The sequence below is a fragment of the Lactuca serriola genome, chromosome 4 (genome assembly GCF_051521515.1).
Source record: "Lactuca serriola cultivar US96UC23 chromosome 4, Lser_US96UC23_V15, whole genome shotgun sequence".
Classification (NCBI taxonomy): Eukaryota; Viridiplantae; Streptophyta; class Magnoliopsida; order Asterales; family Asteraceae; genus Lactuca; species Lactuca serriola.
This window is the reverse complement of record NC_136411.1, coordinates 325,778,407-325,922,585: the sequence shown is the minus strand read 5'-3', so window position 1 is coordinate 325,922,585 and position 144,179 is coordinate 325,778,407.

Genomic DNA, 144,179 nt, shown 5'->3' with positions numbered 1-144,179 from the left:
TATAAACTATATTATCACATGTTTGAGTTGGCGATGAACTTGTTTCCCATTCAGTTAAATATGCATTAATCTTCAATATATCACCACTTTCCAATGACATGTACGCATTACCTTAGCTAATAAGTGGTTGGTTATTCATCAACAATGTCATTACTTACAATAATATTGGAACAAGTAAACGCCATGCCGAATATTTTTAGTCAAAAACTTCAAAATTAAATACTTGATAATAAACATCAGGCTTCTTAAGCATCCTACACATAAAAAAATAAAAATAAAAAATAAAAATTACAAAAAATTCAAGTAGCTCTTTTAATAAATAAAAATGATGTTCACATTGTCACTTACTCTTTCTTTCAGTAAGATAATCAAAATATCCTGTAATGGAACGGATTTCCACCAACAACCACAATAACAACTTTAAAGGTATGAAATTTAGTTCTCGAATTTGGTATAGCCCTAAATTGTCTAGTAACGGGTTTACATACAACATAGATAATCATGACAGTAGATTTTGGTAAGTCGACTCACACAAAAGGATTCCATTTTCTAAGGAGGCTAAAACTCTATATGAAAAAATGGTCTTTCTTGAACGATAAAACCCAAAATAATATCATTATTTCGCCTATAAATATCGAGAACATGGTGGGTTCCACTTCTTTACTTGTAGCCCGAATAACATCAACTGTTCTTAAACAAGTTCCAGAAATAATCTCAATCAATATTTTAACATCAAAACAATATTATTTTCTTGATATCTTTGTCATATCCACTTTACACTACAAAATAAGATATTGTATTTTATAAGCTAAATAGAAACAATAAATGCAACATTTATAGATAAGATGGACCTAACCATGTAATACATATCTTTCGTGACCAGATAACACTTCAGAAGATATAAAATAAAATGAGGCAAGTACGTGAAATAAAGCTTGGAGTTACTTTAAATTGAATATTTCTTGTTTACCAAAATGGAGTTGAGAAAGTGTTAGATCTTTTGAAGAGGAATGTGTTGATATAAAGATCGTCGAAAATGGAGTTCTTATGAGAAAGTAATGGCGGTTTGAAGTTGAGATGAAAGTACGTTGCTAATTTGAGAAAGTCAACGGGAGTCAAAGTCAACAGTTAGCTTTTGTCCACCATAATGTAGTGGTAAATTTGCTATGATGTGCAAATGAGTGAGTCACCGAGACACGAGTCAACCAGACATCTAGACGTGGAAATTTGATTCCCATTAAATGGAAGAAGATTCAACTTATGTGGCACAAGTCGAGTCACTAAGACACGTGGTGGGAGAGTGGACACATGGCAAACAACATATTCTATTGATCACCATAACGTGGCGAATATACGGTAATGATGTGACGATGCCCATAGTATAAATATAAGAATCTCATATCATTTGAGGGATTTTTGGCATGCGGGATCGAAGAGGCTGCTCAGAGGTTGTTTACGGGAGATTACTACGGTGAAGTTATACCGTTGTATGGATGATACATAGTCGAGTTATAGGATACAGTGAGGTATCTTTTACTCATTAAATCATGTTTATGATTTTGATTGTTATTAAGACTTGGTAAACCCGAGTGTATTACGAGTATTCGTGATATGGTGTTCTTACGAACCCATTGGTAAGATCAGTGAGTAATCTCACGATTAAAGATTTACTTGAGACTGTAATGGTTATAAACCCTAATATTTGGGAAATAACCGTTATAATAAATTTATTTAATGGCTTACAAGTTAACCTATTATGATTATATTATAAAATTTAATAAGTTCGGTGACAAGAGGTTACGAAGGGTAGCTAGTAAGAAATTGTGACAAGTTTTGAGAAACTTGTTATTTAATGATTAGCTGCTACCACATGATGGGCTGATAGGCAACGAAGGATTGAAATTGGAACTAGAATAAGTCTGCTGACTAACCAGGTGAGCAACACTACTCTAACATTCATTGATGTGTTGTCTGTAATATACATTGCATGATTTATATGATTAATTATTAAAGAGTAATTAATTAATACTGGAGAAATCGATTAGTCAGAGAGATAAATATTTGACTGAAAGATTGATTTTGATTGGTGAGATAGATTATAATTGAGAGATAATCAAATTAAAAGATAAATCATTCATGAGTAATTCTTGTATTATATTTGTGATATATGTGATAAATGATATTTGTGATATACGATATGTAAATCGTATAAAGGGCTAAATAATTTATTATTATTGAAAGATTGATGAATATCGAGAAATAAATCATTATTGGGAGATTGATTGTAATTGAAAGATTGATGTTTGATTGATAGGCAAATTATTGTAAACAAATCATGACGGAGAGATAGAAATAGAGAGAGAGAGAGAGAGAGAGAGAGAGAGAGATAAAGAGAGAGAGAAAGAGAGAGAAAAAAAATTGTATAATTAAGAGATTAACTAGATTGAGAATTTAATTATTAATAAGATAATTTCTTAATGAAATAGATCATTCATGAGATTTATTCTTGGTAGATTATTGACTAAGACATATAGTTTAACCGATAGATCAATTGTGAAGGATAGATAGATCATGAAAGAGATAGAGAGAGAGAGAGAGAGTCGTGGAGTATGATTGCGAGATCCATAGTGAAATATGTAGCACGTCGACTGGAGATACGCGTTGTAGGTATCAAAGATATACAATGCAACTAGATAAATAAATAGCAATGTACTTTGCTAATCACAACGTGAAGGGAGAGTGACCATGACATCACCATAAATTAGGATGTTATAATTGAGTTGTATAAATAACGATGTGGAGATAATAAGATCACGACCTGACGACTAGATCATGATGATGTGGTTACGATCAAGCTACGACGTGGTTATAAGGGTGAGTAGATAAATACAGCATACTTAAGGTATCCACGATACGACAAGACACTTCTACGATGGGGATTAAATGTAAATTGCTATTTGATTATTTACGATGATGAACCATAATGTGATAGAGATAATATTGTAACATCCGGGATTTCAGGTATATTAATTAATCTTCTTATTTTGAGTTTTGTGAAGGGACTCGGCGAGTTGGTGCGTAGACTCGCCGAGTTGAGACGCGGGTTTTCACCCGGATTGATGCCCGGACTCGGCGAGTCGCCTGGGTAGACTTGGCGAGTCTGTGCTGTTTAATGAAACCTTAATTTCTCGGGCTTGAGGCCTATTTAAAGGGCCTTATGGCCGTCATTTGCGCTCATTAGTCCCCATAGTGAAACCCTAGAGCATTTGAGTGATTCAAGTGAGGGAAGGAGCCATTGTTGATTCTTGGAGTTGTTGTCTAGCAAGGGAAGAAAATATCTAGCCAAGAGGAAGCAAGAGAGGGGTGGATTCTTGAAGAACTAAGGTCCAGGACATCACATCTGAGGTACCATTCGAATCTTTCTTTGTTATTGTGATGTTCATATAGATTTAGGGTTTTTGAACCCATTTGTGGCTAGATCTAGCATCCTCATGGTCCCTTGGCGAGTTATGGCTCTGAATCTAGACCCATAGAGGTCCAGAGCACCTCCTTGCCCAAGCTTTATGTGCATCCATGGAGGTTTTAGATTGGGATCTATGTATTTAAGGCTAAACCTCCATTAATGAGTTATTTGATGCTTAATGAGCACCAAGACTCGGACTTTACGTGGTCAATAAGCTTAAGGGGACTGGATCTATGAGTTACTAGAGTGGATCTGACCTTAGAAGGTCGTTTGAGGTTGTGCATGGAATGCACTCGCCGAGTCCTATCCCAGACTCGGCGAGTTGGTGCGGGTTGTTCAGAGACTTCGGATCAGCGACTGAGTAACCGAGTCGGGTGAGTGACTCGGTGAGTTGGGAGAGATTCAAAGGGAATCGGGTTCCTGCAGGGACTCGGCGAGCCCACGCCAGACTCGGCGAGTCGGGTCAACCGTTGACCGTTGACTAGGGTTGACTAGTTTGACTTTATAGTGTTAGTCAGCCAGAGTCAAGGTGGTATTAAGTAGAGTTATGCTTGTGTTGTAGGAGGACGATAGCTCGGGAGATCGAGCACTAGTAGTTACGAGATTTACGAGTTATCGAGATACGCTAGGTGAGTCTTCTCACTATACATTACCTTGAGTAGGTATTTCGAGTTGACCAAAGGGTCTCATGTGCTATGTATGAGTTTATGTGTTGTCTTAGAGATTTCGTGCTATGTGTTATTTGTATGCTGCATGATTATATATACCGGGCCGGAGGGCCCAACGATACTGACCGGGCCGGAGGGCCCAACGAGTTATGACTGGACCGGAGGGCCCGACAAGCTGCGGGACTGGAGGGTCCCGCTGAGACATCTTGACCGGAGGGTCGGGTTTAGCCTTGAGTGGCGTACTTGTGATATGTGGTATTTTGGGGAACTCGCTAAGCATTATGCTTACAGTTGTTGTGTTTGATGTCTCAGGTACCAGCGAGGACCGTGGGAAGGCGACGGCTTGACTTGTACACACCCACACCGATGGAGTTATGTTAGAGAGATCTTGGGATTTGTTTGAAAACACTGTTGTTATGATTTTGAGATTTTGATATGATATACATTTTGTGGTTTAAAAATGAAAAATTAAATTGAAAATTTTACGTTGTTACAAGTTGGTATCAGAGCCTTGGTTTGAGGGATTCGGATGCACCTTCGGGCATATTTGAACTCAAACCGAGGACTTGAGAAATTTTACAACCAAAACTGCAAATTTTCTAAAAAGAAAAAGAAGTTTTGGAAACGAGCAGAGTGGATGGTGTGTACGGTCAACCAGCGCCCGAACGGTGAATCCCCAAAATACCCTTACATTATATGTTATGAGTTATGAGATATTATTTTATGCATGATAGAGAGGCTAGGTATTCCTATAAGGACTAGAGTGGCCTAATTTGTGATGCCTTAGCCTAGGAGATTGCTGCTGCTATGAGATACTTTGAGAGTGAGTAGGTAGCAGTGAGGAGGCCGTGAGAGGTCTATTGAGGGTAACCAATGCATGTCGAGAGTAGAGTATTTATGACTTAGGATCCTAGGAGGAGGACTTGGGTTGTATATTGATTCGGTGTGGACGATAGTATTGGGCCCGTACTATTGAAAACACCGGATTGGTGTGCAGTCCAAGTAAGAATCCTTGGGGTACCAGAAGTTGAGAGTGATTTGTCGAGTATGAGTATGCTCGAAAATGTCCCTAATAGTTCTTATGTTGTATTTCAGAGATTGATCATGGTCAGGACACGCCATACCACCGAGGGCAGTGGGGTGAGTGATGAGGAGATCCGTCAGATCATCCATGAGGAGGTGGCTGCCGCCATCAGATCCGAGATTCCGGAGATGTTTGGGTCTATTAAGACCACACTGATCGAGACGTTTGACGAGCGTTACGCTGCTTTGACTGATGCTGCTGTTGCTGCAGCCACAGCAGCTGTTGCTACTGCGAGACCCCAGGGTGGTGATTCGTTGCTGTACCGAGAGTTCAGCAACACGAAACCACCAGAGTTCGATGGTACACAGGATCCGATCGCCGCCATCAGGTGGATCTCAGACATAGAGGGGTGTTTCTATACGTGCTCGTGTCCGGAGCACTTAAGGGTGCGGTTTGCCCTCAACCAGCTTCGCTTGGGGGCGAAGGACTGGTGGAAGTTTGTGACCGCGAGCTATTCGACAGCTGAGCTAACTGTAGTGAACTGGGAGAGGTTTACTACCATGTTTCATGACGAGTATGTTCCCCAGGAGGAGAGGGAACGTTTAGCTCAGGAGTTCCTGACCCTCAAGCAGGGGATAGAGTCGGTGACAGTGATTACGAGGATGTTTCATGAGCGGGCACTGTTTTGCCTGGAACTAGTGTCCACTGAGCAGGCTCACATGAGCCGATATCTGAGTATTTTGAGGAGGGACATCCATGAGTTCGTGGCGAACTTGACTTACTAGACATTTGCCGAGCTCCAGGCAAATGACAGGAAGAGGGAGATTGAGCTTGAGACACAAGCGAGGGAGGAGACTAAGTTGCAGAGGGGTGATCGACGACCAACACAGTCGCAGCCGGCCGCCAAGCGGGCAAAGCCCACTGATTCGAGGACGGGTAGTTCGAGGGGCCGCACTTGTGGGAAGTGCAGCAAGAGCCATGATGGGCCGTGCAAGACTGGGGTATGCTACAAATGCGGGAAGGAATGATATTTTGCGAGGGATTGTCCTAAGGGGTTCTCGGTTTGCTTCCATTGTAACCAGACCGGCCATCGGAAGGCCGAGTGCCCCCAGCTTCAGAGGTTAGTGCAGGGATCTGCACCTGCGGTTCGAGCTACTGAGACCCGGCCAGTAAAGGCCGAAGCACCGAAGGCTAGGGGGAGAGCCTTTCAGTTGACAGCGGAGGAGATCCGCCCAACACCTGACTTCGTGGCAGGTACATATTCTTTATTTATTTATGTTGAGTTTATATTGTGATGATTATATGTTATGCGTAGGTACTTTTCTTGTGAGTTTTGTACCTGCATTAGTGTTGTTTGACTCGAATGCGAGTCGGTCGTTCGTATCTGTGACTTTTAGTCGGCACATTAGTATTCCGAGGGAGGCGTTGAGTCGACCTCTACGGGTTTCCATAGTTGATGAGCGTGAGGTATGTGCTACCGAGGTGATACGTGGATGCGTACTAGAGATCTTCGGAGTGGAGTTTCCAATTGATTTGATACTGATTGCCATGAGGGATGTTTGTGTTATAGTGGGCATGGATTGGCTGAGCCGTTTCGGGGCTGTCATAGATTGCGAGCGTCAGTTGGTGACGATCTGAGATCCTAGTGGGGGAGTGCTAACAGTTTATGGCGAGGGGACTCGTGGTGGTTCGGTATTCTGTTCGGCTGCCAGAGCGAGGCAGAGTTTGCAGCAGGGCTGCAAGGGATTCGTGGCCTATGTGACGGATGTACGAGAGGCCGTTGGGAGGCCAAGTTCAGTAGATGATGTGTCGATAGTGCGTGAGTTCCGGGACGTGTTCCCCGAGGAGTTGCCGGGCGTACCTCCCGAGAGGCAAGTGGAGTTTCATATCGATTTGATTCCCGGGGCTGCGCCTATCGCTAAGGCGCCATATCGCCTAGCACCGCCAGAGATGCAGGAGTTATCCTCACAGCTGCAGGAGCTGTTGGGGAAAGGGTTCATCCGTCCCAATAGCTCTCCCTGGGGAGCGCCAATCCTTTTTGTCAATAAAAAGGATGGTTCGCACCGAATGTGCATCGATTATCGGGAGCTGAATAAGTTGACGGTCAAGAACCGTTATCCACTACCGAGGATCGATGATCTATTCGATCAGTTGCAGGGGGCGTCTTGGTTCTCCAAGATAGACCTGAGGTCGGGATATCACCAGATGAGAGTTCGGGATGAGGATATCCAGAAGACGGCATTTAGGACTCGTTACGGACATTACGAGTTCGTGGTGATGCCATTCGGGCTCACCAATGCACCCGCGGCTTTCATGGACCTCATGAACAGGGTATGGAGGCCGATGTTGGATCGATCGGTAATTGTATTCATTGATGACATCCTGGTGTATTCGAGGACCAGAGAGCAGCATGAGGAGCATTTGAGGGAGCTCCTCGGAGTTCTGAGATCGAAGAGGCTATTCGCTAAATTCTCCAAGTGCGATTTTTGGTTACGGGAGGTCCAATTCTTAGGGCATCTCGTTAACCAGAATGGGATATTGGTTGACCCGGCCAAGATCGAGGCTATGATGAGTTGGGAAGTGTCGAGGTCACCTGTGGAGATCCGGAGCTTCTTGGGGCTGGCAGGCTACTATCGGAGATTTATCAGGGACTTCTCCAAAATTGTTGTGCCACTTACCAAGTTAACCCGGAAGGGTGTTACTTTCTCATGGGGTCCGGAGTAGTAGTCCTCATTTGAGACCCTTCGCTAGAGATTGTGCGAAGCTCCCGTGCTTGCATTGCCGGAAGGGATGGAGGATTTTGTGGTGTACTGTGATGCATCGATATCGGGGTTGGGAGCGGTGTTGATGAAGAGAGGGCATGTGATCGCGTATGCCTCGAGGCAGTTAAAGCCTCATGAGATGAGATATCCCACCCATGATCTAGAGTTGGGGGCTGTGGTTTTCGCCCTCAAGATCTGGCGTCACTATCTGTATGGTGTTCGGTGTACGATATACACAGACCACAAGAGCTTGAAGTACTTGATGGATCAACCAAATCTGAATATGCGGCAGAGGAGATGGTTGGATGTGGCAAAGGATTATGATTGCGAGATCCTGTACCACCCGGGCAAGGCTAATGTGGTAGTCGACGCCCTGATTCGTAGGGCAGAGAGTGCCCCATTGCGAGACATCTGTTTGAGGTTGACGATGATGACCCCGATTTTGGAAACCATCGGAGGGGCTCAGGATGAGGCTGCGAGATCAGAAAATTTGAAGGGAGCGGGTTGTAAGGTCAAACCTTGAAATATGATAATGTTTAAAACAGACTCAGCGTCAGCATATGTCTCAGCGTCAGCACCAGCGTATCAGCAGTTCAGTTTGTAATAGTTTAGTTTATTCAGTACGTTGTAACAAATTTTGTATTTATCATGTTTCCTTAGTTATCCTAATTAATTAGGTAGCGTATCCCTGAATTGTAGGGATTATCTAGAATAGAAGTATATATTATCTTGTACAGGTTTGTGAACGGTTACGCCTTTTACAAACCCTAATCGTCGCTTTGTGCACACGATAATCTCTTTGTGAGATTATCTTTCTTGGTGAAAGTTTTTCTTCGTGAATTTCTCTTGTTCTTATTTGTAGTCATTGTTTGATATTTTGATTGATCTAAAGGCCTCTTCAATTGGTATCAAAGCGGGTTTCTTTTATCAAACAAATGGCTTCATCTTCTTCTTCATCAAACTCGTCAAATCATTCTGCTAAAATCCCTCCTTTCGATGAAACTAACTTTGCTATGTGGAAAATAAAGGCTCTATATGCCTTGGAGTCTATTGATGAAGACATGTTGGACATCGTTGAAAAAGGTCCTTATGTTCCGATGTATCAGCCTTTTAAAAATAATGTTCCTGATGGCACTATGAAGAAAACTCCAAAAGAAAACTGGACGGCAGACAACAAGAGAAAACATGGTTTGGATGTTCGTGCTCGTGCCGCTATCAGCTACTCATTGCCATACAACATCTTTGGGCTGGTTCAAAATTGCATCTCAGCAAAAGAGATGATGGATACGCTGACTGTATCTTTTGAAGGAACTGAAGAAGTCAAGGCTACTCAAATAAATGATCTTAACCGAAGGTATGAACATTTTTTTGCTAAGAAAGGTGAAACCTTGACTCAAACTTTTAACAGATTCAATACTTTTGTTAATGATCTTCGGAGACTAGATCAGTTGAAGCATAGAACTGTTCTAGTGCAAAAGTTTTTGGATTCTCTAGGTGCAGGTTGGGAGAATCATGTTGATGTGCTGAAAAATAATAAGAAGATCCACTCTATGGACTTGCAAAGTCTCTATGGAAATCTTCGATACTATGAAGAATCCAAGCTTCAAAGAAAGGAACTGATGAAAGATTCTCAGCGTGAATCTTCTGTAGCCTTGTTCTCCAACAAAAAGTTGGTGTTAGATTCAAACATTGAAAGTGATTCAGACACTGATTCATCTAAAACTGACACTGATGATCTTGAGAAGGTTGTGGCTAGTGCAGCTTTGATTGTGAAGACCTTTGAAAAATCAGGTCGAAATTTCTCAAAGTTTCAAAAGAAGATGGGTGGAAAGTTCTCAAAAGGGTTAGGAGCTGATAAAAGGCATGGTGCTGATAAGAAAGAGAAGGCTCAGTGCTTTAACTGTGGGAGCACTGATCATTTTGCAAAGGATTGTAAACAAAAGAAACAAGGCTCAGATGAATACTGGAAGCAGAAGTACAACAAGCTGATTGAGAAGCTGAAAGCTGAAAACCTGGAACATAAAGTGCTTGTAGCTGAAGAAGAAAAATGGAAAACTGATGAAGAGTCATCAGATGATGAAGTCAAGTGTCTCATGGTCAAAATAGAGGACCCGGATATTCCCGATAAAGACAAAAGTACTTTTGACACTGATATGTCTGATGCTGAAAATTCCAGGAAGCACAACATTGACTCTTCTTCAATGTACCAGGTTAAAAACTTTGTTTCCTATTCAATGAATGAAAAAATCAAAATGTTTGAGTATTTGGGTGTCATTAATTCTAAGAAGAATCAAACCATAAGAAATTTGCAAAATCAAATTGATCTTCTTGAAACTGATATATCCATGAAAAATAGCATTATTGAGTCCACTCAGGAAAATCTTAGAATTACTAGTTTGTCAAATTCATCATTGTCTGCTGAAATTGACGATGTTAAAAATCTTTTGATCAAAGAACAAACTGTGCTTCACACTTGGGCAAAATCTCATAAGAATGTCAATTATATTATTTCAGCTCAAATTCCACATTCTTGTGAGAAAATTCTTGGGGGTAATTTTGCAGAAGCTGAAAAAGTTTTTAAATCACAAGAAAAGGAATCTGAGGTCTATTCCATGAATGAGATGAAAAATAATTTCAAAAATAAGTTTGTCAGTAACTTTTTTATTAATCAAAGTTTAATTGATGAATATTGTACTATTAATTCTGATGGTATTACTGAGTGTAATGTTGAAATTACCGGAATTGATCCTACCTCTTATCCTGCACATCTTGTTAGACCAACCCCTCTAACTGAGAATATTATTGCTTTTCCTATCTCTAATGGAGTGTTTCATGTTGTTCATGAACAACTCAAGCACTTCCCTGATTGTAATCCATCTGTGAATGAGTCAAAATCAGATACTGATAGTTCATCTCCTAACACTGATCAAATTCCTTCTGACACTGAACTCAGTCGTGACTCAGTGATAAACAAAAGGACTCAAAGCTCTATTGGTGAATCTTACATATCAAAATATGTTAAATCAAAAAATTTGCTCACCAAGAAGAACTTTGGAACTAGAGTTTGTTACAGATGTGGTGACTCCTCTCACAAGATCAGTGAATGTTCTTTTGATAAATCATCCTCAAGAGCTGAAAATATTAAAGTTAGGAATAAAAAATGAACTCTTAAGTCAAACTCTTTAAACTGTCTTCCTAAGGAGTGTTATAATTTATTATCAAATAACTTTGTGAATGACCCATCTTTGAATGGGTCAGTGTGTTCTAACTAGTTTCTCAGCACTGCAGGGTCAGGAGCATCTTTGGTACTTAGATAGTGGTTGCTCAACGCATATGACAGGATCAAAGTCTCTCCTGGAAGATTATGTTAAGAAAACTGGTCCTGCAGTTACTTATGGAGACAATGGAAAGGGGTTCACTAAGGGAAATGGAAACATCAAATGCAATAACGTGGTTTTTCAAAACGTTTCATATGTTAAGGGTCTCAAACACAACCTTATTTCTATCAGTCAATTGTGTGATGCTGACTATGAAGTTCACTTTACAAAGAAAGAAGGAAGAGTTGTAAACACTGACAAGAACATCGTACTCTCAGCAAGTAGAAAAGATTATATATATATATATATATATATATATATATATATATATATATATATATATGTTCTTGACATGTTCTCAAGTGACAAGGCACTGATGCAGTGTTTCTTTACAAAGTCTCAGACGAATCTCAGCTGGATTTGGCACAAAAGGTTTTCTCATCTGAACTTCAAGAATCTATCCAAGATATCCAATCAAGACCTAGTTAGAGGGCTCCCAAAATTCAGCGTTATGAAAGACAAGATGTGTTCAGCTTGTGAACAAGGAAAACAAACCAAGTCATCTTTCAAACCCAAGTCATGTTCCAGTATATCAGTCCCTCTTCATCTACTCCACATGGACTTGTTTGGACCTATTCCTGTTCGTTCACTAGGTGGAAATAAGTATACTCTAGTGGTCGTTGATGAGTTCACTCGATTTACATGGGTAGTTTTCCTGAAGAAGAAAAGTCATGTTGCACAGGAAATTATCTCACTGATTCGTAAAAATGAGACACTGACAGGTCTTAAAGTCAAGCAACTAAGAAGTGATCATGGTACTGAGTTCCGAAACTCAACTCTTGAAGAATTTTGTGATCATAAAGGAATTGGACAAAACTTCTCAGCTCCTCGTACTCCTCAGCAAAATGGTGTTGCTGAACGAAGGAATAGAACACTGATTGAGGCAGGAAGAACCTTGATGATTCATGCTGGTCTTCCTATGTCCTTTTGGGCTGAAGCTGTCAATACAGCATGTTTTACTCAGAATCGATCTCTAATTCACAGGATTCACAAGAAGACTCCATATGAAATGCTGAAAGATCGAAAACCAGATGTATCCTTTTTTCATGTGTTCGGATGCATTTGTTATATTTTAAATCAGCGTGACCCAAGATCCAAGTTTGAACGTAACGCTGATAAAAGTATTTTTGTTGGGTACTCATCTATTTCAAAGGCTTTTCGTGTTTTTCATGTGAACAGGCAATGTGTTGAAGAATCCATTCATGTGAAGTTTGATGAGGAATCATACAATGATGAAAAAGTCACTCATTCTCCTTCTATCTTTCAAGTGCTTCTCTCTTGTCCATTCGATGAAGCTCCTTCTGCTGAAGATAAGACTGATTCCTCTGATCCTATCATTCCAGTTCCATGTTCCTTGAATCAAGATACTGCAGCCACATCAGCAGATAATTCATTAAGTGCTGATGAAACCCTTGAAGCTGACGATTCTCCTGAAACTGACAATGTGTCAGTGTCTATCTCTCCGGAATCAGCATCAGTCATTGAACATCGAGATCATCCTGTTGATCAGATTATAGGGAATATTCATGATGGTGTTCGAACCAGATCTAGTGTTCTTAATAACTTTTGCATGTATCTTAACTTTGTTTCAATGATCTTACCTGATAAAGTACACACAGCTCTTCAAGATGCTGATTGGATCAAAGCCATGCAAGAAGAACTGAATGAGTTTGAAAGGCACAAAGTTTGGACTCTTGTCCCAAGACCATCCGGGAAGACTATCACTGGAACTCGCTGGGTCTATCGTAACAAGGTTGATAAAGATGGAATCATCACTCGCAACAAGGCAAGGCTTGTAGCTCAAGGGTTTACTCAGATTGAATCTATCGACTACGGGGAAACTTTTGCCCCAGTTGCTCGCATTGAAGCTATCAGGCTGTTTCTCGCATACGCATCCTACATGAACTTCATTGTCTATCAGATGGATGTGAAAACAGCATTCCTTCATGGTGTGTTAGAAGAAGAAGTGTTCCTAAGTCAGCCCCCAGGCTTTGTGGACAAAGATCATCCTGATTACGTGTACCGGTTAGACAAAGCTGTTTATGGACTGAAGCAAGCTCCCAGGGCTTGGTATGAGACGCTGACATCGTATTTGCTTGAAAATGGATACAGACGAGGAGCAATCGACAATACTCTCTTCATCAAAAACAAAGGCTCAGACATGGTTCTTGTTCAAATTTATGTTGATGACATTATTTTTGGCTCTCCAAATGAGACACTGAGCAAGGAATTTGCAGAGATCATGTCTCAAAGGTTCGAAATGAGCATGATGGGGAAGATGACCTTTTTCTTAGGTCTTGAAGTTCAGCAACAAAAGACAGGTATTTCCATTTGCCAAAGTAAATATATTTCTGACCTGCCTGCTAAGTATTCTCTCAATGACTGCAAACCAGCATCTACCCCAGTATCTAAGACTGATAAGATACACACTGATCCAACTGGAACTGGTGTTAATCACTCTCTGTATCGAGGAATGATTGGATCCCTCTTATATCTCACAGCAAATCGTCCTGATATCATGTTTGGAACCATTCTCTGTGCTCGATTCCAAGCTAATCCCAAAGAATCTCACCTCATGGTTGTCAAACGTATTTTTCGATATTTAAAGGGAACTCAAAACCTTGCACTATGGTATCCTCGCGACTCAGCATTTGAACTTTATGGATACACTGACTCAGATTATGCAGGATGCAATTTAGACAAAAAGAGTACATCTGGTGGATGTCACTTCCTTGGCAACCGTCTCATCAGCTGGTCTAGCAAGAAGCAAACATCAGTTGCCATCTCAACTGCAGAAGCTGAGTATGTTGCCGCTGGGAGATGTTGTGCTCAGCTCTTATGGATTCAAAATCAGCTTCTCGACTATAAGTTCAAGTTCTCAAAGACTCCCATCTATTGTGACAACACCAGTGCCATTCAGATCACACAAAATCCTGTTCAACACTCAAAAACAAAGCATATCGAGATCAGACATCACTTCATCAGAGATAATGTTGAAAAAGGAAAAGTTGTTCTTGAACATGTCAAGACTTCGGAGCAACTTGCTAACATCTTCACAAAGGCACTGGATTCTCAATCAACTGCTTACATTATTGGAGAGCTGGGAATGATTTCCTTGTAATTAATTTTAATGTATAATTGTGCTAATGTTTGATTTTGTCTTATAAGTTGATGTACATTATGCTGATGATGACATACTGATGATATTTGCCTCTGAGCACTTTGGTTTGATTTCTTATCTTTATCTCTTCTTCAAGTCTTCTAAATAAAAGTTGAATGATTCACTGTATTAAACCATACACTGATAACGACTTGAAACTCTTTGTCGATGGTTAGATCAAAACACCAAGATCTATCACACGCAACTACCCCTTCTCACCAATCTTACACTGACTTTGTGATTCAGTGTGCCAAAACACACACTGATGAGAATCTAAAATCTTTGCCGATGGTTAGATCTAAACACCAAGATCTATCACACGCAACTACCCCTTCTTACCAATCTTACACTGATTCTGTGATTCAGTATGCCAAAACACACGCTGATGAGAGTCTAAAAATCTTTGCCGATGGTTAGACCAAAACACCAAGGTTTATCACATGCAACAATCCATTCTTTACCCTCCTATTATTCAGTGTCTAATGATTCAGTAAGATAAACCACTCACTGATGAAGTCACAACACTCTGTGCCGATGGTTAGATAATGTAACTAGTATCTATCACACGTACCAATCTCCTTGCTAGCCCTGAATAAGCAAGCTGTACTTTGAATTGACGGAGAAATATTTTCAGCATGTAACATTTGTGACGCTGAGCTCAGCGCTTCCGCAAACACTGATTGACGTTTCACCTTCAGTCAACGACTCTTTTATCCAACGGCTACTTTATACTCTGACAGGTTGTTACGATGCGCCGTTCTTATTAATGAAGATAATCCTCATCTTTTCAATAAAGATAATCATTACTTTTTAAAAAAACCCTTTTCATTCCATATTTAAACCTCTCTCTCCTTTGGTTTAACTTTTCCTCCCAAAATCCTTGAACCTCTCTCAAAACCCTAGAATTCTAAAATACTCTCCAATGGCGGCATCTCTGTTCACATACTCCTCAACCTCTCGAAGGGTCATTCCTGCCCCAAACTCTCCTCCACTTCCCATTCACATCAAGGCCACCAATGTAGTCTTCAATCCTGACATTCCAGAGGTTCATCGAGGTCTTGGACTCGATGATTTCGTAAATTTCTTGGATTCTTGCCGCCTTCGATATGCTATCAGTGATGTCCCGTCCGAGTTCTTCCCTGAGCAAGTATGTGAGTTCTACTACACTGCAACCGTTAATGAAGAAAACAATGCCATCACCGGAACCATTGGCCATGGAAGACACTCCGCCTTCATCACTGCAGAACTACTCAATGTTGCGTTAAGGTTACCGATTTTCGAACCCTTTTCTGAACCCCCTACTATTGAAAGATGTAAACGCATGTTTGATCAACTGGGCTATGATCATTCAAAGGCTGGAACTCGCTCAGCTCTTATTTTGCGTCAGTGCATGATCCCAGGCTGGAAGTTTTTCACTGGTGCCTTATGCAAGTGTGTGGGTCACAAGTCTCGCAGTGGTGACCAACTGAGCAATTATGAGCAACAAGTTGTCTGCTCCCTTCTTCTTAACAAAAGGCTGGATTATGGGGCACTATTCTTTGATCAGCTTGTTCAGCTTCTACGTGCAAATGTGCGTGCTAATCATGTTCCCTTTCCACGCTGGATTGCCCTGGTGTTCGACAAGTTCTTCGCTGCTGACTACTTTTCTCACTCTGGGAATCCAATCCAACGCCCTCGAATGTCTGTTTGTATGTATCAGGATGATCCTTTGGATACTGACATTGGAATCTCCGATCAGATGAGAGAATGGATTGCCAATCCATACATTGTGCCTTCTCTCACCGCTGACTCTGATGAAGGAGGTGCTGATGGTAATCATATGGATCATGCTGATCAAGAGGTGGAACATCATGATGGCGGTCATTTCTCCCCTCAACTGTCTCATCACATTATCTCGGACTCTGGCAAAGCCTCCTCAGCACCACAGGACTCCATGCCTCAGGGGGAGCATCCATCTCAGGGGGAGCATTCGTCACCAGTAGCTCACCACTTCTCTCCAAGGATGCCTCCTAGCTCTCCAGTTGCCCCAAGTACCTCAATGATTCAAATTCCGGCTTCAGCATTTTCAGAACTGATGTCACTGACTCGGGACATGAGTCAGCGTCTGCTTCGAATTGAGGCTGATGTTCAACAAATCAAGGAGGTTCTCTTACTTACTCCTCCCTCTAGTCCCAAATCTGATGATGCTCAAAAAGGGGGAGATACTGATGATGATGCTGACGCTGATGATCATGCTGATGGTGAACCAAATTACGCTGATGATCATGCTGATGGTGAACCAAATGCTCACGCTGATGGTGAACCAAATGAGAAAGACACAGAACCTGCTGACAACACTATCATTCAGCATGAATCACCCAACCCCATTCGTGAATCTGATTCTGCGGGGCCTAATAGTCCAGCAGCTACTGAAAAATTATTTGAAGACAGTGAGCATGATGAAGAGCATGATGAACCTAATGATGAATGTCAAATTCTTGACATGAACTTCATTGATCCTCTCATTCCAGTTCAGCAAGAAAGCTCAGATGACCTTGAAGAATCTCATCCGATATTAGCCGATCCTGTTGCTGATCCAATCATTCCTGTCCAAGGAGAGGATTCGGACGTTGCAAGTGAAGAATCTCATCCGCTGTCTCGAAAGCGGAAGGCAGCAGATACTGACATGGATCATTCTCAAACTGATAATTCTTTGTCTGTGAAGAAACCCAAGTCTATTGTCAGTATTTCAAACCTTTCCACTGAATGGAACATGTCCCCTGACCAAGTCAAGCAAATTCTTGATGAAGCCAATCGAGCTCAGCTTCTAAAGAACATTGCTCAAGCTGATGAATCTCTTATTCAGCACAAACTTCAGGCCAAGGGATCGTTTGAAGCTCAGATGCAGAAGTTCCTGGAATTTCAGTCCAAGGCTTAGTCTTCTCAACCTCCTCCTTGTTCCAGCAAGCCTAAGACTGACAGTGTTCTTGATCGGATTGATCGAAAGAGATTTGAAGATGTTTTCAATCGGCGAATGTGTGGTGACAAGATCATCAAGGTCAAAGCTTCCAAACCTCGAAACGAGAAAATCCTTACGTTGCTGATTACTCGTCAAGGTCCTCAGCATTCTTATACTGAAGTTGTCAAGAGGGATGAGCTGATCAGATATGGGTATTCAGAATGGATGGAACTGCTCGATCTAGCATCCAAGCAAACCTCAGCTCACTCTTCCGAACTGACTTGTGCACTTCATCTGCTGATCAAGAAGGTTCAGCGTTTGGATCTTGTTCCCAAAGAACGACCTCAGCATCAAGGTCAAAGGTCATCAGTTCCTAGATCTCGAAGAACCAAGTTTCATGTTGATGATGAAGATGTATTGGTTCTAGACTTCGGTGCTGGTGTGATTAATAATTCTCTTCTTTTCGGTGTTGATCCGGTTCAGCATCAATTCATCTCAGCTCCTGAACACGGAATGTTCTACCTTGATAAAAATAGGAGGATGTGCTTTCAGCGCACTATTGAGATCCCAAAAGCTCCAACCACTCACCTTGTTGGCTTAAGGCAAATGTGAATGAGTCATCAAGATCTATCCGGAGAATTTCACATTCTTATCGCAATGGAGCTGCTGAACAGAAGACAGGAGTTGCTGGACAGTCCTTACTGGCCAGTTAAAATTGAAGCTGAAGCTGAGTATAAGAATTCCTTTCCAGGGGTGTCTTAATTTAGTTTGTTTTGAACATCATCATATTGGGGGAGATTGTAAGGTCAAACCTTGAAATATGATAATGTTTAAAACAGACTCAGCGTCAGCATATGTCTCAGCGTCAGCACCAGCGTATCAGCAGTTCAGTTTGTAATAGTTTAGTTTATTCAGTACGTTGTAACAAATTTTGTATTTATCCTGTTTCCTTAGTTATCCTAATTAATTAGGTAGCGTATCCCTGAATTGTAGGGATTATCTAGAATAGCAGTATATATTATCTTGTATAGGTTTGTGAATGGTTACGCCTTTCACAAACCCTAATCGTCGCTTTGTGCACACGATAATCTCTTTGTGAGATTATCTTTCTTAGTGAAAGTTTTTCTTCGTGAATTTCTCTTGTTCTTATTTGTAGTCATTGTTTGATATTTCGATTGATCTAAAGGCCTCTTCACGGGTGGTTGGTCAGGTATCGGAATTCGTTACGGATGGTCGGGGACTTATGACTTTTCAGGATCGGATTTGGGTACCGTTTGTGGGCGGTGCGCGTACTATCTTGATGGAGGAAGCGCATTGATCGAAATTCTCGATTCATCCCGGGGCTACTAAGATGTATTTGGACCTAAGGAGAGAGTATTGGTGGCCATGTATGAAAAGGGATGTTGCATGGTTCATCGAGAGGTGCCTGACTTGTCGTTAGGTTAAGACCGAGCACCAGCGTCCGCATAGTAAATTGCAGCCGCTGGAGATTACTGAATGGAAGTGGGAACAGATTACCATGGATTTTATCACCAAATTGCCGCGGACGGCGAGGGGAGTTGATGCGATTTGGGTGATCGTGGATACATTGACGAAGAGCGCTCGTTTTCTAGCCATCAGCGAGAGCTCTTCTGCGGGGAAATTGGCGGAATTATATGTGAGGGAGGTGGTATCGCGGCATGGGGTTCCGATGTCGATTGTTTCAGATCGGGATGTGCGTTTTACATCCAGGTTTTGGAAGAAGTTTCATGAGGAGTTGGGTACGAGACTGCATTTCAGTACCGCATACCACCCGCAGACGGACGGACAGAGCGAGCGAACGATTCAGACGCTTGAGGATATGCTCCGAGCATGTGTTTTGAATTTTAGAGGGAGCTGGGTCACCTACCTACCTTTAGCAGAGTTTTCGTATAACAACAGCCATCATTCGAGCATTGGTATGCCACCCTTTGAGCTGTTGTATGGGAGGAGGTGTCGCACCCCCATCTACTGGGGAGAGGTGGGGCAGCGGGTGATGGGTAGCACGGAGATTGTACTCCAGACGACCAAGCAGATTCAGCAGGTCAGGCAGAGGTTGTTGACCGCGCAGAGTCGCCAGAAGAGTTATGCGGACAGGCATCGGTCCGAGCTCGAGTTTTAGGTCGATGACCTTGTGCTCCTAAAGGTCTCTCCTTGGAAAGGAGTGATACGATTCAGGAAGAGGGGCAAGTTGGGACCCCGGTATATTGGACCCTTCAGGGTAATTGCTAGGGTAGGCAGGGTAGCCTACCGGTTGGATCTACCTGCTGAGTTGGGGCAGATCCATGATACCTTTCATGTCTCGTAGTTGAGGAAATGTATTGCCGACGAGTCGGCAGTCGTGCCGTTAGAGGATATTCAGGTGGATGCGAGCCTAAACTACGTAGAGAGACCAGTTACGATTGTGGATCGGAAGATCAAGGTTCTGAGGAACAAGGAGGTGCCTTTGGTACAGGTTCAGTGCCAGCATCGGAAAGGATCCGAGCTGACCTGAGAACCGGAGCGGGAGATGCGGGAGCAGCATCCAGAGTTATTTCAGGAATGAGACTTCGAGGGCGAAGTCGGATTCTAGTGGGGGAGAATTGTAACATCCAAGATTTTAGGTATATCAATTAATCTTCTTATTTTTAGTTTTGTGAAGGGACTCGGCGAGTTGGTGCGTAGACTCGCCGAGTTGAGACGTGGGTTTTCACCCGGATTGATGCCCGGACTCTGCGAGTCGCCTGGGTGGACTCGGCGAGTCTGCGCTGTTTAATGAAACCCTAATTTCTCGGGTTTGAGGCCTATTTAAAGGTCCTTATGGCCGTCATTTGCGCTCATTAGTCCCGAGAGTGAAACCCTAGAGCATTTGAGTGATTCAAGTGAGGGAAGGACCCATTGTTGATTCTTGGAGTTGTTGTCTAGCAAGGGAAGAGAAGATCTAGCCAAGAGGAAGCAAGAGAGGGGTGGATTCTTGAAGAACTAAGGTCCAGGACATCACATCTGAGGTACCATTCGAATCCTTCTTTGTTATTGTGATGTTCATATAGATTTAGGGTTTTTGAACCCATTTGTGGCTAGATCTAGCATCCTCATGGTCCCTTGGCGAGTTATGGCTCTGAATCTAGACCCATAGAGGTCTAGAGCACCTCCTTGCCCAAGCTTTATGTGCATCCATGGAGGTTTTAGATTGGGATCTATGTATTTGAGGCTAAACCTCCATTAATGAGTTATTTGATGCTTAATGAGCACCAAGACTCAGACTTTACGTTGTCAATAAGCTTAAGGGGACTGGATCTATGAGTTACTAGAGTGGATCTGACCTTAGAAGGTCGTTTGAGGTTGTGCATGGAATGCACTCGCCGACTCCTATCCCAAACTCGGCGAGTTGGTGCGGGTTGTTCAGAGAATTCGGATCAGCGACTGAGTAACCGAGTCGGGTGAGTGACTCGATGAGTTGGAAGAGATTCAGAGGGAATCGGGTTCCTGTAGGGACTCAGCGAGCCCACGCCAGACTTGGCGAGTCGGGTCAACCGTTGACCGTTGACCAGGGTTGACTAGTTTGACTTTATAGTGTTAGTCAGCCAGAGTCAAGGTGGTATTAAGTAGAGTTATGCTTGTGTTGTAGGAGGACGATAGCTCGGGAGATCGAGCACTAGTAGTTACGAGATTTACGAGTTACCGAGATACGCGAGGTGAGTCTTCTCACTATACATTACCTTGAGTAGGTATTTCGAGTTGACCAGAGGGTCTCATGTGCTATGTATGAGTTTATGTGTTGTCTTAGAGATTTCGTGCTATGTGTTATTTGTATGCTGCATGATTATATATACCGGGCCGGAGGGCCCAACGATACTGACCGGGCCGGAGGGCCCAACAAGTTATGACTGGACCGGAGGGTCCGACGAGCTGCGGGACTGGAGGGTCCCGCTGAGACATCTTGACCGGAGGGTCGGGTTTAGCCTTGAGTGGCGTACTTGTGATATGTGGTATTTTGGGGAACTCACTAAGCATTATGCTTACAGTTGTTGTGTTTGATGTCTCAGGTACCAGCGAGGACCATGGGAAGGCGACGACTTGACTTGTACACACCCACACCGATGGAGTTATGTTAGAGAGATCTTGGGATTTGTTTGAAAACACTGTTGTTATGATTTTGAGATTTTGATATGATATACATTTTGTGGTTTAAAAATGAAAAATTAAATTGAAAATTTTATGTTGTTACAAATACCATGGCGTGGAAATGAAGATTGAGAAAAGAAGACTACGAAACAACAAGAAGGTTGCTACGACGCGGTGCTTATTGGAAAATGAGTTAGAGTCCATCTGGATATAAATTGAGTAACATTAAGAGAATAAGTTCCAAGAGTATATGCAATACGAGTGTATGAATTAAAATAATGATATGACTCCTAAGTAAAGATAACATGAGAAATTATAATAGGGACTTTAGATTTAGATAAGGGATGATTAAATTAGAGAGATAAAATTGAAAAAGAAAGGGCTAATGTCATAAAAACCCTCAAGTTTTCAGGATTTTATCGGTTTTGCCCAAAGTTGAATTTTATGTCCGTTTTTACCCTAATATTTTCCAAAAAAATGTTTAGTTTTACCCTTTTACGGGTTATAACAGGTTAACACTATATTAACTTCGCAATAAAACTCTTAAGTTTACAGTTTTTTTTACGTTTTTACCCTTAAATTTATAATTTTTTAACACTTTTACCCTATGTATTTTTTTTTAATATTATACATATTCAAGCAGAAAAATCATATTTATAAAAGAAAAAAATTTAATTAAATATTGTATTTACATTTTTTAATGTTAATTCTTTATATATATATATATATATATATATATATATATGTGTGTGTGTGTGTGTGTGTGTGTGTGTATGTGTGTATGAGTTTTTTTCTTGGATAAACCATTTAAGATGTAAAAAAACAAATTAATATGTTTTTAGAACTACAAATACGTATATTTAAAAATATACATATCAATAAAAAAAACTTGTTCATTCATAAACATGTTTATATAAGTAAAAACAAATATTTTTAGAAGTGTAAATATGTATTTTGATATATGTTTTTTTTAAAGTATAAATATATTTTTAAAAGTATAGATACATATTAATATATAAAAATGTAAAAATATGTATTTATACTTCTAAACACTATATCTATAAAACACATATTCATAATTCTAAAAATATTATTTATCTTTTTAAATGGTATAACCATGCAAAAACACAAATACACACAAACAAATATATATATATATATATATATATATATATATATATATATATATATATAACATTAGAAAAATATAAATACAATATTTAATTAAATATTTTTTCGTATATAAATACGATTTTTACTACATGAATATGTATATTATTAAAAAAATATATTTAGGGTAAAAGTGTAAATAAAAAATATAAACTTAAGGATAAAAATGCAAAAAAAATGGTAAACTTAAGGGTTTTTTTGTGAATTACATATAATGATAACCTGGAAAACTTGTTATCACCGGTAAAAGGGTAAAACTGAACATTTTTTCGAAAATGTTTGGGTAAAAGTGGACATAAATTTCAAGTTTAGGCAAAACCATCAAAACCCTGAAAACTTGAGGGTTTTTATGACATTAACCCAAAAAAAATGAGAGAGGGCAATAGATGAGATAGAGTATAAGAGTGTGAGTAAGAGTGATAATGCCACTCCTGAGTCGAGACAACATAATCAAAATTGATCTAAAGAAAGAGATTGGATAAGTTATGATAGAGATAGAAAGAAAGATGTAAATACAATGATACTGAGGATGAGAACCATTGATTGAGATCATGAGATTTACATAAGATCCATGAGAGGTGATTGGATCTTACTGTGTAAAAGATCGAGATAAGTAATAATTCTGATCGAGATTAGAGACTTACATGATTATTTCATGTAGAAGATTGATAGACTTACATGATTGATATATGAGATGTAGATCATTTCATGTAAATGATTTGACTTACATGCTTAGAACCATAGGAGGTGGTTGGGTTTACACGTGTAGACGATAATTTTGATTGATTCTCTGAGAGATGATGAAGCCCAATCCCAAGATAGATCTATTATAATTGATTTGAGTAAATGATGTGAGTAAGTGATATTCCTTCGAGTAATCAATATGATTAAATGATATTGATCTAAGTTATTTGAATAGTTAATCCGAATGATTGGATTTGATCAACAATGATTAATACGAGAAGTTGATTTGAGTAATTGATAGATCCGATTCATTAATCTGAGTGAATAATATTAACTTGAGCAATTGACCAAATTAAATTGATAACTTGATCAGAGTGATTAATTTGAATGATTTATTTTGATAAGAGTAATTGATCCGAGTAATTGGTTCGAGCGGTTTGAGTGATTAATTTAAGTAATCAAGAGCATCTAATTAGATTTAACTGTACTATAATTTTATAGCCTGAGAATGCTCGATTCAGCCTTATTTCATGTTCCCTGTTTGGTTGTGGGCTTATGGTAGAATCAAATATTCGATTGTGTATAGAATACGACACTATGTATAATCATGATGCATACACTTAGAAATTAGAACAATATAATGTCTATCAAAGTGATTGAAATTGATCTGAGAAATTACAAACTTACAAGGAAAATAACTTCCTAATTAAGTGCGGAAAAAGGTCTGGAGAATGATCAGTTAAAATGATCGATTAAAATTTTGAATAAATAATTTCAATAATTGATAAGATTGAATTGATTAAATGATCCGAGTGATTAAGTAAGATTGAACAGAGTGATTAATGATGATCAGAGCGATTATTTTCGCTACTTGATTGATATGATTAAATTGAGCGATTCAATCGAGTGATTTATATTGATCGAAGAAATAGATATGGACGATTGATATTGCGATTAATCTGAATAATTGATATTGATCATAGTAATTTATAAGAGTGAATGACCTAAGAGAATAACTTAGTCATATGAGAAACTGAATTGACTAATATATCATTAAATATCGTAATCTAAATGATTAACCCGAGTGATTTGAGTGATTTATAGATACTCAAGTTGATTAACTACATTGAAAGTACTGTAGAGATTCAAAAGATAAATTTGAAAAATATGTAGGCTAGTTAAGCTATTGAGAAATGAGTGATAGAATCTTAGATGTGATTTACCATAGATTGACCAGCAAGGTGCTTGATCAATATCCATTATATAAATGACTTTAAGAGCTTTTAGGTCATATAACTGATAATTCGTGATATACTCATAACTAAGAAATTGAGCTGTAACTCGAGTACCAGACGACTTTGAATTAGATGCTTAATATTTCGAATAAAATTTGGAATATTAATTGATTTTGATAATTGATAAGAATGTCATTGATTATGTAACATCCATAAATTTTACGCCAAATTTAAACTTTTTCAATCATAAATAAAAACCAAATAGCATTGTTTACAAAATGTTTTCAAATCATTTTCCATCAGAGTGTCCCAAAAATCATAACACAAGGATGAGGAGCGGTACGATCATGCCTTCGCCTTTCCATGATCTCCTGAAGTACCTGAAACAATAAACTAAAAACTGTAAGCCCGAGGGCTTAGAGAGCTACCCCCAAAATACCAATACCACACTGAAAATACCATTTCAATAATAATCAATCAATCATCATGTATACTGGGCCATCGGCCTGACTGGACCGCCCTACCGGGCTGCAGTCTGTCTGAATCTATCCCGAGCCTTTGGCATGACTGGTCCACCATGTAGGCCTATAGTCTCCCCGGACCGCTCATAGGGTATATTGGCCTTCAACACAAAGCAGGACCGCCTCAACCCAACCACCAACAAAAAACCATGTACGCATACTATCATATACAAGCATATACAAACATCAAACATATCTGTCACACTGATCATCAATTATAGAATTCTCCTATAACTAGAGTATCGACCTAGCAGGTCACTAACATACCAATCCCTACGGATCATAAGAGCATAACATACTGTCTACCCCGATTCCAATCTAACAGATCATAACCACATGTAGCATACCATAACAATAACAACTAAAGTGTCGGCCTTGGTACCGTAGACCCTATCGACATAGTGGGGATAACTCACCTCGTAGATGTCGACACAAAAGGTAATCTCCAACTCTCGGATCACTTGACACAGGTTCCACCACCTATCATCATAGTATATCATACTCATAAGTCGTTAACCTTATAAGGTACCCCATAACCCACTAGTCAACCCCTGGTCAAAGTGAAAGTCCTCAGTCAAGGTCAACAGTCCATGTTGACCTTAACTCGCCGAGTACCTTTGGCTACTCGCCGAGTTCCCTAAAGTACATTCCAACTCGCCGAGTCATCGAAGTGACTCGTCGAGTTCCTTTGATTCTTGATCAAACTCAAGGTCACCCGTCGAGTTCCCTCCTTGTAACTCGATGGATACACACTCATACATATCCCAGAGGAAACTCATCGGACTCGCCGAGTTGTTCTTCAACTCGTCGAGTCTTATGGCGATCTTCATCGGACTCGCCGAGTTGTTCATCCAACTCGTCGAGTTCACGGCCATCTTCATGTGACTCGCCGAGTCACTGTGCGAATCGTGGAGTCCATTTAGTCCTTTTCGTCCATACAGATATATTTTGAGCCATGCAACGATTCCAACTCATAGATCCAAGCTTCTAGGGCTTGATTATCATGTAAAGTTGCAAACTTTACGTGCATGCATGACTATAATGGCTCTACATGTCTATTCTAAGTTCTTAATGAAACTTCATGCTAAAGAGGGACCTTAATCACAACCAAGACTATGACTTTATGCATCTAGAATCCAAGGAGGGTCCAGATCTGAAGTTACAACTTCAGATCTAGCCCATGGCTCGTCATACCAACTTAAAAATCCATAAAAATCCCTAGAAACTCAACAAAAGGGGAAAAGGGAAGTAAGAATGGCCCTTTGATACCTCCAAAGGATGCTAGCTAAGGTAAATCCTACTTCCCACTCCTTCCTTGCTTTAATTTCCTTTGCACTCTTAGCTTTCTTCCTCCAAGATCCTCTTTTCCAAACTTCAAATACCACACCAAGGCACACACACATGAATTAGGGTTTTAAGGGGCTCTCAAAGACTGTAAAGAGGCCAAAGGAGGCTAAGGCTCCTTTAAATAGAGGTGCAAACCCCGGGATTTAGGGTTTCCACTGCCAGCTCCTACTCGCCGAGTCTACATTGGACTCGTCGAGTAAGTCACTTAACACACGATCCCACCCCGCTGCTACTCGACGAGTAGGTCAACCAACTCGTCGAGTAGAGCTTAACCCAATTAATCTTAGTTAAGCAATACCTAAGAATCGGGGCGTTACAACTCTCCCCCACTTGAACTAGACTTCGTCCTCGAAGTCCGCTAGAGTAAACAATGCCTGGTAATGTTTGCGCATCTCCGCCTCCGGATCCCATGTCCACTCGGATCCCTTCCGATGTTCCCACTGTACCATTACTAAAGGTATTTCCTTGTTCCGCAGAATCTTCTTCTTCCTTTCCAAAATAGCCATCGGCCTCTCCACATAGTTCAGGCACTCATCGACCTGAATGTCATCCAACGATACCACTGCCTCCTGGTCCATAATGCATTTTCGCAATTGTGAAACATGAAATGTGCTATGGATCCGGCTAAGCTCCTCCGGAAGCTCTAGCCTATAAGCCACCCTGCCAACCCTGGCAATAATCCTGAACGGCCCAATATAACGGGGACCAAATTTTCCCCTCTTCCTGAAGCAGATCACACCCTTCCATGGTGAGACCTTCAGGAGGACCATGTCACCCACTTGAAGTTCTAGCTCAGATCAGCGTCGGTCGGCATAACTTTTCTGCCAACTCTGAGCGGTTTGCAGTCGCTGTCTAATTTGTTGTATCATCTTGGTAGTTTTCAGGACTACCTCTGTCCGACCCATCTCTCTGTGCCCAACCTCGCCCCAGCAGATAGGGGTCTTACACTTCCGCCCATACAACAGCTCGAAAGGCGGGGCGCCAATACTGGAATGATAGTTGTTGTTGTAGGCGAACTCTACAAGCGGTCGGTGGGAATCCCAACTCCCACCGAAATCAATAACGCATGCCCTCAACATATCCTCGAGGGTCTGAATGGTCCGCTCACTCTGCCCATCAGTCCGCGGATGGAATGTCGTACTAAAATGCAGTCGTGTACCCAGTTCCTTATGGAACTTCTGCCAAAAACGGGAAGTAAACCTGACATCTCGATCGAAAACGATAGAAACCGGAACCCCATGACGAGAGACAACCTTTCTGACGTACAGGTCAGCCAACTTCTCTGCCGATGAACTCTCCCGTATGGCTAGGAAATAGGCACCCTTGGTCAATCAATCCACGATGACCCTTATAACATCGAACCCCCTTGTCGTCTTTGGCAACTTCGTGATGAAATCCATCGCGATCCGTTCCCATTTCCACATGGGAATCTCTAGAGGCTGCAACTTACCATGCGGCCTCTGATGCTCGGCCTTGACCATCCTACAGGTCAAGCACCTCTCAACAAACCAAGCAATATCTCGCTTCATGCCAGGCCACTAATAACTCGAACTCAAATCACGGTACATCTTGGTGGCTCCCGATTGAATCGAAAAACAAGACTTATGAGCCTCCTCCATCACTGTCTGCCGGACCCCTCCGGACATCAAAACCCAAACCCGACCGTAACGGGTCAACAATCCACGGCTATCCTGAACAAACCGGGCGCTTTCGCCCTTAATCTTCTCCAACTTCCAGTTCTCTGGCCTCATTCCCTCCATCTGAGCATCCTTGATCAAGCCCACTAATGGGGAATCCACTGCTATCCTCATACACCTGGTTGGGGTCGAGGACCCAGCTAACTTGCGGCTCAGAGCATCCGCAGCCACATTCGCTTTACCAGGATGGTAAAGGATCTCGTAATCATAGTCCTTGACCACATCCAGCCACCTGCGCTGCCTTATGTTCAGGTTCGCCTGATCCATGATGTGTCTCAAACTCTTGTGATCCGTGTATATAGTGCAACGGACCCCGTACAGATAGTGCCTCCAAATCTTGAGAGCGAAAACCACTGCTCCCAACTCAAGATCGTGCGTGGGGTACCTCGTCTCATGCGGCTTTAGCTTGCCATGATGCGTAGGCTACCACCCGTCCTCTCTGCATGAGTACTGCCCCCAAGCCAGTGATGGATGCATCACAAAATACAACAAAATCCTCCACTCCCTCGGTGAGTGTCAACACCGGCGCCTCGCATAAACACTACCGGAAGGTCTCAAACGCCCTCTGCTACTCAGGGCCCCATCGGAAATCCACCCCCTTCCTCATTAGACGAGTGAGGGGCACGACAATCTTGGAGAAATCACGAATGAATCTCCGATAATACCCTGTTAAACCCAAGAAACTCCTGATGTCATAGGCAGATTTCGAGGTCTCCCACTGCATAACCACCTCCACCTTGGCCGGATCGACCAGAATCCCCTCCTGGTTAACGAGGTGTCCGAGGAACTGGACCTCCCGTAACCAAAACTCGTATTTCGAGAACTTGGCATATAACCGTTCTCGCCTCAGAACTTCCAGCAGCACCCTGAGATGCTCCTCATGTTGCTCTCGAGTCTTGGAGTACACCAAGATATCATCTATAAACACAATGACCGAGCGATCAAGCATCAGTTTGCATACCCGGTTCATCAGATCCATGAACACTTCTGGTGCATTGGTGAGTCCAAACAGCATCACAACGAACTTGTAATGACTATAACGAGTCTGAAACGCTGTCTTCTCCACGTCTTCCTCCCTCACCCTGACCTGGTGATATCCTGATCTCAAATCAATCTTGGAAAACCAAGATGCACCCTGCAGCTGATCGAAAAGATCGTCTATCCTCGGAAGCGGATAACAGTTCTTCACTGTTAACTTGTTCAGCTCCCTATAGTCAATGCACATCTTGTGCGAACCGTCCTTCTTCCTAACGAAAAGGATCGGTGCTCCCCAGGGTGAACTACTCGGACGAATAAACTGCTTACCCAGCAGTTCCTACAACTGAGATGACAACTCCTGCATCTCTGGCGGTGCCAGTCGGTACGGCGCCTTAGCGATATGGGCCATACCTGGCACTAGGTCAATCCTGAACTCAACCTGCCTTTCCGGAGGCACTACGGGTAACTCCTCCGGAAACACATCAGCAAACTCCCTCACCACCGGGGCCTCAGAAACTTAGAGCTGCTCTCTAACCCGCATATCTACAACATACGCCAAATAACCTGCACACCTGTGCTGAATATACTGTCGAGCCCTGGCTGCCGAACAAAACCCTGATCCCAACCTGGTGCCCTTACCATATACTACAAGTTCTCCCCCACTTGGGGTTCGAACCACCACCCGCTGCCCCTCACAGTCGATCATGGCGCCAAAATGGATAAGCCAATCCATCCTTATAATCACGCATACATCCTTCATGGGAATAGGATTCAAATCTATCAGGAAGGACACCTCGAAAATCTCCAACTCACATACCCGGAAGACCGAAGAAGTAGAGAACCCGTGCTCGTTGGTGATAACTCGCAACGGACACTCAAGATTATCTATCGGCACACTGAACCGTCTAAAGAAGGTCCGAGATACAAATGATCGAATCGCCCCCGAGCAAATAATACCAAAGCAGGCAAAGAATTCACTAAAAACGTACCTAATCACAGGTACAATCAATAGGCATAGCACGAATACAATAACTTAGACATAGAATGGAAAACGTACCGACAACCATATCTAATGCTGACTTGGCCTCCTCAGCTGTGAACTGGAAGGCATGACCCTGAGCCTTCGGAGGCTCCACCTTGACTGGCCTCCCATATCCAATCCTCACAGCAGCTGGCGCGGAACCCTGCGCCGGCTTGGCGGCGAGCTGCGGATAGTTCGCCTTCACATGACCAACTTGATGACAATGGTAACAAATCCTGATATCGGCTGGAGGGGCAGACTGACGTCAGTCCCTGGCATTGTGCCCCTCCTTGCCACATTTGTGGCACCCACCTCCTGCTCGACAAACCCCCGAATGAGCCTTGCCACACTTTCCACAAGTGCGACTCTGATGACCCCCGGATCGTGTTTCAGCGATCTTAGACCTCTTAGGCGCCGGCTGAGACTGTGTCGGTGCCTGATGCTGCTCCTTTAGCTGCAGCTCTATCTCCAACTCACGCCGCCGCGCGGCTTCCTGAAGGTCCAGGAGGGTATCACATCGTTGTGTAGACACAAACTGTCGAATATCAGTCTTGAGCATAATCAGATAACGAGTCATCTGATACCGCTCTGAAGCAAACTCCGGGCAAAACATAGCCCTCTCCGTGAACATACGGATAATCTCCATCGCAGACTCCCCATCCTGTCTCAATGTCAAAAACTCATGCGCAAGCCGCTCCCGCTCAACGCGTGGAACGTAGCAGGTGCGGAACATATCTCTGAACTGCTCCCAAGTAAAAACAGCCCGCTGATCATCAGTATACGACCCAGTCGTTAGCCTCCACCAGTCCTTTGCCCCAAGCATCAGCAGGTTCAGGGCACACCTGACCTTTTGGTCAGCTGGACATGAGCACGTGAAGAAACAGCCCTCTACGTCAGATAACCACCTCATAGCCCTAATCACATCCTGTGTACCATCAAACGTCGTGGGCTTCATAGTATCAAAGTCCCGGTACTGGAAAGCCCTGTCGGCTCCTCCTCCAACCCCTGCCGCAGTTACAGCTGAAGTGGCTGCAGCGGCAGCTGTCTCTGCTAGAGCTGCATATCGCTCATCGAAATACTCAACCATCGCAGTCTTAATCAACCGAAACAACTCTGGCAGCTGCACTCGGAACGCAGCAACAATCTCATCGTGCATGATCTCCCTGATCCTGGCATCCAACTCCTCGGTCCCTATCTGAACCACGGGCTCAGGTGCTACCGCATCTCCAACCCTCCGTCACCCGATCCCGATCCTGATCCTGATCCTGATTCGGATCCCGAAGCAACACGTCTCATCACCACCATACTGGAATATGTATACAAATCATCAGATAATTAACATAATGTTAGGAGACCAAAACCCCAAAAACCCCAGGGGTTGTGATTTCCTTGCTACGCGTATAGGTCCTATGCTTTCAGTAGTACGGGCCCATACTACCTTCCACACCTACCCATATTTGTCTCAAGTATCACCACAACGACCTAACAATATCATCAACATAGAAATGCGCCTAACCCTCACTTCTAGGGGAATACCAAATATCTCGCATCTAGTCTCACCACTTATCACAACTCGCACATCCATGAAACTTCCATCATCCCCTGCAATGATGGTGCCCGCTAGCTGCACATAACGCTAGACCCCATTGACTTTCGAGTATCTAATCCTACACTAAGGTCGAATAAGACATTCTCAGGCTATAAGATCTTGATTATACACAGCCGTGATGCATACACCAAACATCTACAGTTATGATGTCAATTCCATATACAAGAAACCCTAGGCTAATAGGCATCATATAACCAGACAAGTCTATCATGCGATTCCGGAAGACCCCAAGCCTAGCACTAGCATGCTGTTCTAACATATCATAATATCAAATAACTGTATGGTATTTTCGGGTTCACTTACAGGCTCCGGCTAATCGTACCCTCTGCATCCTCCATCCTTATTTTGAAAACCATTTTAAAACTTATGTTCTGAAAATCTCCTTGATTTGAGACTGGATTCACATGAGTGTTCCTCCAATTCACTCGAACCAAGGCTCTGATACCAATTTGTAACATCCATAAATTTTACGCCAAATTTAAACTTTTTCACTCATAAATAAAAACCAAATAGCATTGTTTACGAAATGTTTTCAAATCATTTTCCATCAGAGTGTCCCAAAAATCATAACACAAGGATGAGGAGCGGTACGGGCACGCCTTCGCCTTTCCATGATCTCCTGAAGTACCTGAAACCATAAACTGAAAACTGTAAGCTCGAGGGATTAGTGAGCTACCCCCAAAATACCAATAACATACTGACACTACCATATCAGTAATAATCAATCAATGATCATGCATACTGGGCCATCGGCCTGACTGGACCGCCCTACCGGGCCTGCAGTCTGTCTGAATCTATCTCGAGCCTTCGGCATAACTGGTCCGCCACGTGAGCCTACAGTCTCCTCAAACTGCTCATAGGGTATATTGGCCTTCAGCACAAAGCAGGACCGCCTCAACCCAACCACCATCAAATAACCATGTGCGCATACTATCATATACAAGCATATACAAATATCAAACATATCTGTCACACTGATCATCAATCATAGAATTCTCCTGTAACTAGAATACCGACCTAGCAGATCATTAACATACCAATCCCTATGGATCATAAGAGCATAACATACTGTCTGCCCCGATTCCGATATAACAGATCATAACCACATGTAGCATACCATAACAATAACAACTAAAGGGCCGGCCTTGGTGCCGTAGACCCTATCGACATAGTGGGGATAACTCACCTCGCAGATGTCGACACGAAAGGTAAACTCTAACTCTCGGATCACTTGACACAGGTTCCACCACCTATCATCATAGTACATCATACTCATAAGTCCTTAACCTTATAAGGTACCCCATAACCCACTAGTCAACCCCTGGTCAAAGTTAAAGTCCTCAGTCAAGGTCAACAGTCCATGTTGACCTTAACTCGCCGAGTACCCTTGGCTACTCACCGAGTTCCCTGAAGTACATTCCAACTCGCCAAGTCATCGGAGTGACTCGCCGAGTTCCTTTAATTCTCGATCAAACTCAAGGTCACCCATCGAGTTCCCTCCTTGCAACTCGACGGATACACACTCATACATATCCCAGAGGAAACTCATCCGACTCACCGAGTTGTTCTTCAACTTGTCGAGTCTTATGGTGATCTTCATCGGACTCGCCGAGTTGTTCATCCAACTCGTCGAGTTCACGACCATCTTCATGTGACTCGCCGAGTCACTTTGCTACTCTCCGAGTCTATTCAGTCCTTTTCCTCCATACATGCATATTTTGAGCCATGCAACGGTTCCAACTCATAGATCCAAGCTTCTAGGGCATGCTTCTCATGTAAAGTTGCAAACTTTACGTGCATGCATGACTATAAAGGCTCTAAATGTCTATTCTAAGTTCTTAATGGAACTTCGTGCTCAAGAGGGACCTTAATCACAACCAAGACTGTGACTTTATGCTTCTAGAATCCAAGGAGGGCCCAGATCTGAAGTTACAACTTCAAATCTAGCCCATGGCTCATCATACCAACTTAAAAATCCATAAAAAGCCCTAGAAACTCAACAAAAAGGAAAAAGGGAAGTAAGAATGGCAAGCAAGGTCTATGTGTGATTGCATCTTGCAGATGAAGTCACATATTGACAAGTCGGGAGAGTTGGGTGTCAAAGTCTTAAGAAAGTTGGATGCTCAATAACTTTCTAAGTCACATAGTGAGTTACCTTTGGGACCACTATGAAACAGACTATGACATGACCCTTAATGACCTTATCTATTTGCTTGGTGCTGCTGAATCAGCAATGATTTGGAGTTTTGGTAAAGCAAATTTGATTAGTAGATCAACTTCCCAAACTACCATGGACATTGACAATGGTAACATTGGATATCTAGAAAAGCCTTCTCTTCCCAAGGAATGGGATTGACCAAAGTCAACTCAGTTGACCAAATGGTAAAGAGAAAGGAAAGTATGCGATAGTCCCATGTACCATTCCCAAACAGTCCTATTTACCTGAAAGATCATAAGGTTGATCAAGTCAAGAAGTTTGCTCTACTTCAGGTAAAGTCCACTATCTAACTTTGTTAAGTTTCTATTATGAGATTCTTATTACATGATGTGACTGGGTCACATGTTGATGCTTGAAGAATCAAAGAAAAGTGAAGAAACATAAAGGAAGTATATGCTGATTCGGATCACGAAGATGGATTTCGATCGCATGGTTCGATGATCAAAATTTTGAGCTGTTGCTTAGGAGTTATGATATATTGCATAGGAATAGATAACAAGAAGTTTTTCATATTCTTTTGCACTGTAAGGATAAGTGTTTCCACAAAGCTTTAAAATAAAAGGAAAAGTTTTGTTTCCATTTATTCTAAGTATCCTCACAATGGAATTTGTGAAAAATTGTTGCTTATATGATTCCATTAGTAGCAATAATGGAAATATGAATTTGATTCTTTCATTTGTGGTAGTGTCTAAATTTACCAAATATGGAAAGATTCTCATCACCCTAGTTTTTAGTTGGATAGAAACTTGGAATCATACAAGTTGTATAGTATGATGAATGATACTTTTCATCTTTGGAAAACTAAGACTAATTTTTTGTTCACATGTATATGTGAGTCAAGTGAAGAACTAAGGGATCGAGTACACATTCTTGTGCACTAGTCATGTCCACCACAAAAGATCGATAAGACTATTCGTCATGATTTACTAAAGTTTAGTAAATATGGTTATACTTACAAGTTTAAGTATAATTCTGAAGCATTGGAAAAGTTTCGATTAATGGTAGAACGAATGAGAAGAATCAAATTAGGCAGAAGGATAAAAGTTTCTCAAATCTGAAAAGAGGGGAGAGTATTTTAGTGTCAAGTTTTGTGATCATCTCAATGATTAAGAAAGCATATCACAATTGGTCCTCTAAGGACATCTTAGTGCATTCTTATGACTAAGAAGAGGAATCTTGAATTGTTGATATGGTTAAATCAAGAAGATGAGTCATACTTCATTCCAAAACAATTCTTAGAGTCATACTCCAAGATTGTAACTTGAGTGACATATCTTAAAGAAAGTTTTATAACACTTGTCAAATGTAAGAGTAAAATGTTTTCTACTCTTGTAAATTTGAAATTGGTAAGTTGTGATGTTTTGGATAAAACAAAGACCAACTAAGGCCAATTGTGTGGAGTGTTTGTCTTGATAAAGAACCCACACTATCTCTTGAATGTTTGGGAAATGAGTCTTATATGTCAAGAGGACAGTAGGAGTCTTAAAGATCTTGAAAAAAATATTCAATATCTAATCAAGAGTAAAAACATGTGGTTTATCACTAGCACATGACTTGAGGTTTATAACCTATCGTGTTGACATATTCCTACTTCTGTGCCCATTCAAATGAAAGTTGGCTTTGCATATGAGTTCTGAGAGTTCTCAATTTGTTGCAAAACAACTTGGAAGCAATGGCGGGCCATTGTGCTACCAGGTGGCAAGAAGTTAAGACTGCACAAGTTCAATCCATAAGAGTTTGGATTTGTCACTAACCTTGTCTTGTGATTATGGTTTTGACAAATTCACATGGATAGGAACACATACACCATAAAATCTAAGTGTCATAAGGTTTCTCTCCGACTCATGAAAATGATGGTAAGGAAACGCTTTCACTAAGAAGATTTTAAGAAGATAGCAATTGTGATATTTGCATTCTCAAAGTCGTTAGTGGAGTGTGTGTGGTTAATCGGCACACTAACATGGACTTGTCAGGAATGGCAACGGTCTAAACAATTGAAACTATGATTACGGCATCCTTTTTCATAGTTCTAAAATTGTTTAGACACACATGTGTGCTATCTAAGGAAAGGTGTATGATTTTCATAAAGTTTTATCAAAGCATTTTGTATCAGAAGTCTGAACTTTGGTAAGAAGGTCAATAAAGTATTGATTTCTAGAAGTCCAACTGATTTCTAAGTACATGTCAAAGCTAGTGGGAGCATAAGTGTTATGCTAATAATCATTATGTTAGTGGGAGCATGATAATTATGATAAGGGTTGCAAGTTAGCAATGTTAATTATAGAAAACAAAAGGTTTCAATTGGGAAAAAGTTGTTTTGCTATAATTAAGGGAGAGGAAATTATACTTCATCTCAAATCTATAAGCTTACATCGTGAGATTTTAATTAAATTTAGTCAAGTATATATATGAATGTTATGTTGGAATGGCTCAACATAAGGAAATTCTATCCATGGGTACATCATATGCGCTTCAAAATTCGATTATGATTACGACATCCCTTTTCCTAATCTGAACTATGAGGACTTGGCAAATAGAAATATGGTAGCAAAAGGACTGGTCTAGTATCATGTCTTTATGTGAGACATCATGAATCGTGTCCCATATGCTTCAGATATAGGATCGATTGCATGTGCTATAATATTCATCATTTCTAAAATTTTCCAAATGCCAGGGGCATTAAGAAGGGAAAAGGTCTAGAACTTGATATGACTAAAATAATTAAGCAATTGTCGAGGACAATCTAAGGTTTACCAAAGATTGGTTGCTCAGGGACAGTTGGAAGTATAATGTTAATTTTGGAAGGACCGTATTGACATATTCTGAAAAGAAGCAACTCTTGTTCAGGAGTGATTGTCAAAATGGGAATATGGAGTTGTTCCCATAAGTGGAAGTTATTCATTAAATTTGTGTAAGATTAGGAAACTTAATGCAAGAAGAATGCTCGTAGGCAATGAACTTTGAATATGAGACTTCGGTTCCATGGAGTGGGTCTCTATTGGAATACTTTGTAATGTATGTTGAAAATTCTTTATGACTTTGTGCATAATCATTACAAGAGGACCAATGCATATAAGTTTCGAATCTAACAGATTTAGGTAAATGGCAGGATTTGGAATTCTTGCATTTGCAGTAAGGGTTTGGGACCGTGAAATGAGAATCATTGGAATTATGTTAAATCGATCTATTTCACAAAGTAAAGATCATATATAAACATAGTGTGCATACTTGGTGTATGGCATGACTAGTGTTTAGAAAAACATAGTGTGCATACTTGGTGTATGGCATGACTAGTGTTTAGAGAACATAGTGTACATGCTTGGAGCATGGGACAACTATTGTTTTAATTCAAGTATAAAGTTGATAGTTTGAAACAGTATGCAATGAATGATGGGTAATCAATATGGTGATAAATAAAAGGTGTTTTATTTATATTCATAAGTTCTGAGACGATATTGGATTCGATTATTCTTGTGTTTCACTTTGCATGTTTTGACTTCCAGAATAACTATTCCGTTCTTCCTGAATGACTAAGTTATTCAAACCATACACAATCGGTCATATGTTGGAAGTAGATATGAATCAAGACTATCATAAAGTTGGATTGTAGATGTCCAAGGTATGGGACATAGCAAGTGGTGCAACAACATTCATGAGTACTTATAAGTTCTGAGTATTGGATTTAACCCACGCTCATTTGACTCACTTCATGGATTTTATTACGCGTGATCATGAGACGATAATATTTTATATTATTAAAACCTAGAGATATGAGTTGTTACTATGAGTTGGTTATACATTGATTGCATGAAAATGCATTGGTAACTCGATGTTATAAAACGTGTCTTTGTGTATGATTCAACAAGTAGTAGAACAAGCCATATGAGTCGAAGTTTATCCATTCCTTTTACCTTCAGGATAAAAGCGATATCTGTAGGCCCCTCGATGAGTTAGTGATGACACCCTGAAGTGCTTGGCCAAGCCAGAACTAATGTGATTTGTTCAATTAGTCAGTCGTCATAAATCGGAAATTAGGAAACAACAAATGGACAGAGAGAATGATTTATAGTCCATGTCTCAGTCCATATGATATCTAGAATGGAGGAATATATGATCCCTTATCTAATGGACAAGTCATTGACAAAGGTCAGAGTTCATCGACAAGGTCAGAGTTCGACAGCGGCTTTTGAGAGCTACGATTGCCAGTTGGTTTTTGAAGTCATACGCAATAATAGTTTTAGAATTATCCAAGTGGGAGACTGTTGGATTAGTGTCCAAGTCCATAACTATAATTGGTATGTACTTGACCCGACTCGGCATGGTCCATTTGGGTAGCATGGCATCGGAACATTTGGATAGACCGTTTGTGAGGAGAGGACATTTGTGACATATTAATATATTATAATTTCTAAGATATTAATATGAAATCATGTTATTTAATTAGTATTGATCAAGAATTAATTTGGACTTAATTTAGTGATCAAAAGAGACTAATTAAATATATGGGGATTGCTTGTGTAAATCATTCATTCTTATATATGTGGGCTTATGATCCATGATTCCTTATGTCGGGTTTAACCCATGTGGTGACCCATGGATACTCCATGGAGGTTAAAACCCATGGAGCATAAGGAATGGGTAAAGTCATGGGTTACATGGTGTAACCCTAATGTGCACACTATATAAGGAGCCCTTTAGCTCAAGAAATTGGCACTAGTGATACATATATGAGGGCTAGCCGAGTTGAGCATGAGGATCTTCTTCTCATGGTTATTCCAAGTGTTGATGATATTGTGTGAACCATTTGAGGTGTCACACTTGGGGCACTAGCATCTCGAGCTTCATGGAGTCAAGCTACATCAAGAGTTATGTATTCTAACTTGTTATATTACCCAAGTATTAAAAGATTGTATACTAGATAGGGTAATACCTTTGACTATTCATATTTGTATGTATAATAGAGAAAACATAGATCCAAGGTATTTAGGGTTCGATGTACACTTAGGAGTGTTAGAATGCTCAAAACCCAACAATTAGGTTCATCCAGACTTACTAGTGTTATCACTGATAAGTGTATCACCTTCCACAGTAATATGGAAACCATAGTAATGCTCAGGTACATTCCTAACTCTCGTGGAACGCCTCAAAGGTACAGACTCGTCTATCAAATCAACAGGAGTTTCCTCCTCAGGTTGATGGCTAGGGTTTGAGGTTCCTTCACCACTTGACTCTTGAATTTCTTCAAGGTCAATTTTCCTCTCATTGATTCCTTGGCTTATGAACTCTCTCTCGCGAAAGTCTCCTCTCCTTGTTCCAAAGACCACATTATCACTGAATCTATAAAAGAGGTAACCAAAGGATTTTTGTGGGTAGCCGATGAAAATACACCTCTCACTTCGAGGTTCGAGCTTATCGTGAGTCCCGCGCCTCACGAAAACCTCGCAACCTCAAGCCTTGATGTGGTCCAAATTGTGAACTTTCCCAGTCCACATCTCGTGAGGTGTTTTGGCAACCTTTTTGGTAGGGACTAGATTAAGAAAATGGGCGGCAGTCTCTAAGGCATACCCCCAAAATGAGATTGGTAGCGAAGCTCGACTCGTCATGGAACGAACCATGTCTAACAAGGTTCGATTATGCCTCTCAGCTACACCATTAAGTTGTGGTCTTCTGGGAGGTGTCAATTGTGAGACAATCCCTCATTCCTTAAGATAGTCAAGGAACTCTGTACTAAGATACTCACCATCTCGATCGGATCAAAGCATCTTAATGTTCCTGCCTAGCTGATTCTCCATTTCCTGTTTAGGCTCCTTAAACTTTTCAAAGTTTTCTTACTTATACTTCATTAAGTAGACATATCCATATCTACTATAATCATCACTAAAAGTCACATAGAAGCGGTTAGCATCCCTTGTGGCGGTTCTGAAGGGTCCACACACATCAGTATGTATGAGATCCAACAAACCCTCACCCCTAGCACAAGAACCAGTGAAGGGTGACTTTTTCATTTTCCCAAGCAAACAAGATTCACAACTATCATCCGAATTTAGGTCAAATGACTCCAAGACTCCATCCTTTTGGAGTAGGCCTATAAGTTTCTTGCTTACATGTCTAAGACAAAAATGCCATAATGATGTTTTATCCAAGTTAGTGGAAGAACCGATACACAACACATTATTTCCTAGGTTATCAACAACCGACACAGTTTCATATACACCATCACAAGGTAATGCTTTAAAATAAAGAACATTATTAAAGAAAGCATTAATACCACTACATTCATTATCAAACGAAAAGGTAAACCCTTGTTTGTACAAACCATGAAAGGAAATAATATTTCTCGTCATTTCAGATGAGTAACAACACTTATTCAAATCTAACACTAGCCCACTACTTAGCAACAAAGAATAAACTCCAATCTTGGTGGCAAGTGAAGCTTTCTTATTCCCCATGATCAAGTTTATCTTCCCATGCTCCGCATTCTCACTTCTTCTTAGTCCCCGCAAATCAGAACATATGTGAATACCACAACCTGTATCAAGGACCCAAGAATTAGAATATGGTGAGTTATTAGAGAATATAGTGTAAATACTTGCATGGTTGGGTTTTACTTTCCCATCTTTAACATCTTGTAGGTACTTTGGGCCATTTCGCTTCCAGTGCGCCTTTTCATGGCAATAGAAGCATTCAACCTCTTTAGGGTTGGAAGAAAGAGTGACAGAACCACCTTTGGTTCTACTTGAAGATGAGCCATAAATGGACTTCCCTTGGTACCCTTCGAAAGGCTCTTCCTCTTCTTTCCTTTGATTTGCCCGATAGCCAGAACATGGGCGAAGTTAGGAGTAGGAGCAGTAACAATCGATTTACCTTTGAGACTACTTTCGGCGGTCTTCAAAAGTCCTTGAAGTTTTCTGAGTGTCATTTCCTCCTTGTTCATGTGATATGTCATTCGGAATTGATCATAAAAAGAAGGTAAGGAGTGCAAAATGATGCCAATTGCCAACTCCTCCGGGAAGTTCACATTCAATTTCAGCAAACGGTCCACGGATCTTTGTATTTTCTGCAAGTGGCCCGTGATAGGTTCACCATCCTTCATTCAGGTTGTTATCATGGAGGAGATTATTTCATATCGCTCTTGACGGGAACTCTGATGGTATTTGTCCATCAAATCCTAGTGCATCTCAAAAGGATAAAAGTCCTCATAGGACTTTTGGAGCTCGGCTATCATTGTGGCCAACATGATACATGCCACCTTAATGGCATCTCTCTCATGTGCCTAAATTCAACGATCTCTTCTGCAGTAGCAGACGACTCATCAAGTTCCTTAAGCTCCTTTTCGAGGACATATTCCTTGTCCTCATAGCGCGTGACCCTCCTGATGCTCCTGATCCAATAATTGAAGTTGGACCCATCGAAGATGACTCTCCCACAAAGGTTCATGAGAGAGAAGGAGCCGGCAGGGTTTGAGCCAAAAGCAGCTTTGTTAGAAGACATATGAAAAAGAAGAAGGACGAGTTTAGATTAGATATAAAGTTAGTCCTTAATAAGACACCCAAATGTAATATTAAGGCTAGGACCCAACACAATATTTTATAACTTAGAAGAAGGATGTCGTAATCCAAGCTATAAAATATTTGAAAGTAGGTGAATGACGATTCACCAATTTCCACCATGAAAAACAAAATGTATTATTAGGTTTTAATTGGTTTTGAAACTCCTAAAATCTTTTGAGATTCATTGAATTTTTCAATGGCATGTTTCAATCTCGAATGTGTCCTTCATGTTTCGTGACTGCGATACCGAGGATCATAAAACAAGGTGTGAATAACCATGCAAATTAGTTGGTACTCTTAATATTTATCACCTAATCGGATGTGCCGGTTAACCACACACGCTCCACCGATCTATGATAAACCTTAAGCCACCCTTTTCCAACCTTGTTAAATCCAGGTTAGTGTGTCGGTTAACCACACACGCTCCACTAATGACTTAAGCAAGGTGCAAAGTGTAATTTCATGGATTAACACCAAATTTGCATTTTCCTAAAGTACCTAAGATTGGGAATTTATAAAAATGTTTAGTTACTTTATAATCATTATACTTTTAATGAGTATTAAAGTCATTGTCCTACCCGTTTGGCTAATGACCCTCCACCAGTCAAGGAAGCGGTAGGTGAGACTGGACACCCATTAAGTTGTCATTTTATAGGAAACAACCTTATACCCCCCTTATGGACCGGCTTCATGAATAAAGTCTACTAACGGTAAAACGACTTGTTCTTATACATATATATACTATTAACTTATAATATTATAAAATATACGGGTTGAATTTTAACTTTTAAAATTCTAGGGGTTGGAACTAAAGTTTTTTTAAAGTGACTTTACATGTTCCAAAACTTGAGGGAAAGTCTTGTAACTTTCAAAACTTTTCAACTTCATAACTTATGAGTTAATGGTTTATTAAAATGAAGACTCTTCATTTTATGTAACTTATGTGTTCTTAAATGGACTTAAAAAGAAAGACTTTTGGTAATCCATAACTTGAGGACAAATAATGGATTCCATTAAAACACATCAAAATCAAGAATTAAACTAACAAACTATTTGCAAATAATTCCTATGATCTACTAAACTTATAAGAGTATGAACATTCATATCAACAATTTCAAGAATCATAAAAACACATATAAAACTTGAAATTTTGATAATAACCATTGTAAATGGATTAGCATAATCATTACCACATCAAAAATAGGTTTTATAAGTCCAAAACAGTTTAGGGTAATAATTCTAGTCCATTTCCAGTAGCAAAACTCGAAAAACTGCACTTTGGGCCTCCTACTCGTCGAGTGCAAGAAGCTACTCAACGAGTAGGATGATTATACACAAGGACTCGTCGAGTCCCCCCATGGACTCGGCGAGTTCACTCAGGCAGAATGCAGAATTTTGAGTTTTTTCAACAATTTGCATCAAGTATCAAGAAAACAAGCCTAGGCTCTAATACAACTGAAGGGTTTTGAGCATTCTAACACTCCTAAGGTGTACATGCAACCCTAGAAACCTTGGATCTATCTTTTACTAAGATACATGCAAATTTGATTTTCCAAGGTCCTTAACGTAACTACCATGGCATGGGGAACTTGAAACATAAAAGCTAGTAGGAGAAGATAGCTTTTCTTGTTGCTTGGATTCCATAAGAAATTGTGAGCCTAGCACCCCAAATATGATGCCTCAAGTGTTTCACACAACACCAAAACTCTTGGAATAACTTTGAGAGAAGTACACACACTCAAAATCGGCTATCCCTCTTGTTCTTTCACTTAGTGCCGATTTTGGTAGCTCATGGGGTCCTTTTCTAGTGGTGTCACAAGTAGGGTTACACATGTAAACCCTAATTGACATGGCTTTTCATTTCCTCCATGATCCATGGGTTTTAACCTCCATGGACCATCTATGGAGCACCCTATGGGTTTCATCCCAATTCAATAAACCATGGATCGTTAGCCAACTATATAAGGAAGGATGATTTACACAATCAACCCCACATATTTAATTAGTCTCCTTTTGATCACCAAATTAATTCTTGATCAATATTAATTAAATAATATTATTAATATATAAGAACTTATAATATATTAATAAACAATAATTGTCCTTTCTCCCATTTAGTATATCCAAGTGTCATGATGCCATGCAACCCAAATGGACCATGCCAACCGGGTCAAGTACATTCCAGAAGACTTGTAATACATGTCTTCCGTGACCAGGTACCACTTCAGAAGATATAAAATGATATAAGGTGAGTAGGTGAAATAAAGCTTAGAGTTACATTAAATTGAATATTAGCACTTTACAAAAATGGAGTTGTGAAAGTGATATATATATATATATATATATATATATATATATATATATATATATATATATATATATATATATAGTAAATAAGAATGCATGGATATAAAGATCATCGAAAACGGAGTTCGTATGAGAAAGTTATGGTCGTTTGAAGTTGGGATGAAAGTACATTGCTATTTGGAGAAATTCAACCGAAGTCATAGTCAAAGGTAAACTTTTGACAGCCACGATGAGGTAGTAAGTATGCCACAATGTGGAAATGAGTGAGTCACTGAGACACATGTCACCCGAACATCGACACGTTGCAATTTGATTCCCATGATGTGGAAGAAGATTCACCATGACATGGCACACGTCGACTCACCGAGACACGTGACGGGAGAGTGGACATGTAGCAAACAATAAAGTCTATTGATCACCACAATCTGACGAATATATGGCCATGAGGTGACGATGCCTAGACTATGAGGATGTCATTTAACAAAGTTTTCACTTTGTAATATGAGGAACTGAATTGACTATAAAATCATTAAATATCTAATCTAAGTGTTTAACCAGGGTTATTTGAGTGATTTATAGATATTCAAGTTGATTGACTACATTGCAAGTATCCTAGAGGCTAACAAGATAAATTTGAGAAATATGTAAGCTAGTTAAGTTATTGAGAAATGAGTGATAGAATCTTAGATGTGATTTACCATAGATTGACCTTCAAGGTGCTTAATCGATACCCATTATATGAGGAACTTTAATAGCATTTAGGTCATTTAACTGATAATTAGTGATATACTTGTAGCTTAGAAAATGAGTTGTAAGTCGAGTACCAGACGACTTTGAATGAGATGCTTAATATTTCGAATAAAAGAAGGAATATTAATTGATTAGGATAATTTTTAAGAATGTTATTGATTAAGAGAAAATTTGATTTGTAATGGTCGGACTATTTTCCTTAGAAATGAAAATCAATCATTACTAAAGAGTAAGATAAAAGGATAGTAAACTAAATATGCAAGAAGTGTGTAAACATACGAGTTGTTTAAGGTAAGAGGAGGCATAAGAAAATAACACCGAAGAGAAAGATTGATTTAAAACACTTGCAAGTATTTCATGATATAATAAAAATGATTTAGTCGATATACCCTTACTTAGGGAGATTTTGATGACAAAATCTTATTAAGGGGGTGAAAGCTTGTAATACATGTCTTTCGTGACCAGGTATCACTTCAGAAGATATAAAATGATATAAGGCGAGTAGGTGAAATAAACCTTACAGTTACTTTAAATTGAATATTATCTCTTTACCAAAATGGAGTTTCGAAAGTGATATATATTGTAAATAGGAACGCTTGGATATAAAGATTATCGAAAACGGAGTTCGTATGAGAAACTTATGGCCGTTTGAAGTTGGGATGATAGTACATTGCTATTTGGAGAAAGTCAACTGAAGTCATAGTCACAGGTAAACTTTTTACAACAATGACGAGGTAGTAAGTATGCCACAACATGGCAATAAGTGAGTCACTGAGACACATGTCACCCAAACATTGACATTGCAATTTGATTCCGATGATGTGTAAGAAGATTCACCACGATGTGGCACACGACAAGTCACCAAGACACGTGAAGGGAGAATGGACATGTGGCAAACAATGGAGTCTATTGATCACCACAATGTGACAAATATATGGCCATGACGTGACGATGCCCAGAGTATGACAAGCATCACACGTCATTTGAGAGAGTTTTGGCACGCGGGATCGGAGAGGCTGCTCAGGAGTCGTTCGTGGGATTACTGCGATGAAGTTATAACACTATACAGATGACGCAGAGTCGATTTACGGGATACAATGAGGTTACTTTTACCCGTTAAATTGTATTTATGATATTATTATTAAGATTTGAAAGAACCGAGTGTATTACATGTATTCGTGATATAGTCTTGTTATGAACCCGTTGGTAAGATCATCAAGTAAATCCTACGATTAAAGATTTAGTAGCGACTTTAAGCGTTATAAAACCTAATATTTGAGAAATATTAGGTTTTATAACGATTAAAGTCGCTACTAAATCTTTAATCATAAGATTTACTCGTTGATGTTACCAACGGGTTCATAACATGACTATATCACAAATACATGTAATACACTCGGTACTAAAATTTGATTAGTTTGGTGGCAAGAGGTCCCAGAGGCTAGCTAGTAATAAATTATGACAAGCTTTGAGAAACTTGTAATTTAATGCTTAGGTGCTACCACATGACGAGCTTATAAGCAGCGAAGGATCGAAATCGAAACTAGAATAAGTCTTTTGACTAACCAGATGAGTAACACTACTCCAACATCCATTGATGTGTTGTCTGTGATATACATTGCATGATTTATATGATTAATTATCAAGAAGATCTACACCATTATCAACTCTTACTTGCCATAAGATATCCCGAACGAACATCCACTTTCCATAAAGCCCAACTTGACAAATTACCGAAATGCCCTTTGACTCCAAAACACAAACTGAGTACCCGAAACAACCAAATTACAATATCCAACCCCAACTGAGTCCAAATCTCAATTCCTCAAGGGTATGAAGCCTGCTAATACCCAATCACTGATCACATCCCCAAAACAGGAAACGATTCGAAAGAAAGCGTTACAAATTGAGTAAACTATCCAAATCAAACCTCGATATCTTGAGGGTGTTCGAGAAGTATGAGAGAGAAATTGATAAGAAAAAACTGTGGAATTAAAGCACGAAGCATCCAAATGGCAGTCATATAAAATCCGACTTCTTTAAATTATTTCTAAACCTACCAAAAAAATCAAATCAAATTATAAATTTATACACAATATATCAAATTCAAATTAAAGAAAAGAAAATCGAGTGAAAGAAAATATTTAAAATTGGAGATTGAGGGTGTAACAAGGATTTGATGTCACAAGTTCGTCATATTACTTGAGACGTGAAACAATAAATCAAATTAAATTAGTAGGAACATGAACAACAGACGAAGGGAAAAATGAATATGAGGTGGATACCTTTATACTCTTTGAAAAAAAAAACTTTCAAACACGGTCAATAGTAGGAGAGTAAGAACGTGGGGAAGGAGTTGAACTTAAGAGAGGTTGAAGGAGAAGTGAGGTCGAAGGTTGTGGAACTATCCGTTGAAGAAGGAATTTGAGAAAGGAGTTGAACTGAGAATACAAAAAATACTCTAATTCTCCCAACTGCCACTAATATGGATCCATTTGATTTTGTTTGGGTTTTATGCAAAAAAAATGTTTGTACAATACGTTGAGGACGAAAAAACCGTAAAAAGTTCAATATGTATATGTGTATATGTATATAATTTTTTTTAAATTTATAAAGTTTTAAATTGACAATATTAAATGTAAAGATAAACATGAACTTCTAGTTTATTTTAGGGAAAATTTTATACGTACCCCAAACTAGGGATGAAAGTGGGTCCAAACCCGAACCGGATAGACCCGGACCCGGAAAACACGGAACCTGTTAACGAGATTTTGTAGAACCGGAAACCGGACCGGTATATAGGAACCGATTCCAGTTTGGTTCCGGGTACGATACCGGGTAAAGTGAGTCTAGAACTGGAAAATCCGGAAACATCAAAGTGGGTAGGTTGGAATCGAATAAAGTGGATTTAGAACCGGAAAAACCAGAAATTTTTGGTAATTACTTACTACTTAATGTGTTGAATTTTGAAAATTTTCATATTGATATCCCGACTTTGGGGGACTGTAACTCATTGAATAAGAAACCAAAATTAACATAAGTATAGTCTAAAATCATGTACAAACTCTAAAATACACTCTGGAAAAAACCGCATGTCAATCCAACTTTAAACAAATGAGATATACATATGTTAACATTTTTACAGAATACAAATTACAAAAACAAATAGCTGAAAAGTTGAAAATTTTCAGTTTTGATATCCCGACTTCGGAGGACTGTAAATCATTGAATATTAAACAAAAAATGACAACATTATAGTCTAAACTCATGTACAAACTGTAAATGACAAATTGGAAAACCACATGTCAATCCGTCTTCAAACGAATTAGATATGCATTTTTTAAACTTTCATTGAATACAAAAAAACTAAAAAACTAAAAACTTCCAGCTTTGATATCTCAACTTTGGGAGAGTGTAAGTCAATGAATATAAAACTAAAAATGGCAAATTTATAGTCTAAACTCATCTACAAACTCTAACCTACATGTTGGAAAAAATCACATGTTAATCCGACTTCAAACGAATTAGATATGCATGTATTAAAACTTTCACCAAATACAAAAAAAAAAAAAAAAAAAAAAAAAAAAAAAAAAAAACTAAAAACTTCCAGCTTTGATATCTCGACTTTGGGGGAGTGTAAGTAATGAATATAAAACTAAAAATAACAAATTTATAGTCTAAAATCATGTACAACCTCTAAACTACATATTAAAAAAAAATCGCATGTCAATCAAAGTTGAAACGAATGAGATGTGCATCTTTTAAACGTTTCACAAAAACCGGTCCCGCCTTAAAAGTGGTTCTGGTTCCAAACACCGGTTTCGGTTTTCAGACCCGGTTTACCCGGACCCGATGGACCCAAACCCGGATTATCCGGAACCTGGATAAAGCCAATTTTTAAACCCGGAACCGGAATCGGTTCTATATATTCTGATTCTAACGGTTCCGGTTCCGGTTCCTATCCGGTTTTCCGGTTCTAAATTTCATCCCTACCCAAAATGTTTTGTGTACGCTGATGAATAGAATAGTATGTATACCTTATAATTTGTCAATTTATATGAATAAAATGTATATACAACAGCAGACTACATTTATTGATTTTATCGTCAAACCCATTAAGTGATTATTCAATATTCCATATTCTATACCAAAAATTACCATATATTTTTAGTGGGCCCACCACAAAAGGTGATAGTACCCTATGAAATGATATACGATTGATGTTTTTTTTACAATTTAGACTAAACAAAAGAAATTTCCTACAAAATATCATGCCACACACATTTGCGAAATGGGCTTGTTAAATTGTGGGCCCACGAGATAATGCCACCATAAAAAAGTCTTATGTAAAATGTTTAAATTGGCATATACGAGGCTTTTGCTGCTGTAGTTGGCTTTCTAGGAAATTATAGGTCATTTCTTTGTTTATTTTTAGATGATGCACCATTGGTAATAGATGGTGCTATCGACAAAGCCGCTAGGACGTTTCATAATCAATTGTTATTTGATCTATATTCTATCGAACTCCCGTTTTGTAGTTGCTATGCAACTTTTTATTTACATATGATTTTTAGGGCTCTTGTAGGAAGAGGATATATACATTTTGCCTTGGTATTTTATTTTTGGATAGTTGGCTAGATTTTTCTGTTGATGATTATGTAATATGATTTGGATGTAATTTTTTTCCAAAGCTAATATCCCACAACAAACTAAGTAGAATTGTTTTCCTATATATATCCAATAAATACCAATTAACTAGTAAAAAGATTTTATTTGTCAAATAGTAAATAAGTATATAGTAGAAATGTTTCCTGAAAATTCTAGATGTAACCTTACAATCTGTAAAATGGTAGCTATATCTTGGACGATAACAACTCGTATAGAAGACTAATCTCAGACACATTTTTACCTTAATTGTTATCCTTTAATGTATCTTTGGGATGGCAATTCATAGGAGAACAAGCTACATTTAATTTAAAGAATTATATATAAATATATGGTCTCAAACACTAGCATATAGAGTTATAGTTTTTTTATTGTATCCAAGAAAACCACCTTTATTCGTATAGTCATCATCTCGCAATTTTATATTTCTCTAGCCCATCACACACACAAGCGTATTACGTAGGCATGTTTTCTTGGCATTTCAGAAGGCGAATTAAATGTCATCGTATTGTAATTTCTAGGGCACTCTTAAACTTTTTCAGTGGACCCAACACAACATGTGCTGTGATTTGAGGACATGGCTAATTCAAGCTATCATTTGGGAGATGATTGAGATATATGATTATTTTGTCATTTTCATTTGAAGATATTAAATCATTCAGTTTTATGACACATGTGATAACATATTAAATGATACATTTAATAAAGATATTAGATGAAACGTTTTTTTAGCATCTTAAGAAAAAAGATGACGCAACAAGAAATAAGATGCTAAAAATATATAACTATTAAAGATATGGCGGTTAGATGAAACAAGTTAATCCCTCCTATAGATTAAAAAAAAAGTATAGATCAAAGGGTTTAAATATTTTTTCTTTCAAATAAATAAATAAAGTTTTGGCAGAAGTATACAACCTAACCTAACAAGGTAATAGATACTAACAAACTTTTCATTTTTATATTTTTATTCATATTTAGTTAATCATATTTTTTTTTTATTTCACATTTAACCATTAAACTTGTTCGATATGTTTAAAATAGGGTAATATGACTGGCAATTAAGGTAATATTACCCTATTATAAATAGGTCAAATAAGTTTATTGGTCAAATATATGCGAAAAACACATATTTACCAAAAAATGGACAAAAGTCAAATTTTTTTACCCGTTTTGATAATATTTGACAAAAACCGTCTCAGGGACTGTGTCATGGAATCAGGCTCCGACAGTCAATAAACAATTAGGTTAGGCTTTATCTAACTCACTTTAGTCCAGGCTAGTCATAGGCTAGGCTGTGTTGCGAGGTCTTTAAAACACATACAACCTAACATGTTAAGCGTATACAGCCTAACCCCTAACTAGCTAGGCCTAAACTAGGTTGGCCTAAGAGATGACCATCTCCTCATATACAAAGACCAGACAACTCCATTTCATATCATATCAATAGATCTTATGACTACTTGCACTTCACATAAAAACTAAATATTAACAAAATAGGTAATAAACTTTGGTTTTGTCTATATTTAAGTAGACATGTTTTTTATGCACGTTTAACCAGTGAACTTGTTTTACCTGTTCATAATAGGGTAATGTTACCGTTAATTACGAATTATGTTATTTTATTTTGAGTAGATCAAACAAATTCAATGATGAGATGTATACGAAAAAAAACATAATTATCGTACAAAATACCAAAGTTGGTGGGTATCTATCCGTGTTGTCCATTGTTATCCCTTCCTTCACCAAAGTCACATTTGTTTTTTCTCTTTCTTCTTATTTCCCTAAACATGTGAAAATGGTAATCTCACGCATTGCTACCATCCGTCGCATTTTCGTACTACTAAGGATGCACAATGTACAAATAAAAAACAAAGAAGAAAAAGATAGTAGAGTTGCGGAAGATCTTCCCGAAAATGGTTGTTTTCATGTAGTAATGGGAACAGAATCCCAAAGCTTTTTCCCCGTATCTTTCCCATTTGACGCCCTCCACACTTAACACATTAGTGATGAAAATTTTTTGGTGGGAAATCTTTTAGAAAAATTCTCATAATCTTGCTTGACCATAAAATGATAACTTTATTTATTTGAACAAAAAATCTTAAAAATTGGACGTGCGGCTTAAGTGATATATATCAAAAGATACATATTGAGAAGGTGAGTTGAGGAAAGGTATTTGGAAGACTGTTAGAAGGCTGGAAATAATAAACATAATACTTGATTTTTTTATATATAGATGAGTTCTTAAGAATTTTTGGATGTTGTATTATTAACATTTGGCGAACTTTATGATTATTCCGCTTTATTTTGAAAGGAAAATTCTTTTTTCAAACATATGTAAACAAGATGGGTGTCATTATATTAGAAAACTTTGTAATCATCATCTCCTTCATTTTTTAAAGAAAATGTTGCCGGTATAAAATAAAGTATCATGAAGTTTTGGGGCTTTGTGTTTACTAAGAATGTGTTCACTACATGTTTATTAGAAAAATGATGTCACATATGCACCACGTCACCTCTACTCACAAAAAAAAAACATTACCTTTAGCGACGAAAACAAATGTCCCAATTGATGCCTCGTGTGGTCGCTAATAGCGACAACATGTCTTCGTCGCTATTACCTCGTAGCTAATACTAATTCGTCATCGTAATTGATGTCGTTTCTAATTTTTATCGTATCTAAACGTCTCGTTCGTCGCTATTGGTGTTGTCTTTATTGATATTCAGGCCACCGGTCAGAGTTTTTCCGGCAAGGCTTCCTGGAGTCGGGAGTCATCGCAATTGGTCCTTAAACATCAAATAAAAATACAGATTTGATAAAAATACAGAAATCAATACATACCACATTAATTACATAAAACATGAAATATACCACATTACATAAACTATCTAATAAATTCAAAATTAAACATCAAATATATCATTCATAAACTATATAATAAATCCAAAATAATATCATCCATAACATAAAACAAGAAATACTATGTGTCTTCGTCTTACCCATCGTTGTTTTCCTCGTTGTTGACTTGGTTCTTAAACGAGTGGATAATATCTCCAATTGTTGTCACAATTCTCGAGTTTGGAAGAGAAGAAATTCACATCAACATCCTACAATTAAGTCAAAAGCACATTAAGTCATTAACAATTTCACAAACTATCAAACTATAAAACCACCAAATGAATTAAGTCATTAACAATTTAACAAACTATTAAACCTCCAAATCAATTAAGTTTTTAACAATTTAACAAACTACCAAACTACAAAAAATTACTATAAATGCACCAAGTTCTTAACAATTAGCAAAGATACCAAATTCTTTAAGAATTTAATAAGTACATGTGTTAGTTGCAGTGCTTGTGATTGCTCTTGGGATGGAACACTTGTACCCACTGCAGAATGAGGTTAAGGCTCAAAGCCTCTCACATGCCCCCTTCGAGCACCTAACACTTTCTCAAATATTGTGATCCAATCGATGGAGTCTGGAACACCACCAGAGTCAGCTATATGTTGAATTTGTAAAGCAACCTCAACAACTAAAGCATTTTGTATTTCACAAAGATTGTCAATTTACGTTAAAACTAACACAAAAAAAAAACTACAATCTACTTCATTTTTAAGTAATAATAACTTACATGTTGGTCTTCAACTAAAGGATCAACAAATTCCTCATTTTTATTAACATGCCCACGATGAAATGTTTCAAGTCTATTAAAAATTATGTTTAACGTTACAAAATATGATATACTTGAATAAACATTAAAAAATATGTTATAACTGAATAAACATTATTGTAACTTACGTTCTTAAAAGGGAAAATGACTTAGGAGGGTAACTACCTCTTATCCGTATTCACATATTAGCAACTTCTTCATTTTTGTACATAATAAAGCAACTAACTTGTTTTAACTGTTTAAATTACATTAATATTACCGGCTAATACTTGTTTTAAACAGTAACTCAAAGGGAAAATGACTTAGGAGGGTAACTACCTCTTATCCGTGTTCACATATTGACAACTTCTTCTTTTTTGTACATAATAAAACAACTAACTTCTTTTAACTGTGTAACATCCCAAAAATCATGAACCAAAATATCGTTTTTAATTTAATACTAAAACCATAATAGTCAAACCATAAATTTAATACTCCGGCATCGGGCCCCGCCCGACATCAGGCCCCTCCTGGCATTGAGCCCCGCTCGATATACAAATCTGTCTCTCTTAGGCCCCGCCTATCTCCGGGCCCCGCCCGCTAAACACATACAATCATATAACATGCTAACACATAAAGAAACATACTCTACTGTATCTTTGTCCTAAGAAACATACTCTGCTAATAATGAGATACAGAACCTCGTCCGTACTGAGTTAGTTCCAGCCAGGGATTCAGCAGTGCAATCTGAGTCTCCTCACTATGTGAGTGGGTCTAAGGCCACAATGCAAGCCAATCTAGTCTATGAGTAGGAAGACCCGAGGGTTAGCCCTAGGCATTGTATGTTAGTATGTTATTCCGGACCAAGGTCCGATGTCGGGCGGGTGCCCGATGAATGTTTGCATGTTAGATTATACTTGTTATATGTGTGATACTTGTATGTGCCTGGCAGGGAGGTGAGTGTGGGCGAGGTCCCGTATCTCATCACTAGCTGAGTACGGACGAGGTTTCGTATCTCATTATTAGCAGAGTATGTTTCTTAGGACAGGGATACAATAGAGTATGCTTCTTTATGTGTTAGCATGCTATATGATTGTATGTGTTTAGCGGGCGGGGCCCGGAGACAGGCGGGGCCTAAGAGAGACAAATATGTATATTGAGCGGGGCCCGATGTCGAAGTATTAAATTAATGGTTTGATAATTATAGTTTTAGCATTAAATTAAAAACGGAATTTTTGGTCATGATTTTTGGGATGTCACATAGTTAAAACAAGTTAGTTGCTTTCTTATATACAAAAAAGAAGAAGTTGCCAATATGTGAACACGGATAAGAGGTAGTTACCCTCCTAAGTCATTTTCCCCTTTGAGTTACCGGTTAAAACAGGTATTAGCCGGTAGTATTGGTGTAATTTAAACAGTTAAAACAAGTTAGTTGCTTTCTTATGTACAAAATAAAAGTTGCCAATATGTGAACACGGATAAGAGGTAATTACCCTCCTAAGTCATTTTCCCTTCCTAAAACAAGCACTACCGTACCTGCATGTCCCTCCATGATTCTTAACTACTTGCTTCTTCTGACATTCTTTGTTTACAGCGAATCGTTTTTTATGCTCTTCTATAAAGAACTGGTCAATAGCATCACTCTAACGCTGCGGATCCATACCCTCAGGGGCTTGAGCTCTTGTTGCCTCCACATCCCTTCAAAATCAGTAAAAACGAGTTTTTGCAGTATGTTTGTGGCCTTTATACCGCGCACATATCCGATTGTTTAGTGACACCCAATAAACTGAAGCCATGGGATCATTTGAAATCTCTCCAAAATAAACCATGTCTACAAAAAAAATAAAGAAGTTAAACATATTAAATATAACTTTATAAATAATTTACCGAAAGATACTGGAACATGCTAACTCTTTCGGTTTCAGAAACTTATTTCCATGTGTCTTTATCGAAAGCAATGTCGCGCCACATATAGCTCCCAACCCGCCGAATGAAATATTCGTATACTTGCCCAAATACCAAATATACATTTTACATATATATACACATACCAAATACGAAATACACATTTTACATACTACTAATTTCATACTTGACAATAAAAACCTAAATCAAGGAAAAATTATATAAAAACATATGACCAATTTTTGATCAACTCACTACCAAATACACATATATACTTTGATCACTAAAAAACTAAATCAAACAAAAATCATACAAAAAAACTACAAAATCATACAAAAAAAACCATAAAATCATGGGCGAAAACTTATGCATTTAATATAAACACAAACACATACATTGACATTATACCCTACCAACTACAAACCATGCATATACAGTTAACTGTGGCCAGAGAAATGCACATGTCGACGAAGAAATGAAAAATGCGATGTGCTGTGACGGTGGTGGTTACCGGAAAACAGGGCACTGTGGCGGTGGTGGTGTGTTGCTGGAAACATCAAAAATGATGAAATTAGATTTGAAATTAGGGACACAAGCGAAAAAGAAAGGGAAAGGAAAATTTTCGAGTACCTTAACGTCACCGAAGATGGCCGAAAAAGCTTGGTTGTCTAGTGTCGAGCGACGTTTTTCCAGCGAGGTGAGTGGGAGTGGAGGGAAGTGGCGCTGCCAGTGAACTGCTCTGGTCACCAACCAGTGAAAATCACTGCTATTTGTCGTTGAAGTTGTGTAGTCGCCGGAGATGGTGTAGAGAAATTAAGTGGCTGTAGTAATGGTGATTTGGGACGAAGACAAGAACAAAAGGGACGACACCTTTTTCCTTGACCCCTTTTGGGGCGACTTTAGGGAAATAGCGGCAACGTGTTGGAAGGAAAAACACGTGCTTTTTCTACATGGTTGTATGTCGTCGGATCTGGGAAAAATGTAGGGTCACGATCTCTTATGGGGTGGTCATACAGATCGACGCTCTTAGCAACGACATGTCGTCGCAATTGCGTCATCTCTATTGCTTAAAAGCGACGTGAAACCCTAACTGATGGATCATTTAAGAACAAACGATGACGATGCAGTTTTGTGTGGGACTCTAGGATCGCCGGTTGCTGATTTTAGCGACGCCACTATTAGCGACGACAAAAAGTATTTTTGTCTAGTGTCGTCGCTAATAGTGACGTTGCTAAAAGTCTTATTTCCTGTTGTGACTAGATGTTCGGTACATGTTCACTAGCTCTTAGAAATGGTTACCACTCCATATTGTTTATCTTTATATTTTTTATATTTTTATATTTAGATTAAAAAAAAAATTTATAAACATAAATAAATATTTCACATTACATAAAAACATTACATAACCTAAATTACTAAAAAAACATAAAAACAAAAAATTTAAAACCTAAATTACTAAAAATAAAAACATAAAATCATATAAATTTAAACCTAAATGACTTAAAAACAATAGAAAATTAAACATAAAAATTAAAAACGTTAAAACCTATTTTTCCGCAAGTATGTCTTCATTACTTGCTTTTCCGCTTGAAGACGCCATATATTTCCCTTTGTCCCTTTCTGGTGGTCGGCGAAGTTGGACTTCCGGTGGACCCTCCCCCTCGGTGTTGTCGCAGTCTTCATTGTGGTTGACACCAAAACCCACATCCGACTCGAAAGTTCTTGTCCTTTTGTTGGAGCCGATGGTCGATTCCGAATGCGAAGTCTCCGGTTTAAGGACCCATTTTGGTAACCATGTATTGTTGACAAGCGGTGGATAAAATATAAAAATCGTTACTACCATTTTTATGCATATTTTTTAGATTTTCAAATATGTCGTTAAACTTGGTGCAAGTCGCTCGTAGTTTACGCCATTTTCCTTTGACCACGTCGAACGTTTGATCCATTTGCCTTCCCAAAAACGAGTGAAAGTGGTCTAAAAATACAAAGCCAAAAACTGTTTTTCGTTTGCGCGTTTCCCCTCCTCGAATCACACGATATAAAAATCCAAGTTTTAGATAAAGATTCCTCCTTATCTTCGTTCCAAGTCTTTCCTCGTTTTTTTTGTAGCTTCTCCTTTTGATTGCCTTCTTCTAGATGACTGTGTTTCTTGGATTCATTCGTCGTCGTCATTGTCAATGTTTATAGGTTGGGATGAGATAATGAGATTGAGATGATTGTGTTTGGAATTGTTGAGATGGTTGTGTTTCGAATTGTTGAAAACCTTGGAATTATGATTGATTGAATTGTTGTGGTCTTTGTTGTTAGAAGTAGTTTGATTGATATGAAATGTTGATAAATAGAGGTTGTTGTTGGACTGAAGATGTTAATTTTTGCATATAGTTAAAATATTGATATTGATCATTTGAAGTGTTTGAGGTTGTTGGGATGTTTAGAGTGGTTGAGATATTTTGATTTTAATCCATACTTTGAGAAATGGTATAAATGTGTTGCTATTTATCTGGTTTAATTTAAAGTTAGAAAGTAATTTTTTTTTTTTATAAAATTGGTTAACGGGTCAATTTTTAACCATTTGTTGGATTGATTTTTTATTAGTCGTAAGAATGTGTAGCTGGTACTAATTCACATCACATTTACAGGCTAGAGGGCGGTGTTCACACGTGAACAATCCTTCCATCTTAGCCTTTACACGTAAAAAAGTTAGTCATACCGGATGGCCTAAACTCTTTTTCTACTAAGTCTTTCAACGGCTCAAATTTTAATAACTAAAGTAATCATCTGAATAGTTTGCATGGGACGATGAATAAGAGGAGAGTTATTGATGCAGTGTGTTGCACGACGTTATGGTTCTTATGGTGGTTTGGTAATGATAAAGTGTATGAGATGAATAAGAGGAGAGTTATTGATGCGGTGCAACAACGTTATGGTTCTCATGGTGGTTTGGTAATGATAAAGTGTATGATGGTCGCAAGATTAGAAAAAATATTATTTTTTATTCTATTTGAAAGCTCTCTTTTTCTTTTGGTTAGTAATATATTTAGTGCATTCCCTTTAAAGAATTTGTAATTTTTTTCTTTTTGTTCTCTAGTTTCTTACTAGAGTTTTTGCTCTCTTTTTTATACATGGTCATGTGGACACATTATTTATTTGACTACTTTCTTGATATACGATGCTTCCAATTTCGATTCTTTTGTTTTTTTTGCCATATATTATGAGCTTGAAAGGTCCATTGCCGATTAAACCTGCAAACATTGACGACTAGTTTGGGGGCTCGATATTTTTTGTATGTGAAGATAGACACAAAGGATCAAATGTTTGTCGTGTGTTTATTTTTTTCATCAAACATATCAATTAAAAATATTGATACGTTATCGTTTTACTTTATCATTTTCAACGATGATTTTAGGGTAAATTACACTGGTCGTCACTTGTGTATACGTCAAAACTCACATTTAGTCTTATTTTCAAAAATTAACCTGGACCGTTCCTCACTTTGTTTTTTCTTGCACGTTTAATCCCTCTACACATAAAAAGACCATTTTGCTCTTATTTATTTCTTATTTATTTGTTTATTAATTATTAACTAGTGTAGGTAGCCCGATGCCCATGCTTTGCATGGGTTGTAATGGTGTATGTTTCATTATTAAGTATGTGCAGGTAAGGTAGTAATTAGCCACAGTAGATAGTATTCCATGGTTGACATTACATAGGTTGCTATATAGCAAAAATGTGGAATACGCTTAGTGACATGAATTACATAGCAAAAGTATACAAATGATGATTACAGAGCAAAAGCATACTAAGGATGTTTCGTGTCATACTCCAATGATTCGGTTGATAAAAAATTTGAAATTAGTTACATGAATGGGTTTTTAGATTTTCCATCCTTTTCCATGTTACCTACAGTTAAACCATTCCAAAATTCAATATACTTGCCCTCTGTTAAAACTTAAACTAAAAAGATATTTATTGATTTTAAAGTTAACCATCAAAATAGTTACCTTAGAGGAGTAAATGTGTTAATTAATGCATAAATTAACAAAACAAGTATTAGTGCATTAAAAATAAAAATATGTTTTCATTAATGACATAACATGTTGGGTATGTACCCAATGGAATGGTTCGGTTCTGTTAAAATAGTATTGTAAATACTATTGTAAATTCATTTTCTAGAATTTAATTACCATATATTTGGCATTGTAGTTTTAACCCTTTAAAATCTATATATCACATCAAGGAATTTTTTTATGTTCCTTTTATTGAACAATTTATTAGTGAAGCCAAGATGATAAGAATACCAATATGTACATTAGGTATTTTAGACATTTGCAAACTACAAATAAACTAAGAAGCAGTTAAAATAAAATTATTGAAAAGAAAGCTAATTGAATGCAAGTAAAAGATAACTGTTGGATTACCAATTCTGCCCCCAGTTTCTTGACATTTGATGCCATCTAGCTTTTAACCCTTTAATTGCTACTGAATGAACATCACCAACGCCAGCCACATATGAAATCAGTAGCAAACTGAAAATACGAATAGGCATGGAAGCTAATTCCACACCTTCTAATGCAGGATACCCTACAAAAACAATGAAAAATGCATTAATTGAAGCATCTGAATAAAAATCACTTAAAAAGCCAAAATTGGGATAACAATTTAAAAGTAACACTACATTACTTTCCTTGATATGTTGAAATTAGACATCATCTTGTACATCCGGTGGAAATGAACAATTAAGTTGTACTAAATTATAAACTTTAAAAAGTCAAAAAGCAAAATAACTTGGTCAAACAGTGAACAAAAAAGAATTTATGTTTAAAAATAGGAAATTTATAAGATGAATACCAAGTGTGATTTGAATTTTAGATCTTCAAGGTCAACGTTTACAAGGTATGGTTCATTGCTTGAATAAGAGCCAAATACCTAGCAGCATAAAAATAATGAGGTAATGGATGCATAATTAGCTTCTTAATCAGTTAATTTGAACACATATGTAACATTGAACACTTATGTTTCTCTAATGGTGATCTTCATATTTTGAATTTTAGCATAAGATGACGAATTAAAGAATGTTGGCTAGCTTTAATGATTTATTCTTAAAGATCTAACATCAATACCTTTAGCAAAATAGACATGAACAGATTTAATGCAAAACCGAATTTGAAATTCAATTCAAACTAAGAACCTTTACCATGCTTAAAAACAAAACTCGATCTTAATTTATCTCATTGCCTCCACTCCAAGGGTAGAATCATCCAATTCACAACATTAATTTGTTAATGTTATTTATGTCCCTGGTTCTCCAATACTTCGAACACCAATTACAGCAAAATTTGTCCGAACTTCAAATTTTCTATGATGATAACAACAAAATTGGGTTGAGAAGTGACGTAAGCGGGGAGTACCATGCCATGTACGCTCATCGTAGTCATGAGATAAAGACGCAGATGCCAAGCGCGTACGCCCAGCGTACCAAGAGGTACGCGCAACGTACGCATGCAGCCCCTAAAACCCTAAAATTTAGGGTTTGATCCCTATATAAAGAACCTTATGCCCTTAATCCAGACTCCCTCTCACCTTTAAGCAACTCTCACGAAAACCCCAATCCTTAGTTGTGTGTTCTTGTGATTTGGTAGCCATTTGAAAGCATTTGGTGTTGTTTTGGTGTTTTGGAAGAGAAGGAAGTTGAAGAATGAGCAAGGACTTGAAGAAAGCTTGTAGATCTAGGGGATTATCACCATTTCTGACTCATTTGAGGTATCAAGCTTCAAACTTGACTATTGTATGCTTAGATGTAGTGTTGGGGTGTTTTATGGGTTATTTTGACTCCATTGTTATGTTTTCTTGTGTCTTGATAGTTCCTGACCATAAGAGTTGTCCTTTTGAGCTCTTGGAAGCACTTAGAGTCATAAATTTTGGACCTTGATAGTTAATCCACAACCATGCAAGTGTGTGTTGGTCACAAAGTTTGTTCAAGGACATGAATCTTGTTTTAACCCCCATCCATGCATGCAAATACATAAAGTTTGTAACTTTATGGTTTAGGATGTCTTAAATGACCTGGATTTATGTTCTGGACGTTAGGACTTAGTGGATTAAGTCACAAAAGGATTCTTATGGAAGCTGGTCAATACATTGGGTGTGTACCTTGGTACGCTGCGCGTACTGGGTCAACTTCCCGCTTTTGGTCAAGGCAAGCGTATACTGGGCGTACATGCCAGGTATGCCGTGCGTACGCATGCAGAGTGGCAAAAATGGGTTTTTGGGCCTTAGGAGTTTAGGCATGTACTGTTGGGCCTCATGGACCACTATAGAGTAAGGCCTCTATGCCTGGAATTAAGATTTATAGTTTTCACCCTTTTAGGTCATATTGGCCGAAATGATGTATTTTGGGCTAAGAGTGTGTTGGGCTTTGATAAGGCCAATTTGAGGAGTTGGGCCCAGTTTAGAAAATTGGGCCATTGGTGGGCCACTTGTGAGTTTAGGAAGACTACTTAGATTTGGGCCTTTCATGTTATGGTGTTGGGCCTTAGGCATTGGCCAAATTAGATCAGGGGTAAAATGATCATGTTACCCTAAGAAGGATTATTAGTGTCTGATTAAGTGTTATTGTGGTAATGATAGCTTAGGGAGTCGTCGAAGCTACCGCTAAAGATTCGTACCGTGAGATTCTGCATTTAATTTATGAGGTGAGTCACCTCCCTGTATGAGTGTCAAAGGCACCAATGCCGGACCATTAGTAGTTGTTGTACTTGAGATGATTGTCTTTGTGATAAGTTGTAACGCCCGGGTTTTCAGGGCTAAGCATTTTTGTCAATGTAATAGTCTAGGTCAACTCTTGTAACTCTTTTGAAGTAATAATATTTAAGTATTATGTGAATTATGTGTGTTTATGTGTTTATTATTTAATTATAAATGTATAATTAATAAAGAATAAAAATGAGCGTCAAAATTAAAGTGTGAGATAATCCCGATATCTCTACATAAAGTTGTAGAATATGTCTCAAGGTTTTCGTGCATATAAGGAACGCCGAAATCTGAGTTATAACGAAGAAGTTATGACCCGTCGAAGTTTCACGACAGAACTGGCACGATACCGGGAAGCGTGAATAGTGAATTTACGATAGAGCGAGATTTAGCCTCAGCAATCTAAACGAAATTCGTAGAATATGTTAAACTAAGAACGTCGATAAAAAGAACGCCCAAATCTGACTTCGTATGAAAAAGTTATGATTTTTCGAAGTTTCGGAATAGTAGTGTACAACCCGAAATTCGAATATTAGATCGAGCGGTTTTTAGCCGACACGACCTAAATGAGAATCGAAGATCTCGTTGAGAGTAGTGTAACGAGAAAAAGATGGGCGAAAACGGATGTCGGATGAAGAAGTTATGAGGATTTAACGGACCAATCGTGTCCCGGCCCGTTAATAATATAAAATTTAAAATCGAGCCAAAATTAGCCGACAAAGTCTTAACGAAAGTTGTAGAGTATGTTCTCACCTTCGCGTGGATATAAAGAACGTCAAAAACGGAGGTCGTACGCGAAAGTTACGAATTTTTGAAGTTGAAGTATGAAAATGCGAAGTCTGTTGCGAGATTGATGACGTGGCTGCATCTGGGCCACCCATCGCTGATGAAGGAACGTGCTTCGGATCTTGACACGTCGCCCTTCGCTTACGCCCCGCGTCCAAAGTCTGTACGCCCCGCGTACCCTCGCCCTGATCTACTCCGAGTGTTAGACAGTTGGACCCTCGCTGGCGCTCTTATCCGATGACTACGCCCCGCGTAGGTCCGAGGTACGCCCAGCGTACCGAGGCCTCGCAGGGCTATAAAAGGAGGCCAAGATTTCTTCATTTTTCACACCAAAATCACTTCTCTCTCTACAAGCTTTCTCTCTCTAAGTGCTATAAATTCCCGTAAGCCCTAGTTAAGCCCCTTAGCACCCTAGGGAAGCCCCGAGGCTCCCGGAGTCCCGAGAAAAAGGAGTTTTTCGGTTTCGAAACGCTGCTCCAATTAAGTCCCGGTTTTCGATAAAATTCGCTGTAAGTATGCTACGCTTACGCAATTTTTAATATAGCTTTCAAATAATTATAGGAATGTTATTAGGTCCTTAAAATAATTATTTGGGCTATTATTATGAGTTATATCGAGTATTATTAATGCTTAATAATACTCGGACTAATTAATTTGTCACGGTTATCATTAAACTAAACCCTAGTGGTATCGATACTAGGTTTTATCAAAGGAATATCGTTTTGAGAGTATCGAAACGCTGTCCGAGTGCTGAGTCACCACCTAATCAGGTGAGTGCATAGTTACTTTCAACTTACAGATAGATATGAAGTATTTTATATAAATTACGTGCTATGTGTGCATATTATCTGAATACTTGCTATCTATGTCGGATGAACATTGTTATACATGTTTTCAATGATTTAAACTGTATATGTATTTTATATCTACGAAAATGTTGGGGTAAAACATGGGTAGATGTAATAGGTGATGTGTGATAAAATGATGAGAGGCCTCGACGTTGATGTTGTTGATTCTGTCATCTAGCGGAGTATGGATGACGACCACAGACTCTTCTAGACAGTCCAGTGGAACACTAGCAGGCTCGCAACCTGTAGGTGTTTGTGAACGATGTGTTCACCGGTGTACTCCATCCCCCACATGGTTGCCTTTAGGACATTTATTGATGAGGAATCCCCTTAGCAGTAGTGTCCGTCCCGATGATGATCCTTAGGCTAGGTCCCTTATGATAGGTGATTAGGGACGTAAAGTGAGGATAACAGGAACGGGTAATCGGGTTATTGTTGATCGATGAAATTAATAAACTTATTTATTGTGGGTTGAAAACCCTATGTGCTCACCAGGCTCCCAAGCCTGACCCATTCAGTTTTATGTATTACAGGTAGTGGCGCATGAGCATATGTGTGATGTTTTGGACGAGGGATTACGGATATAGGCCCGTAGATATGAAATAATGTAGTAAGGATTATATTGTACTGTTTATGCTTTTGATCTGTACGAACATGACATCCTGAGTCTTTTAATGAAATACATTTCTATGGAAATGCTTTTGATAAATCTTTATCATATTTTTGTTTTGGGCCAAATTCTGCAACACTTTCATTTAAAATGTAACTCTGATTTTTAAACAAAGCATAAACAAACCGGTCTTTTCTGGCCGTGATTTTGGGGATGTCAAATAATTGTCTGGCTTGCCACTATCTGTTGTGTTCTATGTGCTTACTTGTTACTATATTATATGGTAGCGGTTAAGAGTGAAATAGACCCAATATCCGGTTGAAATAGACCGAAGGGGAGGCCAGCACCCAAATATGCTTGGTAGTATCCGGTTAAAATAGACCGAAGTGGAGGCCATCACCCAGATATGCTCGACATTATCCGGTTGAAATAGATCGAAAAGGGGGGGGGGGGGGGCAGCACCCATATATGCTTGGCAATGTATTTGTTATTGTTGGATTTAGTGTCTAAGCCCATAACTATAATTGGTATGTACTTGACCGGAGAGTAGCATGGTCCATTTGGGTTGCATGGCACCGGAACAATTTGTATGGATGGACTTTTGAGAAGAGCATATTTATGATTTATTAATATATTATAAGTTCTAATATATTAATATGAAATCATATGATTTAATTAGTATTGATCAATAACTAATTTGGAATTAATTGTGTGATCAAAAGAGACTAATTAAATAAATGTGGATTGATTGTGTAAATCATTCATTCTTATAAAGTGGGCTTATGATCCATAATCCTTTATGTTGGGCTAAACCCATGTGGTGACCCATGGATACTCCATGGAGGTTAAAACCCATGGAGCATGAGGAATGTGGAAAGTCATGAACATTAGGGTTTGCATGGTGTAACCCTAGTTGTGTCACACTATATAAAGGACCCCATAGCTACTAAAATCGGCACTTAAGTAAAAGGAAAGAGGGCTAGCTGATTTTGAGTGCAAGTAAACTTCTCTCAAGTTCTTCCAATTTTTGGTGGTGTTGTGTGAAGAATTTGAGGCATCACACTTGGGGTGCTAGGCTCTTAAAGGCTTAAGTAATCAAGCTACAAGAAAGGGTATGTCATTCTACTAGATTTTGTATTACATATACTTCATAGTATGCTAGTTAGGATGAAACCTTGGAAAAAGGAAAGTTTGCATGTATAATAGAGAAAACATAGATCCAAGGTTTCTAGGGTTGCATGCACACCTTAGGAGTGTTAGAATGCTCAAAACCCATCAGTTATATGGTATGTGGTATGATGGGGGAACTCACTAAGATTTGTGCTTACCGTTTTCAGTTTTGGTTTCAGGTACCTCTTCTTCGAAAGGCACGGAGCCGACATCATTGCAGCGCATCACACCATGATTTCTGCACATGAGATTCGTGGGAGATATACCCTGATGATATTTTATTGTGAGATGTTTTGATATTTGACATCTTGGTTTTGTTATGGGATGACACGATGAATGTTTTTAATACTAATAGTTTCTTTATTACTTATTTAAAAATAAAATTTTTGGTCTTAAATTTTGGGATGTTACAAGTTGGTATCAGAGCCTTGGTTTGAGAGATTCGGGCACACCTTTTGGGTGTCTGGACTCAAATCAAGGGTTGAAAGATTTTTACAAGAAAAATATTTTTTTTCAAAATATTAAGGGTTTTAAATAAAGTACAAGGTGTGTGATGCGTGCGATCGGCCGAGCTCAAGTAAGTTTCCCTAAGATACCACATATGTTATGTTATAATATGAAGTATGAAATTGTGAACTGCATGCTAGATTAGGGCTAGGGATCTATGAAGGATGCCTTGTATGCCTACTGTATGTGCTATTTGAACTGCATGCTAGTACTGATTAGTCAGTGATATGATGGCCTGATTAGAATATGCTTAGTTGTGGTTAGTCAACGCTCGAACGCTATTTGCTTTGTTCTTTTAGGATTCTAGTTATCTTTTATTAACTAGTAAATGAATGCGTTAAGTTACATATTACGAGTGGCATAGTGTGAAACCTTTCGATGTTATGTATGACACTGACGATTGTGTGTTTTTTTTAGAATGGTGTTAACACGTCACGGAGCAGGAGGTTCAGGGTCCAGGTCAGGTTTGGTTATGAGTTCCAAGCCGATTGATGATGAATTGTGCAAGTTCATTGCATTCGAGATTACGAGAGGCATCCTTGAGGCGATACCAATGATTTTCGGGTTAATCAAGGAGGGTATCATTGAGATGATGGAGAACCGCCTTAGGGCATTTAGGAGTGACATGGCGCCTGGCCAGTCAGGGACTCGCATGCTCTACATTAAGGATTTTGGGGGATATGGTGCACCAGACTTCTATAGGGTGAAATATCGTATTGTAGCTAGGGGATGGATTACGGACATGGAGTCTGCACAGATGAAGAGCTTCTGCCCTGAGGGGTCAAAGGTCAGGTTTGCTGCTAGGTGTTTAAGGGAGCGGGCTAGAGACTGGTGGGAGGCAGTTAGTGATACGTAAGGAGCCCCAGCCATTGAGGCTATGACCTGTTGGACTTTGTGACTAGATTCTAGGCCGAGTTTGCACTAGTTATGGAGATTCAGCAGTTAGCTAGAAAGTTCTTAGATATGAGATAGACTACAGAGACAGTAGCAGAGATTACCGCCAAGTTTAGGGAAATGGCCTTATTGGTGCCTTAGTACGCGGGTGATGATGAGATGAAGAAAACCTGGTATCATGATATGTTGAGAGCTGAAATTCAGAAGTATGTCAGTTATTTGGCATGCCCGAACTTGGATGATATGATAGCCAGGGCACGAGAGAGGGAGATTGATATAGAGCACCTTTGAAAGAGGAAGGAGGAGGCTGGGTAGACGATTGGGGTTTCGGCTAATAAACCCAAGGGATTTGACTCAAGGTCGATGGGCGAGCAGGGTCGGGGCCGCTGTGGGAAATGTGGCAAGATGCATGAGGGAGGTTGCAAGGCAGGGGGATCAGGCTGCTACAGGTGCGACAAGACTGGGCACTTTAGCATGGATTATACTGCCCCTATCCCCGCTATTCAGACATCAGACATGCTTTATTTTCATTGCAACCAACGAGGCCATAAAAAGGCCAACTGCCCAAGATTGGTATCAGGAGCACCAGTAGAGGTGCCAGATCCAGTGACCCTGCGGATTACAGACGACCGACAGGGAAAAAGACAGATGCTCCTGTGGTGAGGAGCCAAGCCTTCCAACTGACCGCCAAGGAGGCGCGTGTCACACCAGATGTGATGACATGCATGTTTCTTCTCCCTATCTTTTATTATGTTTCAGTTTTGATATTTATGTTTCATGTTTTCTATTTTAGGATCGTTCCATGTGAACGGTAGTGCAATGTTGGTGTTATTTGACTCGGGAGTTAACCGATCTTTCGTTTCGCTTGCACACAGTAAGAGATTTTCCGAGTCTACGGGCATGATGGATTGTCCTTTAGAGGTCGAGATTGCGGACGACCGGTCCGTCCAGGCATCAAACGTTTATAGAGATTGTGTCCTGAGGATGTATGCCGAGCATTACCTCGCGGATTTGGTTACCATTCCGTTGCGTAGGAACAAGATTATCATAGGCATGGACTGGTTGAGCCTAATGGGGCGGTGATTGACTGTGAGCAGTAGTTGGATCAGGTCAGAACTCCAAGTGGGGGAGAGCTAGTAATTCAAGGTGAGAGACCGCAACGTGGACTGGCCATGTGTTCTGCAACGAGAGCCCAACGCTACCTTCATTAGGGATGTGTAGGCTTTGTCGCCTACGTGATGGATACCCGGGAACAGGGTAAGGCGACTGTGAGCGATGTGCCAGTTGTACGGGAGTATCCAGACGTGTTCCCGGAGGACTTTCCTGGAGTACCTATGGAGAGGCAGGTGGAGTTCAGGATTGACCTAGTTCTAGGTGCGGCTTCGATAACCAAGGCTCTGTATCGGTTGGCTCCTCCCGAGATGCAGGAGTTGTGTACACAACTGTAGGAGCTATTAAACAAAGGATTTATCAGATGGAGCAGTTCCCCTTAGGGAGCCCCGATTCTGTTTGTGAAGAAGAAGGACGGGTCTTACCGGATGTGGATAGACTACCGGGAGTTGAATAAGGTAACAATGAAGAACCGGTACCTCCTCCCGAGGATTAATGCTTATTTTACCTGCTTCAGGGTGCATCTTGGTTTTCCAAGATCGATCTCCATTCAGGCTATCATCAAATGAGGGTCAGAGATAAGGATGTACAAAAGATTTGTTTTCGGACTCGCTATAGCCACTATGAGTTCGTGGTGATGGCATTTGGGCTCTCCAATGCTCCTACATCGTTCATGGACCTCATAAACCGCGTATGCAGACCGATGTTGGATCGGTCTGTGATAGTCTTCATTGATGATATCTTGGTTTATTCCAAGACGCAGGAGCAACACAAGGAGCACCTGATGGAGGTGATGGAGTCTTTGAGGAGAGAGAGACTCTTCACAAAGTTCTCTAAGTGCGAGGTTTGGTTGCGCGCGATGTAGTTTCTAGGGCATCTCGTCAACCAGAACAGTATTCTGGTCGATCCGGCCAAGGTGGAGGCCGAGATGAGATGGGAGGTTCCAAGGTCTGCATCAGATATTCAGAGCTTCCTCGGTTTAGCAGGCGGCCTTCGAGACTTTGAGGCAGAGATTGTACGAGGCACCAATATTCAATTTGTCAGAGGGCGTTGAGGATTTTTTAGTATACTGTGACGCATTCAGGATTTCTCCAAGACAGTGGTACACCTGATCCGTCTGACCAAGAAGTTGGTGACTTTCCGCTGGGGGACCGAGCAGCAGGCGGCCTTCGAGACTTTGAGGCAGAGATTGTGCGAGGCACCAATATTCAATTTGTCAGAGGGCGTTGAGGATTTTTTTAGTATACTGTGACGCATCCATCTTGGGTTTGGGTGCAATATTGATGCAGAGAGAGCATGTCATCACTTAGGCCTCAAGGCTGTTGAAGCCTCACGAGGCGAACTATCCGATGCACAACTTGGAGTTGGGGGCAGTTGTCTTTGCCCTCAGTATTTGGCGACACTACCTCTATGGGGTCCGTTGTTCCATTTACACGGATCACAAGAGATTGAGGTACTTGATAGACCAGCCAAATCTGAACATGAGACAACGACGATGGTTGGACGTGGTGAAGGATTAAGATTGTGAGATCCTCTACCACCCGGGGAAGACCAATGTTGTAGCCGATGCATTTAGCCGCAAGGCATCTACGGCCCCGATTAGAGACATCTGCCTGAGGATGATGGTAGTGACTCCGCTTTTGGAGCGAATTCGGGAGGCTTAGCAGGAGGCTATGAAGGAGGAGCATCGGAAGAGTGAGCGTATCTTGGGTCAAATTTCTTCCTTCGACTATGATAGCCACGGTTTATTGGAACTCCATTGCAGAGTGTGGGTTCCATACTCGGGCGGTGTGTGCCAAGTCCTGATGGAGGAGGCACACAAATCCCGATTTTGCATACGTCCCGGGGAAACGAAGATGTATAGAGATCTTCATCCTGATTATTTGTAGCCCTGCATGAAGAGGGATTTAACTTGGTACTGTTGGATATAGTGTCTAAGTCCATAACTATATTTGGTATATACTTGACCCGACCCGGCATGGTCCATTTGGGTTGTACTTCACCCGAACAATTTATGGATAATCTTTTGAGAATAGTATATGTTATTATTTATTAATATATTATAATTTCTAATATATTAATATAAAATGATATTATTTAATTATCTATAATTAATCTAGAATTAATTTAGAGATCAAAAGTATGACTAATTAAATATGGGCTCTTGTATTTATATAGTGTGGGCTAATGCTTATTTGGAATGGGTTAGGCTTGCATGGAAAGTCCATGGATACTCCAGGGAGCTTTAACCCATGGATCTCATGGAAATGAAAAGACATGGGTATTAGGGTTTACATGGATGTAACCCTAATCCACCACACTATATAAATGAGGCTTTAGTTCTTGAAATCACACTAGTTGTTTTGTGGGACTGCTTTTGTTAAATATGGGTTAACACCGAAATGTTTTTAGAACCATAGCATTTTAAAGTTTGAAAAAGTTTGAAAATATTAGGGTGTTACATCTATCGAGTTTTCTATCTACAAGTGAACTAGAATGAAGATTTTCTCAAACATATGAATCAATAAGATGAAGGTATATGAACTTACGAACTCTATATATTCACGCTAACTATTTGAAATAACCCATTTAAAGGAATTTGATCATTCCTATTGGTGTATATCTCACTATATATATATATATATATATATATATATATATATATATATATATATATATATATATATATACCATTATGAGAAACTCTTGTTACAATCACCAAATTGTTTATACCATCGTGTTACATCCACATTTATAAATATGTAAATGCGAATATGAGCCATCATCTTCATATTGACCCCAGGAATGCTCTTGGTTTATCCCCAACCACTCAAACAAACAGGTAAACCTTGAAATTTATTAAAACAATAATAGAAAAGTAGCTACTTTTTGGACAACAAGAAGAAGTTTATTGAAAGTATAACTAGCGAGGAGCTAGAGTTACAATCTATTGAGACATTACATTATCGTTTAGGGTTTTGTCACCAATTAAACCAATCCAGCAATGTACCTTTCTTTCCTCTAGTTTTAGCCCACTAAAAAATTTAAAAGCTTTAGCCTTAACCTCGCCAGCCAAGATAATGCATACATGATTGTTTTTTTTACTACAGCAAGAAGAACCAATTTGAGAGATTCTGTGATCCTTTTTTCCATCAACGGGACAACATTAACATCCACAACGTATCCAAAGAAGTAGGCTTAAGAGGGACTTCTCGCCACCAATTATGGAATATTTGAAGAACAGGTGCAATTCAGTCTCTGGTTTAGTGCTCGTCTTTGATTATACAAAGTAGCTACTTGATCATACAAACTATTCTTTATGAGCACCAATATGGTATTGTGAAGTTTACTTATGTCTGAAATATAGTGACAAAATCATGAAATGGTTAAAGTGATAAGATGAAGTTAAGCATGGCTATAGTTTTCTATAAAAATCAATTTGTAAATATCTGGACAACAAAATTTTATCAAAGTTTATAAAATCTTTTAGTGACAAAATTCATGAATTATGATTTCATATTTGTGGTAGAAACTAATATAAAAATATTACATGAGAGGAAACCATTTAGGATAATGACAGAAGCATAAAGAGCACAAAGAAGTGATGTGTTATGTATCTATCCACTTCATGTCCTCTCTGTGCTCTCTATCTTCTGTCAACATCTACGGAATACCTTCTCTTATTTAGTGTATTTGTGCGTTATTGTGTGCTCATGAGATACCCTAATGCTGCTAACTATTGTAAAGAAAAAAAACTTGGAAATAATCAAAGAAAAGGTAATTAAGGATTAGAGGATGCATGAAAGCGATAAGAAAGTGTAGTAAGTTTGTAACTTCGTATTTGTGCTACACAAACTTCAACATGAATCATATGCATTGTAAACGATATAATATAAAAGTATTAAGAGATGAGAATATTTAGGATAATGACAGAAGTATAAAGAGCACAAAGAAGTGATGTGCTACGTATTTGTGCGCTTCATGTCCTCTCTGTGCTCTCTATCTTCTGTCAACATCCAGGACATTCTCATCTCTAGTGTATATATGTACATTGTTGTGTGCTCATGAGATAGCCTAATGTTGCTAAGTATAGTAAAAAAAACCTTGATTAGAAGAGTTCATTTAGCTAGTAAGGTTAGAATGAGATCGATAAACTTGAAAATAATAATAAAAAGGTAAGGATTAGAGGATGCATGAAAGCAATAATAAAGAATAATTACTTCATATTTATGCTACAAAAACTCAAACACAAATCATATGCATGGTTAACGATATAATAGAAAAATTAAGAGACAAGAATATTTAGGATAATGACAGAAGTATAAAGAGCACAAAGAAGTGATGTGTAATATATTTGTTCACTTCATGCCCTCTTTGTGCTCTCTATCTTCTGTCAACATCCGTCATTCCCCTCTCTTGATCAATTTCATGCATCCACTTGAGATAGTTGCATTAATTGGTACATTCTTGTTTGCTCATGAGATACCATAATACTATCAACTAATGTATAAAAAATGATCTCGTTAAAGGGACATGTTTTAACCATTAAACATATCATGAGTTTTAGTAATACGATACTAATAAGATGTAAGAGTAAAAACCTAATAAAAGAAGAGAATTAGAGGATGCATGAAAGCAAAATATATAAAGAATAAGAGTTATGCACCGGGAATATACAACATAATTGATATTAAATGACTCATTCCTATCTATGCTCTTTATCTCTTGCCGAGAGGATACTATCAACACTCTTTCGCTCTCTACTTTTCATGGGAGAAAAAGGAAGGGATAAGTTCATTTTTGATGAATAGAAAACCCACAAGATGTCCCTATTTATAGGGAAAAACTCTCATGTCTCTTAAAATAATACAATTTAATACCATCTTGTTTGAAAAAGATTCCATCTGATATTGATGTGTAAAATGAATTGTTACTTTTTAAGATTGCAATTTTTTATTATATATATATATATATATATATATATATATATATATATATATATATATATATATATATATATATATAATACAAAAAAGAAAATTCAAATATTTGAATTACCATGTAACATAACTTAGAATTTTGCTTAAAAACTAGATTTTTTTCATATATATATTGGAACAAAAGATAGTATGATATTAAATTTTTATCATAAAAATGTTAAGGAAAAGAAGAAGATTTGAATTTCTAAACATAACAAAATGACATGTTTCTATTGCAATTTGATTTGAAGGGGTAAGGATGTATGATCACTCTGGTTTAAACATTATTACAATTAAGTAGAAATAATTTATGGAAATAGTTTGTATGATTTGGTCAGATTAACACGTTTAGTCCAACTTTTTAGAAGTTAATAGGTTGTATATTGTGGTTTCTATAATTTGCACCAATGTTCCTTGGTCTATAAGTATGTTAAAAAAATTATTGTTAAACACATACAAATAACCATTTTACCGTTATTATTATTTTTTGATGTTTTGTCTTTTGTTCTATTATTTCCATTAATCTTAAGTCATATTTGTTATTTTTATCAAATCCAAATGACACACAATTATCAAGAAAAATTGTTACGGTGTATGAGGCAATACAAAACTTGGAAAAAAAAATCAAGAAAATATTGTAAAAGATTTTTTGTTTAAAAAAGTTGGAAAAAAAGTTGAAAAATATTATAAAAAGGTATTAAAAAGTTGTCTAAAAAAAACTAAATTTTTATTGAATTCGAAAAAAAAAAATCGGTCTAAATTGTTAATAAAATTTAAAATATTAATCAAAAGTGTAAAACTTATAAGAGTGTAAGATATATTCAACATAAGATAGCACATAACAATATAGAAAACATTAGTTAACTATCCTTTTAAAACATAAAACGGATGACTTGACAATTTTAAAACACTCTCAAAAATTAGTTTTTAGAAAACAATGATAAACCTTTCTTTAATCAAACACCACTACATAACCACAAATAGATTGCGGCATATATAATACCAGTTATGTCTAGGGCTGTGCATGGGTCGGTTTGGGTCGGTTTTGGACCCAAACCCAACCCAACCCATAAGTGGCCGGTTTCTGGTTTTCAGAACCCAATAGGATCGGTTTCTGGTCGGTTCGGTTTCTCGGGTTCCAAGGTCGGTTTGGACGGTTTTTCGGTTTCTTGGGTTCAACCCATAACTTATGTCTACATTCCGTGTATGAAGCAACTCCAACTAAACTTTCTTTGTCATCCTGTACCTAGAGCAGTTTTCGTAATTTAGAAAAAGCATACAATGGGCATATAGAATGTCGACCATACTAGAACATGGTAGGAACAATAGTGACGTGATTGACATTTACGTGATTTAAACGTAGCTTGATATGTTGCTGGTGACTGTTTAAAGACCTTTTTCTTTAATTGGTCTTCTAAGAAAATTCTACTTTTGTCACTTCAGGAATATCAAGTCCATATAAGAATAGAATAATGCAAAATAAGTGGGAGCAGAAGCCTGGGAAAGAACAGTAAGATGGAGAAGCCCCAGCCATAAATGCCTTATCATTATGAAAAATATTCCAATATCATCTCTCCACTTGTCATTGCCCCACGACTTCTTCATCTGATGTTTTTATTCGATTAAGTATATATCATGTTATTAACGGATCAAGAAATTTCGACATGATTAAAATTCAATTGTAGATTGGTCGTTTCTAGTTCAATGTACTTGAGAGAAAATACGTCAAGCATCATGGATCGACCATACGAATTTGGTGAATAAGTGCTATATCTTGGATGTCCGTTCTCATGTTGGTAGCATAAGGAAAAATTCAACCACTTCTTAAAGCCGGATATTTCCATCATGCAAGAAAATCTGAAAAGAAGATTTTATAAATGAAAGGAAGGAATAGAAACTCTCAAAAGATAACAACGCCAAGTCAAAAAAGAAATAGAGTAAATTATACAAATGGTCCCTATGATCTCAGATAATTTACATGTTTGTTCCTAACTTATATTTTGAACTTGAAAAGTCTCTATTGTTTATTTTTGTTGCGCCTCTAGTCCCTGCATAACATTGCCCTTGCTAACTTCTTTTTCAATTATTTTGTTTTTTATTAACTTATTAAAAAAATTATAAAAAATATATTTAATAGATTTCGACCAACCCTTTCATCTTTCTCATAGGATGCTCACCTATTCATCTGCTACCTCATTTCAATGGTGAAACTTATCCCTTTTACCCATTTCTTCACTGTCGCCTACACTTCTCCTTCTTCAATTTCGACCGTCATCTGTCAACTGTCGGACGCCACCACCATTGCCACTATTTCTCTCATGTCGACCCAAGTACCTAACCATCACTATATCAATGTCCTAGATCTACCTCGACTCCAGAAACGACACAACCCATCAATGTGTCTACGTCCGACGAACATCAATGCCGGACAAAACCATTAGGTTGATTTCATCTGATTTCATGACGTCATCATCGATTTTATCAGAAAGTGTTCTAGAAAAGGTATCGTCATCGGTTACATAGGCTGCTTAGAGCAAGTCCATCGGAGACTGTCGTAGATCTTCGTCGTCAATGACGACATCTTAACTAGCATCTTCTTCTCCAATAAACACCCATTTATAACCACAAAACCTTATTGATATTTGTGATATTGTCGGCATGCACTATATGAAACACATACGACGCCAGTGATAACTTAAGGCTGGTGAAACTCTGCTCCGGTGAAGTGGTTTTGTAAAATTGATTTCACAATTTTAAGGTTCTTGTTTGTCAAATCGATATGGTATCTCTGTAATCATCATCAAATGTAAATTATGGTTCCAACTTCTCCCTTCCTATGGTTCCAACTTCTCATTTCCCCTTATTTCATCGGAACCACCACCATGATTTTGTAGAAATGGTTTTCATGATTTTCTGTTAATAGGTTTCATGATTGTTCTTGATTTTGGTTTAATCTAGGTTGATTACAAGTTTTGATTTTGATTATCCGGTTTGTATTTTATTTTGACTCATCACGTTTGCTCTTGATTTTAGATTTGTTTCCATGAATCCAACCATGGTTCCGATGGTTGACGGTGGATAGTTGTTATTTTAGTAGGGAGGAGGAGCAGGTGGTGGTGGGTTGGGTTTAATCTGGTGGCGGTATAGTTTGTGATAGTATACTCTGGTGGCATAAATAGGAGACGCAAGTCAGGAAATGGAAGCATGAGTATTTGATTATTCATAAATATACAGTAATAAGTTAAAAAACATAAATAATAAAATTAATTTAAAAAACTTAATAAGGACATAATAGTCTTTTTAAGTTATACAGGACCAGAAGCTCAACAAAAATAAAAAATAAGGATCTTCTGAAATAAAAAAAATAAAAATAAATTAGTGACAAAACCCATAAATTATCCCAAACCACATACCCTATTCATATATTCCTTAATAAATGAAGGTTTTTTTTTTTTGCCACATGTCAATTTTTCAAGAGTTTTCACAATTGTCATTTTCTGTTATTTTTAAAATAAATATTACCCACTTGTTAATTTTTGATTTGTTTCAATTTTTAAAATTAAAGTCATATACTTATATATGTAAAATATTAAATATCATATATATGATATTCAATTGCAATAAATATGTTTCTTTCTTATTTTAAAGTTGTACATTAATAAATATTTTCTGTTAACATTTTAATATATTTTTTTTTTAAATCAACCGGTATAATACACAGGTTTTACACCTAATAATTTAACCAAAGGAATAACGAAGTTGACATCTTTAAGCACAAAACAAGGTAACCATTTCAATTATTATTCGTAATGAACATGGAAAAGAATAAAACACAAAAACAGAATGTCCAAAAACATATTCTGATACCTCAGTCAAAATATTATCAGGGAAAATAGTTACGCTTTGTTTGACAATATATAGTATGTCAAGTCTTATTTCATTATGACTATCGTTCTACATAAACAAAAATAGACCGATTCTAGAGATATAGTTGACGTGTAAATTAATTTATTAAATATTAAATAAAATTATATATATATATATATATATATATATATATATATATATATATATATATATATATATATTCAATAGTGAATCATAATTATTGGTTTTTCAAGGAACCAAATCTTTTTTTCAATTTCTAAAACTTATTTTTTATCGAAAAAAAATCTAAAAATATCTAAATTCATATATTAACATTGTGAATATAAAAAATATTTTTCGGATTCACGTTGTAAATTTTTAAAAATTCACATTGTGAATTTGACGTAAAAAAAATCGAATTTTATATCATTGAAAAAAGGATAAAAAGTTATGAATTTCTGTATTTTTAGTTTTTTTTTTATAAAAAATAAGTTCTAAAAGTTAAAAAAAGATTGGTTCCTTGGTTAATTATGGTTCTCTATTGAACCTCACCCTATATATATATATATATATATATATATATATATATATATATATATATATATATATATATATATATATATATATATATATATATATATATATATATATATATGGTTATCTTATTATGTTCTAACAATCTTCATTTTGGATCAATCATTTTAGTTATTTTATGAAACTAATTAATGCATATATATATATATATATATATATATATATATATATATATATATATATATATATATAAGAGTTCATTTGAGACTAATATAATTTGTGAGACCGTGAGATTAAATTTTTTTAGTAAAATATTCTAATATTTTATTATTCCGAAAAACAGAATATGCAACGTATTCTAACATTATATGTTTTAGAATATTTCAATGTAAAATATGTTAAAGTTATTTTTTCAAAATATTAGAATATTACACATTTAATTTTTATAAACACTAGAATATTAGAATATTTCAATAGAAAAAAATGGTCTCACGGTCTTACAAAATTAGACCGTCTCACATGAACCTAACCATATATATATATATATATATATATATATATATATATATATATATAAATCCAATAAGAAAGAAATATTTGGGAGGAAAGGTAAAAAGTGTATCATTTTATAATTTTCGGCGAATCAATAAAATAAATCTTTAAATAATAATATAAATATAATATGAGTTTCATAAAAAAATAATAAATAAACACATCGATGCTTCATTTTTGCTATGATTCACCATAGTTGTTCGAAAAGTGAATCGAAAGTTGATTCAGTAGAAAAAATGAATTAAGTGCTTTTTTCGAGATTTTTTTTATGAATTATGTTACTTTTATATCATCTAATGATTAATTTCGTTGATTAACTAAAAAATATGCATATTGTGCAATTCTTACCCGTCCTACCAAATATTTGTTTCTTATTTTATCTTTATATAAGTTAACTTCTAGCATTACCACAAACATACCTCCCACCCAAACGTGACGTTTGTACATGATATCTAAGATCACCAACATCACTCTAGGCGCGCACAATGGGACAATGTGTCTGGATGATCACCTAGAAAACCATTGGACCCGATTGTGGCTGCAGCTCTCTGACTCGCCAAAATGTCCAGACAACGTATGAATCCAAATTAAGGCTATTACCCATTGAATGTATATCCCATGATTTTAGTTTATTATTAAGTCTCACCTATGAGTTATACATGTAACAATTTTACCTCACCGTTTTTATCATTACAATTTAACAATCTCACCATTAAACATTTTAAATAGAAAAAACTCACCAATTAACATTTATCAGGTCATAACTCACCAAATAGTATTTTAGCATGACATAACTCATCAAACAGTATAAACATGATAAAACTCACCAATTATTAAGCAATACATATTTACAAATTCACCACATGAATTCACACTTGAGTGTGTATTGGAATATTCATTTTAACAATGTACCTACTAGCATGCGTTTCACTAGTTTCATATTATCATGTGAAAATAGAACCTTAAAATGCATATATCACATTTCAATCACAAACTCAAATCATCACCACTAACATGACCCTAGCATTCTTTTCATGCATAAATTCATCATTTTATTATATCTAGCATATAAAGTTCTCCTAAAATATTTCCTACTACCATATGCTATATTTTTAGAAGTAAGAATCATCAAAAATTTATATTATAACATCTCACACACAAGCCAATGTTATGAATTTGTAGCAAAACATATAGGCATCCAAATCATGTACTTAGTAAGCCACAAGAATTAACTCACCTTAAATCTAAGTTATGGGAAGAAATGAACTAGAAAATACACTCTCCAATAGACCACTAAGTACCCTAAATGGTTTCATAAAATCCTAATTGGAAACAAGCAATCAAAACATAAAAGAAAGTCTAAGCTTCATATTTTGAAATTTTATAACCCGACCACTATTCAGTGTTTTGATCATAAAAAATAATCTACAACTCCAAATAGGATGTTATTGGACATTCATAAAACTAGACTGAATTTCCCAAATTTTGTTCTTTTGGTGATTTTCTCTAATTCGGAACAAAAAGGCATCTACAGCCCCCATAACACAGGTCGACGAATCTATCCAGATTTCAAACATTTGACAATCATCACCAAATACATCAAGGATGAAGAAAAGGACATAAAAATAGATATGGGTGGTAAGAAAGTGATTTATACCTCTTTGAGATATAGTGAATTTTTAGGAGAAAGAAGGAAGAAGGTAGATTTGATCAATACAAGAAGAATCCTTACTCAAAAAGCACCAAAAACACTACGCCACCTTCTTGGATCTTCACTAAAACTTCAAGAATGGAAACTAAACTTATGAACTCACTTTAAAGGGAATTGGAGGCTACAACTTAGGGTTTAATAGGTGAAAAATTAAGTGATTCCAACATTTAGGGTACATCCTCGTTAAATACTAGATGACTATCAATCTAGGCCTCTAAAGTTTGACGAAATGACTCCATGACTCATATATATGATCAAGTATCATTTCCTTGCACCTTTTGCCCCTAGAAGTTAACGTTAACCAACCAAAGAGGTAAGTTAACATGGAGAAATAACACAAACTAACCTTGGTGATGGAAATGGAAGGTTCAAGTCGTTGCAATCCTCCCCTCCATAAGAGGATTCCGTCCTCGAATCGGAAATCAAAACGAACATGCGAGGATATAGATCCAGTAAGAAGGAAATATTTGATAGGAAGGATAAGAAGTGTATCATTTTATGGTTTTCGGAAAATCAGCAAAAACAAATGATTTGCAAAAAAAATCAAAAAAACACATCGGCGTTTCATTTTTGCGAAAATTCAGTGAAGTTGTCCGAAAAGTGATTCAAAATTTGATTCAGTAAAAAAAATGAAACATCAGTGCTTTTTCTAAGATATTTGATGAGTTATTAAAACTCTTTGATCGATTAGATCTTTGTAACAGGTAAATAATGAATCGTAAAAACAGTGAAGTAAAAACACAAGAATGGATCTGAATGAGTCGAATGATTAGAATACTCAATCCTCAGCAGAGCTCGACAAAGAACTTCCGTTGTAGAGGATATTAGGGTTACAAAACAAGAACGAAGAATATGCTGAATAATACTTTTCTAATCGTTACTATCATTACGTTCTAAGATGCATGCAAGCATCTATTTATATTAAACCCTACAAAACTCACGGATGGACAGGCCCATACCGGAGACAAAACTTGGACTAGCTAACGAGCCCAAAAGACGCAATACTAAACACGACCGAACAATCTCCCCCTTTGCGTCAATTTGGAGCGAGACTATTGTTTCTTTTTGCTTGGACCAGCAGCGGGAACCTTCTTCGTTGTATCAAACAGACGCGAGATAAGGGCAAGGATTGTTTGCCTGAAGCGAATGTACCATTGTATCATATCGTCAAAGTACTTCTTGTCATCCGCTGTGTTTTGCTTGCACCGATGGATGATCCCTAAGACATGTTCCAAACATGCAGTGGTGTAGAGATGTTTGTCTGCCAAAGCGAAAAGACATTTCTGGCCTTCGCTTCTGGTAAACATGATAGAGTTTCTCTTTGGATCAATCTTCCCCATATGCATCATGTTAAGATCACTGGCAGAGCCAACAGGAGATATGGTAGGCTTTTTCTTGAATACGCTTGCTATCTCCTGGTCCATCTGGGCAACTTCCATGACATAGCATACAAGCATCCTCTTAAAGTGGTCGATGATCGGACCATATTCTGCTTCGTTTGTAAGAAGGATGTTGTGCAAGATAATCCAGTCATGGGGATTAAGGTTGGGAAGATCTGCAAGTGAGATGGCATGTTCGGTCTTGGCAGATCCCCTCAGTATCTTGAACCGAACGTTGGTGAAGTTTCCTTCCCTGTACGGATTTAGAACCCGAACATTGATGATTTTCTGAGCGCTCCAAGTTTGGTATTGAGGTTGAGCGGCCTTCAGATAAAATTCGACTAAGTCCCGATCAACCTTTGGATGAGGATGAGGGAACTCAGCAACGTTGGCAAAGGCATGAAAAATAAACGCCTTTCGGGTCAGTGACATATCGAACTGAGAGTCGATAGTGTTAGAACGATCTAAAGAGATCACCGGTTCTAGCCACAAGATACTGGGAGTTTCGATGGCTTCTTTCATCAGCTTCTCAAGAGTCCAAGGAGGAAAAAGAGTTTTCCTGCTCTCGATTAGGTCGTGGGCTTCTTTCTGTCTTCTTTTGGCTTCTTCAGCCTCTTTAGCCACACGAGCACTGATGTCAGCGTCTTTATCACGACCTTGCTTCTTCAGAAGGTCGGCAATGGTCTCCTTATCATCATCTTCATCGCTCTCCTTAGCAATTTTCTTGCCCTTTTCTTTTACACCCGAACCTGAGGCTTGACCTGTAAGAGGAGGTTCGGTTGTGTGAGTTGTTGTTGAAGAAGGAGGCGGTTGAGACACATTCTCTTTTTCTCCCCCTTGTTTCGGAATGGACACGAAATCAAGGAGCCCTTATATCTTGCTCAGTAGAGAGAGTGCGGGAGCAAGCTTCTCTGCAAGGTCACGCCTCATAGAATAATTAAGGACCGGGTCATGTGCTTCAAGGATGTTTGAGATAGCTGAGTGGACATCCGAAACACACTACTTAATCACCTCTCTTTCAGATCGAAGATAGTCAATCTCCTTTTGTGAGTTGGAGAGTTGAATACTCTTGACCTTCAGAGCAGTGGTCTTCCTAGCAAGAGTGTCCATGAGGGAGTTCTCAGCAGCGAGATCGTCTTGAAGCTTGGTGAGGCGCTCCTCAATGGTGGTCTTGAAAGCTGAGTTGTCGTCTGATAGAGTTTGACGAAGAGAAGCGAACGACTTCATCTCTGATGTGACTGATGTAGCCAACTGATTGACAATGGGTTCCAGCTTTGTCTTGGTGGCTTCAACATTCTCCTATAACGATTTCAACAAAGAAGAAGCATCAGTGAATAGTTTATCGACTTTTTCGGTCGCAGCCTCACAGGCTTTGGTTGAGTTATCAATGGCTGCAGTGGCGGAGTCCAGAGAGACTTGATGAGCTTTGGAAAAAGCATCAACAATGTTCTGGATGGCAGCCTCAGAGATGGAAGACTGAGTTGTAGAGGAGGAGGCGATGAGCGAATCAATTTTATTGTTAAGCTCCTTGAGATGCCTCTTCGTGACAGGAGCATCGTAATCGTCATCACTCTGAACTTGATACGGACTATAATAGACCGAATCAAAGGTCATGTCCTCCCCACCGAGGAATGGTTCTTCGCTCTCTGCTGGATGAATAGGAGAGGAGGGGGGTGGTGAAGATGGAGGCTCGGTAGTTGTAGTAGGTTCTGGTTGGGTTGTATGTTCGGTAGTTGGTGGTGGTTTGGGTGCTTCAGTAGGAACCCCGGTATCAGATACGTTGGTTCTTACTTCTGCTGTGGTGGTGGTTACTTCGGTAAAGATGGGAGGGGGTATTGGGATGGAGGTAGGTGGTATTTCAGTGGTGGAAGTTATGGGGGGAATATAAATAGGAATAGTGAAGGGTGGAGAGGAGATTGGAGAAGTGGGAAAGTGAACTTCAGGGGTAGGGGATCGTGGTGGAGTGTTACCACGAGGAGAGCCTTCAGAAGCAGAACTCTCTTCCTCAGATTCGCTTGAGGATGAAGCGATGATTAGCTTTCGCCTCAGTTGGGTTTTTCTCCTCTTCAGCGGTGGGGATTGGACAGTCTTGGTGGTTTTTCTTTTCTTGGGAGATGGGCCTTTCACTCCCTTTGCTACCTGTTTTTCTTTGCCCTCGTCAGCCTTCTTTCCCCTTGGGGCAGGCTTGTCAGCCTCATGGATGGACTTGAGCATCTCAGGAGTAAGCTCTCTCGGACCAGAGTGTCGAAACTCCTTGTATGTTTTAAGAATCCGGCTGTCGGCAGGAACATCGCCATAGATCGTTTCCGGAATTGAACCGTTGAACTTAAATTTAGAGACATCGGAAACAATGATCTTCGTGGTATGGAAAGTACCAATCGAAGACATTAGGCAACCAGCAACAATGGGGATGTGGTACTTTTCCATCACCCATTTAGTAACAAGAGTCTAAAATTGGGCATAAGAAATCTCGGAGTGCCAAGATGTAGAAGATAGGCTCTGAATGAGCTGTTGGCAAAGGACCGACCCGTAGTCCATATTGATATCGTTGTAGATCCCGTACATAATCAAGATGAAAAGACGACTTGCCCCGTCTGATCCAACACTTCTTTCAGACAGCCCCTTGAAAAGCATGGTAAACAACCCATTCCATTGAGGAGGCAGGCACGATTTCTTGAATTTCATGACCGATGTTAGCACCTCGGTATACCCCATGTTGTAGAACATGTTGAAAAGATGACCCATTGGAATGGTTTCAGGGTTAACCCTAGATGAATCAGGTTCAAACCCTAGGAGTGAGCAAAATCTCTGCTTTGAAATTGACGCCTTGTGATTGAATACGTCGAAGAAAATCCGATCGACGACCTTGTCGTAGTGAGCGGTGGCGAAAATCTGTGATAGGAACTCCATAGGAACTGCTTCAACTTTGGTGAGAGCAGTAGCAATCGGTGAGTACTTCAGGCATTCGATTATCGGGAACATGAAAGACTGGTATGCATGGGGAGTAAGATCAATGATCAAACTCTGTTGGGGACGAATCGACAAGATGTGTGAAGTAGCATGAACTGATGAGGAATTCGCCATTGTTGTGGAGAGGTTGGGAGAGAAGATGAACAGTAGAATACTTGAAGGTTTCTTGCTCTCTGAAATGTGGGTGCAGTAAAGAGGTAAACAATGGTTTACGTTACCTTTTATACTGTGGGTAGAGGAGAGAGAAGAATCATTCCCAAATCTTCGAAGGAAATACGAAGGGATTTCCGGCGGTAATTGATGCGTGACAGCTAGTATGACCGATGATTACGCATGAGAGAGAGTGTCAGTTCCTATTCACACGTCTTCCCATCAGGCGCCGTTTGTAAATGAAACGGTTCCAATTCGCACGCCTGGCCTTCTAGCGCCATTTGAAATCAAATCGATTGGACTCCCGCCTGAGTCCGCACCTTATCGTCTTATCCTTTAAAGCAAAAGTGCCCACGTGGATCAATATGAACCACAACCTTTTAATTATTTCGCATCCCATTAAAATTAATCCTTGTAACTGATGAAACCAGAATGTTGGAAAGTTAAAAAGATTTTCGTGCTTAGTGTGTAAAAGAAAAAGAAATAAAGCAACACATATGAGGGATTCTGTGATGTCAATAAAGACACGAAACAATGGATCCCGGGCACGAATCTCTTCCTTCAAAGTTAAGAGAGACTTTAAAGTGTTTGTGTGGTTTCCCGTTGAATAACGATCATACAATTATTGAGAAGTGTTGAAAGGCTTCTTTTAATTAGGCTTAATTGGGTGGCTTTCGCTTCCATTCAGAATCCCTGATCTTGATATAAGACAGAAATCGAACGAAGTACTTGTGAGACCAGTGTAGTCTATTGAACAAGTAGGTTTGAAGTAATTTAAGTGGTAAGGTAATATAGTGTATGTAAAATCTCAAGAAAAATTAAAACTGGATTCCAAGGGAAGAAATGTTATGGGATTTAACAATTTCATAGGAATCACTCAAAAGGAAATTAGAGATTCCATTGAAATAAGTCCATCAATTCATTAGTGAAATCTAGAGCAAATTTATTGTTCACCGTCAATGCATATTGGGTATTGAATTGTGGGTTTCACTTAGCACGTAGTGGCACGAAGCTAAGATCATAAATGCAGAAATTGTGTAACCATAAACCTCAGTGGTAATTTTTGAAAGACTCAAGGGTTACGTTTGTGAAGCGAATTAGATGGAGAAAAGTAGTGTAGACGGTGTAAAGAAATAAAAGTACCTCTGCTGTTAAATTAGGGACCAAGCAGAAAACTCTTATCTCAAATGAGAAGAGAGTTAGGTAGCTCATGATTAGAATAAGTATGAGAGCCTAATTGGGAAGACAAGGTTTGTATATACCAAGTCAGTAAGGCTATTATTCAGAATTAGGTGAGGCTTTGGACACATACAGCAGTATGCTTCTAGGGACCCTTAACTAGTGAAATGATTGCCCCACAAATAGACACACAAAAATAAGATGCAAAATAAAACAAAATAAATACAAATATTTTTGGAGTTTTTGAATTCAAGAAAAGAAAATAAAAAAATATTTGTGGAATTTTTGATTTTAAAGAAAAAGAAAAAAAAATAAAAAAATAAAAATGAGACACACAAAAAATATTGGAACCGAACCCGAGCGTTCGGTCTATTTCGGTTAGAAAAAGATTATGGAACCGAACCCGAGCGTTCAGTCTATTTCGGGTAGAAAAAATTTTTGGAACCGAACCCGAGCGTTCGGTCTATTTCGGGTGCCAAAAAAATAAGTTTGAAAAAGAAAAGAACTTTGAAAATAAGAGAAATGAATTTGGGAAAGTAATACAAAAGGTTTACAACCAAAGAAACTACGTTTGAGTAATAAGCGAAGATCAGATGATACACCCGAACCCGAGCGTTCGGTTCATTTCGGTATACCGGAACAAGACCCGAACCCGAACGTTCGGTCTATTTCGTTTTCAACTTTTAATTTTGAGAAGTATTCTTTGGTACTGACTCCGATTCCGTCATTCCTATTCCTTGTAGAATTTTGTTGAAAGATGCTTCAGGGAGAGCTTTGGTGAAGACATCATCCAGTTGATCAGTGGTTCGAACAAAGTGAATTTCGACGTTCCCAGCTTCCACATCATCCTTAATGAAGTGATACCTTAGTGCTATATGCTTGGTCTTCGAATGTTGCACTGGGTTATGACAGATCCTAATTGCACTTTCTGAGTCGCAATATAGTGGGATCTTTTTCATATTGAGTCCATAGTCCCGGAGCTGGCTTTGGATCCAAATCACTTGAGATGTACAGGAGGCAGCTGCAATGTACTATGCTTCGGCTGTAGACAGAGATACACATGTCTGTTTCTTTGATTGCCAGCTAACCAACTTCCCGTCTAGGAATTGGCAGCCTCCAGTGGTGCTTTTCCTGTCTAAACCACAACCTCCAAGGTCTGCATCTGAGTAGGCTTGAACGAAGAAACCTGAGTTTGATGGATACCATAAACTGAGAGAGGTAGTTCGTTTCAGATAACAAAGTATGTTCTTTACTGCAAGCATATGTGGTTCACGAGGATTTGCCTAAAATCTAGCACAATAACACACAGAAAACATTATATCAGGCCTGCTAGCAGTAAGGTACATTAAAGAACCAATCATCTGGCGATATAACGTAATGTCGACTGCCGGTTTATCCAAGTATGGTGTGAGCTTGGTGCCAAACGCCATTGGGACTTTAACCTTTGAATCTCCCATCATGCCGAATTTAGCAAGGAGAGTTTTGGTGTATGCTTCCTGGTTGATAAAGATGCCTTCGGGTCCCTGTCTGATATTTAAACCAAGGAAAAAGTTAATCAGACCCATTGAGCTCATTTCAAATTTAGTCTCCATCAGCTTTCTGAATTCAGCTGTTAAGCTAGGTTAGTTGAGCCAAAGATGATATCATCGACATAGATTTGAACAATCATAAGGTGGTTACCTTCCTTCTTACGAAAGAAGGTTGGGTCAACTGAACCTTGTTTGAATTTTGGCATCTTTAAAAACTTGGTTAGCGTTTCATACCATGCCCTAGGTGCTTGTTTCAGACCATAAACCGCATTGTCCAGAATATAGCAGTGATTGGGGTACTTTTCATTAACAAAGCCTGGAGGTTGCTCTACATATACCGTTTCTTCAAGTTCTCCATTCAGAAATGCGCACTTTACGTCCATTTGGTAGACCTCGAAGTTCTTGTGTGCAGCGTAGGCAAGAAATATTCGAACAGATTCCAGCCTAGCTACAGGAGCAAAAGTTTCCTCATAATCAATTCCTTCCTTCTGGCAGTATCCTTTCACCAGGAGACGAGCTTTGTTTCGAATCACATTGCCTTCCTTGTCCATTTTATTTCTGAATACCCATTTAAGACCAACAACTGAGGCATCTTTAGGAGTTGGAATGAGGCACCAAACCTTATTTCTTTCGAATTCATTAAGTTCATCTTGCATAGCTTGAACCCAGTCAGAGTGATCAAGAGCAGTATTTACTGTCTTCGGTTCAACTTTTGATACGAAAGAGTTGTATATGCAGAACTCTAGTTTGGAAAATAGAGATGTTTGCTTTGCCTTCAGTTGAGATCGGGTCAGGACCTTTTTAGAGACATTACCCACCACCTGGGATACATGATGATCTCTGGTCCACTTAACAAGAGAAGGGTAATTTGGATCATAGGATGGATCCAATTCAGCATTCACCATTTCTTCTAATTCAGATTGGCTATCGTCATCGTAAGATATGTCGGCATTCTCCCCCTCGATTGATGAGCTTTCCGGTGCAGCTGGACTTTCTGGTGCTACAGGACTTTCGGGTGATGTTGAGCGTTTGGGTGCTACTGTACTTTCGGGTGTAGTAGAGGTTTCGGGTGCTACAGGAATAGAGTTCTCCCCCTCAACTTGTGAGCTCGGCTGTTTTGAAGAAGATGGATTCTCCCCCTCAACTGAAGTGCCTTGCTGAGGAGGCTTGTTTGGGACTTGTTCTCCTTCACCCATTCGATTGGCGGCATCTTCGACGATTTGCTTCAGATGGTCGACTTTGTTGTTTGCTGCCATTGCTTCCGAGAGAGTAGCTTTCTCAGGTTCATTGAATAACTCCACAAACTGCTCAAACAAATTAGCAATTGAGGCCGTGACTTGACCTCTTTGAGTGAAAATTTCTCCAATTGCTTCTTCTGTAGCCTTTAGCTTTTTGACGTAGTTGTCATCGAAAGTCACGTAATATGTTTCTTCGATCTTCCTCGAACGCTTATTCAAAACCCGGTATGCTTTTGAAGTAAGAGAGTATCCCAGAAAAATCCCTTCATCAGCTTTAATGTCGAACTTGTTACGATGTTCTTTAGAGTTGAAGATGAAGCACCGTGAGCCGAATACATGGAAGAATTTAACGTTCGGCTTCCTGTTGTTGATGATCTCATAAGGAGTAAGAGAGAAACACTTGTTAAGATACGACCTGTTCTGCGTAAAACATGCTGCAGAAATAGCGTCAGCCCATAAATATAAAGGTAGAGAAGCGAAACTTAGCATCGTTCGGGCCGCCTCACACAAGGATCGGTTTTGTCTTTCGACAATTCCGTTCTGTTGAGGGGTGTAGGGTGCTGAGAAGTTGTGACTGGTTCCTTTTTCTGCCAAAAAGTCTTCAAATTATTTGTTCTTGAACTCCAGTCCATTATCGCTCCTGATGTTGTGAATGACTTTTCTCAGTTGCACTTCGACCTGCTTAATAAACATCTGTAGCTTATGAGTAGCCTCAAATTTGTGCTTCAGAAAGAACACCCATGTAAAATGTGAAAAGTCATCAACAATAACAAGAATATATTTGCTACCGCTAATACTTTCGATAGATGATGGACCACACAAGTTAATGTGAAGCAAGTCAAGTGGTTCAACAACTTTAGTGTTTATAATGGATGGGTGACTTTGACGACTCTGCTTCCTCATTTCACACGTGGCGCACAAATGTTCTCTATCAAACTTGAGCAATGGGAGACCCCTAACATGACCTTCTGTGACAAGCTTGTTGATGTCCTTGAAGTTGAGATGTGAGAGCCTTCGGTGCCACAACCAGGTTTCGTCAGAATGAGCTTTGGATAGAAGACATATAGCTGGATTTCCTTTGATAGGTTTGAGATTGAGAGGAAACATTTCGCCTTTGCGTTCTGATTTGAGAATCACCCTTTTTGTTTTCTTCTCGATGATTTCTGAGCCTTCATCGTCAAATGACACTTTAAGACCGGTACCACCTACCAGTTGAGATACACTGATGAAGTTATGCTGTAGCCCTTCAACGTACGCCACTTTTCTTATAGTGAAGTCTCCATTGGTTATCATCCCGTAACCCTTTATCGTTCCATAGGAGTTGTTGCCAAACTTAACATTTCCACCATTTGGAAGAGATCGAAATTCCCTTAGCTCTTCCTTCCTTCCTGTCATGTGACGTGAGCAACCACTATCAATGTACCATTCTTCTTCGAACTGCTCGTCACTGATAACCTACAAAAATCAAGCAGATTTAGGAACCCAAAGTTTCTTGGGTCCACGTGAGCCTTTCACAGGAACAGGAATAGTAAGAGAAATGTCAACAAGATATGTTCTTTTTATTAAAGTTGTTTCATCTTTCTTCTTAATAGTGAATACTTTAATTTTGTTAGGATTTGTTACAGTCGGTTTGGTTTCGGGTTTTGGCATTTGAGCCTTGGACTGCTTTCGATCATCCTTGACTGAGGAAACCTTCAATTTTCCTTTCAAGTTTGTTGATGATGTTGGATTTTGAGCTGGAACAGATTTGGGTTTAGAATGAGACAGAGAGGAATTAGAACGAGAGAATTTGGACTGAGAATTTTTCCTGACTTGGGTTTCTATGTGACCCTTTTGTTTTTGGTCATTAGAGGGACCGAACCTGTGCTTTCGGTTGCTGTCGTTCTCTGAACCAAACCTGTGCTTTCGGTTGTTAGTGCTCTCTGAACCAAACCTGTCCTTTCGGTTGTTAGTGCTCTCTGAACCGAACCTGTCTTTTCGGTTGTTCGTGCCCTCTTGCGGCCTGAAAGCACTTTTCTATGACTTTGAATTATTGTCATGATAAGAGAAATGGGCGTTTTGAGATCGCCAAAACTGCTTTCGCTCTGATAGATTCTTTTTGTATCTCAGATTCCTTTGCTGCTTTTGATCCTTCACTTGTTTCGGCAGTTTATGGATGTTAGCCTTTTGCTTCTGCTTCTTGTCAGCTGATTCACTTTTCACGGATGATGTTTTGCTTGTGGAAGTGACTTATTCTACATGAACTTCTTTTGTACCATTAGTGCTTGGCACGTTGAAGTTGTCAGGCTTGTTTAGTGGCTCTGGAACATATCTGCCATTGGTTTTCCAGGACGTTCGCTCAGATAGACCAACAGTTTCGTCGGCATTATCTATAGGAGCAGACTAGAAAAATTCATCACAACCATCTGCATTGTCTTCGTTCACTATGGCAGTGAGTTCGGCTGTTTAATGTTCGGTTACTCCTGTGACTTTATACACTTGGTTTGGTGTTGTTCTCACCTTTTGGTACACTACAGCCTTTTCTTCAAGAACCGGGGACTTATTTTGGGACAAACGAGCAAACTCCACATAATTTTCAGATATAAGATTTTTGTGGCTTTCGGGTTCGCTCTTGACAAACTCAGAACAGTCGATTTCATCCTCTACAGAAATTTCACTCACATCATCGTCCTCATTAAGTTCAGATGCGATTTCAACATCAATTTTATTTTCTGAACATAAATTGGCATTCAATGCGTCAAATTTTTGTATGGTTTCGGTCCTTAGTTTCAGCTTATCGTTTTCATCCAAAAGATTTTTCAGCATGTCCTTATGGTCCTTGGACTTTATAAAAGATTCGATTTTGTCCAGACCATACATGTAAGTGGGATTCACATCATCAGATGAAACAACACTTTCGCAGTTATATGCTTCAGCATCGATTTCATCCTCCTTAAACTCAAGGAAGGGCAAAATCATGCGATGAATTTTCTGCCCTATTTCACAATTTAGATGCAGTTGAGTGATGTTAGCATAAAGACGTTTAGCAATCAAACAAAAAACATTTCTCTGTTTCAAAAGTTTTAAATTGTCTCTTTGTAAATAAATTTTTTCATCTTTTGACTTAATCAGCTCCGACTCCTTTTGCTCTATACACATCCTTCGCTCCTCACTCTTGGATGACACCCTGCTTATTTGGTCAGTTAGGTTAGAATTGGTGACCCTTGTTTGAGTTAAACAACTATCCAGATTTGAGATTCTTGAATTTAAGCTATTTAATTCTTTTTCATAAGATTTCTGTGGGACTTTAAATGAAATAAAAAGAGATTGTACCTTCTTGATCAATTCATCAAGCTCATTGATCTGCACACTGAGAGGTTTTGCTGTGAAGCACAAGTCCTCTCGCTCCTTGGTGTCCTCTTTTCCACCGTCAATATTGTATCCCCTCATGTGAGATACATCAGTCACCATCAAGCATTTCCCGCTGCTTTCAACGCCACTTGCTACATACGCTTTTCCATGTGAGGGCTTCCTCACCTCATCATCTTCTGAGTCGGTAGACCACACCTCCATGCCACCGAACTCGTCATCCGCTGCCGAACACTGTACAATAAGAGCATTCATAGAAGGGTTAGTAGCAGCTTTCTTCCTCTTGATCTCTTCAAGCTTTTTCATCAAGACAGTCTCTTCATCTTTTTATTCATCTTTCTCTGCCATTTTCTTCAGAACACAATCCTTAGCATAATGGTTCTTTCCTCCACAGTAATAGCAGCTAACTCCTGAATCTCCTTCAACTTTTGCCTCTTTCTTTGGTTCCTCTGTCTTCGGCTCCTCCCTAACCTTTTCAGAACTATAACTTCCCTGCCAATTTCGGTTCTTATTGGTGGGGAACTTTTTCTTGATGAACCTCTTGGGATTAGACACCATCATTGCATAATCTTCTGAAGTGAGATCATAGTCTTCTAGGTTCAGATCTTCATCTTCCACTGCATTCTTGCCTTTAGACAGGAGGGCCAAGGACCCCAAACTCGAGACCACACTCTTCTCTTGCATGACAATCTTTTCTTGGGATTTTAGAATACCCACCAACTTAGCCAATGAATGTGACTTGAACTGCTCATGAGCTTTGACTGTGGACATGACAACTCTCCACTCAGATCTTAGGCCATTCAAAAGGGTGACCTTCTATTCAATCAACTTCCTTTCTATATCATGTTTGATCATCTTGCTAAGAAGATGATTGAAGCGATCGAACGTCTGAGTAACAGTTTCATCAGAATTCTGCTTAAACTCACCAAACTCTGACAAAAGCAAGGTTTGAATAGAATGCTCCAGATCTTCATCTGTGGAATATGGCTCTCGCAACCTATCCCAGATTTCTTTAGCGGTACTGCAGGAACATACCAACCTAAATGTATCGGAATGAAGAGCGAATCGGATCAGTCTCAATGCTTTAATATTGCACTGAAACTTTTCCTTTTCGTCTTGTGCCACGTCTTTTATGTCTTTCAGCAGATCGTTATACTCTTTCTGAGTTTTAATCATTTTCGATGTTCCTGAGTGAGCAAATGGTCCAGACACAATTGCTTCCCAAATAAGATACCCATTATCTTCAGATCCGATTACATAGTCTTCGAAATGATGCGCCCAAACTTCGTAATCCTGGGTGTAAAGAATAGGAATCTTTGTCGTTGATTCAATGCTGTTTGAGATGTTGATAGGATTCGATTGAGACTCGTCCATGCTTGATCGTTTAACCTGTTTGAAAGATCAGACTTGTAATATGTAATATTAGGGCAAAACAAATAGATGCTGAGTTACGTCAATTATGGAATGACGGCTCAATAAATATTAGTTAATGCGGAATAACTCTAATCGCTTCTTTCACAGAAAAGATGTGTATGAATTACACAGCCTCCTGCTCTGATACCAATTGATGAGTTATTAAAACTCTTTGATCAATTAGATCTTTGTAATAGGTAAATAATGAATCGTAAAAACAGTGAAGTAAAAGCACAAGAATGGATCTGAATGAGTCGAATGATTAGAATACTCAATCCTCAGCAGAGCTCGACAAAGAACTTTCGCTGTAGAGGATATTAGGGTTACAAAACAAGAACGAAGAATATGCTGAATAATACTTTTCCAATCGTTACTATCGTTACGTTCTAAGATGCATGCAAGCATCTATTTATATTAAACCCTACAAAACTCACGGATGGACAAGCCCATACCGGAGACAAAACTTGGACTAGCTAACGAGCCCAAAAGACGCAATACTAAACACGACCCAACAATATTTTTTATGAATCATGTTATTTTTATATCATCTAATGATTAATTTCGTTTGTTGACCAAACAACATAAAAAGTATGCACTTCTTACCCGTCTTACCAAATATTTACTTCTTATTTGATCTTTATATATGTTTGCTTCTGGAATTTCCACGAAGATACCTCCTACCCAAACATGATGTTTGTATATGGCATTCAAGATCGCTGTAACAACCCAAAAATAGTAATAGAAATTTCCATTTGAAGTCGATCAAAGCATTCATCATTTGTTTCAAAAACCAACACCAAATCATAATATTTAGAAAATCATAGTGTAATTATTGAGATTGCGGAAATCATGAGGGATGAATGTTGTGCCATCATGCCGGTCCCTTACCTTTTGAATCAGAAGTACCTAAAAGCATAAACATAAACTATAAGTAAAAAGCTTAGTGAGTTCCCCAAAGTACCATATACCAAACATACGAATATGGGCCCCGCCCTGGGATATATTTCACACTAATAAACAAGTACGGGCCCCATCCTAGGGTATATTTCAAACAGAACATGCCATAGTGGGCCCTGCCCTAGGGTGTGTTTCAACCCGGCATAACATAGTGGGACCCACCCTAGGGTATGTTTTAACCCGACATAACACAGTGGGCCCCGCCCTAGGGTATATTTCAACCCGATCAATCAAATAAATATATATCACATAACAACTAATATTCTAAATAACCAAATGATGGGCCGACATTGGTGCCATCGACCCATGGATACAGTGTGAAACTCACCTCATAGACAGATGAGAAAACGGAAATAGCATGCTACTCCCTAATCAACTCGACCCCGTCACCTTTACAAATAAAGTGACCAAAACTCAGAATATGGATCAAAATACCCAAACTACCCCTAGGTAAATCCTTGGTCAAAATCCAGGTCAACTTGGTGAGTATGTTGGGCGTACCCAACATATACGCGAAGTGTATTGGGTGATTGACCAAACCATGAAGGGCTGACCACATTCGTGCAATAGACCCTTCGGTATGCCCAACATACGTAATTGCCACCAACTCAACCCATTAAGTGCTTAATCCTTAAGCACTTTCGTCAAAAATCCAGATATAGACTCTAAAAGGTGTTCTTAACCATAAAGTTTCCAATTTTATTGTTTCGCATGGTTAATAAGACCTTAGCAACAAAAACCCTAGCTTTTTGACCCATTAAGACAACCTACATCATGCATGGGAAGAAAATAATGTCCAAGATCATATTTTTATGACTTCACACACCTTATAACCTCTGAAAGGACAACTTAAATGTCTTTGAGTACACCATACTCAGAAGATCCAAGATTTAGGTCAAAAAGGTGCAAACTTTATGCTTAAACTCGATCTAAATGAAATACATATCAAGGTTGGAGATTTAAACCTCCAAAGGGTGCACAAGGGAGTATAGTTGTTGGATTCAAGGTCTTAAGGGAAACTCTATAACTTCAAGGCTCTTCCTTCAACTCCGAAAGCTAAAAAAATGGCATTAAAAGACTCTTCAAGCTTGACAATGCACTCAAACAATTTAGGTTTTGGAAATGAGGAAGGAGGTTGGGGGATAAGAGAGTGCATGAGGCCATAAATATGTTTAAATAGGGTCCAAACCATTAAATTTAGGATTTGCACTCTGGCCACGTACCCCCAACATACTTAAGTGCGCCCAAAAATTATGAAATTGCCATATGTTGCCTCGAATAAAGATGTTACAACTCTCCCCGAATTGAACTAGACATCGTCCTTGACTTATGTTGCCGTGAATAAATCAGGGTAGTGCTCACGTATCTCCGCCTCACATTCCCACATCTGTTTGGAACCCTTCCAGTGATACCACTGGATCGTTGACCAGACATGCTTCTTTGTTGTGCAGGGCTTCCGTCTTCTTATCCAACATTGCCACTGGTCTCTACAAAAAATTTAAGCGTTCATCCACAAGAATATCATCCAAGGGAATAGCAAAAGACTCATCGGCGACATACTTCCGAAGATGGGACACGCGGAAGGTATTGTGAATCTGGCTGAGTTCATCGGGCAAATCTAGCTATTGTGAAACCTTGCCCATCGGGCCGGAAATCTTGAAGGGACCAATAAATCTAGTGCCCAACTTGGCCCCCTTCCGAAATCACATGACACCTTTCCAAGGTGACATCTTCAGAAGCACCTAATCTCCCACCTGAAACTCAAGGTCTGAATATTGCCCATCCGTATAACTCTTCTGCCACATTTGCGTGACTCGCAACATGTTGTTCACCTGCTGAATCAACTCAGTAGTCTTGAGTAGTACCTCAATACTCCTCATGAAATCTCAAAAGGAATTCTGTCAATACTGGCATGATAATTATTGTTGAAGGAGAACTCGTTCTGTGGAAGTTAAGTATCCCAACTCCCTCCAAATTCTAATACACAATCACGGAGCATATCTTCGAGTGTCTGAATTATCCGCTCGCTCTGGCCGACAGTCTGAGGGTGGTATATTGTACTAAGATTCAGCTGAGTACCCAACTCCTCATGAAACTTCCTCAAATACCTATAGGTGAAACAAACATCTCGGTTCGAAACCACCAAAACTAGCACCTCGAGCCGAACTACCACCTCTCGAATATGAATGTCAGCTATCTTCTCAACAAATATACTATCGACAATCAGTATGAAATGTGGACTCTTGGTAAATCTATCAAAAACGACCGAAAAAGAATCAACTCCACGTGCCTTCCTAGGCAGTTTTGTGATGAAATTCATAGTAATCTCTTCCTATTTCCACATGGGAATGGGTAATGGCTACATCTTTCTATGGGGTCTCTGATGTTCAGACTTGACAATCTTGTAAGTCAGACACTTCTCAACAAACCAAGCTATTTCCCTTTTCATACAGGGCCACCAATAACTCAACTTCAGATCCATATACATCTATGTGGCTCCCGGACGGATTCAAAACTTTGACTTATGTGCTTCCTCCGGAACTGTCTGCCTCACTCCACCAATTGTCAGATCCTAGACTCTACCACACTGAGTCAACAGTCCCCCAGTTATCTCTGACGAATAAGGGAATCTATCCTCTAGTTCTCTTAGCCTTCCAATTCTCCTTTCTCAAACCCTCTACCTGAGCGTTTTTTATCAAGTCCATGAAAGGCGAAGTAACAACCATCCTAAAACAAATATCCCTGATAGGACAACTCATGACCTTACGTCTCAAAGCATCAGCCACCACATTGGCCTTTCCGAGGGGTATAGGATATCACAATCATAACTCGGCTAATCCATCAAGTATCTCTATTGTCGGGTTGTATATTGAGTATAGGATAACACTTACATCCAACCATCTCCGTTGCCACATATTCAAATTCAGCCGATCCATCAAGTATCTCAAACTCTTGTGGTTAGTGTAAATAGTACACCTAACCCCATACAGATAGTGCCTCCAAATCTTGAGGGCAAACACCACTACCCCCAACTCCAAATCGTGTGTAGGATAATTCGTCTCATGAGGCTTCTGCTTCCTCGAAGCGTAAGCAATCATATGACCCCTCTACATAAGGACAACTCCCGAACTCGAAAAAGAGGCAGGAAAAAAAACCACAAAATCATCCAAACCCTCGGGAAGCGTAAGGATCGGAGCCTCGCATGGTCTCTACCTCAAAGTCTCAAAAGCCAACTGCTGATCGGGCTCCCACTGAAAAACCACATTCTTCTTCGTCAAGCGAGTCAAAGGCACTGCAACATTGGAGAAGTCTTGGATAAATATCTAATAATACCCACGAGAGGCCTAGGAAGTTCTGAATCTCAGATGGGGTCCACGAGACCTCCCATTGCATCACGACCTCGACCTTGGCTCGATCGACCAATATATCCCTCTTGTTCACGGTGTGCCCCAAGAGCTTCACCTCTCGCAACCAGAACTCACATTTGGAGAATTTGGCATAAAGTGTCTCCTTCCTAAGGGTCTCTAAAACCTTGTGCAAATGCTACTTATTCTGCTCCTTGGTCTTGGAGTAGACCAAAACATCATCTATAAATATTATCACCGACCGATCCAACATCAGTCTACAAACCCAGGTCATGAGATCCATGAACGCTATTAATGCATTAGTAAACCCGAAAGGCATCACCACGAACTCGAAATGACCATAGGAAGTCCTGAAGGCTATTTTCTACACATCATCATCTTTGACCCTCATCTGGTGGTAACCTGCTTGTAAATCAATCTTGGAAAACCAAGATGCACCCTGAATCTGATTAAATAAGTCATCAATCCTCGGTAGTGGGTAACCGTTCTTCACCGTTAAGTTATTCAGCTCCCGGTAGTCAATGCACATCCTGTGTGAACCATCCTTCTTCTTCACAAACAAGATCGATGCTCCCTAAGGAGAGCTACTTGGCCGAATAAATCCCTTGTCTAGCACCTCCTAAAGCTGTGTAGACAACTCCTACATCTCTGTTGGTGCCAAAAGATACCGTGCCTTGGCTATTGGAGCCGCACTAGGAACCAGATCATTCTGAAACTCAACCTGACTCTTAGGAGGTAGTTATGGAAAATCCTTAGGAAATACAGCAGGGAAATCTTGTACAATGGGCACCCCACTCAATTCTGTCATGCCCTCATCTCGAGTGTCCGCAAGATAAATTAGGAACCTAGAACAACCCTGCTAAGGATATCTCCTGGCCCTCACAGCTGAATAGAGCGTCGGCCCATGCGAAGCCCATTCTCTAGGAATTACCAGTTCTCCCCTACTTGAGGTTCAAACTCTCACTAGTTGCCGCTCACAGTCAATCATGGCCACATTGGGGCCTAACCAATCTAGATGACAACCTTTGATCTTGTTAAAGTAATCAACACAAAGCCAATAAAGTATCTCTCAAGAAACAGATTCAAGATACACCCGCAATGAACCCTTGAAGCACTCACGATATGGTCATCCATAATCTCAACCTCCAACAGAAAATCCAAAGTCCCAGGCGTATCACAAAACTCCTTGCTACGTGCAAGAAATACAAAAGATCGGGTAGCTCCCAAATCAAACAGAACATGAGCAGACGTACTATTGACCAGAGAGGTCCCTATACAAGATTAAATATAATCATAAGCATAAATAAGTAAAGAAATAAGATAAAAATGAGTCACATACCCGTAATCACATCCGGTGTTGCACGGGCCAATCGGTGGTCTGTTGAAATTCCCTACTATTCACCACAGGTGCTTCCACCTTGCCCAGGTGGCCATCAGGAATCCTCAAGGTGGCTGGCACATGCGCCACCAGTACTCCACCTGATAGTCTTAGACAGTCGACCTTTTTATGGCTGGTCTGCTTGCAATAGAAGGAAATCAGAGCACCCATAGGTCAATCCCTACTCATGTGGCCTGGATAACCACAATTAAAACATCTCGTACATGTCACTTGACAATCCCCAGTGTGCATCTTGCTGCAACGGCCCCAAACCTGCTGGCCTATGGTGCAGGAATCGGAGCTCTTAGGCCTCTTATCCTGGCCCACTACTGTCTGCACCTGCTCCGGCTTGTGCTACGTCCGAAGCTCCAACTTAATCTTCTACTCACGGGCCTTCTCGATCATATCATTTAGGGCCTTTCATCCCGAGAAGCTAACAAAATCTCTGATATCATCTCTCAGCATGTCATGATACCTCGTCTTCTTCATCTCCTCATTCGCAACACACTGCGGGACCAATAAAACCCTCTCCCTGAAATTGGCAGTAATCTCTACCATAGTTTGAGTAGCCAAGCAAAGGTCCTGGAACTCACTTCCCAGTTGTTGCACCTCAATAGCTGGTGCAAATTCCCTCTGGAACCTCACAACAAAATCTTCCCAGGTAATGACTAGCACTGCCGATAACCATATAGCTCGGCTAACCTCCTCCCATAAATCTCGTGCTAGGTCCCTCAGTAGGCAGGATGCAAATCCCACCTTCCCCCCCCCCCCCCCCCCCCCAAGGAAAAAACTCGCTTGCTGAGCATTCTCCATGTCAGTGATCCAACGTTGACTAGCGATAGGGTCCTTAGCTCCAAAGAAATTAGGATGTCTACAAGCCTTGAACTACCAGAATGAGGGAGTTCGATCTCCTATCTGACCCCAACAATCTCAGCTCAAAAAGACCTGAGCCTCTCATCCATCAAATCTATAATCCCTCCTTGATGGTACTGAACATCACAAGAGTAGCATCCAAGATACCATGATTAACCTCATCCGAAATGAAGTCAAATAGCCTCTCATGAATTAGGTTCGTGCTTGAACTAGAACCTGAACTAGAAGTAGAGCCTAGACCTCCTCGAGTAGTCACCACTAACCTCAAACTGAAACACAACATATAAATACTCAATACACAACCTGAGGAAATACTCACTATATTGGTGTCCTTAGAGTTTCTAGGTCTATTCTTATCTCATGTATAGATTATGTGCTTCCAGTAGTACGAGCCCAATGCTACCATTCACACCTACTCGTACCTTCCTCAAGATCAGTCCTGATTCCTCTAAGTCACCACACTAAAACCATATACCAACCCTATGCTAAACATCATACATATCCTAGGTTCTCCTAGAAAGTCTCGACTCCCACTGCACGTAATACTAAGAATCTCAATCAACACCATTGGTTTCCTTATGCATGCAAGTTATACACAAAATAGGAGCATATAGATTATCAAAAGATGATTTTACCCTAAGTCCACAACCAAACAAGGAACAGGAAATGAGGCCAAATCGATCATTCTAAGGCTATATAATCCTAATCGTATACAACTTTGAAAGCATAAACTTAACAATTAATGTGAGGACATAATTTATGGTTTATACTTTAATTTTGATGACTTTAGTGTTCTCGGTATTGGACCAATAATGCCATGTTCTCGGTGGTGTTTGGACCGAAATATCCATGTAATTTCGGTGGGCATATTGATGATTTCGATTGGGTTATTGGGCTGGGCCTTTGTAATTAGGTCTAGGTATATATAGTGTGATTTCAGCTGTGAAGAGGAGTTAGTCATTCTAAGGAGCAGAGATTGTGTTTTAGAGAGAAAGAGAGAACCAAGAGCTATTAAGAATCTTATGTACTAGACTATTCATGAATATAGTATGCGTTGAAGATCCGATAATTGTGTTCTTAATTCATAATAACTATTTTGCATTAATCACTTGATTGGGATTCCACAACAATTATTGTGATTTCGATTGATACTACATATTGGGTTTTACAATTGGCATCAGAGCTTCGATCGGTATCGGTAGATTTGGCAAAGCATTAAACTTTGCTTGGAGTTTTTTTTCTTGGTGTTTCTGGCGGTTTTGTATTATTTTGACGAAAAGTATTGTTGTTTGTTCTTCGTGTTCTTCATTATTTTAGAGTTTTTGATCGAATTTAGTTTGAAAATTTGAAAATTCCGTGTTCTTGGGCATCTTTGGTCTCAGCTTTGAGAGTTCTCAATGGAAACCTCATCCTCGGTTAGGATTTTAGGAGCTTTCGGCGGTCAACAAAGTGATTTCGATTAGGGTTTGAGAGTTCTCGGCCAGTTCCTCGGTTGCACCTTTGATCTTGGTCCCTGTCTCAGAGTTCTCGGTGGCAGCGAAGGTTCTCGGTCAGGTCAGCTTCTCTTCTCAATATTCTTGAGTCTTCGGTAGACATTTTTGGTCAACAATTTCAGTCTACTCATTTGACTTCGCATTCTCAGTTAGCATCTTAGTTTGTAATATTTCGGCTATCGTTCTCGGTCTAGAAGCCTGGTATCCGGTCGAGAAGCCTTGTATTCGGTCAAAGTTCTCGGTCTAGTTTTATTTCGGACGAAAGGTTCTCGGTTTCAAGGTACTCGATCAGCATCAATTCAACAAACGTTTGGTGTTTTCGGTCAAAGGGCACTTATTTACTTGGTTTTCGGTCAAAATCCATTTATAGAACCAGATTTCTTTTATTGGTAAATAATGAGTTCTTATAACAATACCAAGAAGTAAGTGAAACCCCATGCTCTTAGTCCTGTAAAGATAAAGTTAATCAATATCGTGAGCATAATGAGTTATTAGTTCGAGAGGATTTTGACCTTAAAATAAAGATGCTCAAAATAAAGATCTAATTAGGCTCAGGGAGGAATATAGCACCAAATGTGTTCATCATTGTTATGGTAAAGAATAAATTGCTAAATTAACTGCCAAACTTGATGCATTGAAAGCTAAATTTGAGGATGCTAACTTTACTTTTTAGAAATTTGATGTGTCAAGTGAGAAAGTTGAGTCTATGATAGAAAAATAATTAAAGTGGAAAGACAAACAAGGTACGGTTCTAGGGTATCATAATGTTCTACCTCCTTTCAATGATAACTATATTCCGCCTCTTGAAACCAAAGAGATAGAGACACCTGAACAATATGGTAAGCCCTCTATAACTGCCTCAATCAAGACTGAACAATCCGTCCCAACTGAGAGTATTAATGTGAATGAACTAATGGGTCTACCTCATGTGCAGATAAGGTCACAGAGCAAGATGGGCATGAGTAGAACAACAATAATTCTAGTTCTACTAAAAATGATTAAAAAAACATGTGATGATGATACTCCTATTGTTGAAAATCTCAAGCCACAAAATTCAACTAAACAATCTAATAAATGTTCATGTGCTTGTGCTTGTGGAAGTTCTTTGAAACAAACTTCATTTGGATGAGGACCTAGTCACAATCTTATTTATCTAAAAACACAAACTTGTTTTAACTTTGGGACTACCGTTTAGATTGCTAGAAATTGTCCATATCGTTCATATGTTCTCTATTATGAACAAGGTTGGCAGAACGTGTCATGTGGGAGATCTTCCAAAAGAAATCCTTCGATTTCATGTTCACGAAATGGTAATTCGAATGCTAAAAGGGCCAAGAATTAGACTCCTAATGACAAAAAGGGCATGTCGGACAAGAAGCCTAATTCGAGAGATGGTCCAGCCAAAACGAAATCGGTAAGGTCGAATTCATCTCAAGGATTGTCCTCTAGCTTACACTTGTGATTCAAGTCTAAATCAAAAGGTTGTCCCATCAGGCAAATGAAAAAGGTCCCATTCGGTTCAACAAGAATGTACCCAAACCTAATTACCAATGTGTTCCTAATGGTCTTTTCTCAAAATCGTCCAAAAGTCCTGTAACCTCCTTATGTTCCTTATCTGATAAATAGGATATGTCCTGGGAAATAGTATCTTGTGTAGATAGTGATGGTAAACCTAGTTTCAAAATGGACTGGGTTCTTAAAACCAATTAATCCCACACTTTGTGCAGAAGCATCTATGGAGGAATATCATTAGATTTCGGTATGTTGATAGTGGCTGTTCCAAGTACATGACAAGAGAATTCTCTCAACTGCATGAAATTCAGAACTTTAATTGAGGGCATGTGTCCTTTGCGGGAGAGGAGAAAGAAAAGATCACACAAATGGGGATCGTATTTAACGGCGTGATGAATATTCATTATGTTAACTTCGTTCCGGAATTGAAACACATCTGAGGCTGAATACGTTGTTGTATCTGTGTGCTGTTCTCAAGGCATCTGGATGCAACTTCAACTGCAGAATTAAAGTTTGAATTTTCGTGATACTCCTAGTTTTTTCTTAAAATGATTCGTTTTGAAGACTAAAGTTTTTTTTGTTTTGTACATTTTGTATTTTAATTTTGTTTTTGTTAAATTTGTTCATATTTTTCCTCTATGCACAACAAATTTAGGGGGAGAATTAAAACCAAACAAAAATCCAAAAATCCAAAAAATATTTCTTTTTTGTTTCTGTTTTATTTCTTTTTAGAAAAATCAAAAATCCAAAAATATATTCATTGCTTTTGAGTGTATGTTAATTTAATTTTATTTCTTAGTTATTTTTATTATGTGCTACGTTTATTTTATTATTATCTAAAAAATTTATATGTCTTAAAATTTGAATTCAAGAAGAAGAGACTCAAGGAGACTGTGTCATAATTTTTTTATGCTTAAAGTGATTTTGAAAAGAATTGACGGAATTACACTTCACACTATTTTCACAAGGAATTGAAGGCATAAAACCATACAAATTGTCAGTTAGGCAGATTCCCTCTAAGAACTATCGTATTCACGGAATTAAAGGTATGAAACTGTACAAACTGTCAGTTAGGTAGTATCTTTCTAAGAAATGTCGTATCTAAGGAATTGAAAGTCTGGAACTGTACAGATTGTCAAATTGGTCTTGTCAGTTATCTTTACCTAATAACTATCATGGCACCAGGGCGATTCACCCAACCGGGAAATAGATATCGTTGAACATCCCACCCAGGGTCTTAATATTCTTTGTTTCATGCAAAAATGCGGAGACTCAAATGTATTCTCAAATATGTTCTCCGCAGGTAAGGAATTAATGGTTATTAGCAGTAAGGCGATGCACCTCGCAAGGCACGATTATCGATGAACGTCCCGCCAAAGGGCTTTGACCTTGTGTCATGCTAAACGGTGGTAATATGTTTTAAGATATTTTTGTCACTAGATGGTTTTGTGTGTTATTCCTAATTAACTCTCAGTGCCACTAGAATGGTACTCAGCTGAGATTCAGAAACTATTGAGCGTCTCGGCAAGGGCCAAGTTAACTTGTTAACTAGAAAACTGTTTTGAGATCTTTGATCAAGGATATGCAGGGGCTAACATAAAAAATAGCCATGAGTAGTTCTCTAATGCTCAACACATCGTAGTGCGTTACTCCGGGTTCACACAGATACTGCGAGTAGTCTCCATCTGAGCCAAGGTTGGGTCCTTGAACAATTGTGGTGAGAAGGGTCCTTGGTCTCTATGATCCACAAGGACTTTTTAGTCACGATTACTTTTATTATGCATCTATGATCGAAGAAGAATATTCATTCAAAGGAACAAGATGTGAACATTACTTTTCAACACACAATCTTTCAACCTCAGAAGCAAGTTGAAGTTGTTTTTGAAGTTATGTGACAAATTACATTGAAGCCTCCTCAATCAATTCGTTGCAATATATGAACTTGTTGAAGTGATCCAGACTCTATTATTATCTTTGATGTTTCTCAAAGTTGAAAGTACCGATTTACAAGAAGTCTTTATTCCCAATGTGCGTTCAAAGTCAAATTTTAAAGGAAGTCCAACTATTCAAGATGAATTCATTCATGCAGAAATTCATATGTTCATCTTGAAGTTGTGATGAAATTGAAGATAAACGCTGAAGGTCAAAATCAAAGAGAAGATTAAAAAGAAAAGAAAGTTATAAACCAAGGGGGAGATTGTTAGGATATAATTTATGGTTTATACTTTAATTTCGATGACTTTTAGTGTCCTTGGTCTTGGATCGAAAACACCATGTTCTCGGTGATGTTTGGACCGAAATCTCCATGTGATTTCGGTGGGCTTATTCTTGATTTCGGTTCGGTTATTGGGTTGGGCCTTTGCAATTATGTCTAGGTATATATAGTGTTATTTCCGTTGTGAAGAGGAGTTAGTCATTCTAAGGAGCCGAGATCATTTTTTAAAGAGAATGAGAGAACCAAGTGCAATTAAGAATGTTATGTACTAGACTATTATTGAATATATTGTGTGTTGAAGATCCAATAACTGTGTTCTTAGTTCATAATAACTGTTTTACATTAATCACTTGATTGGGATTCTGCACTAATTATTGTGGTTTCGGTTGACACTAGATATTAGGTTTTAGAATTAACTGAGCCGATATCAATTCCAAGTAATACACAACATCTAATCCTCCTAGGCTATAAGGCATCTAAAAAATTAGGCAATTCTATTATATGCTTCTTAATGGTATCCTTATTCCTAATCTAGGATGTAATTCTCATATCAACCATACTAATCATAATACATAGGTATGGGTAATCTTGGGATCCACCTACTTGAGCTCGACTGATTGCACGTATCGCACCCCTTTTCTCAATAGAAATATTTTTAAAATTTCAATTTCATATATCTTAAAATGATTATCATCTCCTCAGTTTGAGTTTTGACGCACCTGAGAATGTGCTCGAATCCCTCAAACCAAGGCTCTTATACCAACTTGTAATAGCCCAAAATAGTAATAAAAGTCTTCATTTGAAATTGATCAAACCATTCATTAATTGTTTCAATAACCAACACCAAAACATAATATTCAGAACATCAGAGTACAATTATTGAAATTGCGGAAATCATGAGGGGGGGATAACATGCCATCATGCCAGACCCGTCCCTTTCGAATCGGAAGTACCAAAAACCATAAACATAAACTGTAAGCACCAAGCTTAGTGAGTTCCCCAAAGAACCACATACCAAACATACAAATATGGCCCCCGACCTGGGGCATATTTCAACCCGATAAAAAAGTACGGGCCCCGTGCTGGGGCCTCGCCATATCATATATTTCAACCTGAACCTGCCATAGTAGGCCTCGCCCTGGGTTATATTTCAACTCGATCAATCAAACATGTATACATAACATCACAGCTAACATTCTATGTAAACGAATGATGAGCCGACATTGGTGCTTTCGACTTATGGATACAGTGACAAACTCACCTCACAGACAGATCAGAAAACAGAAATAGCACGCTACTATGAAATCAGCTCTACCAGTGAATTTTACAAATATAGTGACCAAAATTCAGAAATAGCATGTTGGGTAGCCAACACGTACATGGGTTATACTGGGTGATTGACCAAACCACGAAGGGCTGACCAAGTATGTGCAGCGTACCCTTGGTATGCCCAGCATACATGACTGCCACCAGCTCAACCGATTAAATGCTTAATCCTTAGGCACTTTCATCCGAAATCGAAATCTAGACCCTAAAAGGTGTTCTTGACCATAAAGTTTCCAACTTTATGATTTTTCATGGCTAATAAGACATTAACAACAAAAACCCTAAGTTCTTGACCCATTAAGACAAACTTCCTCATGCATGGGAAGAAAATAATGTCCAAGATCATATTTTTATGACTTCACACACCCTATAACATCTGAAACGATAACTTAAACGTCTTGGAGTATACCATACTCACAAGGTTCAAGATTTGGGACAAAAAGATGCCAAATTTATGCTTAAACTATATCTAAATGAAATAATCATCAACGTTGGAGCTTTATACCTCCAAAGGGTGCATAAGGGAGTGTAGATGCTTGATCCAAGTTCTTGTGGGAAACTCTACAACCTCAATGCTCTTCCTTCACCTCTAAAAGCTCCAAAATGACGCTAAAAGACTCTCCAAGCTTCAAAATGCACTCACACACTTTATGATTTCGAAAAGAGGAAGGAGGTTGGGGATAAGAGAGTGCATGAGGGAATATAGATGTTTAAATAAGTTCTAAGCCCTAAAACATATTGTTTGCACCCTGGCCATGGACGCCCAACATACAAAATGTATGCCTAACATACGCAAGTCTGCCCAAAAATTACGAAATTGCCATTAGGAACTAGTTTTTTCAAATTATTTAAACAGCTAGGGCCAAATTGAAAATACCTAGATATCAAGATGTTACAACCACCAACATCACTCCAGCCCCACACATTAGGACCGTGTGTTTGAATTTTCACCTAAAAAACCATTGGACCTGACTATGGTTGTGGCTCTCTATTTCAACAAAATGTCCATACATAGTATGCACCTAGACTTAGGCTACTACCTACTAAATATATATCCTAATGTTTTAGTTTCTTATCAACTCTCACCTATGAGTTATACATGCAACAATTTTACCACATCATTTATAGCATTACAGTTTAACAATCTTACCATTCAACATTTTACATACAAAAACACACCAATTAGCATTTATCAAGTCAAAACTCACCAAATACTATTTTAGCATGAAAAAACACATAAAAAAACATAAAAATTACAAAGTTTACCAATTATTAAGCAAAATATATTTACAAATTCACTACATACTATCATGTATTTACCTACTTTCATATTAACATGTGAAAATAGAACCTTAACATTCATAATATCACATTTCATTTACAAACTCAAGTCCTCACGACTAGCATGATCCTACCACTCTTTTCATGCACAAAATGATCATTTTATTATATCTAGCACATAAATTACCATATGCCATATTTTTAGAAGCTTAATATCATCAAAAATTCCAATTACAACATCTCACACACAAGCTAATGTTATGAATTTGTAGCAAAACATACAAACACCCAAATCATGTACCTAGTAAGACAAAAGAAGTGACTCGCCTCAATTCCAAGTTGTGGGAAGAAATGAATTGAGTCATACACTCTCCAAGAGACCACTAAGGACACTAAAAGGTTGTACAAAATCCCAATTAGAAAAAAGCAATCAAAACATAAATGTTACACCCTGTTCCAAATTGTTTCCTATTGGATTAGGTGTCTAAACCCATAACTATAATTGGTATCTATACTTAAATTGATAGTAGCACAATCCTTTTGGGTTGTCCTAAAAACTAACAATTAGACATGATGACTTTTGGAGAGAGGTTGAATTTTTAATTTGATTAATAAATTGACGTAATTTATTTATTAATGTATTATGAAAATAATATATTAATTAGAAATCATATCATTTATTTAATAGTTAATCAGAAATTAATTAGAATTAATTTGGGGATTAATTGAATTAATTAATAGTGCAGGGGCTATTTGGCAATTTATCGATAGTTGAGGAAATGGGCTCTAGAACCTCCCAAAAAGTGGTTGGATGAAAACTTCTAGGAAGGCCCTAGAATTTTCGTCCAAGGGCTCTTCGGTGTGGATTCTTGGGTTTCTTGGTCCCGAAGCTAAGGAAATTAGGGTTTCCTCTTAAAACCCTAGCTTTGGCTCTAAGCTACCTCACCTATTTAAAAGGTCTTACCATTTCTCATTTTCGGCCACTCTATTCCTTATAGGAATAGCCAGAATACCTAAGACTCCTCTCCTCTCTCCTCTTTCATACTCTTGCTTAGTTTGGGTGTGAACCATTAGAGGCGTGACACTTGTGACACTTGCTCTTAAGATACAAGAAGAGTCAGATTTTATTGTTATTACTACATAACAATCGAAGGTATGTTTTTTCTAACCCTAGATCTGAATTTTTAAAATAACATAGGTTACATAGGGTTTCCTAATTGATGTTCAAATGTTGTATGTTTAATTAGAGAAAACATAGATCGGGAAAATTAGGGTTGCATGCACACATAGGTTTTGGTTTGTTATGCTTAAAACCCATTAGTGGTATTAGAGCCTTTGCTTGTTTCCTATTAAATGGATTATAATTATTGAATTGATCAAATTAGTGTTTATAGCAACTAAACTGTAATGGACTAGGGTTTTCGGATTTAGGATTGCTTAGGCCCTAAGGTTTCAAAATTCAGGAAAAGGGTTGAAACCCTTTCCTTTTCCCTACAAGTTTCGAATTTTTAGGGTTTCCTTAACCATCTAGATTTTCGAAATATGGCAAGGATTTGAAATCCTTGCCTTTCTCCCCAAGATATGCCATTTTCAAATAACTGAGTTTATGTCACACCCCCAAACCAGACGACGGAAACGTCCGGGGGTTGAGGACTTCATTTGTAGTATCACAACACATGCATCATAGTAATCAAAGTACAAACAACCATTATATTGAAAAGTATAAGTATTTACATGTGTTCAATCATTGCATATTGAAACCAAAACAGTTATACAAAAGAAGAAGATATGACTCATAATAGCTCCATCTTCTCAAAAAGCTCGGGGAGTACCTGTTATTATTTCCCCGAGAATACAAGTAAGTTGAAAAGAGAGTATCAACAATCAGTTGAGTGAGTACTAAAGTCTTTATGTTTGAATGGGTGTCTTTGTATTTTGATTATGAAAACTGTTGTAGAAAATCCCATATTTTCTGTGGTATGTGAAAAGTAGTTTTATTCCCATAAAACCGTCCTATTTGCAAACCAATGTATTTCTAAAACTTGTATCTGAGAGTGTGCCTGGCTTCACCAGCTGTTATTGAAAAGTGTAGTATACCATTGTACTTTGTATTTTGTAAACTGGTACTTTGAAGATGTACTTACGTTTAGTTGTTTATACACTAACATGTTGTTAATATCTTTTTAATGAGTTATTATAACCGTACTAAGACATGAATGCCTGAAACAAACTCCTTGTGAGCGCTTAAACTGTTGATAACAATTGCCACTCATTGGCGTGTATGCCTGACTATAGCTAGCAGCCTGAGTGCGGGGTTGTCAATCCTGATATAGATCTACACACAACTTGTTTCGATCCCCGGACTGGAGATTCTGGTTATAATGTCAGGGCTTTACCTTGGTTGTCTAAAATGAATTAAACAACCTGAATTGGATGTCTCATAAAAAGCATATAAACGTTACATGTATATTAGTTATGAAAACCCAATCATTCTGAAATAAATGATTGATAGTATGTTCTTGAATTAGTATTCCGAACATGTATTTGACAAGTGTAAACCCTTGATTTGTTTTGAATTAAAACCCTTGTTTCATGTAAAACAGTGTATTCATGTATACTTAAATCATGAAGAACTGCTCTATGTATTATAAATTATACCTATTATAATTTATATGTACTTTATGAATTGGTAAATAACTATTTTTGCATGTAATCCCTTGCTCAACATATTACAAAGGGTATTTAAACTGATGAGATATCTTTTATATTTATATACATATACAATTTTATATATAAGTAAAATGTAAACGACCTTCGGATAAATAACCGGAACTATAAGTCCACATCCAAACAAGGAAAAGGACCTAGAATGAATTATTAGTCCTAAGCCTTTTAAATCTTATTTATGTTAATATATATACAAATATGTATATTTGGGAAAAATATAAGTTTATAAAAGAGTTCAATATTTGGAGTATTTTTGATGCTTTAAAATCGTTTTATCGTGATTTGAAATCATTTATTTATAACACAAAGTTGTTGTGTTATATTTGTATATCCCCCCCCCCCTTAAAACAGTATAAATTATGAAAATACGGGGGTATGAACTCACTTGATAGGTGGTAATACGGGTAGCGTTTCGTTTCCCGGAAATTAGTTTGTTTGGCAAAAAACTGGCTTAAATCGGGCAGAGTTTTGATAGGAGAGAGGATGAATTCTCGAGAATTCCGAGGCTCTGGGGCTTGCTTCGGGCTTTAGACATGATATTGGGGCCTTGAAGGGTCGTGAGAAAGTCTAGGGGGTGAAAAGGTGAAAGATGGTGAATTTTGGGGTGAAAAACCTCTCAAATCCGAGAAGTCTCGCACCCTTTATATAGGGGTGCAAGGGTGCGGTTCGAAGGGAGACAGCTGGCGAGGGCGAGGAGTCAGCAGTCATGTGTCGTTCATGCGAAGTGTACATGTGAGAGGGTCGGCCAGATGGGGGCTTCGGACTTGACCAACCTTCGGTCCAATGGGAGGATGCCATGATGCGAGGGGGGTGTCGGAGGAGCATCCGCGGGGTGTCTCCTGTGAGACTGTCCGCAGCTTAGTGGACCACGGAGTTGGTCCAATCAGAAGACGACACACGAGGCTTCGGTCCAATCAGCAGCCGACATGTGGAGGCCTCGCATGCGTGGGTGACGTGGCGTTACTATTCATGCGAAAATTCTCGATTTTTGCTATTTTTCTTTATTTTTTTGCTAAAACTTGTAAAATTCATAACTTTTGCATACGAACTCCGTTTTTGACGTTCTTTATATCCACGCGTAGGTAAAATTATACTCTACGACTTTAGTTTAGACTTCGTCGGCTAATTTTGACTTTATTTTTAATATTATTATTTTAAACAGACCGGGACGGGAATCCGTTATAAATTCGTAACATCTTCATACGACGTCCGTTTTTGTCTGTCTTTTTACCGTGTACTACTAATGACGAGACCTTCGATTCTCGTTTAGGTTGTGTTGGCTAAAAACTACTCAATCTTTATTTTGAGTCTTTAGCTGTACACTGCTATACTGAAACTTAGAAAAATCATAACTTCCTCATACGAAGTCGGATTTTGGTGTTCTTTTTATGAAAGTTCTCGTTTAACATAAACTACAACTTTCATTTAGATTGTTAAGGCTAGAAAGCCTTTTATTAAAAATTCAGTTTTTACACTGAACAATGTTTTGCCAGTTTTGTCGTGGATTTTCGATTGGTCATAAGTTCTTCGTTATAACTCGGATTTTAGTGTTCTTTATATTTTTGGAAACCTTGTTACGATCTCTATCACTTGGTTCATACCAATTGAGATTATCAATAATTTATTTTTGAGGGTCAATTATGTAAATATACATAGTATGCTAAAATTTCTCTTTATTAAGTTACAAAGAAGTACAAATTGACCTACACTATTACATAGGTTTGAAATAACGGTTTGTTACATTATCCCCCCGTTAGAAAGAATTTCGTCCCGAAATTTACTTTACAGATAGACTAGGGAAAAAGATGTGGGTATTTCTGTTTCATTTGATCATCGCGTTCCCAAGTGAATTCAGGTCCCCGCCTTGCATTCCAGCGAACCTTCACTATCGGGATGCGGCTTTGTTTGGTTTTCTTACCTTCCCTGTCTAGTATCTCTACGGGTTCTTCCACAAAATTGAGGCTCTCGTTTAACTCGATTTCCTCGAGTGGTATCACCAGAGTCTCATTGGAAAGACACTTTTTCAAGTTCGAAACTGTTGGAATAGTGTCTAAGGCTACAACTATATTAGACAAGTATTTGACTCGGTTATGCATGGTCCTTATGGGTTGCCTTCACCATAGCAACTTGACAGGATGATCTATAATGAGAGAAGGAATATTATTAATATATTATAAGTATAATATAAGGAATAATAATATTGTTATTTGATTAATATAAGTCATAAATTAATTGGGAATTAATTTGGTGACTTAAAGAGATTAATTAAATAAAGGGGTATAAACTGTCAATTGTTTGATAGTTGCACTTTAGGCTATATATCCTTTATGGATAAGAGGTGGAAGATTTCTAGGGCTAAGGATAGCCATAAAATCGTCCAAGGATTATCATGGAAAGGATTTGGATTGCTTAGGGCTTAAGTTATCCAATTAGGGTTTAAGGGTGAAACCCTAGGAGCCTTACAAGTATAAATAGACCCCTAGGGAAGAGGGAATTCGGTACTCTTATCTCTAAGGAAACCCTGGCCGATTTCTTCCTCCTCTCTCCTCTCTCCTAAATCATCTTTTTGCTAGTTGGTGTTTGTAAGCCGTTAGAGGAGTGACAATTGTGACTCTAAAGCCTCAAGGACAACAAGATCAAGCAAGTGATTCAAGGTAAACTTCTAATCTCTGATTTCATATTGTTATTGTTGTATATTAGCCATTAGAAGTGTTGGATTCAATGTATGTTCAATTAGAGAAACCTAGATCCAAGCATTAGGGTTGCATGTGCACATAGGGATGTTCATATGGCCATATCCCATCAGTGGTATCAGAGCCTAGATTGGTTTCTATTGAATTGATACTTTGATTGCTTGTTTGTTGCTAAAAAAATCGTTTTTTTGTCCTCTGGCTGATGAACTCGGCGAGTCCCATGGTGGTACTCGGCGAGTAGGCTCAACTCGGCGAGTCCATCTGAGTACTCGGCGAGTTCGAGCGTTAGAGAGAGGAAACTTCGGGATTTCTTGCTGTTTATCTTTGAGATACTTGCCTTAATCATATTAGATCAATATAAATCCGATTTTATGATATATATGAGTATATTCTTGACCTAATTGAAGATATTTATCAATTAATAAAATATTTGTTTCCTTATGTGATAATTGATTAATTATTTTATTTTAATTGGTAAATTGTTTTGCAAGAAATCATTAAATAAATAAAATATGGATAATTATGGAATTAATTGTTAATTAAGATTATTTGTTATTTGATCCTCCATGTTTTAAAAGTTTAAAACTTGCCCTCAAGTTTTGAAATTTATGTTTTGTGATTAAAAGTTTAATTTTGACAATTTAAATTTCAAACCCTAGAATTTTACAAGTTTAAAATCCAACCCTATACTAATATAATATTACAAGATTGATATATATATATATATATATATATATATATGTATGTATAATTAAAATGCTAGTCTTACCGTTAGTAGGCCTCATTCACGAAGCCGGTCTATAAGGTGGGTATAAGGTTGCTGCCTATAAAATGGCGCTTAATGGGTGTACACTCACACCCACCGCTTGCTTGATCGATGGAGGGTCGTTAGCCGAACGGGTAGGATAGGGCAACCTCATCTCTTCATTACAAGTATAATATGAAATACAAAGTAACTACATGTTTTTCAAAAATTTCCCAATCTTAGTTACTTTAGGAAAAGTGAATTGATGCAATCCCATGAAATTACACTTTGCACCCTTGCTAAGACGTTAGTGGAGCGCGTGTGGTTTACCGGCACACTAATTGGTTCTAAGAAAAGGTGGCAAAGGGTGATTCATTGTTTATCATAGTTCGATGGAGCGTGTGTGGTTTACCGGCACATCGAATAGGTGATCGTTACAATGAAGGCACCATGTAAATTTGCATGGTAATTCACACCCACTTTGTGATCCTCGGTATCTGTGACAACCCGAAATTTCCATTTGTACGAACATTATCTATTCAATAGAAGCTAGTCCAGTTTCAGTGATTTTCATACTTTTCCGAACAAGTTTGTGTACATTAGGGTTTACGTTTAAGGAGATATCAGGAGAGTGGATGCTCCTGGACTTGTGAAATTTGAACATTTAAAGTTTCATAATGTTATAGTCCAATATCCGGAATAAAAATATTTTCTGCCAAAATATTTCAGGACTATAAATAGATTTCTGAATTAAATTAATTCATTATTCACAATTCCAAATAGAGAAAAGCCACTTTTTCTCTCACGGATCTTCGGGTTTTCATCCCAGATTGTGAGTCTACTTTCGTAGATGTGTTTCATTACTTGTTATATGCTTTATAACATCATTTACTTGTCAAAAATGCAAGATCCGGGAGTTTACCGCCCAAGAACGTTCTTGGGGAGTAAACTCCAAAATGGAGCTTTAAGGCTACCTAGTCCCGATTCCTTGTTAGACAAACTGTTTAGGACTTATTGTAGGATCTTTTGAGGCTAGAAATCATCCAAGATCATAAGGCTTTTGGAGTTTACGGCCCAAGAGTTTCTTGGACCGTAAACACCATTTCCAAGGGCCAAAGTGAGCCCTAAACCACCCTTAAGGCTCAAGGCATTTACCCTCTAATGCTTATAACTAATTTGGACACCAAAACACTTCAAAATCATTAAGTTTTAGGAGTTTACGGCCAAGATATGCTCTTGGGCCGTAAACCCCTTTTTCAAAGGCTAAGTGTACCCCAAACACCCCTAAGGCCTTAAGACTATTACCCTTGAATACATAGGACTTGAATGAGGATTAAACTACATCAAAACCATCCCTTAAAGGGAGTTTACGGCCAAGTAACATCACTTGGGCCGTAAACTCCAAGTGAAGGCACCAATGTGTGCCTATTGTCCCCATTAGCTTTAGACAAAAACATGGAAGCTATCCTACATGTGCAAGTGCCTCAAATGAATTAAAACCAACACCCCATAGGAGTTTACGGCCGTAAACTCTAGGGGATATGGTCATTGGGCCGTAAACTCCCCTATGGAGCATTCTAGGGCCTTAAACTACTTCAAGGATTATTCCAACAAAGCTAGGCTTATTCTAGGATCAATATAGCACCTTAAAACACCCAAAACCACCAAGTGAGGAGTTCACGGCCATAAACTCATGGGTTTATGGCCGTAAACTCCAACGGTGGGGTTTGTTGGGTGGTAAACTCTTATACAAGGTCATTAGTGCATTAAACCCCTTTTGCCTTGTCCCGTATCGACTTAGATGCAACCCTTAGGACCTATAACATTCATACAAAGTGTTTTCATGTCCCTAAGTGTCCCAACTTATTTATTAAGTTATTATTTGGCTAATTAGTTATATATATGCTTATTATATGATAACTAGGCTCGTGCGTGTAAACAAGTCTCCGTTTGCCACCTAGCACGGTATCTGACACTGCAATTCAAACAGCTCACCACAAGTGAGTTCATACCCCTTTAATCAACCTTTGAAATGATTTTAAATGTTTTAAATACTTTATGGGGGGGGGATACAAGTTAAATACTAATAGTTATTGCTTCAATCACATGTGATTGCATTAATCACATGTGATTAATAACTAGGAAACCAATGATTTATTCACTGTTCAAACTGTTTATCAAACTGTTTTACTTCAAAATGTTTTACAAACTCTTTTACTTTTCAAACTTATTTACAACTGTGATTCAAACAAATGTTCCTTATACTTAAACTGTTTTATCAAACTTATGCCTTCAAATTGTTTTATAGATTGACATCAAGTCGATCTTTTCTTGAACTAATATTTATGTTTAAAATGTCTTATAAGAAATTATTTATGCTTTTATATTATAAATTGCATGCCCATATATGTGTAGATATATAAGTAATGTTTAAAGGGCTTAGGAAGGCCATCCTCCCTATTTCCTTTTCCTCGATTTGGATGTGGTCTGGTGGGATTTCGGGTGACCATCCGAGGGTCATTTCAATATTAGTTATATATCATGTATACATGTATAGACATAAAAGTACTTCCATATTCATACTTATCAACACATCATTAGAAGGTTACCATCGGGGTAACACAGAATCATACTATTACAACTGCTAGTTCAAATGAGTTAGTTCATTCATGAGTCCATATACAACTATACTACGAGAAAATATACAACTATACTACGAGAACATATACAACTATACTAGAAACATGAACATATACAACTATACTAAAACGAGAAACATTACATATTCATGAACACGTTAACAATTGTGATCCACTGTGTCGGAGCATGCCTTAAATGTCATGGCCCGAGTTGTAGCCAGAATTCTCTTGGAAGGAGAGCGTGAGTTTGCGTATAGATCTATACTGGATTGACTATCCTACACCTTGCTGCTAGCTACAGCCGGACCTGCAGGTCTGTGGGTGCCAAACGTCATTCCGTTATTACGACCATTCGTATGTCGTTGTTACCAGTCGATAGCATGGTGCAATTTATCACATTTTACCTTAATATAAATCCGGTTTAAGGTAGTTAGTACAACAGTAGTTCCTATTATACAAAACTACAGTACTACAATGATTTACCCATTACATATTTTAGTGATAACCTCACTTAAACATTAATGTACAAACTATATTTTATTAAATGATAGTTACATTTGGAAAATTACTCACTTTTACAACAAACGAGCATACAAAACAGTTAGGCCTTGGTAGAAGGCTACTTTAATAGAAAATATAGGATTTTCTGAGAGATTCAAACTTTTACAAACACTTTCAAACACTTACCTACATTTTACAAACTTATACATTGAGACAGGTTCAAACATTTTTGACAACAAACATTGACACTAAAATACTTATGAACTCACCAGCTTAATGCTGATAAACTCTTTCAAAATAACTTGTATTCTCAGGTCATCAGTAGACAGGTACCGAGGACAACTTTTGAGAAGATGGAGCGTATTCAAGACTCATCTTATTATTTTGATTTACATTATTTTGGTGTCTATAACTGTACACAACACGCTTGTATTAAAATTATATATTTAATGCAATGGATGATGTTGTTTACTTATTTACATTTACTGTGTTGTGATACTATACATGATGTCCTCCGCCCCAGAACGTTTCCGCCGTTCTTGGTTTTGGGGTGTGACAGTATCCCAGTCACAAACGAGAGGGGCATATCGAGATTTAAACATGCCATTGAAAAGCTTCAATGAATCTCATCCAAACCTATGAATTCTCAATACATTTGGAACTTAAAGTTATGTTTTTATGGTGGAGAATTAGTGAATCGTCATTCACTTACCTTCATATTATTTGCATGTTGGATTACGACATCCCTTTTCTAATATGTAAATATTGTTGTTGGATCCTCGCCCTAATTTTTCTTATTGGCTGATAATTAGGCATTCATATTCTAATTTACCTTTGTCCTTTTCTGTTTGTAGATGTCGAACGCAAACAACGCTGCTGCTCGTTCATTCACATTGATGAGCCTTTGTCAAAAGGTCACTTTCGATGGGACGAACTTTAGCGAATGGATAAGATACATTCGCACAATTGCTCGCTATGAGGACAAGGAGAATGTCCTCGATGAGAAGCTCGAGAAGATCAACCCAGAAATCGCTACTCCGACTGAAATGACAGCTTTTGAAACTCATGAGCGTGATGCAACGAAGGTACATTGCATCATGATAGCCACCATGAATGTCGAATTCCAAAATTCCTATGAGGACATGTATCCGTAAGAAATGCACCAAGACTTGTTGGAAAGATACCACCAAAATGCGAGGCAAGAGCGTTACGAGATCTTCACAAACATGATTTCCGCTAAAATGGGTCATGGAGAATCTCTTACCGTGCACCTGCAAAAGATGAAAAGGTATGCTGATCGTCTTTGCAAGTTGAATGTTGACTTTGAGGAAGACTTGGCGATCGACATGGTGCTTCACACTTTGCCTCCGTGTTACAATCAATTTAGGATGACCTACCACATGAACATGGAAGAGGTCACCCTAAGCAAGCTCCAAGGTCTCCTTAGGGTTGCTAAAAGCAACCTAAAGGACAAGTCTGTTGCACCCACTCCTAATCCAACTGCTGCTCCTGTTTTGGCCATTGGGCAAGGAAGAGGCAAGAAGAGGAAGGCTCTGTCTAAGAGCCACCGCAAGGGAAAGTCCCGATATGGTTCCTCTTCTAGTGGGACCAAATTTGATCCTGCTAAACCCTGTCCTAACCCCAAGGAGGCAGAATGCCATCATTGCCATAAAATAGGGCATTGGAAGAGAAGCTGCCCAGACTACCTGCAAGCCATAAGGGAAGGGAAGATCAAGCCATCCTTCGCAAGTATTTATACAATTAAATCTAACGATTCATCTCATGCTATTTCTTTGGTCCTTGATACCGGTTGTGGTTACCATATTTTTCTGAATTGCAGGGACTAAGAAGAAATAGGGATGTGGAGCATGGAAGAATAAATCTAATCATGGGGAACAGAAGATCGTCGCCTGTGACCAAGATTGGAGTGTATTCTTTAGTGCTTAGGAATGGTTTTGTCTTTAGATTTGAACAATTGTTGCTATTCGCCAGAAATGGCTAGAAACATTATTTCATTTCATGGTTTGTTTAGACAAGGTTTTAGATTTTCTTTTAATAATGAGAATGGTTCTATTCTTGCTTATCTAAATTAGAGGTGGCAAAAATTGACACGACACGAAACCCGACACGAAATAAACGGGTTTGGGTAAGATATTTCAACCCGTTTAAATAAACGGGTTGACACGACACGACACGAAAATTAAATGGGTAAGGTTAGGGTTGAGAATTTCAACTCGAATATGACTTGAAAATGACCCGTTTATTTATATGCAAGTATTTTGAAATATTTAAATAAAGTAGGGAGATATAAAATCAAAACCATAAGTAAAAGAAAGCCTTCGAATTAAATTGTTTTGTAATGTTGAAATGACTTAACCATCTAGATCAAGACTTCATTTCGATTTTTCATTCTCTCCCAAACTACCCAGTCTCTTTCACCACTCTCGCATCCTCATGACATTTGTCATCCGCCTCCCCAACTCCCACTTTTTTAATTTTGTCATCTGAACTTACTATGACTTCAACTATTCTGCCTCCAAAGTATTAGCTTTTCCTTTCTGCCTACCTAACTCCTACTCTTTAAGCATGCTGAATCTTTTAACCTCACATGACACGACATATTTCGAGCTATAGCCCTAACCCGAAACCCGACACGAACTCGACACGAAAATAAACGGGTTGACACGACACGACACGTTAATTAAATGGGTCGGGTTAGGGTCAAGCACTTTCAACCCGTTTAGTATTTTGACACGACACGAACCCGACACGACACGACACGATTGCCACCTCTAATCTAAATGGTGTCTTATATTTTGAAGCTATACCATGTAATGGAATTTATGAAACTGTTATGATTGTAGATAACTTAGGAAATGATGTTTTATGCATGGATTCTTCCAATGGTATGGATAGAGCATCCTTGTGGCATTGTCGTCTTGGACATGTCAACAAGAAGCGCATAGCCCAACTCCAAAAGGACGGAGTGTTGGAGTCATTCAACCTTAGGGAAGATGACACTAAGTCACCCTTCACAAGTACATGTGAAAGGGGTGAGGGTCTATTGGACCTAATACATACCGATATATGTGGACCGTTTAGATCAACCACGAAGGATAGGAACCACTTCTATGTGACTTTTACCGATGACTATAGTAGATATGGGTATATCTACTTAATCAAGCAAAAATCAGAAACTTTTGAAAAGTTCAAAGAGTTCAAGAATGAAGTGGAGGATCAATTGGGCAGGAAAATCAAGATGCTTCGATCCGATTGAGGAGGAGAGTACCTAAGCCTTGAATTCCACGATTATCTCAAGGAGTCTGGAATAGTTTCACAATTGACGCCACCTAGGACACCGCAATTGAATGGTGTGGCAGAAAGGCGTAATCAAACCTTGTTAGACATGGTTCGCTCTATGATGAGTCGTGCTTCACTACCTATCTCTTTTTGGGGGTATGCCTTAGAGACTGCCGCCCATATCCTTAACCGAGTCCCTACTAAAAAGGTTGCAAAAACACCTCACGAGATGTTGACAGGGAAAGCTCCCTCATTGGCACACATCAAGGTTTGGGGTTGCGAGGCTTTCGCAAGACGAGATACTCACGACAAGCTCGAACCTCATGGTGAGCGATGTATTTTCATCGGCTACCCACAAAAATCCTTTGGATATCTCTTCTATAGAATGAAGGACAATGTTGTCTTCGTTGCGAGGAGAGGAGTTTTCCGAGAACGAGAACTCATAAGCCAAGGAGACAGTGGGAGGCAAATCGAGCTTGAAGAGATTCCAGAGTCGATAAATGAAGGGACCTCTACCACTGGCACTCAACCCGAGGAGGAAACTCCTGTTGAACCGATTGACGAGTCCTTACCTCTTAGACGTTCCGAAAGAGTTAGAGTTCAACCCCAGTTTTATGGTTTTCATATTACTACCGAAGGGGACACGTATATTAGTGATGGTACACTAATAAATTTAGATGAACCTAATAGCTATAAGGAAGCCATGGCAGGCCCGGAGTCTGCAAAATGGAAAGAGGCAATGGACAACGAGATCCAATCCATGTATGACAACCAAGTTTGGAATTTGGTTGATAATGTGCCCAGACGTAAGACCATTGGGTGCAAATGGATCTTCAAGAAGAAGACCGACGTGGATGGAAACGTACACACATATATGGTGCGATTGGTTGCGAAGTGCTTTACTCAAACTCCCGGAGTTGACTATGATGAGACCTTCTCACCAGTTGCGAAGATAAAATCTATTAGAGTGATGCTAGCTATTGCCGCATTTTATGATTATGAGATTTGGCAAATGGATGTCAAAACCGCTTTCTTTAACGGGAAGTTGGCCGAGGATGTTTACATGGCTTAGCCAGAGGGTTTTGTTGATCCGAAGCATCCGAATAGAGTGTGTAAGCTTGAGAAGTCCATTTATGGACTTAAGCAAGCGTCTTGCAGATGGAATCTTTGCTTCGATAAGAAAGTCAAAGAGTTTGGATTTGTACGAAGCGAAGATGAATCGTGTGTATATGTCAAAGCCAGTGGGAGTATAGTAAGCTTCCTCGTTCTATATATCGATGACATACTACTCATAGGAAACGACGTCCCGACTCTGCAGGAAGTTAAGTCCTGGCTCGGGAAGTGCTTCGCTATGAAGGACCTCGGAGAGGCTTTGATGGGATTAAAACAACTTTTAATCTATGAAGATCGATTAGATCTTGAACAAGTATATGAATAAGAAACAACAAGAACGCAATAATAACAGCAAACCAGAACGCAATATTCAGAACAAAACAGCTTGAATCAATCGTGTCGAATGATTAAATAAAATCCTTAGAAGAGCTCGATTAAGAACATCAACTGTAAAGGATTGGAAGATTACAAGAACGATTACTGGAAAATATTGTACTCTTGATCAATCGCTATATCGATAATCTCTAGAATCTTAACCTAATATGCATGCAAGCATTAAACTTATATACAATACATAAAAGGCTCTCGGTTGGACAGGCCCAAACCGGAGAATACAAGGCTAATCTAACGAGCCCAAAAGACGCAACATCAAAACTCTTTTCAGCCCAACAATCTCCCCCTTTGCGTCAATTTGGAGCGAGACCTTCACTTCCTACTTGGGCCGGCGGCTGAAGCTGGTACCTTCTTCTTCACGGTACTAAACAGACACTTGGTTATGGAAAGGATGGTCTGTCTAAACCGGATGTACCAATTGATCATATCATTAAAGTACTTGATATCATCAGCCGAATTGTCTTTACACCGCTTGACGATTGATAGGACGTGCTCTAAGCAAGTTGTGGTGTAAAGATGTTTGTCAGCTAAAGCGAAGAGACATTTCTGTCCTTCGGCTCTAGTGAACATCACAGAGTTTCGCCTCGAATCTATCTTGCCCATTTGCATTTGATTTAGATCACTGGCCGATCCCACAGGTTTGACTTTCGGTTTCTTCTTAAAAACTGTGGCAACCTCCTGATCCATTAGGGCCACCTCCATGATATAGCATGCCAGCATCTCCCCATGGCAAAAGGCTTCATCACCCGAACATTGACAATCTTCTGGGCGCTCCATGTAAGGTATTGAGGGCGAGCGGCCTCCAGGTAGAAGTCAATGAGCTCCCTGTCAAGCTCATCGTTCGGATGCGGGACTTCAAAGATGTTGGAGAAGGCGTGGAAGATGAACGCCTTTCGAGTCAGTGGCATATCGAACTGCGAATCGATGGTGTTGTTGCAGTCGAACGATATCACCGCTCGAGCCATAGTATGCTTGGAGTCTCTATGGCCTCTTTTATCAAACGATCCCTGGTCCAGGCAGGGAAGAGCAACTTTCGGCTCTCAAGGAGATCGTAGGCTTCTTTTAGCTTTCGTTCGGCTTCTTCAGCCTCACGCGCCACACGACTGGCATCACCTTCAGCATTGCGACTGTTCTTTCTTTTTAACATGTCCGCAATGGTCTCCTTGTCTTCATCTTCATCTTCATCTCCATCCTCTGCTATGTGTTTGCCTTTGTTCTTCACACCCGAACCTGAGGCATGACCAGTTGGGGGTGGTTCGGTTGTGTGAGTAGCTTTGGAGGACGGAGGTGGTTTCGATCCTTTCTTCTCATCTCCCCCTTGTTTCGGAATGGACACGAAACTCGGAAGGCCTTCAATTTTGCTTAAGAGGTCCATGGCCGGGGAGAGCTTTTCAGCGAGGGTGCGCCTCACCGAATGATTAAGGATGGGGTCGTGTGCTTCCAGGATGTTGGATAGAGCGGCGTGGACATCCGAAACACACGTCTTTATGACTTCCCTCTCGGATCGAAGAGCTTCCAATTGTTCTTGAGAGTTGGAAAGCTGTGTGCTCTTGACCCTTAGGGCAGTTGTTTTACTCGCCAGAACGTCCATCAGAGAGTTCTCTGCCGCAAGATCCTCTTGTAGTTTTGCCAGACGGGCATCGATGGAGGCACGGAGTGCCGAGTTGTCGTCGCTGAGATTTTGTCGGAGGGTAGCGAACGAAGTCAACTACGTCGAGACGAACTTGGCCAATTGCTGAACAATCGGTTCCAGAGTTGTCTTTGTGGCATTGGCGCTTTCCTGCAGAGACTTTAGCAGGTCAGAAGCGTCGGAAAATAGTTTATCGACTTTTTCGGTCGCTGCCTCACAGGCTCGGGTGGAGGCGTCTATCGCAGCAGTTGCTGAGGCCACTGAGTCATGTTGAGCCCTGGAGAAGGCATCAACTATCTTCTGAAGGGCAGCTTCAGATAAGGATGACTGCTGGTTGGAAGAGGAGGCGAGAAGTTGATCAACCTTCTCGTTCAGCTCGCGGAGATGCTTCTTTGTCACTGGAGCATCATCCTCCTCATCACTCTGAACTTGAAACGGACTATAGTAGACCGAATCAAAGTTCATGTGATCACCACCAAGGTATTGATCATCGCCATCGGAGGCGTCTTCTGGAGATTGAGGTGGTGGTGAAGCTGGGGGTGTTATGGGTTTGGTTGGTTCAGGTTGAGTGGGTGGGGGGTTAGTTTCGGGTGGTGGTGGTGTATGGGTTTCGGTTTGTGGAGGTTCGGTTACGGGAGGGGTTTCGGTTACAGGTGGTGTTTCGGTTGATGTGGTGAATATGGGTGGAGGGATAGGAATGGAGTTTGGGGGAATAGTGGGGTTTATGGTGGGAATGGAAATAGGTATTGTGGGTGGAGGGGAAGGAACTGGGGATTGGTGAAGTTCCATCTCCGGGGTTGGGGACCGAGGGGGTGTGTTGCCTCGTTGTGGAGATTCGTCTCCTTGTGAGCCCTCAGAGTCCGAACTCCCACCTTCGGATTCGCTTGAGGAGGAGGGAATGACGAGCTTTCGCTTTTGTTGGGTCTTCCTCCTTTTCGGTTGTGGGGATGAAGCAGCCTTTGGTTGTTTGCGCTTCTTGGGAGAAGGTTTTGGGGCTTTGGATGGTTTCTTCCCCTTGTCTGCCTTCTTACCCCTGGCCACCGGTTTGTCGGCATCATGAATCGAGCGCAGCATGTCCGGTGTCAGTTCCCTCGGACCAGATGGCCCTAACTCCTTGATCGCCTTGATCATACTGCTGTCTGAAGGCACACTTCCATACATAGTCTCCAGGATGGAGCCAATGAAGGAGAATTTTGATGCATCCGAGACGATGATCTTCTTGGTATGGAACGTACCAATAGAAGACATCGATGCACCATCAGCAGTTGGGACATCAAACCTGTCCATAACCCATCTTGTGATCAAGATCCAGAACCGGGCCAGCGACACCTCGGAGTGTCGAGAAGTAGAAGAGAGGCTCTGAAGCAGCTGTTGCCAGAGGACAAACCCATAATCCAGGTTTATCCCATTGTACACTCCGTACATGATAGAAAGAAAAAGACGACTTGCACCGTCAGATCCTGAGCTCCTCTCTGACAGTCCCTTGAAGAGAACTGTAAATAACCCATTCCACTGGGGCGGTAGGCATGACTTCTTGAACCTGGCGACGGAGGTGAGAACTTCCGTGTAGCCCATGTTGTAGAACATGCTGTAGAACATTCCAACCGGAATCGTCTCCGGGTTAACTCGCGATGAGTCAGTGGCAAACCCTAACAACGTGCAGAAACGGGGGCGAGAAATGGAAGTCTTGTGATCTCCCACTTCAAAGAATACCCGGTCGACGCCCTTGTCGTAGTAGGCCGTCGCATAGACCTGAGATAGAGCCACCAGTGGCACCGTTTCAATTCTGGACAATGCCGGAGCAAGCTGGGAGTACTTGAGGCATTCGATAACCGGCGACATGTAGGGATCATAGGCCAGTGGGTTCAGATCAATGACGAGGCATTGTTGAGGTCTGATGGGAAGAATCTGAGAAGTGGCATGAACAGATGAAGATTCAGCCATTGTTGCAGGTGTGGAGAAGAAGAAGAACGGGAGAGTGTTTTGGGAGTAATTTTGCTTTGGGAATTATGGGGGCAGTAAAGAGGTAAAAGGTGGTGTTGATGGGTTTTTATAGTGGGAGAGGAGAGAGAAAAATCGTTTCAAATCTCTTATGGAAATATGAAACGGGGTTTTGAGTGACTGATTGGTGACAGTTGGGGCGTGCGATGATCACGTAGGAGAGAGAGTGTCAGAGTCCTAGGATTACGCCGCCCAATAAGCGCCGGTTCAGAGAAAGGAACCGTTTCCATTTCCACACGCGCCTGTAACTCCAGAGGTGTGACGCTTCGATATTGCACACGCGTCCTCAAGTGTCAGAAAAAGCGCGGCCGTTTCAAATTCACGCGCCCTCTTTTTTACCGTCGTTTGAATTTCTATCCATTTAACTCCCGCCGAGTCAGCAACATTTTGTCTTTTCCCCTTTTTAAACAGCTGTTTTCAATTAATGACCCACGTGGCTAATTTTTGGCCACAACTTCATTAGTAATCCCTCAGTAATAAACCAGCCTGTAAAATAATTAGTAACGGAATTTTTGAAAATCTAGGATTTTCGTGCAAAGAGTGTAAAAGATAAAGAAATAAAGCAACTCTTTTTTTTTTTTGGATAATCTGTGATGTCAATTATGACACGAAACTGATGATCCCGGGCACGAATCTCTTCCTTCAAGATCAAGAGAGACCTCAAAGTGTTAGTGTGGAATCCCGTTGAATGACGATCAAACATTTATTAAGAAATGTTGAAAGGCTTCTTTAAATTTGGCTAATTAAGGGTAGTTTCGCTTTGATTCAACAATTCAATTCTTGATATAAGAACGAATGTGAACAAAGTACTTGTGAGACCGGTGTAGTCTGTTGAACAAGTAGGTTGGAGTTGATTTTGTAGTGGCTTGGATTAATATGAAATCTCAAATAAATATTTTAAAAACTGGATCCCTTGGGAAGAAATGTTATGGTGTGTAACAATTTCATTGGGATCACGCAAAAGAAAATTTGAGATTACATGAAGGGACATTCGTCAATTCAGTGGTGAAAACTTGATCAAGTTAATTGGTCACCGTCAATTCGTTGGTGTTGAATTTTGGGTTTCACTTAGCTCGTAGTGGCACGAAACTAAGATCATAAACACAGATGTTGTGTAACCATAAACCTCAGTGGTAGATTCTGAGAGTCTCAGGGGTTACAGGGATGAAACGAATGTAATGGAGAAGTGTAGTGGGGATGGTGAAAGAAAACATAGTACCTCTGCCGCGAAAGTAAGGACCAAGCAGGAGACTCTTAACTCATGTGAGAAGAGTGTGAGGTAGCTCACGATTAGAATAAATGAGTTAGCCTTATTGGGAAGACAAGGTTTGTGTATACCGGGTCATGAAGGCAATTATTCAAAATCTTATGAGGCTTGGGACACATACAGCAGCATGCTTCTAGGGACACTTAAGTAATTTATCAAATATATCCTCATGAACAAACGAGCACAAAAAGAAAAATGAAAGAAAATATTTTTGGAGTTTTTGAAATTTATAAAAAAATAATAAAAATAAATAATAATAAAAAAAAATTAAAAATAAGACCTAAAAAAAAATTATAAAAGATTAAAAAAAACAATTAAAAAAAAAACTTGGAAAAAGATTGAAAAACCGAACCCGAGCGTTCGGTTGGTTTCGGTTCAGGAAAATTTTGAAAAACCGAACCCGAACCTTCGGTTGGTTTCGGTTCCACAAAATGTTGAAAAACCGAACCCGAACCTTCGGTTGGTTTCGGTTGGTTTCGGTTCAGGAAAATTTTGAAAAACCGAACCCGAACCTTCGGTTGGTTTCGGTTCTTGAAAATTTTGAAAAACCGAACCCGAACCTTCTGGAGGTTTTGGTTTTGGAAAATTTTTAAGAAACCAAGGAGTTTAGATATGCAATAAAAAAAACTTTTTACACAAAGAAAAAACAAATTTTGCACAAGAAATATACAACACAGAAAAACTACCTTTGAAGTAATGAGCGAGTGAAATGGTTGAACCGAACCCGAACGTTCGGTTGGTTTCGCTTCTTACGGTTGAGTTTGAGAGGTAGTGTGAGGTACTGACTCTGATTCCATCATACCTAGCCCTTTCAATATTTTATTGAATGATGCTTCAGGAAGAGCTTTGGTAAAGACATCAGCTAGTTGATCAGTGGTTCTTACGAAGTGAACTTCGACATTTCCATCTTCCACATGATCTTTGATGAAGTGATACCTCAGTGCTATGTGTTTGGTTTTAGAGTGTTGCACTGGGTTATGACAGATCCTAATTGCACTTTCAGAGTCACAATATAGTGGGATCTTCTTCATATTGAGTCCATAGTCTCGAAGTTGACTCTGGATCCAAATCACTTGTGATGTGCAGGATACAGCGGCAATGTATTCCGCTTCAGCAGTAGACAACGACACACATGTTTGTTTCTTGGATTGCCAGCTGACCAACTTCCCATCAAGAAATTGACAGCCACCAGTTGTGCTTTTGCGGTCGAGTCCACATCCTCCAAGGTCAGCATCAGAATAGGCTTGAACGAAGAAGCCTGAATTGGATGGATACCATAGACCTAAGGAGGCGGTTCGCTTGAGATAGCGTAGGATGTTCTTCACTGCCAGCATGTGAGGTTCGCGAGGGTTAGCCTGAAATCGAGCACAATAACACACATAAAACATGATATCAGGCCTGCTAGCAGTTAGATACATCAATGAGCCTATCATTTGACGATAGAGCGTGATGTCAACAGCCGATTTATCTAGTGAAGGAGTAAGTTTGGTGCCGAATGCCATTGGGACTTTGACTTTTGAGTCTCCCATCATGCCAAACTTTGCTAGGAGAGTCTTTGTGTAAGCTTCCTGATTGATAAAGATGCCTTCGGGTCCCTGTCTTATATTTAAACCAAGGAAAAAGTTAATAGGACCCATTGAGCTCATTTCAAACTTAGTCTCCATCAACTTTCTGAATTCAGCTGTTAAGCTGGGATTCGTGGAGCCAAAGATGATGTCATCGACATAAATTTGAACTATCATAAGGTGGTTACCTTCCTTTTTGCGAAAGAAGGTTGGGTCAACCGAACCTTGTTTGAATTTGGACATCTTTAAAAATTTTGTAAGCGTTTCATACCAGGCTCTCAGAGCTTGTTTGAGGCCGTACACGGCTTTATCCAGAATATAGCAATGATTTGGATACTTTTCGTTCACGAACCCAGGAGGTTGCTCCACATATACAGTTTCTTCAAGTTCTCCATTGAGAAACGCACACTTGACGTCCATTTGGAAAACCTCAAAGTTTTTGTGAGCAGCATAAGCCAGAAATATTCTAACAGATTCTAGCCTAGCTACTGGAGCGAACGTCTCTTCGTAATCTATTCCTTCCTCCTGACAGTATCCCTTGACCACCAGACGAGCCTTGTTCCTTATGACATTACCTTCCTTGTCCATTTTATTTCTGAAAACCCATTTAAGACCAACAACCGAAGCATCTGGAGGCGTTGGAATGAAGCGCCAGACTTTGTTCCTTTCAAACTCGTTCAGTTCGTCTTGCATTGCTTGAACCCAATCAGAGTGATCGAGGGCAGTATTCACTCTCTTCGGTTCAACTTTTGATACGAATGAGTTAAACATACAAAACTCAACCTTTGAAAATAAGGATGTCTGTTTTGCCTTCAGTTGAGATCGGGTCAGAACCTTTTCAGATACATCACCAACTACTTGAGAGATGGGATGATCTCTGGTCCATTTGGTAAGAGGAGGGTAATTTGGATCGAAGGTTGGATCTAGTTCAGCGTTGATCATCTCTTCTGGCTCAAATTGGCTGTCGTAATCAAGCGTCATATCATCATGCTCACCCTCAATTGATGAGTCTTGAGAAACATGAGGTTCAGGGGTTTCTTGTGGTGCTGGATTTTCAGGCGTTGAAGCACCTTCGCTTGGAGAGGGATCTTCGGTTGGAGAGATACCTTCGGTTGTTGAAGGACCTTCGGTTGAAGTAGTAGAGCTTGGCTCCCCCTGGACTTGTGAGCTTGGCTCCCCCTCGACTTGAGTACTTGGCTCCCCCTCGACTGAAGCATTGTTGGTTGGAGATTCATCAGTGGGCGATTCTCCTTCATGCATTCTTCTTGCAGCATCTTCGACCATCTGCTTCATATGATCTATTTTGTTGTCGGCTGCACCAGCTTCTGAGAGAGAAGCTTTTTCCGGTTCGTCAAAGAGATCCAAAAAATTCTCGTACATATTGGCGATTGAGACTGTGACTTGACCAGTTTGAGGAAAGATTTCCCTGGCAGTGTCATCTATGGCCTGTAGCTTCTTGACATAGCTATCGTCGAAGGTCACATAGTATGTCTCTTCAATCCTTCTTGATCGTTTGTTTAGGACCCTATACGCCTTTGAAGTGAGTGAGTAACCCAGAAAGATTCCCTCGTCAGCTTTGACATCAAACTTGTTGCGGTGTTCTTTAGAGTTAAAGATGAAACACCTTGAGCCAAACACATGGAAAAATTTCACGTTGGGTTTTCTGTTATTTATTATCTCATATGGTGTGAGCGTGAATCACTTATTGAGATAGGACCTGTTCTGTGTATAACAAGCAGCAGCAATAGCGTCAGCCCAAAAATAAAGAGGTAAGGAAGCGAAACTTAACATAGTTCGGGCAGCTTCACACAAGGATCGGTTTCGTCTTTCGACTATTCCGTTCTGTTGTGGTGTGTAGGGAGCTGAGAAATTATGACTGATTCCCTTTTCTGCAAGAAACTCTTCAAACTCTTTGTTCTTGAATTCGAGACCATTGTCGCTCCTGATGTTTCGAACGACCTTTTTGAGCTGGACTTCAATTTGCTTGATAAACACCTTCAGCTTTTGAGTCGCTTCAGATTTGAGCTTTAGAAAGAACACCCATGTAAATCGTGAGAAGTCATCAACGATAACAAGAATATACTTGCTACCACCGATGCTTTCGATAGATGAAGGACCACACAAATCGATATGAAGCAATTCGAGTGGTTCAACAACTTTTGTGTTAATTATGGATGGATGACTTTGACGACTCTGCTTTCCCATTTCGCATGCAGCACACAAATGCTCTCTGTCAAACTTTAGCAGTGGAAGGCCCCTAACATGACCTCCAGTGACAAGTCGGTTGATATCTTTGAAATTGAGATGAGAGAGTCTTCGGTGCCACAACCAGCTTTCGTCGGATTGAGCTTTTGATAGCAGACATATGCCTGGGTTTCCTTTGATGGGTTTCATGTTCAGAGGAAACATTTCACCCTTTCGCTCTGACTTCAGAATCACTTTCTTTGTCTTTTTCTCTATGATTTCAGAACCTTCATCATCGAATGAAACTTTGAGACCTGTACCTCCAACAAGCTGAGATACACTGATGAGGTTGTGTTGAAGTCCTTCTACATAGGCCACCTTCCTTATGGTAAAATCACCATTTGTTATCATACCGTATCCCTTTATGGTGCCGAAAGAGTTATTTCCAAACTTAACGTTACCACCATTTGTAAGATTTCTGTATTCCCTGAGTTCCTCTTTCCTCCCTGTCATGTGACGCGAGCAGCCACTGTCGATGTACCATTCTTCGTCAAACTGCTCGTCACTTATAACCTGCAAAAATTAAGCAGATTTAGGAACCCAAAGTTTCTTGGGTCCATGTGATGTTTTCATGGGAACAGGAATAGTAAGAGAGATGTCAACTAGATATGTTCGTTTTATTAGAGTTGTTTCATCTTTCTTTTTAATGGTAAAGACTTTTAATTTATTGACATTAGGGATGTTCGTTTTGGACTCAGGTTTGGATTCATCGATCTTCTGCTTTCCCTTCTGTTCAGCAGATGGATGAGGTTTTTGAGAACCAACGGAATTAGCGTTAGAGCAAGATGGAGATGAACGAGAAGAATTAGGAAGAGAGGATTTGGATTTGGATGGAGATGTCTTCCTTACTGATGACTCTAGGTGACCCTTTTGCTTTTGATCGTTGGTGGGGTTAACCTTTGAGTCTTGTTCCTTTTTTATTTCGGAGCCGAACCTCCGTGTTCGGTTGGTGTTGTTCTTGGAACCGAACCTTTGGTTTCGGTCGAAGTCCTTTTCAGAACCGAACCTTGGCTTTCGGTTGGTGTTTTCTTGTGAACCGAACCTTGGCTTTCGGTTGGTATTTTCCTGTGAACCGAAACTTGACTTTCGGTTGGTATCTTCTTGTGAGCCGAACCTTGACTTTCGGTTAGTGGAACTTTCAGGCTTTCGTACAGGATTGTTTTCATACTTCAGATTCTTGTCCTTGTGTGTATAGTATGCGTTCTGGGAGTGCCATAATTGTTTCCTTTCAGAAAGATTTTTCCTGTATCTTTGGTTCCTCTCTATCTTCTTATCCCTCATCTGCTTAGGTTGATGATGAACGTTCGCTCTTGTTTTTGCTGTCACTTTGACTGATTCCTTTTGAACTTCAGGAGTTTGTCTTTGAGTAGAGGGAACAGATGGAATATCTGAAGAAGATTCAGTTTGCCCTGAGGAAGTGGAAGGAGTATCTGATGAAGTTTCGCTTCGAGCTGTAGGAGTTGAAGGAATGTCTTCTTTTGCTAAACGAACATCCTCTTGAGGAATTTCTTTGGTACCACTGGTGCTTGGTTCACTGAAATTATCGGGCTTGTTCAAGGGTTCAGGTATATATCTCCCTTTTCTTATCCAAGAGGTTCTTTCAGACAGGCCGACGGTTTCGTTTCCATTATCAATAGGAGCTTCCCAGAAATACTCATCACAGCCATCAGCATTGTCTTCGTTAACAATAGCTGTGAGTTCAGCTGTTTGATGTTCGGTTACTCCAGTCACCTTGTATACTTGATTTGGAGTGGTCCTGACCTTTTGATACACAACAGCCTTTTCTACTAATTTCGGGGACTTTTGTTGGGATAATCTAGCGAATTCCACAGAGTTTTCAGAAATAAGATTTTTGTGGTTTTCAGTTTCGCTTTTAACAAATTCTGAGCAGTCAACTGTATCCTCCACAGAAATTTCACTCATGTTTTCGTCCTCGTTAAGCTCAGATGCATTTTCAACATCGATTTTGTTTTCTGAGCTTACGTTGGCGTTTAGAGAGTCAAATTTTTGCATGGTTTCGGTTCTCAGTTTAAGTCTGTCATTTTCGTCCAAAAGGTTTTTGAGCATGTCCTTGTGGTCTTTGGACTTAATGAAGGACTCAATTTTGTCCAGTCCATACATATAGGTCGGATTGACATCATCAGACGATATCACACGCTCACAATTGTAGGCTTCGGCATCGATTTCATCCTCCTTAAATTCTAGGAAGGGCAAAATCATGCGATGGATCTTTTGGCCTATCTCACAATCCAAGTGAAGTTGAGTAATATTAGAATATAAACGTTTAGCTATTAAACAAAAAAATTTTCGTTGTTTTAACAATTTCAAATTGTCTCTCTGCAAATAAATGTTTTCATCTTTAACTTTAACTAATTCCGACTCTTTTAACTCAATCCACATTCGCCGCTCCTCACTCTTCGACGCCGCCCTGCTTAATTGATCAGTCAGGTTAGAATTGGTGACTCGAGTTTGAGTTAAGCTACTATCTAAATGAGAAATTCTTGTATTAACATTTTTTAGTTCTTTCTCATATGAGGATGATGGTACTTTAGATGAAATAAAGACATATTGTACCTTCTTTATCAGTTCATCGAGCTCATTGAATTGCTGGCTGAGTGGTTTGGCTGTAAAGCACATATCCTCTTGTACCTTCGGTCCATTGCTTCCTCCATCGGTATTGTATCCCCTCATTTGAGATACGTCAGTCACCATGAAGCATTTTCCACCACTGCTTTCCTCCTTAGCCACATATGCCTTTCCATGAGTAGGCTTCCTCACTTCTTCGTCTTCTGAGTCAGTAGACCAAACTTCAGTGCTACCGAACTCATCGTCATTGACCGAACCCTGCACAATAAGAGCATTAATAGAAGGGTTAGCGGTAGACTTCTTCTTTCTCAACTCATCCAATCTCTTCTGTAGCACAGCTTCCTCATCATTTCCATTGTCCTTTTCAGCCATCTTCTTAAGAACACAGTCCTTAGCGTAGTGATTCTTGCCACCACAATAGAAACAGCTTACTCCGGAATCGCCATCTGCTTTCGGTTCCTTCTTGGGCTCCTCAGCCTTCGGTTCATTGTTTGCTTTTTCTGAGCTGTAACTCCCCTGCCAGTTTCGGTTTTTGTTGCTGGGGAATCTCTTCTTTATGAACCTCTTAGGATTGGATACCATCATGGCATAATCCTCAGTTGAGAGGTCATATTCTACCAAGTTGAACTCTTCATCCTCCACCACAGCTTTACTTTTAGATAGGAGGGCCAACGAACCAAGATTGGAGACAACATTCTTCTCTTGAACCACAATCTTCTCTTGGGACTTTAGAATACCCACCAGTTTCGCCAAAGAATATGATTTAAACTGTTCATGGGCTTTGACTGTGGAAACAACTGTTCTCCATTCAGATCGCAATCCGTTCAAGAAAGTAACCTTTTGTTCGATGAGCTTCCTTTCAATGTCGTGTTTGATCATCTTGCTGAGAAGATGATTGAAGCGATCAAACGTCTGGGTCACAGTTTCTTCGGCCCCTTGCCTGAATTCACCAAATTCAGATAGAAGCAAGGTTTGGATGGAATGTTCAAGATCTTCGTCTGTGGAATACAGTTCGCGAAGTCTATCCCACACTTCCTTCGCCGTAGTGCATGAGCTGACCAGTCTGAATGTGTCGGACTGAAGGGCGAATCTGATCAACCTTAGTGCCTTAATATTGCACTGGAATTTGTCTTTTTCATCTTGCGCAATATTCGTCACGTCCTTAAGCAGATCGTTGTACTCTTTTTGCGTCTTAATAACTCTGGATGTCGCGGAATGAGAAAACGGTCCATTGATGATAGCTTCCCATATGAGAAAACCATTGTCTTCCGATCCAATCACATAGTCTTCAAAATGATGTGCCCATACTTCATAGTCATGGGTGTACAAGATTGGAATCTTTGTCGTCGAACCGATGCTGTTGGAAATATTAATAGGGTTTGATTGCGTTGCGTCCATAATGATCGTAAAATCCTGTTCAAAGATCAGACTTGTAATAAAGCAGATTAGGGCAAAACAATAAATATTAAGATACGTCAATTAAGATGACGGCTCAATAAATATCAATGATTGCGGAAAAACCCTAATGGAAATCTTTTTCACAGAAAAGATGTGTATCGATTACACAGCCTCCTGCTCTGATACCAATTGATGGGATTAAAACAACTTTTAATCTATGAAGATCGATTAGATCTTGAACAAGTATATGAATAAGAAACAGCAAGAACGCAATAATAACAGCAAACCAGAACGCAATATTAAGAACAAAACAGCTTGAATCAATCGTGTCGAATGATTAAATAAAATCCTTAGAAGAGCTCGATTAAGAACATCAACTGTAAAGGATTGGAAGATTACAAGAACGATTACTGGAAAATATTGTACTCTTGATCAATCGCTATATCGATAATCTCTAGAATCTTAACCTAATATGCATGCAAGCATTAAACTTATATACAATACATAAAAGGCTCTCGGTTGGACAGGCCCAAACTGGAGAATACAAGGCTAATCTAACGAGCCCAAAAGACGCAACATCAAAACTCTTTTTAGCCCAATAGGCTTCCTATATTCTGGGAATAAGGATAGTAAGAGAGCGAAGTAAGAGACTAATAGGACTTAGTCAGAACACTTACTTAGATAAGCTACTAAAACGTTTTAGTATGGAAAACTCGAAGAAAGGAGAATTACCGATACAAAGTAATGCCAAGTTGAGTAAGACTCAAAGTCCGAGTACCGAAGCGGAAATAGCATAAATGAGTCGAGTACCATACGCTTCCACAGTTGGCTCAATCATGTATGATATGACTTGTACTCGCCCTGATGTAGCCTTTGCTTTGAGCATGGTTAGCAGATATCAAGGGAATCCTGGCAGAGCCCATTGGATTGCGGTGAAGAATATCCTTAAGTACCTTCGGAGGACGAAGGAATGGTTCTTACTCCTCGGAGGGAGTGATGACTTGAAGGTGCGAGGGTATAGTGACGACAGCTTTCAGACCGACAGGGACAACTACCGTTCGCAGTCAGGCTAGGTCTTTACCCTGAATGGAGGAGCAGTGACATGGAAAAGTTCCAAGCAGGAAACCGTAGCTGATTCAACGTGCGAATCAGAGTACATTGCAGCGAGCGAAGCGTCGAAGGAGGCGATATGGTTAAAGAACTTCATCGGTGATCTTAGAGTTGTACCTGCCATAAAGGAGCCCATGGAGATTTTCTGTGATAATGAAGGAGCGGTTTCCTTGACCAAGGAACCGAGAGATCATGGTAGATCTCGACATATCAACAGAAAATGTCACTTTATTAGACATCGTGTAGAAGAAGGACAACTCGTAGTGAAGAGGATATCATAAGAAGATAACCCAGCAGATCCGCTTACGAAGGGACTGAGTAGGGTTAAGCACTTGCAGCATGCTAGGAGTATTGGGCTGAAGGATGATATTAGCATAGATTAGATAGTAGTAGAAACGTGTAATAGACAAATGTAATTAACATTTGATGATTAAATAAAAGTGTATTATTTATGAGTAATGTTACTATCTTATGTTAATTGTTTAACTATTGTTTCATTTTGCATGTTTTGACTTCCAGAATAATTGAGTTTATTAAGAATAATCGAATTGTTCAAATTATCCACAATCGTTCATATGTTGGAAGTAGGTATGAATGAAGATTGTCATGAATTGGAGTGTAGATTGTCTAAATGGTATTAGACATAGCAATGGTTTGCTACAACATTCATGAGTGCTTATGAACTAGTTTTGAGCATTGGAACAAACCCGCGCTTGCTGGAATCACCTTATGGAATGTGATAAAAAAGGGTGATCGCAAGACGATAATATCATATAGTCTTAAAACCTAGATATATGGTTTGTTATTATTTAATTGGTTGTACATTGATAATGCGAAACCGCATCAGTAACTTGATGTTATAAAACGCATTGTTGTGTATAGTTGATTAATGAATAAGTAAATGCATATAAGTCGAAGTTTATCTGTTGCTTTTATCCTAAGAAGGTAAAGGTGATATCTCGGCCACTCGATGATTTGATTTGACTTATGTGCTGGGCCCGGTTAGAACTGAATTGATGTGTTCAATTAAGTTCTATGTCAAATAAATCAGAGATCGAGAAACCAAATGCTAGACAAATTAGTTCCATATAAATGTCAGCATGATATCTAAACAGAGGACTGTACGATCCCTTATCTAAAGGATAAGATTGATTAGATCAGAGTTTGACGGCGTCCAAGTGGGAGACTGTTGGAATAGTGTCTAAGGCTACAACTATAGTAGACAAGTATTTGACTTGGTTATGCATGGTCCTTTTCGGTTGCCTTCACCATAGCAACTTGACAGGATGATTTATAATGAGAGAAGGAATATTATTAATATATTATAAGTATAATATAAGGAATAATAATATTGTTATTTGATTAATATAAGTCATAAATTAATTAGGAATTAATTTGGTGACTCAAAGAGATTAATTAAATAAAGGGGTATAAGCTGTCAATTGTTTGATAGTTGCACTTTGGGCTATATATCCTTTATAGACAAGAGGTGGATGATTTCTAGGGCTAAGGATGGCCATAAAATCGTCCAAGGCTTATCATGGAAAGGACTTGGATTGCTTAGGGCTTAAGTTATCCAATTAGGGTTTAAGGGTGAAACCCTAGGAGCCTTACAAGTATAAATAGACCCCTAGGGCTGAAGGAATTCAGTACTCTTATCTCTAAGGAAACCCTGGCTGATTTCTTCCTCCTCTCTCCTCTCTCCTAAATCACCTTCTTGCTAGTTGGTGTTTGTAAGCCATTAGAGGAGTGACAATTCTGACTCTAAAGCCTCAAGGACAACAAGATCAAGCAAGTGATTCAAGGTAAACTTCTAATCTCTGATTTCATATAGTTATTGTTGTATATTAGCCATTAGAAGTCTTGGATTCAATGTATGTTCAATTAGAGAAACCTAGATCCAAGCATTAGGGTTGCATGTGCACATAGGGATGTTTATATGGCCATAATCCATCAGAAAAGTGGAAGGTAGGATGAATGTTACTTAGTTCTTGGGGTAATCGAAGTTTGTAAGCTACAGGGCCGATTCGGGCAAGAATCTCGAATGGTCCTATGTACCTTGGATTTAGTTTGTCATGCTTTCCAAAGCGTATCATGCCCTTCCAGAGTGAGACCTTTAGCAAAAATCGGCCGCCAACCTGAAATTCCAAGGGTTTTCTCCTTTTGTCTGCGTAGCTTTTCTGTCTATCTCTGGAAGCTTTAAGTCGTTCCCGAATTTGTACGATCCTCTCAGTAGTTTCTAGAATAATTTCTGGACCAGTGAGAGCGTTGTCAGGAGTTTGACCCCTAGCTAGCTGCGTGTCACCCACTTCAGCCCAGCACAAAGGGGATCTGCACTTGCGGCCATAGAGGGCTGAAATGGAGCAGCTTTTATGCTAGTGTGATAACCGTTGTTATAAGAGAACTCAACAAGGGGTAAATAAATATCCCATGCCTTCCCAAATTCTATCACGCAAGCTCGTAACATATCTTCTAACGTTTGAATCTTCCTTTCACTTTGTCCATCGGTTTGCGGATGGTAGGCTGTGCTCATGTCTAGCTTAGTTCCCAGAGAGTTTTGTAAAGACTGCCAAAAACGAGAGGTGAATCTACTATCTCGGTCTGAAATAATAGATAGTGGCACACCATGCAGTCTAACGATTTCCTTGAGGTATGTTCTTGTTAGCGTTTCCATCTTGTCAGTGTCCTTGATTGGTAAGAAGTGTGCGGATTTGGTTAATCTATCAATGATTACCCAAATAGTATCATAACCACTTGATGTCTTGGGTAACTTGGTTATGAAATCCATTGTAATCTGCTCCCACTTCCATTCTTGGATTTCAGGTTGTTGTAATAATCCTGAACGTTTCTGGTACTCTACCTTAACTTTGGCGCAAGTAAGGCACTTGCCCACAAAGGTAGCGATTTTGGCCTTCATGTTAGGCCACCAATATAGTTTCTTAAGGTCCAGATACATCTTGTCTAAACCTGAGTGGATGGAGTATCGGGTTTTGTATGCTTCATTCATAACCACGTCTCTGTAACCACCGAACTTTGGTGTCCAGATTCGGTTCATAAAATAATAGACTCCATCATCCCTGACTTCGAAGTTCTTATCCATTCCTCTCAGGGTTTCACCTGCCATGTTTTCGGGTTTTAAGGCTTCAAGTTGAGCTTCCTTGATCTGCGTGGACAGATGCGAATGGATTGTCATGGTCAACGACTTTACCCGGCGTCCCGAGTATTCTTTTCTACTAAGGGCGTCAGCTACTACGTTTGCTTTACCAGGGTGATAAAGAATTTCACACTCGTAATCGTTCAGTAACTCCACCCATCGTCGTTGTCTTATATTCAGCTCTTTCTGATCGAAGATGTGTTGGAGACTTTTATGATCCGTGAATATTGTGCATTTCGTGCCATATAAGTAATGTCTCTAGATCTTTAGAGCAAACACCACTGCTCCTAGTTCAAGGTCATGTGTTGTATAGTTGACTTCATGTGTCTTTAGCTGTATTGAGGCATAGGATATAAGCTTTCCTCTTTGCATAAGAACACATCCAAGCCCTTGATTAGAAGCATCACAGTACACTACGAAATCCTCTGTCCCTTCAGGGAGAGACAGGATTGGTGCACTACACAAGGCTCGTTTCAACATTTGGAACGTTGTTTCTTGCTTTTCTCCCCAGCTAAAAGTTACACCCTTTTGGGTCAGAGTAGTAAGAGGCTTAGCTATTCGAGAGAAATTTTTAATGAATCTACGATAATAGCCAGCAAGACCTAAGAATTGACGGATTTCTGTAGGTGTTTTGGGTGCTGACCAGTTTTCAATTGCCTTTATTTTGGAAGGATCGACGTGTATTCCTTCTGAACTGACCACGTGACCTAGGAAATCTACCTTCCTGATCCAAAATTCACACTTTGAAAACTTCGCATAGAGCTTCTCCGATCTATGTGTTTGTAATATTTGACGAAGATGTTGGTCATGTTCCTCTTTGCTCTTTGAGTAGATAAGGATATCGTGAATGAAGACTATAACGAATTTGTCCAAGAATGGATGACACACTCTGTTCATTAGGTCCATGAACACTACAGGTGCATTCGTCAATCCGAATGGCATCACTATAAACTCGTAATGACCATAACGAGTTCTGAACGCGGTTTTGGGAACGTCTTCCTCCAAAATTTGTAACTGGTGATACCCGGATCTTAATTCTATCTTTGATAAGTAGTTCGCCTTCGCGTCGATATAAAGAACGTCGAAAACGGAGTTATAGAGCATAATCTCACCATCGCGTCGATATAAAGAACGTCGAAAATGGAGTTCGTATGCAAAAGTTATGAATTTCTAAAGTTCAGGGCGCGAACCCCAAAGTTGTGTCAGAGACCACGACGTGGCAAGCAGTGCCATGACGTGGCAGGTCTTTTGACACCTCTGGGAGTCCCCCAGACGCAACTCGAGATGACGCATGCAGTGACGATCAAGCCCACGACGTGGCAAGTGCAGATTTTGCCCTATAAATAGATTTGAAGGGCCAGCCGTTTAGGGTTGCTATTTTCTCTCCTCTCTCTCTCTCTCTCTCTCCCATTTTACCTCGATTTACGTGCAAGAAATATCTCGGAGCCCCGGTATCATCCCGAGACCCGAAGCGAGTCCCGAAGCCCGAAGATCCCGAGAAGAAAAGAGTTTCCGAGCCGAAGCTCTGCCGACAAGGAGTCCGGTTTTTGTGAAGATCTTCCAAATCTACCGAAAAATACTACTTCTACAAGCCGTAGTGCTGTCTGATCATCTTCTGATCAAGTGAGTGCGTAGTTACTTTCTTCTAACGCATAATTATGAAGTATTTTATACGAAATACATGTTATGTGTATATTTTGTTGTTATATGCATGAATGCATATTCACTTTCTTCTATCACATAGATATGATTTATTCTCTATGAAATACGTGTTATGTGTATGTGTCTCATCTTTTGTTTGGAATATGTATTGAATGAGAATGCTATACAGGTTTTAAACTATGTATAAAAATATATATTTTTATCTACTAATATGTCGGGTAGAACATGGGTAGATAGTTATGTGATAAACAGATGAGAGGCCTCGATGTTGTTTTTGATTCAGTCATCTAGCGGGGTTTAGATGACGACCACAGACTTTTCTAGACAGTCCTGTGGAACGCTAGCAGGTTCGCCACCTGTAGGTGTTAATGAACTTGGGTGTTCATTCATTGTACTACATCCCCCTCATGGTTGCCTTATTTGACTTATATTGCTGAGGAACCCCCAAAGCATGTGTTGTCGCCCCGATGAAATATTCTTAGACTAGGTCACTTGCGTTAGTTGTTTTAGGGACATAAAGTGAGAATAACAGGAATGGGTAACTGGGTTATTGTTGGTTAATGAAAATAAAGTTAATTACTTATTGTGGGTTGAAAACCCTATATGCTCACCAGGCTCCCAAGCCTGAACCACTCATTTTATATGTATTACAGGTAGTGGCGCAAGGGCATAAGATGGATGAATTATCAAGGTGTTTTGTTTACAAGTCTGTATATGTATAGATTTGTTGAATGACTTGTAATGTTATCGTTTATGCTTTATGGTCTGTATCGGAACATGGCATCCCGAGTTTTGATTATATAATGCAAATACATTTCTTGATGAAATGCTTTGGTAAATATTATTTTATCATACTTTGTTTTTGGGAACAAATTCCGCAACTCTTTCAAATCAAAAGGATTTACTCTGAAATTATTTTAAAAGCATAAATGAAAATTGGTCTTTTCTGGCCGAGATTTTGGGGATGTCACATGACGTTTATAACACCTCATGAAATTTGGAGTAATAATGTTTCCGTACTCTAGCACATTGGAATTGGAAGTTATGATGTTTTGGTTAAAACTGTTGGATGGCATCATGCAATTGAATAAACTAAATGAGAGAAACAACACTTAAGGTTTATTAATATATTATAAGTTCTAATATATTAATAATATTATTTAATTAGTTTTGATCAAGAATTAATTAAATGATAAAAAGATAACTAATTAGATATATGGGTAGATTATGTAAATCTTCCATATCTTATATAGTGGGCTAAGAGGCTCCATGGATTGTCAAGTTGGGTTCCACCCATAGGATGCTCCATGGAGTTAACCCATGGATCAAGAAATGAAGAGTCATGTTACATTAGGGTTTACCTAATGCAACACACTATATAAGCAATGTGTTTCTCCCCAAAATCGGCTACACTAACTAGAAGAAGAGGGCTTGGCCGATTTTGCAAGTGTTAGAGTTTTCTCTCAAGTTTGTTCATTGCATTTGGTGTTGTGTGAAGCATTTGAGGCATCACACTTGAGGTGCTAGGCTCACAAGGCTTTAAGGAACACTTTCAACAACAAGGTATGTAGTTATATCTTTCATTCAAAGAAGATCTATTCCCCATGTATGGTAGATAGGAACATAACATTGGAAATCAACTTTACATGATAATTAGAAAAACATAGATCCAAGGTTATTAGGGTTGCATGTACACTGAGGAAGTGTTAGAATTCTCTAAACCCATCAGTGGTATCAGCGCCTAGGCTTGTTTGCTGATTATTTGTGCAAACTGCTTAAAAAATTCGATTTTCTGCTTTCTGCTTGTATGAACTCGCCGAGTCCATGGGCGGACTCGACGAGTCCATGACCAAATGCTAGCTACTCGTCGAGTTTGTTCTTTCACTCGACGAGTAGAGGCTGCAGTTTTCATAATTTTGACTTTTGTTGCTGGAAATGGACTAGAAACATTACCCTAAATTGTTTTGGTACTTGAAAACATGTTTTAGATGGTGTAATGTTTATGCTAATCCATTTACAATGACAATTATCAAAATTACAAGTTTTTAAGTGTAATTTTTGATTCTTGAAAGTGTTCATATTCATGTTTTTGTTCTTATGATGTTTAGATGATCATAGGATTTGTTTGTAACCTATGTGGTAGATTAATTCATGATCATTATGTGTGTTAATGCAGTCCATAACTTGTCCTCAAGTTATGGAAAACCAAAAGTCACTTTGTTAAAAGCCATTAAAAGAACACATGAGTTATAAAAATAAAGAATCTTCATTTTTAATACTCTATTAACTCATAAGTTACAAGAAATGAAAAGTTTTGAAAGTTTACAAAACTTGCCCTCAAGTTTTGGAACAAGTAAAGTCTTGATGAAAACTTTAGTTCCAACCCTTAGAATTTTAAAAGTTAAAATTCAACCCTTATACTTTATAATATTATATGTTAATAATATATATATATATATATATATATATATATATATATATAGACACACACACACACATACACACACACACACACACATATATATATATATATATATATATATATATATATATATATATATATATATATATGTATGTATAAGATCAAGTCGTCTTACCACTAGTACGCCTCATTCACGAAGCCGGTCTATAGGGGGGGTATAAGGTTGTTGCCTATAAAATGGCAACTTAATGGGTGTCCACTCTCATCCACCGCTTCCTTGATCGGTGGAGGGTTGTTAGCCTAACGGGTAGGACAACGACTTATAAATTCTCATTAAAAGTATGATGAATATATTAAATTAACTAAATGCTTTTATTAAATTTCCAATCTTAGTTACTTTAGGAAAAATGTGAATAAGGTGCTAATCCATGAAATTACACTTTACACTTTGTTTAAGTCATTAGTGGAGCGTGTGTGGTTAACCGGTACACTAACTTAAACTTAACAAGGTAGGTAAAGGGTGACTTAATGTTTATCACAGTATCGATGGAGCGTGTGTGGTTAACCGGCACATCGATTGAGGGGTAATACTTTAAGGGTACCAAGTGATTTGCATGGTTACTTCACACCTCGTTTTGTGATCCTCGGCATCCCAGTCACAAAACTTGTGGGGCACACCCGATATTGAAACATGCCATTGAAAAGTTCAATGAATCTCTAAGAATCTAGGAATTTTTAGGAATGAATTAAAAACCTAATATCAATATTTCGTTTCTCATGGTGGAAATTGGTGATTCGTCATTCACCTACCTTTCAAATATGTTATTACTTAGATTACAGCACACCTCTTCTAAGTATAATATATTGTGATTGGGTCCTAGCATTAACATCATATTTGGGTGTTTTATTAAGGACTATCTCAATATCTAAACTAAACTTTTCTTCTTTTCAGATGTCTGCAAACACTGCTGCTTCTAGTTCTAATCCTAATGGCTCCTTTTCTCTAATGAACTTGTGTGGGAAAGTCACTTTTGATGGGTCCAACTTTAATGAATGGATCAGAAACATTCGAATGATTACCCGCCACGAGGACAAAGAATATGTTCTCGATAAGGAGCTTATGTAGATTGATGAGACAGTTGCTACTCCTTAAGAGATCGATGACTTTAGGGCACATGAGAGGGATGCCACCAAGGTGGCATGCATCATGATGGCTACTATGACAGTCGATCTCCAAAAGTCCTACGAGGACTTCTACCCTTTTGAAATGCACCAAGATTTGATGGAAAGATACCATCAAAATGCAAGACAAGAGAGGTATGAAATCATCTCCTCCATGATAACAACCCGAATGAAGGATGGTGAACCCATCACGGGCCACATGCAGAAAATGCAAAGATCTGTGGACCGGTTGCTGAAGCTCAATGTGAACCCAACCATGCAGGTATTTACACTATCTTATCTAATAACTCACCACATTCTTGATGGGTTTTGAGCATTCTAACACTTCCTAAGTGTACATGCAACCCTAATAACCTTGGATCTATGATTGTCTAATTATCATGCAAAGTTGAATTCCAAGGTTATATTCCTATCTAGCATACATGGGGAACAATTTTAACTTGAATCATAGATAGAATAACTTACCTTGTTGTTGCTTGTGTTCCTTGAAACCTTGTGAGCCTAGCACCCCAAGTGTGATGCCTCAAATGCTTCACACAACACCAAATGCTCTTGGAAAGACTCTTGAGATAACACACACTTCTCAAAATCGGCCAAGCCCTCTAGTTTCTTAGTGTTCAACTTGTGTAGCCAATTTTGTGGAGAATGGGACTCTTATATAGTGTTGGCACATCTAGGGTTACACCATGTAAACCCTAATGTGTCATGACTCTTCATTTCCATGACCCATGGGTTTGTAACTCCCATGGAGCATCCACGGAGCATCCTATGGGTAGAACCCAACTTGATAATCCATGGAGCCTCTTAGCCCACTATACAAGATATGGATGATTTACATAATCAACCCATATATTTAATTAGTTATCCTTTGATTACTTAATTAATTCCAAATTAATTCTTTGATCAACTAATTAAATAATATTATTAATATATTAGAACTTATAATATATTAATAATCTCCAAGTGTTATTTCTCTCATTTAGTCTATCCAATTGCATGGTGCCATGCAACCTAAATGGACCATGCCGGGTCGGGTCAAGTACAAGCCCGAAATAGTTATGGACTTAGACACCTTATCCAAAAGTCTCCCGCTTGGATAAGTCT